The 144,179-nt window shown below is 44.4% G+C and overlaps 2 pseudogenes; both read right to left on the bottom strand.

Annotated features, from left to right (window-relative positions):
- Positions 1 to 30,072: 30,072 nt before the first annotated feature.
- On the bottom strand, positions 30,073 to 83,285 carry LOC123632039 (annotated as a pseudogene).
- Positions 83,286 to 118,857: 35,572 nt separating this feature from the next.
- On the bottom strand, positions 118,858 to 143,598 carry LOC123632795 (annotated as a pseudogene).
- Positions 143,599 to 144,179: the final 581 nt, after the last annotated feature.

Below are 144,179 nucleotides of genomic sequence, written 5' to 3'. Positions count from 1 at the left end.
CGCAGGGGAGGGGCTGTGGGGAGGGGTGCAGGGCGGGGTGCAGGGCAGACTCTCACCCGGGCTGTTCCTTGTCTTCCCCATGGGACAGGGCACCGGGTACGCAGTCCCCTGTGGACAGTAGTGGCCTCGGGGGCAGGGTCCGTTGAGGGGGAAGGCGAAGTTTCTCCGGGGTGTGGGGCTGGCAGCACCCCCCTCGCAGTAGTAACCAGCCGAGCAGGGGCCTTGGGTGCGGAGGGAAGCGGAATGTTGGGGCAGCAACAAAAGCCCCGCCAGCTTGCGTCTGAACCTGCCTGACCATGGGAGGCCCACATCTTGCCCCCGCCCCGGTCCCTGCCACCTGCTGCTGCTGCCCCTCACTGTGGAGAATCGTGGGAACTAAAGCAGGAAGCAGGAAAAAGTCAGGGAAACAGGAATTACTGAGCAGCTGTGGTGTCTGTGGCCCAGGGCTGGCGGCCTCCGCACTGCTCTAGCATCCGGTGTTGGGAGGGACCCAGCGGAGTGAGGAGTGACAACAGGCACCTACTCTACTAGGATGAGTGCCTGGCGGCAACGACCTCACTCTGCACCGCAAATGTGAGGGTGGGCGCCGTGATCAGCCCATTTCACAGGGAGGAGACTGAGGCCCAAGAGGTCAAGAGACTAGTCCGGCCTCGCACGAAGCACAAAGGGGGGGCAGGAGGCCGGAGCTGGCTCAGAAGCCCTGCTCTCGGCCAGGACTGAGGCCTCTTGGGGAGGGAGGGACGCAGGGGCAGGAAGTGGCAGGACGGGGTGGTGGCGCCAGACCCAGGCCTGTGGCAGCGCCGTGGGGCAGCTGGACGTTGTGGACACCCCAGGGGGCCTGAGGGCTGCAGGACGCCCTAGAGCCGGGAGCAGGGAGTGACGTGGTTTTGTGTTCTGTGTGACTCCGAGAGCCTGCCCTGAGCCCGGTGGCATCTCTCACTGCGGCTGTCCTGGCAGGACCAGGCTCCCCCCCGTAGGAGCCCTGGTGGCCTCCTTGTTCTCTGCACAGTGAGGAGGCCGTGCAGGGGGCCGGGGCGTCGGTCCCTACCCTCAGGCTGGCCGCTGCCCTCCCCAGGGCGGCACCTCCCCGCGGGGCAGGGCCGGCGGGCCCTGGGGGAGACGGCGCCTTCCCGCTGGCTCGGGGTTCCCTCCGGGCAGGGGCGAGCAGAGGACGTCCCTGCTGGGCAACAGTGACCTGCCGGCGAGACCAGGGGCAGCGCGGAGTGTCCCGGCCCCACGGCCGGCCCCGCACTCCGCAGCCTCCCGTCCTCTCTGGCTGAGAAGTCAGGGCTGCCAGAGGGTGCGGAGGTCACCGGCAGAGGGCGGGAAGGGGTCGCCGGCCCGGAATCCAGGCCAGGGCTGGGGGGCCCAGGGGGGGGGTCCGTGTGTCAGGGCCGCGGGGCCGTGGGCGTGAGTGTGAGCAAACACGGGTGCGAGAGTGTGCGTGAAAGTGCGTGCGTGCGTGAGACTGAGTGTGAGCGAGCGTGAACGTGGGGGAGCGCACGTCTGCGTGTCCCTGTGCGTGTGACGTGCAGACCCCGGGGGGCTCAGGCTGCTCCTCAGGCAGAGGCCGCCCAGCAGCAGGGGTGCTCTGGCCCTGCAGGGCTGAGAGGGAAAGAGCTTGTCTTGGGGAAATGGGGCCATGTGTCCCCAACCCCACAGCATTCCCCTGGCAGTCTGGCCACCAGGTGCCCAAGAGTTGACCCGGAGTCTCCAACCAGCCCTGCTGGAGTGCGGGCCCCAGTCACAGCAGAGGGTGCCTTGGAATGTGCATATTCTGGGCCTGACCAGTGCTTTGTCACCGAGACCAGATGTGGACTTGAGTTGGGTCAGAAGTTTCGGGGTTTTTAGAGAGAAATGATGTCTCTAACTAACATTTCGGTGGCACTTTACAGATCAAAAAGCACGTGTTTTACACACATATTGTATTATTTGAGCCTCTGAAAATCCTCTTTGGCAGGCGCGCCAGGGTGACCGTGGGTTTTACTGAGGCTGAAATCCTGACACGTTACTGGACATGCCAGAGTCACCTCACGCTCTGCCCCAGCTCGGAGCTGGCTTCTCTGATGTCTCTCCTGGTGCACTTTCTAGAACATGCCCTGTGATTGTGCCTCTTCGGTGAGACAGAGCAGGAGTTGCCTTCACATTGAGTCGTACTACGCTGGGACTGAGGCTCTGTCTTGGGCCCACTGTCTCGGCTCAGAAGCCGGAGCTGGGGACGCGGCCCTGGCTGTCTGGCTTCTAGCCAGGAGTGGGACTTTCCCCCGGATGTTTTCCGAGCGATGGAAGCGTCCTTAGAGAGGAAGGACCCCATAGCCCTGGCCCAGGTGGCTGCCCTGCCTGCCCTGTCATGTGTTCCTGAGGAAGCTGCCCTGGACATGGCCACGCAAGGAGCGTCCTCGAGGAGATGGTCAGCGGCCACTAGGGCGGGACAGACATCCTGGACGCCCTCCGCCACACCTGTGCCTCACCTGGCATTTGGAGGGTCTGGCCTGGGAGCCTCAGCCTCGGACCCCACCTCCCCGCAAGGTGCTGTCTCTACCCCCATGGCTCTGGAGTCCATGCTCAGCTCGTCCTGTGGGTGGCCCACAGGGCATCACTTTGGCACCCCCTGATTGGAAGCCTCCCCCCACCACCGTGCCCACATCCCGGCAAATCTGCAGCCGATTCAGTCGCTCTGGGTGGGCCTGAGGGGAGTTTGGAGACTGCAGGGGTGTCCTCGGGCAAGAGGCCTTGATCCGGCGGTCCAAGCATGGCAGCCAGGCCCCCACACACCCTGACCGGATGTCATTCCCAGCCCTGTGACACACGTCTCCTCTGTCCTCAAACCACCCAGCACCCAGTCACTGCCCAGACATCAGTGCCCCCTGCCCCAGGGCATTGGCCAGTGGGAGACCCACTCCCCTTCCGAGGGGCTCTCTATCTGTCAGGGTAGGGGAGGAGACGCCCCCCAGACAGAAGTAGCCGGGGGAGCAGGGGCCGGAGGGGGCAGCCAGGCCAGAGACCCCGCAGAAGTGGCCGGGGGGGGGCAGGACAGGCACTCAGAGGCCACGGAGAGAAACATCCTGTGGAGACACAAAGAACCTGGGAGACACGCCAGGGAGCAGTGTGGGCAGGGGAAGGTGGGGGTCTGGGGACAGGAGTAAGGGGGTGCAGCCTTGTCCTGGCAGGGACAGACTGGGGGCTTGCCTTTTCATCTCTCCTGTCCCCTTCTCCCTCTCTCCATCTCTGTTTCTCCCCCCTCCCTCTCCCTCTCCCCTCTGACACAGCCCCTGGTTACAGTTGCTCTTTTCCATGTTAATCCCCAGTTCAAGCTCAGACTGTCCAGGACAGCAGCCCTCTGGCATCTGACCGCGACAATCACAACATCCTACAGCCCTTCAGCCATCAGCTCCACAGCTGACCTGGCACTCTGGGGTGGCCTCTCTTGGGGGCTGGGAGGGTTCTAAAGACAGGCAGATGTGTCTGGTCTCAAATGACACACAGACAGATGCACAGATTCTTCATGCCTTTGCTTCCTCGGGCATGACGTGCTCTCCAGCCCCCAGGGCCCACGTGGCCACCCCCTCAGCCCCCTCCCAGGCCGGGTGGACGCCCTGCTCTCTGAGCCCCTGCTGCCCAGGGCTAGGGGAGGATGCTGGTCAGGCGGTCGGTGGGGAGGAGGACCAGGGGAAGCCAGCTCTGGGCTTAGCCCTGACCCGGCAGCAGCACTCACCCATCTGAGAAGGTGCCCACAGGGCAGGGGAGGGGCACTCCTGTGCCCACTGGAAAGAAGTGACCTGGAGGGCAGGGCCCCCTGCGGTCACATGGATGTCTCCGTCCAGGTGCGTGACCTTGGCTCCTGCCCAAGGTCAGAAGCAGGTGAGACCACAGGGCAGCCCTTCTCTGGTCCCCAGTGGGGGATTGGCCACCCCGTCTCACACACCTCTGCAGCCCCACATTCCCCAGAATAAGGGGGCAGCGCTTGCAGGCTGGAGTCACAGCACCTGCCACTGCCAAGGCAGCTCTCAAGCCCAGGGTCCCAGCCCAGCCCTCACCTCAACAGGCCAGCGGTGGGTCCTGAGATGTGACCCCTGAGATTTGTCCCCTTCTTAATTATCTATCTGGGCTGGGCCCTGCTTAGGAGCCCAAAGATGAGGAGAAAGTAGGGGGGTGCCAGGACTTGCCTATCCCGGGGAAAGGTGGCCCGGTGCCTTCAGCCCCACCCTGGTGCCAAAGAGCAGAGCTGGGGGCTCCAGATCTCACTTGGGGAGGGAGCAGTGTGGAGTGGCCACGTGCTAGGCCTGTGGACATTTGTTCTAGAAACCTGCTCTTATCTTGGCTAAGCTTGCTGTTTTCATTGGCACGTTCGTTATGGCATGCCTTATGGGAATGAGATGGGGCTAATCATAATGAACTCTAAGGAGAAGGGCCCCTTGAATTTCTATGGGAAGAATAAAGAAAGAGTAATGTGTGGTCTTGTTTCTGAGACTGTCCCCAAAGCCAGGACGTGTCTGAAGTATGTGGGAGTGTAGAGAACATGTGGCAGCCCACACATCACACGCCCACACGAGCAGCCGAGGGTGCAGAAAGAAGAGGAAGGCACGTTCAAGTATTGGTGGCCTTACGACATGCAGGAACATCATCTCCACAACTCTGCTGACACTGAGGTGGCATAGGAGTGGCCTCACATCATGAGCTGCCTGGGGTTAGAGAGTGTGGGGCTGGGGCCAGGGCTGGGGGTGGTGGTGTCAGCCTGCCCACTCTGAGGGTCCCCAGACCCTATCCTGGAGCTCCTGCCTGTGAAGTCAGAGTGCCACCTGGCAGGAACCACCCAGTGGGCATTAGTCACACAACACAGTCCTCAGAGCCCTACGTGTGGGCTCTGTGCCAGCCCCAGACACAGAGGCCAGCACCAGGTGGCACCTAGGTCACATGGGGACCAGGCCGGGGCTGAAGGCCAGGTTTGCAACTAACAGGCCTCGGGGACACAGGCCCGGGCCGAGTCTCATGGCTGGAGGAAGGGCATGTGGGAAATCCTGCGCCCTCAGGCTCCTCCAGCCCAGCATCCCGGGACCATGACCCCGTCCTGCTCCTCCTTGCTTAGCTCAGCACTTAGCCTCCCCGCGCAGAAAGTTCTGGTGCTGCCCTCATCTTCTGGGCAGTGTGGAAGCCCTGGCCAGGTGGCACAGGCAGCATTTCCCGTGTTTCAGAGACCCCGCAGAGGTGCCTCCTACATCTCCCTGTGATGCCCTCGACCCCTGCTCACCTGCCCCGCAGGAGGGGCCACCGCCCGATCCACGCCCAGCCCCGTCCCCTGAGCGGCTTCCTCTCCTTGTCGGCCTCTGTCGGGGCAAGTGTTTCTTTCCTGCCCTTCCCGAGCTCGGCCTCGTTTAATTTCTCTCTCAGTTCTGCGGGGGAAACTCCCAGTGCTCCCGACGTAAGTGGTTTCCCACAGTTAGGAAGGGGGTTCTTGCCCATCCAAAGGCCTTGTCCTCAGCTGTAGCTCACAGGCCCCCAGGCCTTGGGCGAGCAGAAGACGTTTCCAGGGAGCACCTGTTCCTCAGGCCCCAGGACACAGCCGTGGCCTTTCTCCCCAGAAGGGACCACACTGGCCTCTTCCCCTCACCTGCAGGACATGGCACGCAGCCGCAGGCCTGGCTCTGGCCCTGCCAGGGACTGGACGTGCCCGGAGGGCAGGCCATGGGGAGGTGGTCAGTGCCCAGAGGGCAGTAAAGACCTGGGGGCCAGGTCCTCCCCTGGGGGGTCTCTTGGCCTGGAAAAAGCGGCTCCCATCATCCGAAGCCGCCCCCGTCTACACTCGTGGGTTTCCATAGCAACTCTGCTCTGCTTTCTGAGCTGGCCAAGTACCTGTGCCAGTGCTGTGCTCCCCGTCCAGCTGGGGCGTGGCCACCAGGGAACCCCCCAAGTCTCCCCAGAGCCTGCGGAGGGGTCTCGGGGCCCGCGCCCCTCCCGGGCAGTGAAATCCTGGAAGCAGAGGAAGCACAAGCCTGCCTCCTGCCTTCCCATGGCTGTGATGGGATCAGGCTCTCGGGTGTCCCGGATGAGCTCATAACTTAGTGTCCTTTAAATCCACATCTTTCAATCCATGTCCCTCGTGTGGTCACAGGGAGGTAGAGGACAGTGCCCACTTCTGGTCTATCCGGCCCCCACTGAGCCCATGGAGGGCATGCTGTGCGTGGAGCCCAGAGGCTCTTGGGGGACCCCCAGCCCCTTCCTCAGAGGCTGGTCCCAGTCTCATCCCAGTCACAGACAGGCAGCGCTCTCCGGAGAGGGGGCAGGCCTTCCTGGGCTGAGCAGGCAGTGCCTTCATCCTCATCCTCCAGGACACTCCAGCCCCCCACCTCCCTTTTCCTCCCCCACCACCCAGGCCTCAGGGGCTTGGAGGATGCCAGTGGCTTGTGATAGGGGCCGCTGAGACCCTGTCCCCACCACATTTAGGAGCCCCACTCCGGTCATCCTCCAGCCCACCTCCCTCCTCATTCACCCAAGCCTGGCCATGCTGACCAGGCATACAGCCCTGGGCTCCCTCCAGTGTGCCTCTCCCAGGCCCAGTGCCCAGGTGGCAGGCCCCGGCCACACTGCTTGGTGCTCAGGGGTATGTAGGTGACCTTACCTGGTGCACACAGGCCACTGGGGGCAGCCTGGCCTAAGATGGCACAGAAAAACCCAGGTGGGTGGGTCAGGCACCAGCTCACGTCCCGTGCCCCTCTCTCTGCATTCCAGGTGCCAGCCGGGCAGGGCCACTGCCTGGGGTCCTTGGTGCCAGCAGGGCAGAAATGGCCCGGGGGGCAGAGGTCACCAAAGGGGAGTCCCTCGTGGAGGAAGAGGGGCCTGTCCAGGCTACGAGCTGAGAGCAAGGGGTTCCTCTCCACCGGCTTCCCTCCTCTTCTTGTTTTGTTGTTGTTTTTGATATTAAAATATGTGCTGGTTTGAACGTTGTTTCATAAGTGACCTTTTTCCCCTTTCAGGTTCTTTCCCACACGGGAATTACTCCATCAAAGGGTCTGAGGCTCCTGCTGCGTCTCAAGAAACCCCCCCCCCAGCACCTGGGCCCAGGCTGCAGCGGAGGCAGGGAGGCTCCCACATCCTCGCCGCCCCGGGCTCCAGCACCCGCATTTGCTTCTGATGGGCGGTGCATGCATCTGGCAGCCAAGCGGCATTGCTTTGCGTGCTCTTAATGGCATCTCACTGTGCCTTTTCCTAGCTAATGACATATTTGTATTCGGTCCCTTTTCCAGTGGATCCTGGACCCTGGACACTGGGTCCTTCCTTTCCTCGTTACAGCAGGTTTTCACTGGCTGTGTTCAGTGACAACAGCTCTACCCACTCTGTCTCTGCACTGGTTTCATCCCATCTTCCCCGGGCTACTCTGTCCCTCCCCAGGCAGCAGGCATCTGAGGGCAGGTGCCACCACCCTCAGGGAGGGCTGGGGGGGACTGCACTCACCGGGGACCAGGTGTTGGAGCCAGGCCCACAGTGATGCCCAGGGAGGCACAGCCCCTGGGGCTTGGCCAGGCCAGCTTTGTCACAGTAGGCCCCAGGGTGGCACAGCTGGCAGTCCTCCACACAGGCAGGCCCCGGGGCCTTCCGGAAAGTGCCCTGAGCAGAGAGAGGGAAGGGATGTCACCAAGGGCAAGGTCCTGGGGGCTAGAATGGAGGCTGCTCTGCCAGGGAGGGAGCAGGGCAGGGCCCTCCAGCCTCCCCGTGGACAAACAGGGAGGGGGAGAAGGAGATGGATCAGTCCTCTCCAAGGACACATTCCCCAGGACACACACACTAGGGGGTGGCATTGACTTTTCAATAGACCAAAAAGCATTTGACTGCAAAATGCCCGCCCATAAGGAATGTTGTATCCGTGACTCCTTCACAGCAGATTTCAACTGCAGGAGGGAAGAGGGAACAAAGGAGCCCGGGCCACCTCAGGAGGTATGTGTGCCTTGGGGCGGGGCACTGTGTCTGGTGGGTATTTGGGGGAAGTTGTCCTGCTGAGAGCTACCTCTGTACCTCCCCCTCCAGCTCCCTGACCCTCCCTCCTCCCACAGGCCTGGTGATCTGTCCCTGGGACCTTCAGGTCTAGCACCCTAGCAGGAACCAGCCGCAGGAGCAGGAATGTGACCAGTCCAGCCCTTACCTGAGTTGGGAGCAGAGGCAGGGGCTGGGGTGTGGCCCTGTCATGGTGAAAGAAGTTGTCCTTCCTGACCACCAATATGGGCTGATGGCTCCTGGGCCTTCCCATGCAGAAGCCGAGAGACACCAGCTGGAGGGTCCCTGGGGAGGGCCTCACCGCAGGGCAGGGGATGGACAGCAGGGCCCGGGCTGGGCAGTGGTGCCCGGGTGGACATGTCGTGGGGCCAGCCAGCTTTGTCTGGTTGCAGAGTTTTCCTCCTGGGCATTCCTGGCACCACAGATGACCTGGACCCTGCAAAGGGGTTGGGCAGTAAGGTCCAGGTTTTTTCACACCTCTAACGTGGGCCTGGTACACGGCAGGGACTCTGGAAATGCGTGGAGTTGAGGGGGCTGCTGCTGGCCAGGCCAGGCTCCGTGTGCGCCTCCTTCATGAGGAGGGCAGATGCTGGCAGGCGCGGGCTGCTCTCTGAGCACCCGGCCTGGCCACAGGACTGTGGCAACTGGAGGAAGGGGGCCCAGGCTGGAGGGTGCTCTGGTCCCCGGGGAGGCCTCCCTGGGGGCCAGGAGAGGCTGGGGCCCAGGGGTGGCCCTGGGCTGGGTGGTCATGGTGGCTGCACAGTGGGCTGCTCTGTGGGCTCCGTGCCGCTGACCCTGCTCCCCTCCTGCCCACCAGGCCTCGTGCGGTGTCTACGTCAAGTCCCAGGCTCTCAGGGAGGACGTGGGGCACAGGGGCAGAGTGTGCAGCTGGAGCTCTGCTGCCTTTGTGTCCCAACGTTGCCATCTGCAGACCCCTCCTCACTCTGGAGGGGACAGCTATGCTTGGTGGCGGGGGGAGTCCCTGAGCTGACCCGGGGGAGGGCGCTGTGGGTGGCAGATCCAGACAATTGTAAGGGGCAACGATGGTTCCTCACGAGAAGGAAGGAAAGGTCGCGGCTAAACACCCCATTTGGGCTCTTTGGGCAGCAGCGATTCCCCCAGCCTGCCTGTGTGGAAACCTGGGTGATACTGAATGAACCGCACATACTGTGACTTGTTCTGCACAACTCCCCAGGGCCACTCATCACGTCCATGAGCTTCATGTCACCTCCTTGAACAGTCACCAAGCCCCCTCCATGGACAGGGCCTTGCGGAGATGACAATGACAGAGCAAGGAGGCCTTTGTGCGACGCCGCTTCTCCCCCAAGTGGAAAGGCAGTGTTGTCCTTAGAATTAGGCCTGACACCTGAGTGCGGGTGGGGACAGTGGGGTACAGGGCCCATTGCTCCTCTGGGTCTGGAAGGAGAACAATGTCCTGCACATGCCCCCGGGCCCCGCTCTTTGCTTTCCTGCAGGGTGAAGGGAAGGTTTGATGCCTTCAAGTCCTGCAGTCCCTGCAGAGGCGACTGATTGTGGCGGTGACAGTTGGTGTAGAAACTGCACACAAGCCCCTGAGGGGGCCTCCTGACCCTCCCACGGCCCCTCCTGGCTGTTCCTGGCTGCTCCTTGGCAAGGGAGGTGAGGGCCCAAGCCAGGCTGACAGTGATGGCATCTCTGCCCCAGAATCCCGTCTAGGGGTGGGGTGGGTGTGAGCAAGTGTCCCCTCAGGACCCCTGTCGCACTGACGCTCTCCCTCCCTTCCCTTGAAGAGGAGTGTGTGGCTCGGTCGCAGCCCGTGCACGGGCTCCAGGCAGCCCCGAGGCAAGACCCCAGGCCTGTCCCACTGCCCTGGTGCCCTGCCAGGCAGGAAGCGGCTGGGGGCCTGCCCGGCCACTCGGCACCCCCTGGAGCAGAGGATTCTCCCCCAATCTCCTGCTCCCTCCCTGCCTGAGCTGAGCTCTGGGGAGTCACCCCAGGTGGGGTGGTGTCTCCCCTGGGGCAGGCTCCCCAGCGGCTGGTCCTAGGATCCCTCCCACCTCTGAGCCCTCTGAAGATAGTCTGTCCCGGGAGCACTCACGGAGAAGCTGCCAGCACGGCATGGCTGCGGTGTCGTGGTGCCCCTCTCAGGACAGTGGTGACTGGGGGGGGGGGAGGGCAAGGCACACAGGCCACAGCCAGCCTCCCACCTGGACCTCGGCAGTAGGTTCCCCTAGAGGAGGAGGAGAGAACTGAGGGTGGGCATGCACAGCCTCCCAAGGTAGGAGCCCTGACGCACAGGGTCACCATCCCTCCAAGGCTGGAGCCCTCCACTGTCCCCAGCCTCCTCAGGGTGTGAGGGCAGAGTCCCAGCGTGGTGGGCTGGCGACAGTCCCTGGGGCAGGCGGAGGGGGTGGCCGAAGCTGGGAGTGCAGGGAGAGGCTCAAGCATCAGGCTAACTGCGCTGCTTTGTAAAGTCGTCTGTTCCTCTGCTTTGCTTCTGTTTTTCTACTGGTGGGATCTCTCTCTCTCTCTCACCCTCTCTCTTTCATTCCAGCTGATTTGTAAGGGCTTTTCATATAATATGTTACTTGTCCTTTAATGTTGTTCATGAACTTTGTTCATGCCCTGTCTAAAAGAAAATAAAAATCTCAGGAACCCCCAAACTCGTTACGCAAAAGGAAGGTCAAGCCGGGGGGCTGAGCTCTGCAAGGCCTGCTTCCTACTGAACAGCTCTGACTTCATGCATCAGCCGACCCCCGGGGACAGGGAAAAGCCCGCAGGCATCTGCAAGGACGGCCCCCACAGGTCATTAGTAAGGAAATTCTTTGTTGGCCGCCCATAAACAAGGACATGCCAGTTGTCACTTCGGGTCAGCTGGCTAAGCCTACCTCCTAAAACTACAGTCTGATTCCACACCAGTAACGTCGGTTACAGGTTTAGCTTCCCAGGTCCCGAAGAGGACAGGGTGAGACCAATTATTCCTCCACCCACTCTGAGATGTCTGCATAATCCCTTCTTCCTTTCCTCTCTTCTCTGCCAACGGTCTCTTCTTCTTAGGTGAAAGGTAGACTTACTGGGCACTAATGGAAGTCTCAGAGAGGTGCAAGCATTTGCCTCGCTGCCTACCCCCTTCTCCCTACACGCCTTCTCCCCTTTAAAGCAATGTCTGAATCCTGAGCCTCCTGCAACCTCTTCAGAGAGCACAGAGAGGCCTGCATGGACATTTCTGGGACTGGGGTTTTTCTTGGGAGCGCCCTCAAGCGACTGATCGAGACTCTCGCCTCAGTCTCAGTTTGGGTTATGGGACACCTTCCCCACCGCCTCCAGCCCACAGTGCGTCCCCCTCACCCAACAGCCTGGCTGTGCACCTGGAGCCCTGGCCCAGCTCCTCCTGCTGCGCCGCGTGTGTGCTGTCTCAGCAAGGCTCAGGTCCTGAGGCCAGGCTGGGTGCTCCCCCCCTATAGACCCCTCGGTGCCCAGTGCGGGGCTCCAGCAGGTGCACAGTGAACACACGGTGACTTGGCTTCTGCAGCAGCCGCACGCTCGGCCTCCTCACCGTGGTCAGAGCTCAGGCTCGGGGGCCCCTCTGGGGCAGAAGGCCCCTGGCGGGCAGGGCGAACGGTCCTCCAGCCGGCTGTTTCCTGCCCGGGAGCTGTAGGTGCCTGGGGAGCAGTGGAAGTGGATCCCCCACTTCGTCCCTGTTTCAGAGAGGAAAGGGGATCTGAGGAAGGAAGGGAGTGTCAGACCCGTGTCATTCGGCACATCAGCTCCTCACCCGCTCCCTGGAGACAGTTCCCTAGTAGAGGCCACTGGGGACGGGGCAGGTGGCAGGACCCAGCCTGTAGGAGGCTGCACTTTGTCTGGGCTGAGACTCCGAGGAACCCCCAGTCAGGATGCCAGGGGCTGACCCATCCCCTCAGGGCTCTCCCTCCTGGCACTCGCCTGCGACCTCGCCCAGCCAGAGCCTGGCCCCACTTACCTTGTGGGCGGTAATGCCCAGCCCTGCACGTCCCTGAGGGCTCCCGGGCTCCACCAACACAGAACCAGCCCCTGGGGCAGGGCGCACACTCCTTGCTCGAGGTCAATCCCGTCTGGTTACTCCAGGTGCCTGGGGGACACTGGAACTGGGTGGGCTCCTTGGTGCCCCGGGTGCAATAATGGCAGGCTGAGAAGGGGGTGGGGGGCCTATCTGGGCCCCCAGTTCCTGCAAACACAGCCCTAAACTAGGCCCAGAGGCTGCTGCCCTCTCCAGCCACAGCCCTGGCAGGTGGTGGGGATGTGGCTGTGGCCCAGCTCTGGGGTGGGGGCACCTGGGTTAGCAGCCCCCAAGGCCATCCCCCCGAGCAGCAGGGTGGGGACTCACAGTGGTCTTTATGGTCCCATCTCTTGGGCTCCCATGGGAGGGGCGTGGTGTCCTTTGTGGAGAACAAAGGGGCTGTGAGCCAGGGTCTGTTTTCCTGCCTCCCTGCCCTGGGATGGAGCTGGCTTTTCTGCAGGCAGAGAGGCCACCAGTCCCCTCATCACTCACCCCCAAGACAGGACAGGCCCTTGGGGCAGGTCTCACACTGCGACAGGTCTGAGAGGTCACTGCGGGTGTTGAAGGTCCCGGGAGGGCAGGTGTGGAAGGCGTCCTGGGGACTGAAGGAGCCTGCAGGGCACACATACCTACGACAGCCAGGGAGTCGCTGCCTGGTGCCCACCAGGAGAGCCCAGCATCCTGGAGAGTCCTGGCGCCATCCCACCGGGCCCACGGCCTGCTGTGTGGCTCTGCATGGTAACCCGGCCTCTCTGAGCTCACTTCCCCATGGACAAAGCCAGGATGACAGCTCCCCAAATGCCTCCTGGGCATGGGGACCTGACACAGTGCTGGGCCTCAGTGCCCCAGGGGCAAGTCCTGCAGCCCCAGGCTGGCTGAGACCAAGCCCTCCCCAAATCCCAAGGTGGTTAGAGGCTTGGAGAAGGCTCACCTTCACCAGGGTCTGACCCCCTGAGGGAGGTTGTTGGGGGACTCTGGAGGAATGGCAGGCACTCACCCTGGTGCACAGGCTGCGTGTGGCTGCGTCAGCCCCGCCTGGGTGCACGCTGTGCCTGCTGGGCACAGACGGGGTGCAGGCTGTGGCTTGGGCCTGGCCTGGGTGGGATTCGAATGTGTCCGGCTGGCATGGGATTGGGCGGGTAGCTCGGCTGGGGCAGAAGTGTCCCGCAGGGCACCGCAGACACAGTCCAAGAACTGGGGAGAGAGTAGTCCTCGCTCTGAAGGGAAGCAGCCAGAAGAGAAGCGGCAAACACTCCCCAGGCCCCCAGGCCCTGGGCACGCCTGACCCTCTAGAGCAGCCAGGCCCTGCCCCCGCTCAGGGACTGGTGGTCACACTGCTGGCCCCGTGCCTCTGTGCTTCCTGCTGCCACCTGTGGGGCTTTCCCACGGCCCCACCCAGCAGCACAGCGCAGGGCAGCTGTGATGGGGAGACCCCAACTACACAAGCCCCCATCTTCCACTCCATAAAACGGGGATCACAGCAGTGCCACCCCCAGGCTCGCAGTCAGGAGGGAACACTTCACTGCCCAGCGTGCCAGGCCTCTGCACAGCGCTGAGCACACGGCAAGCACCAAGAAGTGCCAGTCTTATGCCACCGCACCCTGGGAGAAGACAACTTCATGTCCTGCCTCACCCCAGGCCTGCATCCACTCGCCCCCGCAGGCCTGCTCCTGTCCCGGGCCCCTGCTGTGTCCAGGAAAACTGCTGCTGTGGCTTCGCTCTCCAGCAGGGAGCCCTGGGCTCCTGGTAGGGCAGCTGGTGTCTGACAGCAGGGGTGCGACAGCCTGGCCCCTCACTCTCCCACTCCCGGGACCTGCAGAGGACACGGACCCTCCCTACCCAGGACTGTCTCCCCTGAGCCTTGGTCCCGGCCTCCAGAACTAGCCGTGGGGTGGGGGCTGGCCCTGGCCCTGGCCTTGGCCTTGGTGTGCCTAGGAGGCATCAGTGTTGGGTGGGGAGCAGGCTCTGCACAGCTCTGAGGAAGGACCCAAGGGGCTGGTGGCCCCAGAACTTCAGGGAAAAGTGGCTGAAAGAGCCCATCACAGAAACCTGTTTCCTGGGACCATTTACCCAGGACTAGCCCTGTCCCTGGGTCCTAGAACTGGGTGAAGTGGAAGCTCTGAGGCGTTGTCCCTGGTGCCTCTTTCTCCTTCCCAGGCCTCTCTGCAGCAGTGACAGGCACTCCGTCTTACAGCCGACTAATCACTCTGTCTTTCGCAGGCCTAACTGCGTGCTCGCTTAAGAATCACAGGAACTGGCCTTGAGCAGTTAACTATAGAACTGAGACGTGGGACCCCCCCTGCAGGCAAATGCTGAGCAGTAACCAGCAATTCCGCTGCGACCGCAGGTGCCAGGGAGACGGCAGACGGCCCGGACTCAAGGGCACCGTGTCAGACCAGAGCCGCAGAGCTGCACGCGGCCAGCCCCTTCCAAGCCTCCTTTCCCTTCAAAGCCCTTCCTCGGGCGGGGCTCACAGCAGCGAGCACCCTTGGCCTGGAGGCCGGCACCCAGTGGGAGCACAGACCGGCCTCCCCTGCCCTCCCTGCCGGGGCGCCTGCACTGGGCCACATGAGGCCACAGACCCAGCGTGTCAGAGCCGGGTGGGGCCTCGAAAGCCACCTCACCACGGCGAGTAAATGGGGCCCAGAGCTGTCGCGGGCTGTGGCCAGTGGAAGGAGGAGACGCTGGTGGCTGCACTGCTTCCCTGGAGGACGAGCTCTTCACCTACCAGTGGCCTTCAGAGCCGTCACTGACAGTGAGCAGTGTGGGGATCACGGACAGCAGGGGACCTTTCTGGGCAGGGAGACGGGCGTGGGGGCGGTGAGTCCTAACGTGGGCAGGGAGCAGAGGCCTGGTGCCCACCCTCTGGTGGGACATTGGGGCACACACAGCTCCCCACGCACACCACTGTCCCCGAGGGCTGTGGCCTGCCTGGAGCCCAACAGCTGGCTGAGGGCAGAGGGTCCCTGCCGGCCCCTCACAGCCCCACGCCAGGGCACAGGGCGAGGAGGGACGAGTCCTGCCCTGGCTCAGAGGATGGCAAAGCCCTGCAGTGCCTTGACACCTGGGCTCTAGTCCTGGCTTTGCTGCCAACCAGGTGTGTGGTCTCAGGTGAGCAGTGGGCTTCCTGAGCCTCCGTCTCTATGTCCACCTCACGAGGACAAGCTCTCCGTGGCTGCTGGGCTGCGGTTGGTATGACACTCAGGTGGCAGTGCTTTGCCGTCTGCTGTAGTGCATGTGTTAGTGTTGGGGCAGATTCGAGGGAATAGTCTGGAAACTGGATGCTCAGACTGGACTAACACACCTTCTTGGGTAACAAAGACAGGTCCCTCTAAGGTGGAGAAGTTGAAGACAACTTGTTACTGAACACTCAGTACGTGCTGGGCTCCGTGCAAGGCCCGTTTCACAGACCGCCCCGTCTGATCCCCACAGCACCCTGAGCCGGCGAGTATTACTACCCTTGTTGTAAAGATGAGGCTCAGAGAGGTTAAGGAGACTGCTGACACCACGCAGCCTGTAAACGGCAGACTGGGACCTCCTGACCTGGCGTTCTCTAAGCCCAGGCTCCTGCCCACTCCCAGGAAAGGCTCCGTGTACCTACCAACCCTCCCGTTCTTCACTTTAAAATTGCTCATTTCTTTGTCCCCAGGGCCTCGGCACTCGGGATTCCCGGCTGCTGCCTCCCTCTGTCTCTACTGAAGGTCTGTGTTGAAGCATCCCGGCTGCCTTTGAACCTCCTGTGGCTGCCATTGAACCTCCTGTGCAGGTCCTGGTGTTCCCAGCTGAGACCAGAGAATGTGGAGGTCCCAGGGCTGGGGCCTGAGGGGCCTGGATGCACCCCTGGGTGTGGCTGTCCTGGGGTTCACCCCCTTCCTGGTGCCCAAGTGTATCCATTTCTTTCTATTTGGTAAAAAGAATTCCTGGGATTTTATATAATTGTCTTTAATTCTAGACAAGAATTGGCAATTAGAACTCAGTCAGCAGAGGGGCAAGTGAGGCCGGGAGCCCAGTCAGCCTGGCCAGTGTGAGCACCTGGGGGCAGATCTGGGGGGCCACCCGAGGAGCGAGGCCTCCAGAGAACACAAAGACCCAGCCGTCTGCCTGTCAGAACTCCAAAGCCAGGGACGTCTTCAGACTCGTTTCTGGAACTCAGACCTGGCCTGGTGCTCAGAGCTCTCCGCCGTCCCCACGGAGGGCAGCGGGGGCTGTGGGCACCTGGCTGACTGTGTCTTCAACTTTCCTCTGGATCTCTCCTGCATGCTGGCTTTCATGGTGGCAGTAATGCGATCTGGCTCCCACGCCACACAGAGAGAGAACACTGGTGAGCTATGGCAGATGTCCTGGGGCCAATGGCTTTTTGTTAGGGTAACTCTCCTATAAGTCAAGAATCTCCGAACCCTGTCCACTTGGGAAGCAGTAGCTCAGTTCCCTTCTGAGCCCTTGATGAGTGGGCTGTGATTTCAGAGGTGGACAGTGAGGATCAGAGAAGGACCTCGCCTGCTTCAAGTCAAAAGGCCACGGTGGTGGTGGCGGTGATGATGCTGGCAGGTTACCGGTGGTGGTGACATGGTGGTTAGCATGGAGGGCTGAAGCGCACGGGAGCAGAGGGTAAGATGCCTGGGCAGGTGCCAGTCAAGAGGTTTCTCTGTCTACAGATTCATCGTATCAGGACTCGGGCGAGTCTTTTCCTCAGTCACTTCACCTTAAATGGGAAGCTGACCATCACAAATGAATCACGTGTTCATGTCCACCACTGGAACAAAAGCAGGCATTCCCTGACATTCGTGCCTCTGACCCCCAGAGATGACCATGAACAAGGAGAGAGGTAGCGTGAGAAAGGGGAGAGTGGAGCAAGAGAGAGAACGGAGAGGAATGGGTTAGAGGGGGAAGAGAGGGGAGAGGACAGAAATCTGACTTGTCCACAGGGGTTTCCACACATTCACTGTCACTTGCCTTGGAAGGTCTTTGTCATCCCAGATGGTCAGTTCTAGGTGCCCCTCCTTCCTGGGGAGGGCCAGTTTCATCCATTTCTGCTAAAGGGTTGGGGAGGTGGCGGGGAAGCTGCAATAATGGAGGCTGCTGCCCTCTCCTGGTGTCTGCTCTGAGCAGTGAAGCCCTGCATGCCCAGGCGGCCCAGAGCAGCGAGGAGAGAGCCAGGGAGGGGGGCTCTGCAGAAGCCAGTACTGCAGGAGTGTGTAGTTGCAAAGCTCCTTCCTTCAAGGCAGACCCTGTGCCAACCCCAGGGGCCACCTTCAGAACCTGCTGCCCACACAGCGAGGCAGGAACAGAAGGTGCCTGGGGAGGGCTGGTCATCTGTGGGTGACGGCTGCCCTCTGCTGGTCACCGTGGTCAAGCGGCGGACCCAGGTGGAACCTGACAGAGGCTGCAACCATGAGCAGGATTTACAGGGCAGGTGGCTGGGGGCCCAGGGACTGCCCTTTAGCTTGTGGTCCGTCTGACACCTTCGAGGATTCTTTCAGTAGCGCTTTCATCCTCACATGTGATATTTCAGCACATCGTCCTCCCCGTTATTGTGGGACGGGGGCTGCTTCTTCCCTCCTGACTTCCCCTCAGCCTCCCTCTCTCAGGGCCCAGGGGCTCACCTTCCCCACAACTCTGACAGAGCCCTGTCGTCCCCTCCCCCCACATGCATCCTCCACGGCACTGGCTGCAGATGGTGGCTTCCTGTAACCAGTGCTCTTCTAGATTAAGAATTGCTGGGTTATTTTTTCTGCATGAATGTTTCATAACAGAAAGCCCAAAGTGAAGGGTGCCCCACCCTTCCCTCTAACAGGCCAGACGCAGGGGCTCAGGCCTACAATCCCAGCACTTCCAGAGCCTGAGGCAGGAGGATCACTAGAACACAGGAGTTCCAGGCTGCAGTGAACTACGATCGCACCGCTGTACTCCAGCCTGGGCCACCGAGGGAGACCCTGTCTCTAAAAACAAACAAACACCGTTATTTCTTATAGCTGAGTAATACTCCATGGTATACATATACCACGTTTTACTAATTCACTCATGAATTGATGGACATTTGGGTTGTTTCCACATCTTTGCAATTGTGAATTGTGCTGCTATAAACATTCGGGTACAGGTGTCTTTGTTGTAGAATGACTTTTGTTCTTCTGGGTAGATGCCCAATAATGGGATTGCTGGATCGAATGGTAGGTCTGCTTGAATCTGTTTAAGGTATCTCCATAATGCTTTCCACAGGGGTTACACTAGTTTGCAGTCCCACCAGCAGTGTATGAGTGTTCCTGCCTCTCCACATCCACGCCAACATGTGTTGTTTTGGGACTTTTTGATAAAGGGCATTCTCACTGGAGTTAAGTGATATCTCACTGTGGTTTTGATTTGCATTTCCCTGATGATTAGAGATGTTGAGCATTTTTTCATGTATTTGTTAGCCATTTTTATATCTTCTTTTGAAAATAGAATCACTTTTGTTCTCCTGGAGAGAGTTGGAACTCATTCTATTAAGTGAAGTATCTCAAGAATGGAAAAATAAGCGCCACATGTACTCACCAGCAAATTGGTTTCCCTGATCATCCCTTAAGTGCACATGTCAGAATAACAACAATTGGGTTTCGGACTGAGGAGGGGGGTGGGGGGAGGGCATGGGAGTATACCTACATGATGAGTGCGATGTGCACTGTCTGGGGAATGGACACGCTTGAAGCTCTGACTCGGGGGGATGGGCAAGACATGGGCAATATATATAACCTGAACTTTTGTACCCCCATGATAAGCTGAAATAAAAAAAAATAAAAAATAAAAACAAACAAACAAACAAACAATCTGACCCCTCTAGGTTGGATCCCTGGATTGGCATATGAGATCCTGCTCCTATACCCCTGACTTCCCAGGACTCCCTGAGAACAGCACTCGGTACCTCCCCAAGGCTGAGTCCTGACAATCTGCTCATCCTCACATCTCCAGGTCAGTAGTTGTCCTGCCACTTGCTCAGGCCTAGCCTGAAATTTTGAAGTTTTGCTCTTTCTTCCCTCTGGGCCTCACCCCAGCCCTCAGTGGGCCCTGCCCCACCACCACTCCCACCGTCCTGAGCCCACCTTCGTGCCCCACTGCCCCCCCCAGCACAGTGGCCCAGACCCCGTCCTCTGTTTCCTGACCGCCCCCAGTACCCTCTTGACTGTTCTGCACCTGCCCATTCTCGCTGACTTAAAACCTGTTTCCTCACTGTGGCCATGCCAGTCTTTTAATAATATAGAGGGTGTCATGTCCCATCCCTCTCAAACCTTTCAAAGGCTTCTGATTGCACCTGGGATCAATACAAACGCCCTGTGAGGGTGCGTAAGGTCCGGCGTGGACTGATGTCTGCTCCCCCAGCAGGCCCAGCCTCCTTCCTCTCTGGCCCGCTGCTCCCTGACACTCCAGCACCTTCCATGGCTTAAGATCCTCTCCACTGTTCTTTGCCAAAAACAACACCCTCCTCGGGTTTCTGCAGCTGGGTCCTTCTCTTCCTTCTGACTTTAGCTCAGATGTCACCTTCTCAAAGTGATCTTTCCTGATCACTCTTTCTAGGTAGGATATGCTTTGGCTATAAACCCCTGGAAGGCAATACCATATTCGTCTCATCCTGCACAATGTGTCTGTGCCTCGCCAATCCCTGGAATGTGGAGGACACTCACACACATAGGGGATGAACGTGCCCTTGTGGGTGTGTCAGAGACCTTCCCAGTGTGGGTGGCACATTTCCATGTGGACATCTTGCTGCCAGCACCCGTGAGGTTATGATGACTGTAAGACAGTTTGTCAGAACTGCCATTGCCAGTGGTTGGAGTCGAGATCACCTTTGGATCTTTTGAAAAATAACAAAGCCTTGGAAAGAAACATCACCATGCAACTGGGGAGAGATTAAAAGTGGCCCTGGGGAAAGTGGCCTGAAGCTCAGGATGTCCCAGAGGCAGAGCCCTGGGACCCAGCCAGCAGAACCTTCTCCACCATCACTGTTACCCTTTCTTGGGTGCTTCTCTGTGCCAAGCAGTTTGCCAAGGACTCTTACACATCAGCATTTTTTCCTTCGTGTATCCCCGAATAGGGAGCTATACTTTTGCTGAGAAAATAATTCCTGCCATAATAGGCACAGTGATCTCCACCCTTAAGGAAGGGACATTGCTTAATAAGCTCACAGTTCAGGGGGCCTAAAGGGCCTGCATTGAAATTCCACCCTGACACTTTTGTTGCAGGTTCCTCACCTGCAAAATGTGGAGAGTACATTTCTCTGGAATTGTTGGAGGATTCGTTCATTCAGTCAGTCAACCATTTCTTCAGTGAGCTCTGTGCTAGGGGCTGGGACCACAGCAGGGAGGAAGCAGACAGTGCGCCCTTGTAAGGAACAAAGGAAGCACACACACGGGCACAGAGCATGGCTGGTAAACACCCCCTTCTGTCCTCCTGGGAGTCTCATAAAAAGAGGGTGCCATGGAGTGGGTTTCAACCACTAAAATGTAAGTAACGCTAATGTGATGCCACCCCAGGAAAAAGCTGACGTGCTCTGAGCTCCTGGCATCCTCAGAAGAATTGCGGTGCTAACACAGAGACCCTGGAGAAAGACAATGAGATGCTCCGCGGAGACCAGGAGCTGCTGATTTACATTTACAATGTAAATGCTACGTGTATCGTTGTTATACTTCATTGTTTAGGACATAATGACAAGAAAAATGTCTGTCCATGTTTAGTACAGAAAAAGAAAAAACGTGTTTTTATGAGAAGTCTCTTAAGTGGAACAGAAAATTTTTTCTTCGGTACTTCTGATTTGAAGTTGGTTGAACCTACAGAGGAGGAGCCCAGGGATACAGAGGGCTGACTGTGAGGATAATGGGATGCAGGTTGTAACTGTCAAAGAATGGAGTCTCAGCTGTATGAAGGGAATGAATTGAATGAATCTCATTGTGTTGGGATTGGTGTCAACATTAACTCATGGTTTTTAAAGTACAGATGGATAATATAAAAATAGCACAATGTCAGTGTGTATTCATGTGTGTATTTGTGGCTCTGTCCAACTGAGAAGCCCAGAACAAGGTTCCTCGTACTCTGCACTGTTGACATTGGGGCCTGATAACTCCCTGTTGGGAGTTGTCCTGAGCACTGCGGGATGGCTGTCAGCATCCCTGACCTCTACCGTGAAATGCCAGTAGCACCTGCCTCCCAAGTTGTGACAACCAAGGATGTCCCCAGATATTACCAAAAGTCCCCTGGGAGGCAAAGTTGCCCAGGCGAGCACCAGTGTCCTAGGTGCAGTGGCAGCCCAGCAGCACCGAGACACACAGCACTCAGGTGTTGCTCTCGAAACTCACGGGTTCCAGCCACTGGCTCCAGGGTTGGATGCAGGGAAGTGAAACATAAATCTGGAGTTTGTGACATCAGAAAGTAAAGATAGGCTCAAATAACCATGGAAACATGTAAATAGCACACAGGAAGCTGGTTTAAGGAGCTCCCACTGGTCAACCCTGAGACAATTTAAACACTGGAATAAATAATGGTAACAGATTATAACTCCTTGAATAAAATAATAAACCATGAGTCAGAAATATATACAGAGAGAGATGATAGATAGATAGACAGATAGAGATAGATGATAGAAGATAGAGGAGAAGAGAGAGGGTTTCTTTACAGAAGAATGAGTGCCATTAATGAATATGGAAGAAAGGCTGAAGTTAGAAACAACTTAACAGTCATAATAACAATTGATTCAGGTGAGAATTATCATTGTATGTTAAAGCTAGAAAGTGAAAGTTTGATAAGAAGTAGGATACATACATGTTTTCAAAGCATTGCTGCATGAAACACCAACGATAAGGAAAAGGAGGAACTCTGCAGTGGAGCACGCTGGCAGGCACCATCTGATCCCGACATCACAGCGTCTATCAGCAAGAGGACAGAGGGACGTTGCGGCCTCCTGGTGTGACACGCTGATGGACACAACATCACTCTGTAATGTTCCTGCCAAAAATACACAGCCCGAACCCAATCCACTGACCCACCCCAACTGAGCACCTTCTAGGAAACGAGTGCCCTCATTTAAAAGAACTTTCAAATTTAAAAATGATATTCATAAGCTTCTCAGTTGCCTAACATTTTATAAATTCTGAAGGAGAAAAAGAGGCGATTTAAAAAGTCACAGAATTAAAGCTACTACCAAATGTTAAAAGTCTCACTGTTCAGAAAGACCCAAAACAATTCCATGGCCACATCAGTCTGTGGGTACAGATAGCTACTTAAAATCACCCTCAAAGTATTTTGCTTGCAAAAGTTCTGAAATTTAATATATGACCAGGCAGAGTGAATAGAGACACAATGGAATATTCTTGATCACAGGTGAAGCTTTTCATGTGAAAGCCTGAACGATTTGCTTTAGAATATAGGATATTACTGTTTCTTCTTATTCATAGTTGTAATTACATTTTTTCTTATTTGTCATATCAAATCTTAATATAACTCTTTCTCTCATCTCTGCCACTTCACCTCAATGAATCTTCTTGACTGTGTCTTTCAGTTTCTTAATGAATGACCTGTTATATTCATTATCGTGACAATAACAATAACCATTATTAACTATTCACTCACACGACATTAGATATTTTGGGAAAGTGCTATTTTCACATGAGTTATTTTTGTGATCTTTATAGCAGCATAAATGTCACAATGGTTCTCTTTGACATTGAAAATCTCATGATCTCATGCAGAATTCTTTCCGTTTGTCTACAGCTAATCAACAATGTTATTTGCATTCTCTTAAAGCAATAGCATTAAAAATACCCATTCTACATCTACGTCCCAGACCAGTTGAATCAAATCTACAGAATTCAAATCTATTTTATGAAAAGTTCCCCACATTTGCTGTGATTTTTTTTTTTCAATACATGGATTCAGTCTAGGTCAGCTGCTCCCCCTGGAAGAGTCAATTTTATCTAGCCCAGCATTGAACATTTTCCTTAAAGAAGTGTTTTATACTGGGAGTAATGGACCAAAGAATATAAAAAAGGGTTTGAGAGTGTTATTGATGGAAAATAGTTAATAGTTATTTTAGTAAAACGCAGGCATCAGCCTTTTGTCATTATAGCCTCTAAGAAATGCAAATTAGAGGACATTCAGTTGATGCTAATAACAATTCATTGATTTCTTATACCCCTTAATTTGAAGTTCTACAGTCTAAACCGAATTAAGTAGACTGAAATTACAAAATCTCAACCTCCTGGAATCCTGCTTCAAATGATCAATAGTCCACACATCATGAGGCCATTAGAGGTTGACATCTAGGATATGTCATTCAAGTACCAGCACGGATATATGGCAGCTGTTAGATGTTGAACTCATTTTTTTGTTATGAAATATGTTCAGTTTAAGAAAAAATGCTCAAGTCTTGCTGACAAAAAAATCACTATGCATCAATATAATGAGAGTCTTGGAGACATCCAAAATCCAAAAACATGCCACGAATTGAAACCCTGTGCAAAGACTAAAGGAAAAAAACTAGCGTTGCTGTGGTTACACTGCCCTCTAGTGTTAAGGTGACTGGTGTTTACACCGAACTTCGTTTGCCTTTTTCAGATCAGCATTTTCATGACCCACTTGTCCAACTACGGGAATGACCGGCTGGGCTTATACACGTTTGTGAATCTGGCCAACTTCGTGCAGAGCTGGACCAACCTGTGACTGCAGACTCTGCCCCCGATGCAGCTGGCCCACAAGTACTTTGAGCTGTTTCCTGATCAGAAAGACCCTCTCTGGCAGGTAAGGTGGGTCCAGTGACTGGTGTAAATAATCAAATACAGAAACCTCTTTGATAGTTCTGTGACATAATCCAGATGTGAAAAGGAAAGGCATCTGAGAAACAGCTGTACATTTTTGAAACGTTAGTGCATTTGAGGCAGTGCTGCTTCCTGGATTGTAGTCTCGCATTATCGCTACATGGTGAGCCAGATTCTCTGTTCTCGCCCATCAGAAGTGTTTGCGTTTTGAAAGCTCAGTGAGGGATGCAGTGAATGTAACTCTCAATCGGGAGTGAGAGATCGATTTCAGGTGGCAACAGCTCAAGAGTAGAAGGTGGCGAGGGGGCAGGTGGCCGGCTGGGTGGCCTGGAGCACATCCCCATGTCCCTAGATGGCTCTGAGAAGGGTTCAGAAGTGACTTCTGCCTTCTGAAACATGGGGTACACCAGCAGCCGCAGGACATGGGCAGCTTTCAAAAGTATTAATGGGGACTATTTGGACATGGGGGTGAGTGTTTCATAGGAAAATCCCTGAGCTTCCTAAGAGAGAACGAATGCCGCACTAATAGGACACGCTCAAACTGTTCTAGGAGTAACTCACATTTCAAAGCATAGACTCGTGGCATAGAATTGCAGGAAACTACTTTGAATTTCAGCTGTCAGCTCCCTGATCTGTGGAAACTAGTAATTTTAGCAAACGGTTACATGGTGCTGACTATGTGTCAAGACTGAGCACTTGACATGTGTTATCTGATTTACTCCTCACAACTTCCCTGTGTGGTAGGTACAGTTATTATTTGCATTTTAGAGATGAGGAAACTGAGGCACAGAAAGGCTGAGTCAGTTATGCAAGGTCACACGGCTAGTGTGTCACAAGGTAGACTCGGTTCTAGGCCCCTCCGGCTCCAGAGGCTGCGCTCCTAATCCCTGTGCCAAATGGTGCCAGAGTTCCAGCCCCCGCTGCTGCTGAAACAGTCACAGTCTTGAGCAGCAGAGCCCAGTAAATCTCACAGACCGAGGCTGTGGTCAGCTCTGAACTCGACAGTCAGCTCGCCCAGGCTTTGAACTGTGTGCTCGTTACCTCCTGAGCTCGGATCAGTGGCTCCGAGAAGAAAGTAGCTGCATGTCTAGCAGGTTAAGGCCGGTGGTTGGTGACCTATGACTGCATCACTTTTCGGTTGTCATAATAAACCTCTTTTCATCTCCACCACTGCAAAACATCACCATGTTAGCCCCTGAAAAGATATGGAACTTTCCTGCTAATTGAACACCTTATTTTTAAGCTGAAATCATTATTATTTCAGGTGACAAGTCTGTAATGATTTTTTTCCAGAACAGCAGCCAAAAAGAATATCCTCACTTTCATCGCAACATCTGCTGCTTATTAAAATAAGCAGGGTTATTTAACTTCACGTTTCCACAGCAGTAATTGAATAGAAATAGAAAATGTTCCTGTCTGCCTGCCCATTCCTGAAATCATATTAAAGAATACTTTAATCCTTCCCCCTTTTCCGTGTAATACTTTGCAGTTAAAACAACGGGTGTTCTCGGTACGTCTTGCACGGTGGGTGTTGGTGTGAAGTGTTATAGACCAAAAGCAGAATCCTTAAAGTAGTAATTCACCTTTATTGTTACCCTTTTGCTAAAATTTAGCACTTTTTAGCATCATGCTCTTGTAAAGTTCCATTTTTAGATACACATTTAGGGACCTCTGAAGGCAGCTGAAAGGAACATGCTGTCTCTTTGGTTTTATTATGGCCAGATGTCTTTCCCTTTGGAGCACAGCAGGAAAGCTCAAAGTTACTTAGAATAAAAATATGACACCTTATATTTCAGTTATTTATTGAATACTGGGGATGTATCTTCTTTTAGGTTAGCAGGAAGCAGAGTCTCTGCCCCACAAGCTCAATATTAAAGAAAAAGAAAAGGAAAAAATTAAGACATAGAAACTGCCAGTAGCAAAAATATATGTGTAAAACAGCAAAATCTATGTATGAAACTCTCAGCGCTATGAGGCTGTTTACCCAGAGTGGAAATATCTCCCCTCCTCCACCTGCTCAGCAGACTCAACTTCTACATGGAGAGGAGTTATTCACAGCTTTGTGATGCCACTTTCGGGCTTTCATTCTTAAAAATATCAGCGTCATTTTTCCCCCCGTTGTGTCCTAGGATGTCAGTTAAGGGCAGAAGTTGGAAAAGCTGGCACACGGTGGACACACACACACGCAACTCTATCTCTGTATTCTTCTCCCGCTTAGAATCCTTGTGATGACAAACGCCACAGAGACATTTGGTCTAAAGAAAAACCTGTGATCACTTACCAAAATTCCTGGTAATAGGACCTCAGAAAACTGGTGAGAACTTTTTGTGTTATGATTAACCAAACAGTGTAAAAATCTTGACAAACAGATGAGTTCTTGTCACAATGAGTTCATAAACTTCCTATAAACGCTGATGAATGAATAACATGCTTTTCTCGGACATAATCTTTAGTTAGCTCAATAATGTACTTAAATGTTTGTCAAACTGTTTTTTAAAGTGAAAAGAATTAAATAGATGTCACACAGTTTGACTATCCAGCAGCCAGTTCGGTAGCGTGTTATTTTGTTTCCAAAGGTCTTTTTTGCCCTACATGAATTTCATCTGTGTATTTTTTAATTGAATTTTTAAAATTTTATTTTTTTAATTGACACATAATTGAACATATTTATGGGTTTCATAGTGATGTTTCAATACATATAATGTATAGCAGTCAGATCACAGTAATTAGCACATTCATCATCTAAACATTTATCAGTTCTTTGTGTTGGGAAGATTCAACATCCTCTAGTGATTTCCAGCTGTATATCATGGTTGACTGTAGTCGTCCTACAGCGGTCTAGAGCGCTAGAACGTGTTCCTCCCAGCTAGCTGTAATCTTGTATCCTTTAACAAATCCCTCCCTATCCCGTTTTCCCCCCTTGCCCTTCTCAGCCTCTAGTATCTTCTGTTCTACTTTTTACTTCTGTGAGATCAACTTATTTTTTTACCTTCCACATAGGAATGAGAACATGTGGTCCTTAGCTTTCTGTGCCCAGCATCTTTCACTTATTATAATGAGCTCTGGTTCCATCCATGCTGCCATGAATGACAGGATTTCATTCTTTTTTCTGGCTGAATAGTATTGCACTGTGTATATGTACCACAGTTTCTTTACCCATTCATCTGTTGTTAGACACCCAGTGGATTCCACATCTTGACTATCGTAAATAGTGCTACAGTAAACATGGCAGTGCAGATGTCTCTTTGATATACTACTGATTTCCTTTCTTTTGGATAAATGCCTGGTAGTGGGATTTCTGGATCATATGGTAGTTCTATTCGTAATTTTCTGGGGAACCTCCATACTGTTCTCCCCAGTGGCTGTACTAGTTTACATTCCCACCCATGTAAACATGTTCCCATTTCTCCATATCCTCACCAGAATTTGTTATTTTTTGTCTTCTTGTTGATAGCCATCCCAACTGGGATGAGATGATACCTCATTGTGGTTTTGATTTGCATTTCCCTGATGATTAGTGATGATGAGCATTTTTTTCATATATTTGTTGGCCATTTGTGTGTCTTTTTTTGAGAAATATCTGTTCAGATCACTGGCCCATTTTGCAATTGGATTGTCTGTTTAGTCTGTTGTTTAAGTTCTCAGTTGTATTTTTTATTTCATTCATTGAATTCTTTGGGTCTAGGATTTCCTTTTGGTTTTTATTTTTTTAAATATATCTATCTCTGTTGAATTTCTCATTTATATGATGAATTGTTACCCTGATTTTATTGAGTTGTTTATCTGTATTCTTTTGCATCTCACTGAGTTTCCTTAAAAATATTACTTGGAATACTTTTTCTGCCATTTCATGTATTTCCTTTTGATTAGGATCTGTTATTGGGGAATTATTGTTTTCCTTGGTGGTGTAATATTTCCTTGCTTTTTCACATTTTACGTGTTCCTATGTTGATCTCTGTGCACCTGCTGGAGAAGTCGCCTCTTCCAATTTTATGGAGTAGGTTTCATAGGGAAGGACTTTTTCTTATGAATGGGTTTTTAGGTTTTGGTTTGGTGGGGTGCATTGACTTTGGTTCTAAGTGGGTGCAGTAGTTTCTGTGTAGTTTCTTCAGCTGTAATCCACATCAGTGATGTTTGCAAGTGTCTCAGTGGCCTCGGCTAAGAAAGTTTATGGTGGTAGTGGTGTGACTTTGCCAGGGGTGGGCGTGGTGGCCTGTTTCTCAGGTTAGGGGTGCATGTGTGCACATGATGGGTCCACCGTCATGGGGCTGGCTTGCTAGGCTTTGGGCCACAGGGCTTTACTCTACCCAGGGGCGTGAACACACAGTTGCTCAGCCCACCTGGGGGCATGCCTGCCAGGAGCAGCCTGCAGGGCTGTTTCTCAGACCCAGGATGTGGGCACAGCTGCCCGGCTGGCCTGGGGGTGTGTCTACCAGGGGTTGCCACGAGGCTGCTTCTGAGGCCTGGGATGTGGGCACACAGCTGCTTGCTTGGCCTGGGGCAGCCCAGGGGGCTGTTTCTTAGGTTTGGAACACATTTTCCATAAAAGTAGTTCTCTTAGGTCGCCATGTTCCTGATAGAGTGTATCTGTAAACTGTTTCTTACAGAGATGACTATTTTTTTTAAAGTCTAAAAGATGTTTGACAAGCAGAATTCCTAGACATAAACAAAACTTTGTGCCAAGGAAGGTATTTATTCATACCCAGGAGGAATCTTTTTCACTTTTTTTAAATTGGTGTGCAATTTTTCTCTCAAAAACTTCTGTTTCTGTAAGAATTGGTATTAAAATGAAGCCCAGTGGAAGCTTTAAAATGCCAGACATTCATGCTGTTACCTGCATGATAAATTATTAGCAGCTCTTGGATTCTGGCTTCACAGAGAACAGCCGTTTCAATCATATTATTTGCTATGGGGAATAAATACATTCCGTTTCTTCATCTCTCTAGAAATAACTGAGTAGAATTCTATACAATGTACATAGGGAGTTTAGTCTATTCATTTTTTCCTGAGTCCCATCTGCAGATATCAATCTGAAAACAATAATAAATATGACAAATACTTTTCTTGCCCTTATTTATTTCACTCGTCCTCATCTGCCTCAGGTCAAAAGGCAACTAGGAAAACCTTTAAACCGAAGTGTCCTCAGTGAACTCTCACCGTCATCACAGAACCGTGTCCTTCTGGGTCACAGGTGACAGCTTGGCATGTCAGTTTGCTTCAGAAAGCCCTGAAGGATAGACTTCCTCTCGTGTTGGACTGGATAAACAGGCATTTTAATATGATGACTAGGTGGCATAATTAGTACTTGTCATCTTAAACTCAACTGGGTTTCTGAATATTGGTTACAATTTGGATATGACGTTTACCTTTGGAAGAGAATTTTTATAGAAATTGATTTTTTCCTAGCTTTATTGAGGTACATTGACATACAATAGAATTCACCCATTTTAAATGTACAATTTAATGAATTTTGGATATTATACATAGTTGTATAACCACGACTATTGATACATTCAAGACACAGAACAGCTGTTACCCTAAAAACGTTTCTCCACAGCCCTTCGCAGTCGTCCCCCACCCCATCCCAGGCCTGGCCATAGCCCACCACTTTCTGCCACTGTGATTCCGCCTTTTCTGGAATTTCATGTAAATGGAAGGACATAGTATGTAATCTTTTGTGTTTGACTTCTTTCACTTAGCGCATAATACTTTTGAGATTCATCCACGCTGTCGTGTATATCAATATAGTGTGAAATTGATTTTTTTAATTAGACAAAAGTATCTTCTCATATCAGTTATATGAGAATTAAATAGCTTCATTTTAACTACGGTTTTGTCCAAAGTATTTTTCTGGATAGTTTTGCAGAGACTTCTAGTTGTCTGGATATTCAAATATTTCTGCATGTTGAGACTAACAAAAATATAAAAACTGAAGCTTTATTGGATGGTTACTTAAATGTGTGTCTATGATTATGTAGTTGAATTACCACTGAAAAAAATATACATACAGGATGGTTTAGACAGAATTCAGAGACCACAACTTAACAATTTTTTGACCACTGGTAACTTACATTATGTCTTTTACTGACTATGCAATTATATTACATCCATATTTTATTTTTGTCTGATTAATTCTGGTCATGGAAGCCTATTAACCAGCCTGAGCAACAGAGCAAGACCCCACCTCTACAAAAAAAATAGAAAAATTAGCCGGGCATGGTGGAGCATTCATGTGGTCCCAGCTACTTGGGAGGCTGAGGCAGGAGGATCACTTGAGCCCAGGAGTTGGAGGTTGCTGTGAGCGAGGCTGACGCCACGGCACTCTAGCCCGGGTGACAGAGTGAGACTTGTCTCAAAAAAAAAAAAGCCTTACTGCCCAGAGCACGCCCACTTATGCAGGTGACACCAGACACGGGAGAGGCCCGGCCTCCCTCACTCGTTCCTCTGTGTCATTAGCATTACCTGTGTCTCCCCATCCTGTTACGTAACAGTTGGAGGCCATCTTCTGTGGCCTCTCTCTCCGGAGCGGTAGACAGGCTGGCAGGACGTGGCTGCTGAGTCGGGCGCAGTGGCCTTCTGGTCCCTGTAACCTCACCAGGGCAATGTCATAGTCGCTGCTGTTCGGCCGATACTCCCGGTGGATCACGATCTGCTCGATTCCAATTTCCTCTTCAAACTCCTCCGACACCAGAGTGTGATAATCCCCAATGCAAACAGCGTAGTTCTTAGTGCCGTTCCTGTACCTAAGAGGCGGGGACAGCTGATGAGACACTTGTGTCACGTACCGCAAAGTGGCGATTTTCAGCAAGAAGGTTAGTGGACGTGTTGTGAGCCTGTCCTTGAAATCATCAGCCCCTCCTGTAAACGTGACCTTCTTGCCATTTCTCTGACCCGCAGTATCAGTCCCCTACTGAAATTCACCGTCATCACCTGTTGTCTTCATCCATGTCCCTGCGTAACCTAGGTTACCGTGTCACTCTCTTTTCCGAGAAGGCGCACACATGTTAGATAAGTGGAAAATAAAGGCTAATCATTAATCTGTCATTTCCCCCTCAAATGAAAAAGACTCAAGACAGGAACGACAGTCTGGGCAAAATCACTGTCCTGTGTTTGCTATCTTCGTTTTCCTGTCATTTCTGAGAGTGTGAGGTCATCACCAAGCTCCGGGAGGGGAGGAACCAGGTCTGACCCTTGTACCCCTCTAAGCGCTCAGTGCCAGCTACTTTCTTCCCAACAGACAGACTCAACACTCCCCCTCTGTGAACCGAACGCAAACCCAAACTATGTTCTCACGTTAACGCTTATTCATTGGATTCTTTCGCCTCTTTTAAACCTTAGCTCAGATGTCGCCATGGTGAAATCTACTTTGACACCTTGTATGTAAAACCCCAACCCACCTCAAGCCCATTCCCAGACCCCTGATTAGTAACTTGGCCTTACGCCCTCAGATCTATCCACACATCTCTGAATGACTCCTCTCCTGAAACTCCTCCTTGATCATATTTCAACACTCAAAAACCATCGTTAGTTTCCGGCTGCTGAGTGCATGAAAGGGAAACTCACAGCCCCAGGCCCTCCTGACTTCTGTCCTCTAAGTCCAGCTCCAGTGTCCCCAGTGATCGCTGCCATCTCTCAAATGTGGCTTTTGGTCTCGCAGCTCCATACGCTAAACACCAGATCCTACCCCCCTGCCCCCCACCAGCCTCCACCCATGCCCGGACCCACCTCCCTCTGCTTGAACAGATGCCAGAACACAACCCACTTTCCTCCCCCATACGGTCCATCCCTCCTTTGAACTGTCCTGGTGCTAAAGAAATAAACAAACATAAACTCTTTCTCATGGGAAAACAAAAATGATCTTATCTCCCTTTAACATCTGTGGTCTTGGAAGCAACAGGCAACAAATCTAACCGGATTCCATACAACCTCTCCTTTCGGTTGGCCCTTCCTGGGGCACTGTGCCATTTCTCATGGCGTGGCACCCAGAACTGAGCACAAGTCTCCGTGTGGTAGAGACAGTGCTTTTGTCCCTGACAACAGTGTGAGAGAGAAGAGCAATGCTCTTCGCTGCTCTATCTGGACGCTGTTCCATCAACTGATGCCACCTAAGACTGAGTTCACTTTGTGGACAATCACATTACACTGCTGACTTGTATTAAGCTTGCAGGACACCAAAACTCGAGAGTCTTTTGCACGTGGGCTGTATTTCAACCAAGTTTCTTGGAACTAAAGGCAGCATTTTGCTTCACCCTTATTCCATATTGCTTACCAGAATCAGCCTATCAAGGTCTTTTGCTATCCTGATCCTGTCTTTCAACATGTCACTTGTCTCTCCCAGTCTTCTGGCATCCAAAATGTAATTAACTTACCATTGGTGTCCTTTTTCAGTTTAGCAATTAATATGCTGAGCAGGACAAGGATAAGTGTCTGCCAACTCTATTCTTCCCCATCAACATTCTTCCAATGTCCAGACTATTCTATCCGCCAAGCACGTGGGTCTTAACCTTTATTGTACATAAGAATGACCTGAGATGATTGAGGAAAATGCAACTCCTGGGTCTCAGCTCCAGAGATTCAGTAGATGTGTAGGAGGGCCCAGGAACCTGGGTTATTAATGAGCTAAGTCAATCTAACATTGTGGTGAGAAGATCACACTTTAAAAATAGTACGCTAAACATTTTTGATCATATTAGCAATATCAACGGGAAAACAATCTATAAAAAAAGGTATAAAATTAGGTCCCTTCCTCACACCATATACCATACACAACGTCTCCCTCCTCTGGGCTCCTGTAGCAACACCGTAAACTCTACGACAGCAAGAATCCTATCTGCCTTGTTCTAGTGCATAGCACATTCCTGGGAATACCGGGGGTTCAATAATTATTTTTTAAGTTAATGAACAAATGTAACCTTTATTGTCAATGCCATTCATATAACACAGGAATACATTAAACCCATTGGCATATAGGTGACTTCTTAAACTCAATTATTAATAGATCCCAGAAATGGCAAACATTATGTAAAATATTGATTTGTATCTTGGGCAGCACTTTAAACAGGGAGGATTACTGCACAAGTATTTATTGAAATAGGTAAGTGAAGAAAATAGAGATCCTAGAAACAAGGATATATGAGAATTTGGCATATACAAAGTTAACATAAATCAGTGGTTAAAGAATGGAATATACAATAAAAAGTACTGGGAAAACCACCTATAAGAAAGGGTATAAAATTAGGTCCCTTCCTCACACCATATGCCATACACAAAAATAAACTGTAAACAGATTAAAAATCTAAATATGAAAAGCAAAACTGTAAAATATTCTAGGAAGAAAAGTAAGAAACTATCTTCATTACATGGGGCCAGAGAAAGATTTTTAAAATAGGAAATATAAAGCTTTTATAAAACTTTCAAGAAAAGATGATACAATTAAATATTTTTAAACATTTTTGTAAGAAAAAGATCATCAACAAGAAAAAGGACATGGTCCAGAATGGGAAAAGGTATTTGTAACACATAACAACAAAGATAGGAAAACAAATAAACTGTGGTTGAGTCTTACAACAGGAGTGAGAATTTGTACGGCAGTTCAAGTGAATGAACAAAATCTACATGGATGGTTTGCAAATAGAAAATGAGGCAAAGGTATGTACTATATGAGATCATGTAAAAAAAAAACATGAAATGAATTTTTGCTTGGAAACATTTTTTCAACAATATGGGACATGTTTTTCAAAACTTTCATATTGTGACAATTTTCAAGCACAAAATTAAAGGATAATCGTGTCATGAGACTCCTTGCACTCATCCCTTCGCTTCGGTAGTTAGAAATATTTTGCCAGACTGGCATGCTAGTTTTCTCTGTGTGGCCTTCCCTCTGAGCTGGGAAGACTTCAGAAGGGACTGATAAAAAGTTTGGGATGAAAAAATAATCAGGAGTATAAACGCAAGAAATGACGTAGATGCCACCTGATTTTCTAGAAGGTACAATTCGAGCAATCTAAAAGACACAAAATATCAGGATTCCAAGGATCAAAAACACTCAAACTGCACTCGCTAATTCCTTAGCATTCTTATGAAAAATAACTAAATAAACCGAGGTGTCTTCCACCTCTGTGGGGACATGATTTCACCCCCAGACGTGTTCCTTGGGGAAGCGCTAACATAGCCCCTCTTCTCTTCTCCCTAAATCCAGAGTTTGTTTTGACACAGGGTAGCAAGTGGCTTCCTGAGGGCTCTCTTTGTCCCCTTGTGTCACCTCACTCACTCCCACAGTGCTGTCAGCACAGACAGGGACGCCGACGGCCGGCTCTGACACCCCGAGCACTGGAGAGCCGGAAGGTGCTGGAAGAACTGGGGGAAAGAGCCAAACTGAGTAACTCGGGGAGGGGACACCCACCACTTGAAACAGCATGTGGCTGTGAGGACCCAGCCGCTGCTCAGCAGGGTGGCCCCGCAGAGGAGCCGGCCACCTCCGTGCGGTGACTTTAGCCGCAGGGAAACCTGCCAAGGCCAACCGCCCCTAGGAAGAAAATGAGCCACACAGCAACGTCAGGAAAAAGAAAAAAAAAATAGAGAAAGAGAGAGAGAGAGAGAAGAGCACCAGTTAAAGCAATGACTTGAAAAAGGAATAAACACAAAAGGGACTTGAGCATGTAAGATCCCTTCCCGCTTTGAGACTGGCCGGGTACCAGCAGCCGGGAAGACTGGATGACAAGTGGAGTCTTTGTCACACTTCCTGACTCGAAGTGTCATTGCTCTCCCCGCTCACCCTCCCTCCAGCCGTCTGAAGGAGCATCTAATAAACAAAGTGCTGGTTTTCCACGGAAAACTCAACAAATGATTGATATTAACATGAATCAAGTCTGACACAAATATATTCTAAATTACATGAGTCTCTGTCATTGGACATTTTTTTTCGGGTCTCTGGTTAAATGATTTTGTTTCTGCCGCATAACTTTTCAGCAACACATCTAATCTTGTAAATCAGAGGACAGGGATATAAGAACAGGGTCGGGCTGGCGCGGTGGCTCACACCTGTCATCCCAGCACTCTGGGAGGCCGAGGCAGGAGGATCGTTTGAGCTCAGGAGTTCGAGACCAGCCTGAGCAAGAGCAAGACCCCGTCTCTACTAAAAATAGAAATAAATTATATGGACAACTAAAAATATATATAGAAAAAGTTAGCCGGGCATGGTGGCACATGCCTGTAGTCCCAGCTATCTGGGAGGCTGAGGCAGGAGGATCGCTTGAGCCCAGGAGTTTGAGGTTGCTGTGAGTGAGGCTGACGCCACGGCACTCTAGCCCGGCTGACAGAGCGAGACTCTGTCTCAAAAAAAAAAAAAAAAGAAAAAAAAAAGAAGAACAGGGTCTATGTAAATTAAACACAGGTCAAAAGACAGTGTGATTATCAGCGCAGTCTGTATTTAGTTTAGAAAATAAAATGAATGAAACAAATCCCTTCTATAATAATAGAACATGCCTAGTTTGTAATGCTGTATGTATATAAATAATTCTTTAATATGGAAAATCTGCTTCAAAGAACCTTTTACCTTAAGGAATTTTTCCCACCAATGATCCGCTTCTGCCGACGGTGCAGTAACCTCAGCCCACAGACAGATGCCAGGGGCCCTGAAGGAGGAAGGTCAGGAGTTAGACCCTCGCTGCTGACGGAGGGGTAAAGGCACAATAAGTGTTGTACTCCCCTGATGCTTCCTCCTCTATGTCAAAATCCCTTTCTCTGCAAATTGTAGGATAACTTTTCCTATAATGAAGATAAAAAGTGTCCTCATTCGACCAAATGGTAGCAAGTTGCAAACACATGGGAAATTTTATGAGGTTTCAGCTCCAAGGGGTTTTAGGGCTTCTGAGTCGTGTGACCCCGTCTAGTGCCTTGTCCTGGTCGTGTCCTGCTGCCAACTATAGAAGCTGTCCCGGAGTTCAGGAATGTCAAACAAAATAAGAGAATGGCAAAGGCAGTAAGGGTCTAAATGACTCACTTTCCAAATACACCACTGTTCCAAGCCACAGATGAAAATGTAACTCAAAGGAGCAAACATTCCCAGGCTAGAATTCGGATCTGAATTTACGTTTACTCGGGGTATTAACGTATGAAAAGGGTTTGCTAAGCCAATTTAAGTGGTCAACTGTATTGATGGGTAATACAGTCAAACTTCCCCAGGTAACAGACTTCTGTCAGGAACATACAAAAAAGAGTTCAATGAAAATGACATGCAAGGTGGTGTACAAAAGAAGGGCAAATCTAACAGATATGACCAATTTTTAAAATAATTTTAGAAAGCAAGAGAATGTATATAGAGGTACTTTGCTTCTTCGGTTAAGTACGTGTGGATCAGGCACAGATACGCACTGTCTTTCCATTTGCGTAAGGACAGAAGGGTGGGCATCTTGCCAAGAACACGAGACCTCATGGGGACTAATGGTCCCCCATGATACTCAGGTAGAGGAGAGCCCAGTGGGGAATTAGCAGTAGTTATTTCTTGATGGAGAAAGAGGTCCGACAATGTGTGCCAAGATGACTAATTTGCCAAATGATCTCAGAGGCATGCTGTCAAATTGTAACTTCAGCTCTTAGAATATGAGTCCTCTAGATGACACTGCATATTATAGGATATTAGAAAAAAAACATAAGTTTCCAATAGTGCTCCAAGTTGGCTAAATGTATATGATGCCAAGAAAAGGAATGATGTAACAGTGAGCAAGCAAAACCTGAAGTTGACATCACTCTGAGACAAAGCACCAGATTGCAAGAGAATAAAATGTATTTAAACCCACAAACTGTTATAAAAAATAAATAAAAAGCAAAATGAAGTTCATTTATAAAAGGACCCCATCAGATGACCAATGACCAATGACTTGAGTTTGAATCACCTTATAGAAGTCACCAGTCAAGAGTGTGAATATCAAATCAATCGGTTCCTGAGCCAGTTTCTGTAATCTAGCTAGTGTAGCAGGAAATCTTTTTACTTGAGGTCTGGCAACATTGTTATAACCATGGAAAGGAGTCAAAATAAGTATTGCCACAACTCCAGAAAGGCATAAAAACAAACACATAAACAATGAAGAAACAAACCTACGGTAGCTCATCTTTTAGAATAGGTTTACATAGAAGTGTAGTAAAATATTTCACAGTTATTGAATTTTTATATTTTATAACTACTTCAGGGATTTGACATAATCCAAAGAATCAGTTATATTCAATTTGTAAGTGTAGTTTAAATTATTGAAGGGAACTTAATAATCAGAATGTAGAGAAAACTGTCTTACCAATTCCTATGTGTATGTATATGTATATGTAAAAAAATAAAGCACAAGGAGTTGTCAATGTTCTGTCTACACTCAAAAACTCCTCAGATAGTGAAGAATCATATTAACAACATCCAGAATGCTCGAAAATGCTTAAAAGAAAAAAATGTTTTTAAACGTAAAAAAAAAACCAACATCCAATTCATTTATTGCATTCATTTATTGCACTGTCTTTGGCAGTTATTAAAAGGTTTTAGAAAAGAATAATACTCAAATACTTAGATGTACCTGATCTTAACAAAAGCCAATGGCACAAAAATATGAACTTTCAATGCAGACAAAGAGATGACTGTTCTTTTCAGCAAATGTAGCAAGACCTTATCCTTACAAAAAATTATTTTAAAAAAATTATTAGGGCGTGGTGGTGCACACCTGTAGTCCCAGTGACTTTGAGAGATTCACGTGGAAGGATCGTGTAAGCCCAGAACTTGGAGGTTGCAGTGAGCTGTGATCACAGCACTGCACTCCGGCTTGGGTGACAGAGAGAGAGACCCTGTCTCAAAAAATAAAATAAAAAAAAAATATAACAGAATAAAATAAGAGTGAAGAAGTGCCTTTGTTGGATTCATCTCTCTATTTCCATTGCTTTCCTTTTTAAGACGGAAATATCAATTCTGGATCTTCAAGGACAGCTTTATTTCATCCAAAAAAGGGAATATAGGAACCGCTAAGAATGTACAAAGGGGGTGATCCCAGGGATCACAGTTTCTGGAAATCCGCTCCTAGCCCTGAGCATGCTCTCTCTGCAAGCCCCACCTGGGCAAGTTTGCCAAGAACCACTGCTCTAAATACTACCACCAGGAGCAGGCACTGACCGCATACGTTCTTGCTGCACGGGACTTACGTCACCAAAGCCCTCCTTGGAGTAACGAGGTGGGGGTCAGCATCCCGTGGCTTGCTTAGGGCCCCAGAAGGCGGCTCACCTTTCTTACTGTTACCTGATGCTTTCTTGCCAGAATAATCGCAAATAACGCCCGCATCCTCGCCGTGGCGGCAGTTGTGTCTTCTGATGTCCTGCTTGATGCAGTCAGCCAAGGACCTCTCATGTCCTGTGCACTTCACGTTGTCCACGTGGATGGGTCCTGCTCCTTCCCCAAAGTAAGCCACGCCTCGTGCTCTGGCGGGGCCCCTGCAAACAGAGCCTTCTTAGGCACACGGAGAGTCAGTCCATCACGCGTCTGAGCAAATCACAGCCTGTGCCCCCGTTCCACGTTCTTCTCTAATTTTTGCATATTAAAATTAGCCTCTGCATGTGCTAAAAACCATTTATTTCATGACTGTCAAAAAAAAAAAAACCTAGCCTGTAATCCTAGCACTCTGGGAGGCCGAGGCAGGAGGATTGCTCAAGGTCAGGAGTTCAAGACCAGCCTGAGCAAGAGTGAGACCAAGACCCCGTCTCTACTAAAAAAATAGAAAGAAATGATCTGGACAGCTAAAAATATGCAGAAAAAATTAGCCGGGCGTGGTGGCGTATGCCTGTCGTCCCAGCTACTCGGGAGGCGGAGGCAGGAGGATCGCTTGAGCCCAGGAATCTGAGGTTGCTGTGAGCTAGGCTGATGCCACGGCACTGTACCCAGGGCGAGAAAGTGAGACTGTCTGAAAAAAAAAATTTTTAACTAAAAATAAGTAAATAATTTAACTTTAAAAAAAGAAAAAAATAGAAATGCTTAGTGATGGAAGATTCCTGTGCCCAAAAAGATGCTTCTAAAGTTTCTCTTAGAATTAAATCTTTTTTATGTAAAACTCATTTAATGATATTAAATAATAATAAATGGTCATTGGATCAAATTTGCATTTGCATTGTATCAAATATTGTATCTTACGTGACATAAGGTTTCTCATGATAGAAAAATTTGCATAGACTCTACCTGTTACTTTGTTATAATTCTGAATCAAGTCAACATGCTGCCAGTATTTTCAGCTGAATAATATAAACGAATTTTAGATAAGAAGTAACTCATTAGAACAAGCACAAAAAAGTCAGAAATGGGCACCAGTAACCACCACAAACAACGAAGCTTTCCTTACTTAAAGCCAAGCTGCCGACAGACCACAGCTGCATCCTTGTCACTCCATCCATCGTCGCAGATGGTTCCCCACTGGCCATGGATAAAAACCTCCATGCATCCCTCCTTCTTGTTTTCTCCATACACCAGTCAGAGAGGAAAACCTAGGCCGCCATTCGAGAGCATTAGAACAGCCGAAACAAGCATGAAGCATGAGAGACTCAAACTCCTGGGCTCAAGCGATCCTCCTGCCTCAGCCTCCTGAGTAGCTGGGACTACCGGCATGCGCCACCATGCCCGGCTAATTTTTTTCCATATATATTTTTAGCTGTCCAGATCATTTCTTTCTATTTTTAGTAGAGATGGGGTCTCGCTCTTGCTCAGGCTGGTCTCGAACTCCTGAGCTCCAGCGATCCTCCCACCTCGGCCTCCCAGAGTGCTAGGATTACAGGTGTGAGCCACTGCGCCTGGCCTTTACAAAATCTTAATATAAAATATTTGGGAAAGCTAACAATCTCTGGGTATACAGTATCTTTAATTATATATCTCAAATTGATTTCTAGCAGTTTTCTTTAATTTTTCCTGTAACATTGATATAATACACTATTTTTGGAAAATAATACTATCTCTTAGAAAAAAGACAAAATATAGCATAACTACAAATTAAAAGTCTAATTTTATACTGTAAAACTGAGTAAGAGGCAACCTCACTGGGAAAGAAATCTTTGCTAGGGCTTAACACTCTGAAGTTTAGAATCTGTGTCACGTTAAAGTGAGAAGTCCGGCCGGGCGCAGTGGCTCACACCTGTAATCCTAGCACTCTGGGAGGCCGAGGCGGGTGGATCGCTCAAGGTCAGGAGTTCAAGACCAGCCTGAGCAAGAGCGAGACCCCGTCTCTACTAAAACAATAGAAATAAATTATCTGGACAACTAAAAATATATATAGAAAAAATTAGCCGGGCATGGTGGCACATGCCTGTAGTCCCAGCTACTCAGGAGGCTGAGGCAGGAGGATCGCTTGAGCCCAGGAGTTTGAGGTTGCTGTAAGCTAGGCTGACGCCACAGCACTCACTCTAGCCCAGGCAACAGAGTGAGACTCTGTCTTAAAAATAAATAAATAAATAAAAATAAAAAATAAATAAAGTGAGAAGTCCACGTATTTACCCCCCAGAAATTGCCTCTCACTCACACAGGCGCTAACTGTATTCTTACCAGAACTACTTTTACTGGCTTAGAATTTTACTTTTGAGTATTCCACCTACTGCAGACGGAAAAGAGTGTGCTAAATGGGCTAAAACTAATTTTGAGAAGAGTTTCATTCACATTTAAAGTTCAAGTGCAGAAGTAAAAGTAAGTAGTAAAAACCTCTACTGTTTCTTTTTTCTTTTTTCTTTTTTTTTTTTTGAGACAGAGTCTCACCCTGTTGCCCGGGCTAGAGTGAGTGCCGTGGTGTCAGCCTCACTCACAGCAACCTCAGACTCCTGGGCTCCAGCGATTCTCCTGCCTCAGCCTCCCGAGTAGCTGGGACTACAGGCATGCGCCACCATGCCCGGATAATTTTTCTATATATAGTTTTGACTGTCTGTATAATTTCTTTCTATGTTTTAGTAGAGACGGAGTCTCGCTCTTGCTCAGGCTGGTCTCGAACTCCTGAGCTCAAACGATCCGCCCGCCTCCGCCTCCCAGAGTGCTAGGATTACAGGCGTGAGCCACCGCGCCCAGCCTCTACTGTTTCTTAAATGCTGTTATTTGTATCAGTAAACCACGATCTCCTTCTCTAGGCTTATCTTTTCAATATAAAGTATTTTTTAGTAAGTGGGAAAGTAACGATCTATTTGACTGAATAAATGGTCATATGATCATTTCCTCAAAGGATATGTCCAAAGACATAATGTTCTTTGGACAAATGACTTGAGTTAATAGACACATTACTGAGATTAGAATAGAACCAAAGAGATTCATAATAGTGATCACATATTTTATTAATCATTATCACCTTCTGCTTTTTAAATTTTTAAAAAATACTTTTAGAGTCCTAGAATTAAAAAGAGTTTCAGGTGAACTGGAAAGGTCAGTTGTCCTAACCCTCCGATGTAGTTAACAACACAGGCCTGCAGAGAACTCAGATTACACGGTATTCTGTCACCAGATGTGGTGACAGAGCACATCTGAGCTGTCACCCCAAGACCCTAATACTTGCTCTCTGGGGTCGAGAGGGTCCATTTCTAGCAAACAGCTTCCTTCTCCCCAGCCACACGCAATAATTTATCACATAATCCTGGGGGGATCAAAAGAAGAATAGGGCAAGGGACAAGGAGAACAAATACAAAGAAAGAACACTGGAACTCTAACCCACAAGGGATAGAATAAAAACGTGTATTTCTACTTGATATAATGCTAGATTAGTGCAGTGAGTCACCACAATCTCACCGTTCAGAGTACAACGAGGAATAACCATCCACTTTGACGAACTTAAAGTATGCAATATGCTTAATGCTGTGGGAATCAACAAGTTTTGTTACTTTATAATGTGAAGATTTCAGCTTCACGGTCCCAAAACAAATGGATACAAGAAGGGGCTGGTTCAATTCTGAGGCTAAAAGGCTACCTATGACATTTTAACATCCACTCACACACACTCACACTCACACACACACACACACACACACACATGGATGCATGTGTAGGTACATAACAGAGGTACAAGAGCATTTCTGGAAAGTCTTCCAAATGCCTCCTTCTGTATTTTTCAGGGGTATTTATTCTCCCCTACTTGTCAGACATTGAGAATCTGTCAAGAATGTTTAACTGTTCTTTGCCCATAAAAGGTTCTGTATCCAGAATTATTGCAAGACTGTTAGAGGAGTTAGTGGCCTTTGATCCAACTACAAAGCTAAAAAAAAATTATAATTTGGGAGTAGCAAAGGTCCCTGATGGGTTTCTGGAATACAAGAGCATCTTAGAAAGATGGGTGGGCTATTAACTGCAAGGAATCCACTTAGAAGCCCCCTGACAATCTCGAGAGAGCAATGGCTGGCCAGGGACAACAACTGAATCCTTAGATGCAGGGCAGAGCTGGGGTGGCGGTGAGGAGATGGAATTTCTTTTTTTTTAATCCTGTCTCACATAGTTCATTAGAATTCAAAGTAAATAAAAACCAGAGCAGGGGACCAAGGAGTAGGGGGATGGATATTGCAGCTTCTTTAGTCCATACCTCGGATACATGTGATCCTAAACATTTTAGAAACTTCAGCTTCTAAGTAAAGAAACCCAATTTAGGGGTAGACATTTCATAGTTGGTGGAGAGACTCAAAAGATTGCTTTTTCTCTGCATAAAATTGACTGACAATTAGACAGTTGTGGGAAATAGACCCCCCCAAAAGCGCCATTGCACATTCTGGAGCAGCAGGTGGAGGTGCAGCAGCCACTGAATTAGGGATACCGAGAGCCAGGCCAGTCCTCACCAAGAGAAAGTCTGTGTCCCTCGCTGCCAGGGTAGCAGGCGACTCCAACGTCCTTGCGATGGCCACAGTCATGCCGCCCCCAGGGCTTCCTGGAACAGTCGAGGAAACTGGTTTCCTTTCCGGAGCAGGTGACATCGTCCAGCCATATGGGACCCATGCTTTCTGGGAAGTGGTTTGCGAAGGTTTGTTTGCCGTATCTGCGACAATAAAACAAACATGGCTGGTAGACTGCTGGCTTCAAGGAACCACCACACATAAAACAACCTCATGAAGTGTCATGACTTCAGAGGGTAAGTATTTGTTCCTTTCCTACCTTGAGGACTAAGTTCTAAGAGCTATGTTTGCTCCATCACACATGTTGGTCATCTTAAAAATTTTCTATTATTTCACTGGGTAACTAATGAATAACTAAACCTCTTTCCCCATTCATTCTTGTGTTTTGTCTACAATGTAACCCGCCCATCAAAGAGAATGCAGACAAAGAGGAAAACCCTCAAATTCCTGACCATAGAAGTCACAGTGTGGACCAGACGGTGAGAACACGGAGCTCGTGTTGGCCACCTGAGCTCACTGATTCCATCCGCTTCTCCAGGCTTCTCTGCTAACTGACCTCTTCTCCGCTAGGAAAAGTGCGGATTAGTTCAGGGATGACTCAGGCACTGTTCCTAATCCGTGATGAAATTTGGATTTCGGCCCATTAATATCAGAATGACAATGTTCTTGGCTTTTCATAAAATTATATAAACCCAACTTTTTATAAATTATATTTGCATTCCAGCTGACTTTATTTGTAACATTGCACTACCAAAAAACTAAATATGTTATAACAAATATATACGTTGCAGAATAGGAAAGATCTACAAAATAAAAATGGTAATTTAGTCTACAATCCTTTCATTCTCCCTCAATTTTGTTTTCTTTTGTCCCATAAAATCCAAACCTCCAGAAATCACTGAGTTTAAGGATATTTTAGGTATCTTTCAGTTTGAACAGTCTATGAAATCCAACTCTTACTCATAAGTTTTATGTCCATCATCTCCCTCAATTCATGTTCTTATTATTTCTGTGCTAAGAATACAAAGAGATCTTTCTCCCTGGAATGAGTTTTCTTAATTTCTTTCTATACAAGCATTTATTAAAGAACATTTTACTAAATTAAAACAATGAAACATTTAATAGACCGTTCTAAGGCTTTTTTTCCTATTTGCTAATTAGGCCTTAACTAGAAAAGTAATTCACCTAAATGTCCCATTGCTATCATTTTTCACCATTCTTACATGAAATGCCCCAATCTGATTATCATCTGTCCTTATCAACCATATAACATACAACAGGAAGTCATTTTACTTTGGGATTGCATTTGTACAAAGAAACCTAAAAAGTTTATCCTTTTCTCATGCCCCCAAAAATTATTTTTCAAAAATTCCTCCCTAAACTACAAGTAAATGTAGCACATGCTTTTACTACCATCCAAAACAATCACTTAAAACTTCTAACACACATTATTGAGAACATTTTTAGAATCAGTAAGTTTGTATACTATTGTGTATGCAAGAAAAACCGAATGGACTTATGAAACTAAATAAAATATGGAGAAAAAAAATCAATGTCATTCGTTTTCATTAATAAGGAAAAAATGTGGATATAAATAGTAAACAATAGGATTTATGACTCTCTAAATCTATGAAATTGGAGTATAGTTAACAGTCTAATAGAGATTTACTTAAAATGACACGTATTAAGTAATTCTCATTAATTAAATGTCAATACACTGTATTTATTTGGCTGTTACGTCATAGCCCTTTACCCAATAAGCGCTCTGCCCAAGAATATTCAAGACATGGCACAATTACATGCATTTATATCTTCCTGATAGCATTATTGTAACAGGCAAAATTAAACTAAACTAAATATTCAATAAGTTATGGTATGAACCTTCTATGGATATTGTTATTAAAAATTATGACTACATAGCAATATAATGGTAAAAAATATGGATATAAAAATTACACGTCCACTACTAGCACTGATATAAAGTCATACACACAAATTATAATAATGATGGTGTAAGAATAAAACATTATGGATTTTTTTTAATTTTCTTTCTTTTCCAAACTTTCTCTGTTTTATGTTACTTTTATAAATTTTAAAATATACATTTAAACACAGCTTTACCTAGCTTGAATGAAGGCATATTTTTAAGATGGAATGAATATTTGCAAATAGCTCTATCTGAAGCTGCAATGAAACAATGTTGCCAATTTTCTTCAAGCTTCAAACAATTCCTTCAAGCATGACACAGAGACACGAAAAACAAGAAAGAATGGGCGTTCATTCAATATTTAACGGAAAGGCATCGTTTGCGGTTATGGGGACATACTTGGGTCTGCTCTGGAATGCACTGTGTGTGGCAGGGGACGAACGTCCCCAGGGTGACACTTGGCTTTTACGTGAGTGAGGGCAAAGGCGAGTTCTAGAGGGCGTCTCATAACAAGAGGGCTGTTTTTCTCAAATAAAAGTGAGAATCACCATCACATTCTGAGAAAGGGAATAATGAAACACGAAAGCATTTGACACCGGACGTCTCTGCAACGTTAGACACGACGATGTCGAAACTAATGACATGCAACAGTATTGGAGCGTGAGAATAAAATCGAGCAAAGTCTTGCTGGAAGAGACACAGAGAGACCTAGAAGTCACCCTGGCTTCAACCAATTGTTCAAGACGAGGGGTGGTGGCGGGAAAGGTGAATGAGACAAACAGCAAGACATGATCACCCATCACCTTACAAACTGTCATGGCTTTTATTGTTGTGCTTCCCTAGATAGGCAGAGAGATGATAGCGAATATGCATTTGTAGTATTATAGAAATTCCAGGCTGGGCGCGGTTGCTCACGCCTGCAATCCTAGCACTCTGGGAGGCCCAGGCGGGAGGATCGCTCGAGGTCAGGAGTTTGATACCAGCCTGAGCAAGAGTGAGACCCTGTCTCTACTAAAAATAGAAAGAAATTATCTGGACAGCTAAAAATATATATAGAAAAAATTAGCCGGGCATGGTGGCGCATGCCTGTAGTCCCAGCTACTCTGGAGGCTGAGGCAGGAGGATCGACTGAGCCCAGGAGTTTGAGGTTGCTGTGAGCGAGTCTGACGCCATGGCACTCACTCTAGCCAGGGTGACAGAGTGAGACTCTGTCTCAAAAAAATATAAATAAATAAATAAATAAAATAAAATAAAGAAAGAAATTCCAATAGAGATTACACAATAATATTTTTAAAGACAGAATCTGGCATTCAGCTGCCTCATCCCAGTGAGCCTTACTTAAATCCCAGCTGCCGACAAACCACATATGTGTTCAGCACCGTCCAGCCATCGTCACAGATAGAGCCCCACTGTCCCTGGTGATACACCTCCAAGCGGCCCTCGTGGCTGCCTTTGCCCCCTGCGAGTCTGATGGCCCCATCTGTGATGAGAAGGAGACACAGAGACTAAGCAAATCAACGCTCAAAAACAGGCAAAACAATGCTGTCATTTCATGAGAACTATCAGCAGCTCCAGGCCTCTTGTTAAACTTGTATCACATCTGTGCTCGGTGACCTGGGGTTACTGTATCGATGCTGAAGTGTGACAGTGTCCCTTTCTATGTGTCCTCCTGTCCTCTGAGTAGAAAAATATATCCTGATATAATTCCGAAGTATCTATTTAAATTTTTCTGGACTAAGTAATATTTGTGACATTTCCTATAACATTAGTCTTTGAAATCTAAGCAGCATGGGCCATTTAAATGTAAAAAGTAAGAACACATATTAACTTGGAGATGGTTCAAAATTTCAACTGCAAATAAAAAATATTAAAATAAGACGACAGAAGAAACTATTCTGGATAAAGGACAGTCTGTCGGGTCAATGCATTTATTATTCCTTAGGCGTCCATGAGTCATAAACACTGGAACGCACATCTTGCCTTTGTTCTTTTATTGATGACACAGATCTGAATTGGAATCTTATTAACTGAATAATTAAAAGAGCTTCGAAGCAGATACACAGGACAATAAATTTAAATTCTAAAAATGTAGATTTAAAAGCCATTTTCCATCCCAAATAATCCAAATAGTCCTCCTATCAAACATATATATAATCTTGGGTAAAAGTCAGACTTCTCATGAATCTCTGGGATCATTTAAAGCAAATAAAGGTCTCTTAGCAACAGAACCATTTACGAACATAACACTGGACTGTCTGCAAGGCACGCGACGAGTATTACCTCATCGGACCATCACAGCAACGCTACAAGGCTATCTTCATTTGAAAGAGGGGGAAATTGTGACTCAAGAAGATCATGTGCTCTGGTTTAAAATCTGGCATAAATTATCTATTTTTATTGACTACCAATGTGTTAATCTGCTAATAAAAACAAAGGCATGTAGAGAATTGTCAATAAAAATATAAATTTAGTATTTTGTAGGCTCCAAGAAGTTATTTTTTTAATTTTTATTAAAGAAAGATTTAAACAAAAAAATTTTATTCAAGTTCTTTTTGCCATAAAAACAATGGATTTGTGATAACTCAACTTCTCTCGACTGTTCATTTCCTTCTTCTCACCCCCAACATGTAATCACACACACACACACACACACACACACACACACACACCAGGCTGCACTCAGACACGCCCTTCTCCTACCCCCTGACATGTTTCCACAGTTGTGCTACAATCTGGAATAGTCTAAAAACTGAGCAAAGCTAATTGGTTTCTTTAATAGTGTGCTTTCGTCAGCAATCGCATCACTACGGTTTTACCAGCTTTAAACACCTTCTGAGAGTCAAGCCAAGGTAACAGCCGAATGGACTAAAGACGTAATCTTTACATCTACTGCCTGAAATTTATCACTGCACACTGATTTCATTACTGAACCCTACATTGCAACAAAGTCTCATGTCCTGATCAAGTTTTACAGGACTGTAGAGCCTTAAATTGCACAATTCAGAAATATCTGTGAATAAGGAGATAGTATTTTGATATACGATTTGTGTTCATTTTTTTTTTTTTTAAGTTTGATTTGGGGGATTGATGTGTGTGCCCACGTGGTGATACCATCTAAACTGAGGGTGAGGGGCGCCGGGGCAAGCCCCAGCGGTGCCGGGGCAGGGGTCCGCGCACGAATGGGGCCAAGTCCTTGCCTGTGACGGGGGTGCAGGATACTCCCGCGTCCTCTCCGTGGGCACAGTCGTGCTGTCCCCAGGAGCTCCTCGCACACTGCTCGACGGAGAGCTCGTTCCCCGTGCAGCGCACTTCGTCCACCACCACGGGGCCGGAACCTTCGCCAAAATACACCCCACTCCACGCTTTGGCAATGCCACTGTGGGAACACAGGATTCCGGATTAGACATCGGAAGTTGGTCTGGCGCATTTCTGTGGCCCCTGGTAAAAGCACAGTTATTAATCCTACTTGCCAACTCACTTCAAAGCTCATGCACGACTTTCTGTGTCTCTTTTTTGTTTGTTTGGTGTTCTTCTTCTCATTTTCAGCCCTTACACACGTTTCAGAGATCATTAGGGATGCCCCAATGTGTACCCTCCTTTTCTCCATTAATAATGGAACCTTGGCCGGGCACGGTGGCTCATGCCTGTCATCCTAGCACTCTGGGAGGCCGAGGCGGGAGGATCGCTCGAGGTCGGGAGTTTGAGATCAGCCTGAGCAAGAGCGAGACCCCGTCTCTACTAAAAATAGAAAGAAATTATATGGACAGCTAAAAATATATATAGAAAAAATTAGCTGGGCATGGTGGCACATGCCTGTAGTCCCAGCTACTCAGGAGGCTGAGGCAGGAGGATTGCTTGAGCCCAGGAGTTTGAGGTTGCTGTGAGCTAGGCTGATGCCACGGCACTCACTCTAGCCTGGGCAACAAAGCGAGACTCTGTCTCAAAAAAAAAAAAAAAGGAACCTCAGATTTTCAGGAGGACAATGGCTATCTGGAATAAAGACCATTTCTCCCAGCCTCCCTCCCCTCCTTCTTTTTTTTCTTCAATGTATTTTTTGTTGTAAATTGTCAAGATAGTTGTAATGTTATGGGAAAAGGGCAACTAAAATAAGGGGAAGAGATATAGGATCAGTGAAAAAACAAGCTAAAAATATAGATGCTGTAGTCTAAAAATGACAAGGCTGACAAGGGCTGAAAATGCAATTTCTGCAGTCATTCATCATTTTGACAGGTGGTTACCATCACTGGAATCTGAGGTTCTAGTGGTGTCACTTCCAACTGTGGAAGAAGTAAATTTACTACGGATAAACTTGAGTGAAGAGACGTTTTTGTTAGAAATAGAGGTGGCTGCAACAGAACTGAAAATCACAGCGACTTAAACAAGTTTAGACCAGAGGTAGCTGCCGGCTCGAGGGCAGTAATTAGGGCCCCAAGCTCGTTCTCGCTTGCTCTACTGTCATCCTTAGGGTGGCACCTTCTGGCCCAATGTAGCTCCTCAAGCTCCAGCCACCCCCTCTGCCCCGCAGTCAGCGAGGAGGCGGCAGTGGGACAAGGACAGGACACTTCCTACAGTGATACGTGACACTCCTACCTAAACATCACTGGCCCAAACTCAGTCATCTAACATGGGTGCAAAGTTTGATTTGGGGATGATGAAAAATTCTGGAGAGGGACAGTGGTAATAGTTGTACAGCAATGTGAATATACCTAATGTACTATAAACTTAAAAATTGTCACAACGGTAAATTTTGTGTTACATATATTTTACCTCAAACTCCTGGGCTCAAGCGATCCTCCTGCCTCAGCACCACCCCAGTAGCTGGGACTACAGGCCAGCACCACCACACCCAGCTAATTATTTTCTATTTTTAGCAGAGATAGTGTCTGTTGCTCAGGCTGGTCTCAAACTCCAGACCTCAAGCGATCCTCCTGCCTCAGCCTCCCGAGTAGCTGGGACTACAGGCATGTGACACCATGCCCGGCTGATTTTTTTCTATATATTTTTAGTTGTCCAGACCATTTCTTTCTATTTTTGGTAGAGACGGGGTCTTGCTCTTGCTCAGGCTGGTCTTGAACTCCTGACCTCAAGTGATCCTCCTGCCTCGGCCTCCCAGAGTGCTGGGATTACAGCGTGAGCCACGGCGCCCGGCCAGACTCTGAGGTTTAAATCTGGGCTACTCTGGGGAACTGACTGAAACCTCCCAGGCGTGGACGCCACAGCTGGACACAGGGATGATCAGGGCTGACCCGCAGGGCGGTAGGAACTAAGCTGACATGATGCACTAGCTCAGTGAACACCGGTTCCTGTTCCTCTCCCGGCACCGCCAAGCAGCTCCCCCTCTGCCCTGGCCCCCAACAGCTGATGAACAACACATCCTTCATGGGATGCAATTTACCTAAATACTGCCTGGTATTTAGTTTAAACAGACACCAGAGTTTTTACCTTCCCTGCTCCCCAGAAGGCAGAGCTGGGGAGTGGGGAGGGAGGAAGAATCAGTCAGCATCTTAACCTTTTCTGGTTTTAGTGCTGTAAATCTGTTTTATTTATTTATTCATTTTAACGTAATTTTAGGAAGAATATTTATGGAGGTAATTTGTAGCCTATAAAACACTGGACGAACATACACGTTATTTTTATTACAGACTATAAGGTGATGGCCCAAAAGTTAAGCTGAGACTTGCATTACTCAACTTCAGATTCTCAGTGAACACATACATAATCACAGGCAAACCTTTGCAAGTATTTTAATGCCTGCAAAGTATTTTACCAAAAAAAAAAAAAAAAAACCACAAGGTTGTAGTGGCCAAAACAAAACTTTTTGTGCAAAGAAATTATTCATTTTCCTATTAACAGTGTCACTCTGCCTCCCACTAACTGTGACTTCGGGGCCACTGGGTGACCTCAGGGGGCCGAACTTCCTTACCTATCAAACAAGGTCTCTTTCCTGCTCAAGAATTCCATATACCAGGCTATCTTTATTGTAAAGTTTATAAAATACTTTTTTAATTTTCATGAACAGTAAAATACATGAGCAAAAAAAATTTTTTTAAAGAGCAATTTATACCAGAAAAAAATTTATTCTAACTACTCAATAATATGGTTGTACATGATCATTTTATGGCCAAAAAAAAAAAAAAAAACCTCAGGGGAAAGAAATGTCCAAAATTTTAAAATTCCTGTGTAAATTATGGCACGTCCACACAATAAAATATGATGTCACAGGACTCAGCCATGCTTTTAAGTGTTTTGAAAGACACGGGGAAATGCTTTTAATGTTAAGCAAACAGAAAGGAATTCTAATTAAAATGTGTGCACCTGAAACTTCACTGGGTATATATGTAGTCTCAAGTTATCTAATTTTCTAACATCTGGCTGCCTCCTTTCCTGCACCTTACCTTTCTCCAAGTTCTGAGTTAATCCAATTTAAGTATCTTAAGTATAATAATTCGTTTTGTATCTAGGAAGCTTGCCAGCTAGCAAAATACACAGACAACATTAAAAGATGAGGGTCAACACAGACAGCATCGCACAGGGAAATTGCAAGCACTATTCCAGGGAGGCATGACGTAGCTGCCCCCTGGGAATTCAACAGAGCAAATAAGACAGAGATGAAATTTGCTTAAGAACAAAGCATACATTGAGACAAGCCACAATTACACTCTGATGTCAACCATGTGTCATTAAAAAACTATCTTATCTGAAAGTACTTAGCCTTTAAATCAATGAGCAAGACAGATTAGAGAGGAGGAAGAGTTGCAGATTACTCTTTAATGCAAACTTACGAGAGAGCTATAAAATCCAGTGCAAGAAAGGCAAACCAACAGTGTCAGCTCAGGGCATCAGAGAACTTGTGCTAAAAACAAATCTCTACAAAGCTGGGTTGCTAGTTGTTATGAGGGCTTTGTGGAGGATCTTTGCTGCCTTGTATATGCAGAGATATTTTTCCTTTTAGCTACTTTTCCAAACATGAATCCCCTCATACAAAAAGAGCAGTGAGCTAGTGCTTGAAAAACATGTTAGCACTTTGCTTAACTCATGTGTGTGCTCAACACGAACATATGGCCTCCTTGTGACTCCATCTCTATGTTCTGTGTAACTGACTGTTGTTGTCAACATGGCTTTGGTTCGAGAACTACTTAGATAAGTGAAAAAAAGTCTCTGTCACTAAAGAAAGAACTCTGCATTACAACATGCATTTTTAGGATGACTTCAATAACTATAAATGCAACTAATATTCAGTGTCATTTAAAGTTTCTATGCATCTTTCTAAGCAACAAAAGCTTGGCTTTTCTTTTTTTTTTTTAGACAGAGTCTCACTCTGTTGCCCAGGCTAGAGTGAGTGCCGTGGCGTCAGCCTAGCTCACAGCAACCTCAGACTCCTGGGCTCAAGCGATCCTCCTGCCTCAGCCTCCCGAATAGCTGGGACTACAGGCATGCGCCACCATGCCCGGCTAATGTTTTCCATATATTTTAAGTTGTCCAGGTAATGTCTTTCTATTTTTAGTAGAGACAGAGTCTCGCTCTTGCTCAGGCTGGTCTCGAACTCCTGAGCTCAAACAATCCACCCACCTGGGCTGCCCAGAGTGCTAGGATTACAGGCATGAGCCACCGTGCCTGGCCAAAAGTTTGGCTTTTCACCACAGAAACATATTAATAATAAAAATGCCTTACAGCTTAAACTTAGAATAATCCGTATTGCCACTGGTAATATTAAATGTTATTACTATACTCTTAAAGGTCTTAATACTTTTAGCAAAGACATAGGTTTCCTAGTAACTCATATGAAAATCAATTAGCACACTCCACGCATAATTAATAACTCAGTAACTACACATATATACACTTGGAGTGTTTTTTAGAAGATAAAATTCATAGATACAGCTAACTAAGTAAAAGTTCTAGATACATAGTGTTTGATGATCTCACCATCAAATGCTCAGTTTACTTTGAACATATAATAACATTTGTAAATATAACAGTACCTAATTGGACTGCCCTTGATAACCAATGTATATGGTAGACTGACTATGTGAGCTAACTGCCCTGTAGACACAAAACTCCATAAATTAGGAAGTATGTTATAGATGAGAAAACTGGGACTAAGAGGTTCTGTTGCTTAACTCCAAAAGTAGGACGCAATCTCAGGCTGTTCTCACAATCTTATGCTATGCTAACTCCAACACCAACACATGGGAAGTTTAAGAAAATTGGTCTTGAAATTGATACCCAGTCAGAACACTTAAAAAAAATCTAGTCTCGGGAATTTAATGATTAATTAGTTTCCTGAAAAGGAACCGAGTGGCCCTACTCCCGACTAGTCCAAAGAAAATGATCACACCAGTAAACAATGCCAGTAATTATGGTCACACCTGTTGGCAGAGGATTTATCATGCTTCTTCCTGCCCCATGTATGAACTACAAATTAGTAGTTAGACCCTAGACTCAGTTACAGAGGGAAAAATGTAACTTTACAGTGAAGAATCAGAACCTGGTGCTCAATATTGGCCTCAGGTGTAGGGAAAACCAGCTATTCCATGACCACTGAGGAGATGCAAGATGAGAACATGTCACCTGTGATGATTTCTAGCCAAGTGTTTGCTTTGATCTTCAAGCCTTTGGACCTAAACTCTATTTCAAGAATTGCAAGAACCAGAGGAATAAACTGAATGCACTAGGAAGAAGAAATGATGAGAATTCCAAAGAGAGAACATTCTCTGAACAACCGGCCTGGTCTCTCCAACAAGTCAGGGCCATGGAGAAAAGAGAAAGAGGGCGCTCTGGAGCCAAAGAGACTCAGGACACAGCACCCAGACACACTGCATGTCCTGGACCAAACTCTGCTTCAGACAAACCATCTTCCAAGGACATTGCGGGGGCAGCTGTTAAAATTTGAATATGACAGAATATCAGACAATGTTAAGAATGATTACCAGTCATATTAATTATGATAATGATTTGGTTATGTAGGGCGGTGTTCTTATTTTTAAGAGATGCATACTGAAGTACTCAGAGATAAAATGTTAAAATGTCTATATTTTAAAGTATAAAGTTCAATATAAACAGAGTTTTGAAAAACAGGAGAGCCAATTATAAAAACAACTGGAAAAAATTTGAGTATCAATGGTTCAAGGTTAAAAAATCATGGCCCAGTGTCAAGGGTGATGGCTAACCGGACAAAATGATACACAAACAAGATTTAATCCCAGGCCGGGCGTGGTGGCTCACGCCTGTAATCCTAGCACTCTGGGAGGCCGAAGCAGGAGGATCGCTTGAGGTCAGGAGTTTGAGACCAGCAAGAGTGAGACCCCATCTCTACTAAAAATAGAAAGAAATTATCTGGCCAACTAAAATATATATAGAAAAAAAATTATCCGGGCATGGTGGCACATGCCTGTAGTCCCAGCTACTCGGGAGGCTGAGGCAGGAGGATCGCTTGAGCCCAGGAGTCTGAGGTTGCTGTGAGCGAGGCTGACGCCACGGCACTCACTCTAGCCCAGGCAACAAAGTGAGACTCTGTCTCAAAAAAAAAAAAAAAAAATCTCCGGCTTCACCTGGGCACCTGCGCTGGTTTTTCTTATTACCAGAAGGTGTATGTTTCACAAGCCTTTTAACCATCCCTTCAGGGTCTGGGCCGATCTGCGCTGCCGTGTACCTGAGCCCTCTCTGCTCGTCTCCTCGGGCAGCGCCTGCAGGCTCAGCTTCCACTCCAAGGGCACGTCGCAGGGTGTCACCGTGACCGACAGCAGGGTGTTGTCTTCTTCAACCACAAAGAAATACCTGTGGGAAAGCGAACTCCATTCAGACCACGGTAATTCTTTCTAACATTTACAATCCAGACTTAGTGGAAAAATCATTTGGTTTTCATTTTCATAAAATTTCATTTTATTTCCATTTCATAGACACTGAAACTTCCTGCTTGGCACAAAACGTGATACGTACCGCACTAACTGTGCAAGTCTGGCAGCTCAGGGCTCCGCAGCCAGACTTCTCACCAGCAAACACAGCGTGAAATAAGCAAAAAACACTGAACCAAAAGCATTTTGACTTAAAAATCAACCCTCACCAGTGTCTGGCTGTTACTTAACATAGGCCCTGCCGTTGCAAAGTAAGCCACTATCAAGGAAATTTCCAGGTTTATTGCTGTGTTTTCCATAATTTTGGTGATAAATTTGCACGTTACACTGAGGCTGCTCTGACATAGTCCCAACTATTTCGAAACACCATCTTCACAGCAACCTAGTTCTGAAATGTACGTTGATCTCTGGCAAAACAACATTGTATTCACATTTTTACATTAGTGACTTTTATTCACAGCTTTGCTATTCCGTATCTTTTTCAATAGCAATATCTAATCACCATCTGAGAAATATTTTTAAAAAGTAAAGACCACTGTGTCAGTCAGTGGAAAGATACATTTGTCTGTCACTTCTCTATCACCAGGATTTTCTGTTGAATTAATAAGTTGATGATTTTTTAAAATTTAAAAAATTCAAAATATTCTGCTCTATGCTTTCTCCTCGGACTTTGTGATCTCTCAAAAGACTTTTTAAAATGCATGAAATATTGCTTATCTATAAAAATATTAAGACTGTATATTCTTACTCCAAGTGACTTAGATAATTTCACTTAATTGTATTTCAAAGCCTATAATCTTGCAAATGAGGAAACGGTGATTTTAGTTCTAGCAAGCCCGGAGTTGCTCGCTGATTCCATGGTAAAGAAAAGGAGGTTTTGCCTCCTATAGATTGAACCTCCTGGGCACCTCTTCTCTCTCTGCTCTCTCCGTATCTGAGACCACCACGCTCTCCAAACTGACCACCACAGCCATCCACGCCTGCAGTCTCCCCTGCTGGCAGCCTCTCGCCTTCCCAAACTCCAACTCCTGGCGTGCACCATGGGCCTGTGCTCGGAGCATCCCTCATTCACCTGTGCTCTCTTCCTGGGTGAACTCACCAGGCTCATGGCTTTAACCTCTGGTACGTTAATCACCCCCAAATTTAAAACCTCAGCCTGAACTCTTGCCTAAAAATTCCAGTTACAACTATCTTCTTGCCATCTTCACTTAGATGTTAAGGCAATTTCACACTGAAGATATCTAACCCAAATTTCAGATTATTTCCCCCAAATCGGCTTCTCTTGCAGTCTGTCCCTTCTCAGCAAATGACCATGCCACCCTTGCAGTCATGTAGGACAAACAGGGTCACTGTCAACTTTCTCTTCTGCTAACACACTATGAACGAGCAGACACCTTTGGCTGCACTTTGAAAATATACCCAGAATCTGGCTCTTTGTCCTGCTCCACCTGGTACCACCTGATACGAGCCACCACCTCTTGCCTGGGCACTGCAGCAGCCTCCTGACTGAGCTTCCTGCTTCCACCTGGACCCCTCAGTTTATTCCCCCCTCCAGGCAGGCGGAGGGGTCCCAGTGAACCTAAGGCAAACACACCACACCCCCTTGCTCAAAACCCTCCAAGAGCTTCCTGTTTCCTGCGGGATAAGAACTTGCAATGTCTTACAAGCAAATATCTAAACCCTTCTCCTCCCCCCTCCACTCAGCGCCTTGCTCGCTTTGGAACACGCAGACTCCTGCCCCCGCCTCTCACCTGAGATCCTCCTCCTCCAGGTAGGGACCCTGCCCGCTCATCCCCTCCCCAGCTCTCTCCTCCAGCTCCACCCTGTACAGAACCACCCTGACCCCTGGTGTAAAGTATGGTACACTTCCAGCCCACAAAGCTCCCTTTCACTCCATTTTTCGTCAAACCACTTACCACTACCTGACATGCTATATATTTCTTTTTTTTTTTTCCATCTTCCCCAACTAGAATGACAGCTATAAGAGAGCAGGGCAATCCCAATACACATCTGTTGAATGAATTAATGAACAGCTGTTTCCTACACATCTACTTTCACTATCTCTAAATGATTCTTCACACTGCAGCTAGAGTAATCTCCTAAAAAAAAAAAGTGTAATTTTTAAGACAACTTTTAGAACCGAAACTTACTTAACTTTTCAGGGAGTGGAAAACTAAAGGAGATAAACGATTTGATTGAGTGATATGATTATATAATATGGAATGCTGTGTTTAAAGAACACTGCAAAACAAGCAGTACACATGTACATTTGGGAAATGAAAGTAACTTCCAAAGAAAAATTTTGATTTGATCTGACATACTCAAAAATTTCAAGGGACAAAATAATATGAAAAGCAAAATGTACTCAGTGAGAACTCAGTTAACAGTAAAGGTTAACTTGAAGTGCTAGGACTGCTTTGTGTTCCCTTTCCTGTTTGCGCAGACTTGAGTCTTAGCAAGGACTAGGACAGCAAGTTCCTTCTACGTGATCATCCTTTCATTTTGTGCCTCCCTCTCATGAATATCCTTTAAAGACTCATGACAAGTCAGCTCCTGGTCCATTGCATTCATTCACATAAATGATTTCACCCGGGCAGTGCTGAAGTGATACCTAAACAGTAGTTCACTTCAGTCAAAATAGGAAAACTCACCTCCGAGCATCGTCTAGACTGACCAGATGGTGATATCCTTGGGCCAGAAGTGGAAGGGATTCCAAGCGTCACCTTCCCTTACTCTTGATCAAAATAGAAAGATGACCCGATGGTGGGGGATACCTCAATCTTTGGAGAATGGCTTATTGACTGTGTGAGACAGTTTAGTCCTTTGGAATGCCAATGTGCCCCAGGTTAAAAGGAGAAATTGGGTTTGAAATATAATTATCCAAAGAGCAACCATGTGTTCTGCAAGTGTAGAGAGGGGTTTGAGCACTGCAAAATAAGTAACTTTATTTAATTAGTTTGTAAGACATATTTTATTTATATGAGGTAAATAATTTATATGAGGTATATAATTTTTAGAGTTCAAAATATTCAGAAACATATGCGAGCCCAATTTGTTGATGTTGGCATAAAGGTAAATGAACAATGCCAGCTTTTTATCACTGGTTTGATTCCCTTGGGATCTGATCAGATTTGTCAAAGAAATATCATCCATATAAAACTTAATGCAAAACTTTGAAGAATCATCTATTCAATTAATTTCATCTTAGTCCTACAGGGGCCTTCTTAGAAATTTCCTACTATCCTGAAAATAAGAAAATAATCATTCTAAAATGCAAGAAATGCAAGGATTGCCCCCTCTTCCCAAAAGGAGATCACAATCAGCAAGAACCAAACAGCTCCATTTAATGATTAGAAGTTGCATTGCCATTTTTTTTTCTTACTTACAGAAAATAAGTAATGCCATTCATAGGTTGATTTTCAAATTCCCTAAACTAAGTCTAAAAGGTTACTTTCTTTTTTGGAGGCATCCTTTATGAGATTTTTGATAAAGAAAGCACTGCAGGGAGAATACCTTTTAAGCATATCTCTAAAGAGATAACTGCTGATTTCAGCCCTGTCTGGAATGACTGACGAATCATGGAAAAACGCCTTGTCCCGGATCTGCATCTGGAACAGCTCCTCGTCTCGCGTGGGGAACTTCTGGGTCCCGCAGCCGACGGGCAGGAGGAGCCACAGCAGACAGCAGCGGAGCAGCACCATCCTGGGCAGCAGAAGCGATCACTTGGGTTAGTTCTGCAAGCAAAACTCACTAAAGCGTTCACATTATGTGAGCTTTGATGGAAACTTAGGGACGTATCACATATTTTGAATACATGCACATGATCTTGAAGGCAACTCTCCTATTCTTTTTCTTCAAACTGTTTTACGAAGTTGAGAATGAATTCGCCAGAATTTCAGACATTACAGAGATGCTGAAATGAAAGGATTCTTGGTGCCTTAACTTCCCTGGGTATTCAGAGAAAACCCTCACTTCACTGAGGCGGAAGCCTATACGGACAGTAATGGATAATGTTACATCGATGTGTCAAAGCTTACGCTGAAATGGTCACTTAGGGCGAGTTCTCTCGGCTGTTATAAAAGCCCTGGCGGTGGCTGGCCGGCACCACTGCTCAGCAGTCACCTGACACCTGAGCCACTGCCTTCAGCGTGAGTCACAGAGACCCCCTGAGAGCCACAAAATTATCCCTGTACAGTCATTTTTATTCTCCCTTAAAACTGGACTAAGGATTATACATGTATAGATTATGCTTATTCCAAGATCAAATTTCATGTATCAGAGATTTTTAGAGATTATAAAGTTCAGCTCCCTCACAGGTTAAGCAATTCATCCAAAATCACAAGGTGAGTTGCTTGCTGATGTCCAGATGTCACAGAGTCCCAGACTCTTCAACACAACACTGACATACACACACCTACAACACGAGAACGCGAGCTTGGCTCCCACTTGCAGATCAAGTCAGATCTTTGGAAAGTCATATATTTAGACCCTTTGTCTTAACCTCTAGCGGAGCATTTTCACTGAGCTGCATTTTGGCATTTGCCACTGACTTTCATCACAACCCTGTAAGTGATTACGGATGACCCTACTGCACATGGCCAAAGGGACGTCGTCAGAAGCTGGCTTCCACGTGTCTCAGTGCTAACAACACTGAGGTGCACAGGCGCTTGGCACGGCAGGTGCCAGGGAAAGGCTGTGCCTTCCGGATCATTCGGTACAAGTTCTCCTCACAGGAAGAGCCATGTAAGGAATTGTGTTCCCTTACCTTTTTCACTCTACCTACATCAGGGATTTCAAGCATTACAGAAATATAGTGTTTTCACATTTAAGTACCTTAAATAGTGGGAAAGCCAAATGCAAACATCTGTGATTATTCAAGATGAGGTGAATGCTTGTTTTATTTTTAAACAGACAGCATTACAGATACGAATAATTAAAAATCTCTACTTAAAACATCATTGGACTTTAATTTCATCTTTCTTTGAGTGTTATCAAAAATAGATCGGGACAACTAAAAATATGTTTGAAAGAAAAAAACTGTTTCTTTTTTATAATGAGGATGTGAGAAGTAGTTCTTGCACCATGAGCTTGCTCAGAAAGTACTTAACTTCTTTTTTCCGAGTGTTTTGTCTGCCCCGTGTCCTGCAGCTTTCTACACAAAATACCTGCAGTGATTTAGCTGCCGGGCGCGAAGCACAACGCTCCTCTCCCTGCCTTCCTCCCGTTAGTCCTCACAGCGACCCTGTGAAGTGGGCACCGCCACTGTGTAAGAACAAACCTTCGCCATGCAGGCAGAGAGAGGACACAAATCCAGGTGGATCTGACCGAAGAGCCAAAACGTGCCTCCTTTTTAACATCTCTCAAGACAGCCCAACGATTTTTTACAGAGGTTTTTATTTGCCACTGTTATTTCTTAATTGTATTACAACGGAAAGAAAATTCAACTGAGAGCTAAGAAACTTGACGCGTAGTTTCAGCTCCTCACTAGATGTAGGATCTATTCACTTACCCACCCCAGGTCTCAGGTCTGTACGGGTGTGGATAGGTGATCTCTAACGAGAAACGATTCTGTGACTGAGTATCAGACTCCTCTTCCCAACCAGCCGCAGTTTAGGAACCAGACCAGGCTGCTGAGGTTTCCTGAGATAATCTGTCCCTCAAACCCCAGATGACTGTCAAGGAGAAACCCACGGGGCGCTGGGGCTGTGAGTGGGAGCTCAGGCGAGTCACTAAGAGACAAAGGTCATGTCTACGAAAGACGACTGGAGGGACCAAAATCAAGGCCAAACAGGGACATGGTCTGCTGAACCCACAGGACCTCCAATCACTACCCCCAGCCCCGACTCCTGCTCCCCCTTTGCCTGGAGCTAAGAGAAATGGAAAATCTGAGTAGCATTCGATAGGCTGCCTGTGTTCAGAAATACTTACGATTCTAGCAAAATAAAACACATTCAGGTCACTTCTCTTTGTAGTACCATTCCTGATACTGGCCTCCTGAGAGCAGAAGAGGCCAGACAATGAAAAAAAGTCTCTTTAGACACAGGTAGGATGTGGCTTTGCATCCTTGTTGGGAACGCAGAGCAAACGTGCTGGGGGAGTATGCGAGTGTGTGGTGCCAGGCACCTCCGCCCGGAGCCACCACTCGAGGGCAGGTCACCTCCCCAGGCCCGTGCTTGCCCACAGAGCTGCCAGCTGTGCCTGTGCCTGCGCCACTCAGCAGGACGGGCGGCCAGTGTCTCGGGCTGCCTGGGACACGCAGGCCAGCCCAGAGTCAGAGACATCGCTAGGCACGGTCCATCGGAATTTTTCCAGCATTCTCAGCTAATTATAAAAGATGAATTTTGATATAACAACAGTATTAATAAAACTTTGCTGTGTACATGCTGCAAGCCAAGCACTCTTCTAAGTGTGTTACATATAGGTATGTATAATCTGACCTAACGCTGGCAACAACCCTGTGATGTGGGGGCTACATTTTTCTCATATTAAATATAATCAAACCAAGGCTTAAATACCGTATGAAGTAAAAAATATAAACTATGTACTATGGGTGACTTAAAATATGGTAAATCTGATTATTCTATATTTCTCTACATCAGCTACTTAGCAATTTAATATTAGTAAACATCTCAAATTATAGGACTCTGCAGAGTAAGTGTTAGGAGATAATTCTCCAGGGGTCTCTGTGTTTGATTTTGCCTGTCTTGGGAGCAGAAGTGCTGGCTGCCTCTGTTCCACGTTATCTTTCCCAGGATGTTTGTAGAGTGAACAGCCTCGGAAGGCAGAGCCTCCAGGGCAGAGGGCAGGCCTGACTGCTACCCATGAAAACCAGATCTGGGTTCCCTGAATTCAGAACTTCTCTCCTGCAGCAAACCCCCCTGCGTGGGCTGATGCCCTCTGGCCTCTCTGCATCATCCTACGGGCGCTGGGCAGGGGTTGGGGGCTCAGGGAGCCAGTGCAGCGAATGATGGCACTGCGCCCACCGCTACAGCTCCCAGTAGTAAGGCTCGGAGTCGCGTTCGTTCTTCCAGCATCCATGAAACTATGGCAGGCATTTACTAGCTTGCAAGTGGAATAAAATCTCAAACTCTTCACAGTTCTTGACACTAAGCTTTTCCTTACATATTTTACTGGTTGGCCTACTTTATTGGCTCAGGTAGACATTTTCATTTAAACTACCACCAATAGAGAACAGACTCAATTTGATTTTTTGTTTCATCAAAAGATCGTATTTCCCCAACTAAAATTCTGTCAGGTCCCACTTTTTGTTTCTGAAACAGTTTTAACCATCTTAATTGCCACACCAATTATGGACAAAACAGGTATTTTTCAGAAAAGTGTTTAAAATTAGCATGGCCCCCAAATGCAAGAATTTATATTGTCACTTTATGGTTTTCAAGATGTTCTCTATTAATAATAACATTCAACTACTATTGGGGAAAAACTTGGATATTAGGAAGCATTAATCATCTGTTCAATTTGATGAGGTTACAGGCAGAATTTTTTTAACACGATGTATTTAAAATACGCAATGAATATAGTTGATCAAAAAACTACTGTGCAGATACATTGTGCATATTTTTACAACTTATATTCACTGATCAAAAATTGAACCTTTACATAAACATTGTTTATACCGTAGTTTTAAGATTTTATAGATTTTTTTCCCTTACCATGAAATATTCTCTCTCAGACATTTAGTTTAAGAATTACTCACTTTAAATAAACATCTGAAAATTCATTGTTAAACATAAGTCTTAGTTAAGTCAGTTTATAAGAACAGACTTCTCTCTAAGATTACAAAAGTGCCCTCTAATGGCATAACTTTTCCTCTCATTTCTTTTTGCTATTTCCAGGTATCCAGAGCATATTTAGATTTAATGTTCAGATTAAATAACACTAATCCAAATTTCACGTTCAGCACTACTTCTTTTTTCATGGCCATCTGGTGGGTAGTGCAGGAAATGTGTCTGTACAGCAAGAAATCTTACATCTTTGCAGTATTGAGGCTCTAGTTCAAACACTAGTAGCAAGTTGCTAGGGTAATTCCAAATATATTTACTATGCAGATCAATCAATTTGGTTGCACAATTATTCACAACCCAGAAAAACTAGGTGGTGTTATCCTATTACTGAGGAGATTAACTTTGTTTCGATTGAAATGTTCTGATGAATCAAGCACATGGACACTAAACTGAAACTCGGACATTGTTCATGTTGCCAAAAGCCTTCTTCATATTTATGCCCTCAGATCCTGCCAAAACTGAAATGAGAAAAGAAAAATGACCTAATGATTTGATACACCTCAATCTTTGCAAAATAGATTATTGTGACATGAGATAGTTTTATTCTTTGGAATGTCCATGTGTCCTAGATTAAATGGAAAAATTATTTCTGAAATATAATTAGAGATTATTAGTGTGTTCTCTACTTACAAAGGTAGAGATGGGTTTGGGTACTGCAAAGTAAATAAATATAATTAGTTTAGACAGTATATGTATATAGACATACATATTTTTTCGGTCAAAATATTTAGAAACACTATGAATCCAATTAGTTAATGCTGGAGTAAAGGTAAATGAGTAGTAGTCCCCAAAGAAGAGTCATTTCAGTATAAAAACAGAATGTGTGCTGCCCCTTCTCTGGTAAGCAGATAAACACTACAGCTTAAGACACATATGTGGAGAACGGTTTTCTTTTCAATATTTGAGGACTTTGATGATGGGAGCTGCTTCTCCCCCTCAAATCCTTCGGTTTTAAAAGAAACGCCAGTGAATAGATATAAAGCATCTGCGTTGTTCTGCAAGGAGTAGGGAGTCGAGCAAATGATGGATAACTAAAAATGTACAAATAATTCCAAGACATAATGTTCAGCATCAGTTTCAACTTCTTATTCTATGGAGAAGCCTTTAGTGTAGCTAAATGGTCAAACTGACCTGGTGTAGCCTTTTCCCACAAACCTGTGGGAATGCTTGTGAATCGTAAAATCGCCAATGGTAAGCAAAACAAAAAATTAAAAGGAGCTTGAATAATTTGCCATTGTATCAATTAAATACCCAGGATGGCCACAAGAAGCACAGTGTATGTAAAAGACAATTAAACTTGCCCCAGGATACCTGCAGTGGTTTCCCCACTGTCATTTTGCAAAATTTATCTGCAATTACATACGATCAACTAGTCAATTTACCAATCTTGGTTAAACCACAGGTTCACTTAGAGAACATAAACATTTATTATTTGAAATCGTATAAATAATGATAATAAGTAAATAAGCCTGGTTAATTTTTTACTACTTAAAAATATATTAAATGGATTTAACCATGAATAACAACTGTCTTAAGAGTAAGGAAACATTTCAAACCACTAGAAAGCTTGTCTTTAATATTTATAGACTGCTGTTTAGTTATGCTAGCTCACCAGCGCAAGGGATTTGCAAATCTAGTAAATAAAAGGTTCCTTTGGGTTTTCATATAGCTGTGCAAGGCTCTCTGAATAGAAGGTATGACATACATGAAGCCATTATGATCCTTTCTTGGCACTGGAGGCTCCTCAGGACAGCAGCCAACAGTCCTGCCTACCTGTGACAACACGTCAAAGCACATTCCCTCATCCCTCCACCACCAGCCACCAAGGTCCCGTAAGTCACTTGCAGAAACATGAGCATATTTGTCAAAGCTCTTACAGACAGTACATATTACAAAACTTAAAATCAGATTCATCTGTATAAATACAACACAAAGTATACAATTTAAAAAAAGAACCCATAGTATCATTCAGATTCACTTAAAAACTATCCAATGTGCCTGATCATGTGTAGGCCACAAAACTGAAATAAATTCACGATGACCAAAAAGAAGGATGGGAATTCTGATTTACTTGAAGCAAATGCATCTGGAATAAATGAAATCCACTGTTTTATTACAGAGAGTGGAAAGTGCATGAGTATAATTTAGTGAGAATAATTTCAAGGAATGGTCTGCCACAGAGATTTCTGTTACTTTCTTTTCCTTTTTAAGTGCAAATATTTAGTCTTTAGAACTTCTATTTTAAACTCGAGGGCGTTTTGTTTTTGTTTGGATCTTCCATGCCACATCTGATAATAACTCTGAAGCATTTGATCTAACTGCAAAGAAAAAGAATGTAGTTTTGGTAGCAGGCGGGGTCCCCGTGTTTGCCGAAATCGAGAGTCCCTGAGCAGTGAGCAAGCAAGGGCTCTGTGCACTTTCACCTTGGAATGCCCACCATTTGCCAGCTTGGACAAACAGAATCCCTCTAGGCAAAAATGCAGCAATAAAAAAAGCTGGATTCCCAAAAGTGGTTTTATTCTGTCGTCTTTTGCAAACAATGAAAATGTTGACTGAAGTTAGTTGGATGTTTTTAAAAATCCAAAAATTCTCTAATACAGTTAAAAAATTTGAGAGAAATATAGCATATCTGTAGTCTGATCTTTCCATATTTGAAAAGGGAGAAATAAAGTAGGGAGAAGTAAAGGCTCCTGGTCTGCCCTAAGGAGCGGTTTCTGGCTCGCGCTAGGTGAGCCCTCATTCTGCAGGTAACTGTGGAGAGCAGTGGAAAGATACCGACTTCCGCCCGGCCCAGCGAAGGAGAGCTCACTTGACGCACAGAACCCATGTGCTAACGCTCCCTAAACGCAGGCTGTCGGCACGTGATGGCATGACTGGGAAGGGTTTTCGAGTTCATTATGTCAATAACCTGCGGATTGGGGATTTCCACATGCATTTCAACTGCAATGACTCCAGCCTTCTCCAGCACTTACCTAAATGGCTGCCAACTTTCATTCTGGAAGGAAATTAAATTAATATAAAAAATGTGAAATTAAAACATGCCAAGGAGTTAAACTTTCCATTCTGTCATCCACTCCCCCTGACCCTCCCGGTGCATAGTTCACGACAGGGCTGAGGTCAGGGGTCATCCTGTTTCAAAGGCTGGCCAAGCCTACAGAAGGAGATGGCTTGAAAGAGGATCAGACTTTCAAGTAAGTACCTTGGACTCCCACCACCACTCCTGCCAAAAGAACGATGAATAATAGCAATGGCCAAACAAATGCACCACAGATAGGAACAGTCTTTAATCCAGAAAGCTAGACCCACTATATTAAAGCAAGGAGTACATCTCCCAAAATGGACCTGATAGGTGATTAGAAGATATCAAAAACAATGTAGAAAATAATGCAAAGAAAAATGGGCACAAAATACTGCATACCTTCTTCCTACCAAAATGTCATGTGACAAGTGATGTAGCTGGGATAACTTCCACTGTCTTGGGAGAAACTGATGACTGCTGGAATAATGAAAGCTCCTCAGGGAACAGTAATATGCCTGGTTGCTTTCTTAGTTTGGCAACTAAGCCTTATTTCCTGTTGACCTGCCACAAAATGAAAATGACTTCCTGTGTAATGTTCCCCAAAGCGGTTTACAAACTGCACACCTCATTCTCTACCAAAATCTAGCTAAGATGGAGCATAGCAGATGCCACAGCATTTAGCAACAGCACACGCCACCCAGGAAAGCGAGACATGAATTGCCATGGCCAACAAACAAATACTGAGTCCTCGCTGTATGTAACACCTATAAATTAGATTTTTATAGTCATGGTAGCCAAGAATTGAACGACTTCACAGATTCCTTAGGATACCAAGAGCTAAATATGGCCCAAAGAGCTAAAATCAAGAGAATAACAGTTTGCCAAGAAATGACTCCATACTTTAAACTGAAGTGGGTGATATGAGGGCTCAGAATAAATATCTTAGCAATTTGTAATCTGCTTACAAAGACAAAACATATATCCAGGTAGCAGAATCCAATAATGTCAGTATATTCACTCATTCATTATTTTTTCCTTCAACGTCTGTGTAATGAGTCCCTGCTACACGCCAGGCACTCTTCTGGGGAGAGCGATGACCTCATGAGGGGGACATTCTAGTGGGAGTGAGAGACAACACATAAACAGATACGCAAATACGAAAACACTGGTAGACTGGTAGCTATGCAAAAATTAAAATAGGCTTGTGTGAAAGACCGTGTGTGATTTCTTGGAGGAAATGACATTTATGCTGAGATCTGAGTGACAACAGGAAGCCAGTGAAGCAAACGTACGGCAAAGAGCATTCTGGGGAGAGAAATGGCGGGTGCAAAGGCCCTGGGGTGGCACTAAGCTTGGGGTATTAACAAAAGGAAAGGGCATCAGAGAACAGAGTGGGAGAGAGGGAAAGGTAAAGTGCAGACCACACAGAACCTTGCAACCATATTAAGGCGGCTGGATTATATTCTGAGTGTGATGGAAAGCCCTCGAATCCCAGCAGGGCCACGATACGATCCATGTTGTCCATGGTGTAGAAAATGGATTTCAGGGAAACTGCAGAAATAAAAAACAACCTCATCTCTGTAAAAGCAAAAAGATCAGATGATGGCTACTGCAGTTGTGCAAGGTAGAGATGGTGGTGGCTTGGAGTTTGCAGAGAAGATGGAAGACAACGGAGAGCCCTGGGATGTGTTTTACAGATGGCGGCCCAGAGTATGCAGGTGAGCTGTTGGCAGAAAGCGAGGAAAAGAGAGGAATCAAAAATAACACACTGACTACAGGAACACACATACAATAAAGTGATAAAACATAATGGAAGAAATCAGAGAGAAATAAAATTTGTCAAGCAGAATTTCCAGGTGGCATCAAATAAATTACGAATAGTGGGACATTTTAGATGCCTTTTTAAAAACTAGTTATTATACTTAACAAGGTGTTGGAGCAGAGGAGCAAAGAGGAAGGTGATCTCTCCATGTGATGAGAAACACAGAGGAGGAAGGCCAAGGTGGAAAGTAGTAAGATGTGTCGGTTAGAAAAATAAAAGTACTGATTCCCATTGTCACGGTGGGACATGGGGTTTGCCAGACGCAGGGAGGGCTGGTGGGACACACTGGAAAAAGGCAGTAAGTGCATCCCTGCCCCCCAAACCTGCTTCCTCGAACTTACATTTCAAATGCAAGAATGCACAGTATTAGAGGCCAACTAATTTGTCAAGAGTACCTGGAGGAGGAATAAGTTCAAAGCCCTATTTTAGTTCTGGAAAGTGGTAGTTTATAGCAAGTAAGAAGGAAACAGCATAAGAGAGACATACAGAAGTTATGAAGAAAATTTGACAAGAAAGTATTACTATTTGGCATACGTGACTGGACATATTCATAAGCTGTGTCCAAATAAGATGATTAAAACCCATGAGCCTTCCGACAAACACACACCTGCCAAAGTCATATAACTTAGGCTTCCAGGCACGTTTTTGGGAAGCAACAGCATCAGCGGAGCAATCCTAAAGTCAAAGGAATAATCGGGACTGCAGGGGGCTGCCCAGGCCTGGGCCACGAAGATGCAGACGGTGAGTTCACAGAGTGGACCAGACCGGCGAGAAACGCGGGCTGGAGGAGAAAAGAAGTGACGGGCAGCATCCTTAGGATGGAAGCCACGCTGGGAAGTATCACACCCTAGAGGAGAAAAATCAACAATCTCTTCATACATTTTATAGTACACACGTTAAGCGCTCGTTAAATACGGATGAACTAATGGACCAAACTGAATAATCACTCTATCTTCTGACCTGAGATCATTACTAATTTTGTGTGTTAGTGACAGCAAGGATGAAACTGAAAACCAAAAACAGAATACTATAGCAGGAAAAAAATTTTCTAAAACACTACCCAACTTTTCACTCGTCCATCAGCAACAACCTTGAATTTTTACACACTTTCCATCTATCTATCTATCTCGAATCATACGTACTGCCTTCTCAAAGGATCTTAAAAATTCAAAAGGTCTTTCTAGGTCTAGTTACCACATTAACAAAACAAGGTACTTAAATGATTCAAGCTCAAAGATATTCCTGTTCTCAAGACAAATCTGGTTTTAAAAACGGCTTTGGTGGTTCTGCCAGCTCTGTCTGCTAAACATCTGGGCTGCACCCTCCCTAAAGTCTGGATCAAAGAAATGTTTTATAACCTAGTTTCTAGTGACGTAATAAGCAGCGATACCACCAAGTGAAGAGCAGAAATAATTTGCAGCCCCTACAAGTGTGTTGTGCTATTTCAAGTGTGTTATGCTATTTCATTGAACTAAGTGTGTTGAAAAGTAAAATAATTTGCTTATAGCTAACGGCCAAATTCCGCTTCTGTGAACGGTGCTTGCTTACTCAAATGCTTGGTAAACAAGGCCCAGGCCCTGGGGGGGTGACTAGAAGCGGTGCTTGCTTACTCAAATGCTTGGTAAACAAGGCCCAGGCCCTGGGGGGGGTGACTACAAACAACTTACTGATAAAGGGGCCGAGGCATGATCAGCACGTAAACAGCCTAACAGCCAGGACAACGTTCCTAATCGCAGGTAGACGGCTTGTGCAGGGTGTGTGTGTGTGGGTTTGGGCAATCAATATTGGACAATCTTTTGTAACAAGCTATAGCAAAAGTATAAAAGGGCATATGTCCCATTGAGCGGGGTCCTAGTTCGTAAAGAGACCACTGCGTTGGTGCTCTGGGACTTGGACCCTGGCTCGAGCCAGCCAATAAACTCCTTTGCCTTTTGCAGCCTTGGACTCTGCCATTCTGTTCCTGGGGCGGAACGGGGAACCGGTTCTAACACAAGGAGGCAGTGACAACAGAAACTTTTCAAAGAGTCAGCATGGTGGGATGGGAGAGCTCCCAGCTGACGCGGCAACTGCTGCCAGCACTGCCCGAGCTGCTGCGGACAGGCCAGCAAACAACACGTGTGTCGATCGTGAGCTTGCAGAGCCTGTGCTCGTGGGTTAGAGACATGATGCACAAGCAAACAAGGAAATGCAGTTAATATGCTGATTCCAGAGAGCAGTGAGCACTGTAAGGAAAACAACACTGGCTGAGAGGCCGGAAGGGAATTATGGAGACAGGGTGGGTGGGGGGAGAAGGAGCCCTTCTGGGCTGAGTGGTCAAAGATGGCCTCTCTGAGGAAGCAACATTTCAGCAGAGACTCAGATGAAAAGTGAGCCACCCAGAGCCAGTGGGGATGTTTCACAGTTGAGGACACTGAGGAAAGAGAGAGGGGAAGGGCAAGGTCCTCCCAGGCTTCACACCCGGGAAGCTGCCTCACCTGTGGGTTAACTGCCACCATCAGCCGTCAAGAGGGACACACTGCCAAGCCGCAGGGATGAGGACACAGGCACTGGCTCACTGTGGCCTGCCAGTGGCATTCCGTGAGGGACAACTGGCCAGTGCTAAGCTCAGGGAGGATGGCAGAGGCTTGGAGGCCCATTGTCAGATGAGAGACGTATCAGAGATCTGGCCCAGCATGGCTTTCGAGGGAAGGAGACTGAGCTCAGCAAGGCACAGACCCCGAAGGAAGGAGTTTGAAAAGCAGGAGGTGTCCCGGCAGAGGAAGGATGCTTCCTGACTGTCCAGAGTGACAAACAAAAAAAAAGAGTGCTATAAAATCTCCGGGGAGAGTCTTAACAGGATTGTGGCAGGGGGGTGTTTACTTAAACGATATGTTATCTGAGCTCTCCCTGTACACTGTCAGGAAGTCAACTGGTGTTTATCAAGTGCCTATTGCCAGTCCCCTGGAAGCCCCGGAGGCCGATAACGTGGAATCAGAGTCCTCTGGTGAAACTTGAGACTTTGTTTCTTATGGTACTTTATCTTATTTGAATTATATTTTTTTTAAATATATTTTTTCTCGTCCCTACAGAAAAGATCTCCATGAGGCTTACATGACATAAGTTTAGGAGCAGAAATTACCCTTCACCTATCTTTAGATCACCTGCGCAGCTGTTTTTAGTCTCCTAGCATAAAGTAGGCGCCAGATAAATAGTTGCTGAATTATACTGCTTTCAAGAAGCTACTAGCAGAGAGCAAAGCAGTCTCTACATACGGTATAAGGAAGCCTCTTTTCCGTCCTTAAGAATACAAAAATGTCCTGGTAAGGATAAATACAGTGCATTACTCAGGAGGGCCTCTTTCCTCTGAAAACATGTAAATTTTGACCTGGCTGGGATACATTCTGATCTGAGAGCAGGCATGGTATAGAATAGTGCTTCTCAACCCTTAATGTGCACACGAATTACCCAGTTTTCCCATCAAAATGCAGGTTCTTGTTCAATGGGTCTGGGGGGCGGGGTCTTGAAAATGGTCCCTTTCTGACAAGCGCCTGGGAGATGTGGACCCGACAGTTCATGGACTGCACTTTGAGTAGCCGGGTTATATGGCTTTGTCACTTCCAACCCTAGTATTCTCATGTATTTTTATTTTCAAACTCCCCAAATACTAAGACCTATCACCTGATAGTAGCAGCACTATGATATTCACCTCCAGCACTTTGGTTGTTCAAACATTCTGATCTCTAATTTTCATTCATTACCAAGGTTTAATATTTAATATTTTAGACATCTATTTAGGGAGAGGAGTGGATGAAATAGAGACTGTCCATATCCTTTCTTCCTTTTTTTAAGAGAACTATTATTATGGCCAAGTTATTTCACAGTGATCTCTTTTCTCTACCTTATTTACATAAAAGAGAAGTCCATTCTCTCTGAGTAGTTCGTGTTTCTCTTAAAGCCCAGTAACGGACCAGTGGACCACTCGTGTACTTAACGGAGTTTGGGAAAACACTAATAAATAAAATGTTATCAAGAAGAAACCATTCATTACTACCATAGAATAACAAATACCACAGATTAAAAAAGTGATGCTTCATTCCATGGGCCTAATCCCATATTTTCCCAAATAGCTGATGGTTCTCAAGCTTCACCTTCTCCAAGCAGTTTTTTTGATGTGTCAGCACTAAAGCCTGTCTATCACCACAGAGAATTTGTGGTGGCCTCCAGTGCCAAAGCACATGACGTAACCAAATTAGTAATTTAAAAATAACTATAATGAAGGTAATATGATCCACAGATAGATGAGTGAGTAGATATACCAGGGATCTTAATTAGTTAAAATAGTTAAACCCTTTCCATGCCCTAGAAATATTCTTATTTCTAGGAAAAAAAAGAAGAAAAAAGAAGGTACACAAGTATGTAGTTGTTATGCTTTAGCAAAAAGAAATAATTTAAAATTCAAATATGTATTTATTCTACCAGCTCTCTTATCTAAGCACCACCACCCCCCCAAAGAAAAAACAAACCAAGACACATCTTTGGAAAGATTAGATAATATTCTCCAAGGACACTGGTTCCTAACAATCTAGTAATTTGGAGAACCCAGCAGAAAGCATAGTTAACACATCACTTCCCTTTTTATTCCCTCTCATTCTCTCCTAGCTCATGTGTCTCAGGGTCTCAGGTGAGCTCTTCCCACATCTTAGTTTCCTGTCAATTCATGATCGAACGTTCTTGCCAACACCTGAATTTAATTTTTGGTCTGCTCTTCACTCTTCCATCCTCCACTATCATGCAATTTTTATTTTTTCATTCATTCATTCATTCAATCATTCATTCAAATTTTGGTACAGTTAAAAGGCTGCCAAAGCAAAACAAAAAAAGATCACTTAGAGTAAAAAGATCTGAGTTGAAGAAGTCCTAACCAAACCATTATCACATTATCTGCTTTTGTACTTTGAGTGAGTCTTTTAATCTCTTTCAATCTCAATTACCTCATCTACAAAATGGAGACAATTATTCCCAGGATTGTTATAAGATTAAATGAAATAATGATGTGAGTACTCTTTTAAAACTAAAAAGGTTCTATTTATTTTTAAATGGTGTAGGTCAGTTTCTCAAACTGGTTGCAAAATTTTATTCAACAGCAAAAGATATGTTTCGACTTGCTCTTCAAATGGAGATAGAAGGAGTTCCAGCATCAGATTATTCTATCTTTATTCACCTAACCTCTAAGGTAAGAGGTTAGGACCCTATTCAAGTAGAGACTGACTAGAAAGAAGAACAAAGGAAAGGCCACAATGTTGGATTTTTAAAAACAATCACATCAACAACAGTAAACTCTTAATATTTTTTAGCTTTGCTACACTGTATCTGAGGACATCAATGTTGTTTAATAAACAAAACTAGATTAGAACTGGTTCAAAGGTGAGCCTGCTCAGGCTCCTCAGGCGCTAGATCTAGCCAAGGATTTCAGAGGCACGTGTTGAGATTAACGCACGGAGGATCAACATCAGTTCCTGGGTTGTTCTGCATTATTATCTCTGGATTAAGAGATGATTAAAGAAAAGGACACTTTCAAAAGGCAGACGCTGAAGACAGACCCCACAGTCATTTCTAATAATGCGTTTATAGCAAATTATGATGAAATGATACAAGCATATAAACCTACAGCAATTACAGAGATGACAAACCACAAATACTGACCTGGTGTGGGAATTCAGACCCACAATTATGTCATCCTTCTCCCTGCAAGGAAGTAAGATATACAGTTAGGTGTGGTTTGTTTTGTTTTTTTTTTTAAAGGAAGCGCTAAGGAAAAAGCTGCAGCTTCGGGTCCACAATGTTCCGTGGTCATTACACAAAATAGAGGCTGCTGCCAAGAGAAAAAGAGGTTTCAAAACTGCCTGGTTGTTGTCACTGCTTTGTAAATGTGTGAATGAACTTTAAATGTACAGATTTTCTTTTTAAATTACAGATTGAATTTGGTGGCTGGAGTATTAATATGGGTGTATAAATACTTTTACGGTCTGAACTTATTTTTTCTTATATTTCAAAGGGCTTTAAGCTTTTAGAATAGAATATATCCTCATATATATGTCTATGATAGTTCTCATTATTTCACTGAAACATACAGTTTCATTCAATATTTTGAAATAATCCATTTTAAAAATCTTAGGCTGATCTAATTTCACCTCTTACCTCTCAAGAATGCCACATAATTAATGGAATAATGTAATAACTGTATAGGTGAATTACCACTAATTATTACTAATTTTCAAAAGGGATTCTGTAACTTATTGATTTTTCAGTGATACAGCTGCCATACGTAATTGGAGTATGTTTAAATATCATGGGTTATGGGTCTCTAATAAACTTATAACTTACTTTTTTAATCACCAATTTTCTTATTAGGCTCTACTTACTGAAGAAAATGTTTTTATTTTTTCTTTTATCAGATAACTTGTCTCCAAGGTATGGCAAAGGCTCTATTACATGTGTATGCAGAAAGAGAGAGAGCTCAAACTCAATACATAGCATATCCTAGAACATTTTAACACCCAGATTTGAATGGCTGGTCAGTCGGACTAATCAAGAAGGCTAAAGAAAGGAAAAGGGATTTGATTTCAAGAGATAGTCTCACAGCTATAAGTAGGCTTAAGAAAGCAAACTGATAATCGAGCTTGCCTTTTACGATTGGAGCAGAATTTGTGCGAATGGTGGCTGGAGGTGTGGGAAGGCCAGGGGAGGTTTACGTCAGAACCTACACACATTCTGAGATGGAAACTCTATTATACTTTCCATGATTTCCCTATTAAAAAAGACTAACCTTCTGGAAGGATAGATGTTAGGCGTTATTTATCTGTTTATCACTGGTAGCCCTTAGCGCCATTTAGAACTAGAGTGTTTTTACTCTCAAAGAGAAGTTGTTTCTGCTGCACCTTAAATAATGATTTGAAAGTGGAAAAGTTTAATGGTTTCCCCTAAAAAATTCTCTATTAGCTAACTATTACCAAAAACAAACAGTGCACAGGAAGCCTAGAATTATGGTCTCGTGGATGCAGGCTTAATAAATGATACTCCGAATCATTAAATTGCAAAAACATTCTAAGCAAATTGGGTCCATGCGAATGAATTTGGCAATTAATCTCAACTTAAAATTTTTAGAAATTTTCATCAGTTTTGCTTCTGAAACCAAAAACTTATGACTTTATTTAAAAAGTTTCTGCAAGTTTAGATAAGTCTCTTCACTAAAATGGAGTGTCAGGTTTCTCAGGCGTAAGAGGATACAGTATCTTCCTCACTGGGTTGCTCTGAGGATTAAGGAAAATGATGGATGTGGAAGGCCTATAACAACCAAGGGTTATATAAAGTTATACTATTATTAATAAATAGTCATTTCCATTTCTGTTGTAAAATTCAAAGCACAGAAACAACTGTAACATCGGTTAATAACTAACTTAACTGAAAAGCAATAAAATTTTAAAGAAAAACTTTAAAATGTAACACAACTGATATGGTTTGGATGTTTGGCTCCTCCAAATCTCACGATGAAATGTCATCCCTGCGTTGGATGTGGGGCCCGACGGGGGGTGCCTGGGTCCTGTGCCGATCCCCTCAGGAGTGGCCGGTGCCCTCCTGGCAATAATGAGTAAGGTCTCCCTTTATTAATTCCCGAGAGAGCAGGTTGTGTGGAGCCTGGCACCTCCTCCTCCCTCTCTTGTTCGTCTCTTGCCATGTGACACACCTGCTCCCCCTCACCTTCCACCTTGACGGGAAGCTCCCTGAAGCCCCCACCAGAAGCAGCTGCTGATGCAATGCTTCTTGTACAGCCCACAGAAGCATGAGCCCAATAAATCTCTTCTCTTTATAAATTACCCAGCCTCAGGTATTCCTTTATGTCAACGCAAAATGGACTAATACGATGATATTCATGAAAAGTGTTGGGAAGTATTTTTTAAACTATCAGAATACTGAAATTTTCAGAACATAACGGCATATAATATCTATTGATAACAGAGGAATTATGAAATGCTTATACAAATAACTAAGAATACTCCCGACAACAGTGACTAGTTTATGTGGGAAATTTTTCAGCTTCCTGCTCAACTCCTTTCAAGACCTCTCATTCTATAATGTATTGTCTACACCGTGGTCTTCAAACCTCTTAGAACTGTGATTTAAAAATATATATATATTAATGTGTAATGTATAAAATACTTAAAGGCAATCTATACTGGGATGAGTATCATAACTATAGTGGATGACATTGTACATTTCAAATTTTTTTCAAGTTAATATCAGTGGTGTTTTGTGAACAGGGCTAATAAGAATGTCACTATTATTATTATTATTACTACTTTATTTTTTCGAGATGGGACCTTGCCATGTTCCCCAGGCTGCAGTACAGTGGCTATTCACAGTTGCGATCATAAAGCAACACAGCCTCGAACTGCTGGGCTCAAGCAATTCTCCTGCTCCAGCCTCCCAAGTGATGGGGTCTATAGGCACGTGCCATCACGCCCAGCAGAATGTCATTATTTTTACTTCAGAGAAGCTGTCACCATTTCCATTTTTTGTTGTTCCACGACCATCTGATATGCTGAGTAAGACTGTGCCTTTGTTAATTTGTTTATTATTAATAGTCATAAAACTTAATTTCATTATTTATACATAAAAGTGAATATAAATATTAATAGATCTGCTATTTCCTTCTTACACTATAATGGGGCATCTTGTCCACCGCAATGAAACAAAGAGAACACTCCCTTTCAGAGGCCTTTGCTTTACAAGGCCGGTGCTCTCAGAAGCTGGATACCTACTCCGTGTGACTTCAGAGGCAACGGGAAACTTCCACCACAAAATTAAAAGAGTATCTCGTATCTTTCATTGTATCGTCCTTAAAAGACAAGTTTTTAAATGCAAATATTCACTGGGCCTAACCTTGCAAAGTTAATCTCAAATGCACTTTCTATTTCCCGGACATCAGAATTTTAAATCTTTGATTCACACCACGGCATAATGAGCATGGGTTACATAATTTGTGGGGCCCAGGGCAAGACCTCTTGTTCAAAAATTAGGAATTTCAAGATGGTGACACTGGAGCATTCAGCCAAGCCCCAGGTCCCTCTAAGAGTGGCCCATGAAGCTGACCCAGGATGTAACTTAATACTTTTATAACAAACTGAGAATTATCAGGGGAAGAGAATAAAGAGCAGGTATATACTAAAGGTAGACTGTCCAAAACAGTAGAGCCTAGAGGATATAAATATATGTATACACAGACATACATACACACATATATAGATATATCACCCCTCTCTAAAATTTTGTCTAAGCTGGCCTCATTCCTATCTGGCTTTATCTAGCTATTAACATATCTTGGTAATACGTTAGCTGATATCAGTTTATCCATTTCCCATGGCAGGGCTATTTTCATATTTATAGGGAACAATAAAAAAATTACTTTAAAAGTAAAGGAAAAATTATTTTTCAGGTAGTCTTTTAGTACCCTGAGAGGCCCAGGTAACATCTGGGGGCAGGGTGGCTTCCCTGGTATCTCCCAGGCCATCTCTCCTGTGACCCACCTGTTACTTCATCTGCTAGTATGGTGAATCTTGCTACTGCGATCATTAATTAGAGGGGCACAGTTTTGTCTCCATTTGGAGGTAGTTTTATTTTTCCATAAAAAAGTAATGTATTTTCATAGCACATTTTCACAAACTTCGACAGATCACCCATAGAACTAACAATATCAGAGACTCAGGGAAGCAAAGAGATAAACAATTGCTGTCCTTTTCCAGTTTGCCAGGTGTTCTAGCTAGCAAACTCTGTTACCCTGTTGGCAACAAATGCCTCTTCAATTACAGGATCCAATTACTTGTGAATCAGTCCAAATTTGAAGCTTTTGACCATATCAATGAATTTTAGTGAATGCTGTAATTTAATATGAAATTATAACCTTGAGGACTATCAACATACACATGATATTTAGATCTACATCATGATATATATATGCTAGTGTTATGCATAAAAAGGTACTTATATGTTTTCTAATGTATTTTTAACAAAATTACTCAAATGGATCAAGTATGTTTATGTTTGTGTGGGTTTTTTTTATATGACAGATAATTTAACAAGAAATATATTTCATCACTGGATAAAATGCATAATGTTCCACTTGGCAATGCCTACAAGCTTAGCGTATATATGAATTAAACTCAGTCATCAAAGCCATCTCCAAGTTGTATATGGATTACTATGGTTTACTTTTCACTACAATGTGCTGTAAATTGTAACCATCTACATTCCAGTAGGCACCTAACACCATAGCATCTAAATTGAAGAAAGCAATCCAAAACAACTCAGGCCCTTTTACACTAGCTTTTCTCTCTTAAACACAATATCAATATTTTCAAGAAAGTACCACAATGCCACCCCCTCATTTTGTTTACCAACTGTCTGGATACAGTATTGTCTGTGTTGCATATACTAACTTGTTCATAGTTCCTATATTATAATTTGTAAAAATAGTCATGGTGATTTCAAAAACAAGATATCACACCTTACAGGTATTTCTAATTATGAGTTCAGATTTTACTGCTTATTTTCAAAAACATTAAATTTCAATCTCATATTTTATGTACATCTGTATATATAAGGACATTGCTTCAGAAAAGAAGATATAGTTATGGTGATTTTAGTTGTTGATAAAACACACATTTGAGTATAGTCCAATTTGGAATATATGTTCTCTGAGCACACAGCTGGAAGAAGAGGGTGTTTACCTTGATATTCTCTTAGAGGGAAGAAACATCGACAGAAACTTGTACAGTCTCCATTTATTTCAGCTGGTCACCACTATTTGTGGTATCGGCTGAAATCATTCCCATTAGAAATGCATGGATGTTGTTAACTACATTTTTGTAATTTGGTTGTTACATTTAAACGTCTCCATCCTGCCAAGAGAGTGTCTAAGAGTTCTGCTCAAATGAGCTGACTTCTAATCATCCATAATCATGTTTTTATCAAGTTCCTTCCAAACTTTATATAACCCCATTATTTCTAAAAATGTTTTTATTTTCTCACAACTATAAAAAGGGAACAAGTTATTTCAAAAGAAGAATTAAAAGAGACACTTGGTAAATTAACTATATATTTATACTACTACCTCCATCCATATTTTTTTAGATTCATTTCAGTTTTCATAAGTGAAACTAAAAATACTTCAGAGAACTATAGGAAACATTAAGTATGTGTCATGTTCAAATTTGCTACAGGAAAAAATTAACAAATGAAAACCAAGACTCATTCACTAATTTACTAAAATAAATCAGCTTCCAAAGCATCCAGAAATTATTGAAGGAATAATGACATGTAATCTTGGAAGTTTCTATACTTTTCTTATAAACATGAGGTCTCTGGACTTCAAAGTGAAATTTAAATCAAATTTAACTCAATAAGTTCCTTGAAAAAAATTGACATTGTAATAGGACCCAATACCCAGCTGTTCTGTGGTCAAATCTGTCTCTTCATTCCAAGAGGAAAAATCTACAGAAACATATTGCTAGCTGGCTTTTTACTCCACATTGATCAAATTCTCTATCCTTAATTTTTAAAATGTAAAACAAGCAACTCATTTTTTATTTGGGAGGGGATTAATAAGATATACTTCATGTTTTCCAAATATTTTAAAGGACTAAAATTCATGTATTTGTTGGTGTGCAGTTTTTAGTAAAATACCAAAAGGAAAAAAAGGTGTGGATATTAAATCTTTGGGTTATGTGTTTAGGAAGTAGGCAGCCAAGAATCCTGCTTTTAGCACTGGCTGGGGCACTCATAGGCTATGGAACAGCAAATGCCGGGTGTCATCTCAGAAGTTTCAAGAAATACAGGAAATACATGCATCCAAGCAAACGCAGACTCAAACTGAAATGCTGTGGTTTTTCCCAAATATATAACTGAATTTATAGTCAACATACCACTATATGATACAATAAAATATTAGCATTTTTATTTTTCCATGTCATACTCTGTTATTGTTTTTAATGACAATGAAGTATGTACTGTTCTTCCTAGGTGGAAATAAACATGGAAGCGTGACGGCATGCATCCTAGATGTCATTTAATTTTGCTCTTGTAATATAACAGAAAAATAAAGCAGAATTTATCCTAACTTCAAGGCATGAAATGCAAAGTATTTTTAAAAGGAGTATTTAGTAGATACTGAAGGACTTTGATTTTAAAACCAGTTTTCAAGGCAAAACTATTAGAAAGGAACATAGATCAGTAGTTACCAGGAATTAGGTTAAGGGAAGAGGATGACATCAAAGAGGCATAGTGTGAGAGAATTTTTGGAGTGACAGAATTATTCCATAGCATAACTATGATGGTGGACACGTCATTCTTCCCATTTGTCAAAATTCACAGAACCTACACCATGAAGAATGAATTTTACTGTACATACATTAAAAATAAAATACAAACTAATTTTAAAAAAATAAAAATTTAAAATAAAATCAGCTTTCAAAGCAAACATTTGGTGTGGTTTACTATTTATTATTCAGTTATGCTGTGGCTTCTACTAAATGGCTGTGAACCAACAGGGGAAGAATAAATTACGTTCTTCAGAATAATCCTTCCAAATAAACATTTATAAGGTCTAGCTATTATTTCAAGGTCAAATGAATTAGCTGGATTATTTTTGTTGGTTATGCTTGCCTTTGACCCACAGATGACTACGGGATATACTTTCTTCCTAATCAGTAGCTCGTGGCGACTGACTCTGGCAGGGTTCAATCTGTGAGCTGCTGCTGTGGGCCCCTGGCTCCCCCAGGCTAAGGCTGACAAGAAGACCGAGCAGAAAAAGTGGGAGCGAGCACTGGTTGGTCACAGGTATCAACCTCCTCATCACAAAGAAACTCAGGAAGGGAGATTAAAATCGTTTTAATCAGCACGTATTATGTGCAATTCACACACTGCTCCCAGGCTTTCTGATAATTCAGGTGCAATCATTCCATTTCCAGTATCTGCTCATCCATCATATCAAAGTAATATGTTCTAACAACAACAGCAAGAAAAACACTCAGTTTTAAAATAAAAATTCTGACCTCTGGACAGTCTGAATAGAACTGCTATAGAAATAAATACACGAAGATAACAACAGATACACTTTATTTCTACACCCCCGTTCATTTCAAATAGTTTGTTAGAGTTTTAGAACATATTTTTCCCCCTACCAGAGAGTCTCTTTGGTGAGTCCAAGTGAGAAAACTGAAATCTGAATCGCCAAGGTTCATAAAGCCAATTGAAAAAGCCTCTTGCCGGGATCGTATAGTGGTTAGCACTCTGAGCTGTTAAAAAGTCTTTGCATTAAGTTATCTGAGGACCGACCCACTGTGGCTGCTTCCAATGCACCATAGCCTCTGCACGACAGTGCAAAGGCTGTGACATCAGTTTTGAGTCTTTAACATTCATACTTTATCACATGAACGTCAAACAGACCCAGGACAAATAAACTGAGGGTAGGGGCTTCCCTTACTCTTAGAAGAGTACTTTCCAATTATATATTTTGTTAACATCTTAAGAGATAAAAGCTGTATCTGCAAGTGATTAAAAGATGTTTTATATTCGTGGCTTGATTTCTGCTAAAATAAATGCGTAATTTAAACCACACATAATTCATAGCAATTTAGTCCTATTACAGAGTTCTAGCTTCTTTTTTATGATACTTACTAATTAAAACAGAGTGTTACTGCCATGCTGAGCCTGAGTCTTTGACATACAGGTTTAATGAATAAAATGTCCTGACACACAAATGAAAACAATGATGCAGGCAAGGCTGCAAGCTGTTATGTTTCAAGCGTGTGGTAAAGATTAAGGACATTCACCGAAGTTAAGAACTGTGCAGAGAAGGGACTCGAAATTTCTTTCCTTAAAGGAAGAAGTAAAGGATTTTTGAGAGAAATCTGAAATAGTCCTAATTTCTCTAACTTCTTGGCCCCTTGTTCCCAGTTGTCCCCTTACCCCCTCCAGGAATTTAAACTCATAAGAGTCACTTTTGAAGAATAAGGGGTATTTTAATATAATCCTGAATACAGGTTTAGATTGAAAATGGGAATCGGGACCATAATTAATTATGTTGCCAAGATTTTTAAACTTTAAGCAGACAGACTGAGGCAAATGACATTTCATAAAGAGTACAACCTTCTAAAAGTTCACGGATTAAAAGTCTGGTAAAATGACAGTATCTTTCTGACATTTGATTAATCCCATATGCAGAAGGACTGTGAGGAATTAATGCCGTTTTGGCGTTTTCACTTTCTGAAACCACTGTAATAAGAGACTGACATGCAATCAAGTATAAACACGAGTCCTCAGCGAGGGTTAGGGCCTTATTATCACTCTCAATAAACAGTAATGAATGATAATAAATGCCGATCGCCCTCGCTACCCTCTGCTCCATACACATAGCGTCCATCCATCTCTTCTTCAGGGATAACAGAGCAGTTGGATCCCACCAAACCCTCAGCAACCGCCCCCTTGGGAAGGAGGTTTTCTCTCCCCTTCTGGGACCCCAGGGAGGGCTCTGCTTGTCTGCAGGGGTGGAGAGCGGAGCAGGCCCCATTTATTTGCACTGACGACTCCCCCGTCCCGGGCGCTCAGGGGACGGGACGGGGCGGAGGGGGGGGGAGGGAAAGGGGGAGGAGGGGGGAGAGGGAGGAGGGGAGGGGAGGGGAGAGGGAGGAGGGGGAGGGGAGGAGGAGGAGGGGGAGGAGGAGGGGGAGGAGGAGGAGGAGGAGGAGGGTGCGGGGGGAGGAGAGAGCCGCGTGTCCGCCGAGATCAACTAAATGCAAAGGCAGATTGTCCCTGCCATCCAGCGGGACCGTCAGACAAGCAGCGAACAAATCCATCAACCCCATGAAGTTGCTAAAAACTCTGCAAAAGACACACACAGACAGACGTTTGCTCGGGTTCATTTCCCGCTCCAGGTCTCGGCTTCCGGGAGCCACTCGTGCCCGCAGCCAGGGTGGGCAGCGCCCCGCAGGGGCAGCTCGGCGCCAGCGGGCGGGGCCGGTGCGGGGCGGTGCGGGACGCTCGCCCCTGCCGGGGCCGGGTGCGGGCAGGAAGGGCGCACGAGCAGACGACATCGCCCCCCACCTCGGGCAGCTCGCGAGGCGCCCCAAGGAAACAGCTGGGACCCGGAGTCGCGGGCGCGGCCCCGCGTGTCGCAGCCGGGAGGGAAGGTGGCGCAGCCGGCGCGCCCCGACCCGCGCACGGACGGCCGAGGCCGCGACGCCGAGGCGCCCGGCTGCGGCGGGAGGGTCCCACCGGGGGCGGCTTTGCCCTCGGAGCGAAGTACGAGCCGGCCCCAGGCCCCCCGCTCCGCCCGGGGAAGTTTCTCTAACGACGCCGCCCCGACCTCGCGCCCTTCGCCCCCCGCAGCCGCCCCGCACACCCCGGCCCCGCAGACCTTCCCGCGGGCCGGAGGGCGCGGGCCTGGAGAGGGGGCACGGCGCTCCCGGCGGGCGGGCCTGCGCGGGGTGAAGGCTCCGAGGCTTCCCGGACCCCGCCGCACCCCGGGTCCCGGTCCCCGCGCCTTCCCCGCCAGCGCGACGTCCGTCCGCTGCCTAGCGTTTCTCGGGGCCGCCCCGCCACGGGGGCAGCCTGGAACCCGAGGGAAACCCGCCCCGCACCCCGCTGCCCGCAGCTCCCGGGAGCCGGCGCCCTTGGGAGCCCCGCCGGCCCTTCCGAATCAGGCCCGCAGGAGCCCGCGAGCGAGCGCCCCTGCGCCGGCGCTGCCGCTCGGGCGTCGGGCTCTGCCTGCTCTCGCCGCTCACCTCAGAGATCCGTCCGGCCTCCCGGGGGAGGCGGAGAGCGGCCGCCCCGAGGTGCGGCGCGAGCAGCCCGGCGCCGGCGTCCGGGAACTGGGTGACCAGAGGGAGGGGGCGGAGCGGGGAGAAGCGAAAAATTCCATCGGCGGAAGCGTCCCAACTTTGCCGCCGGCACAGCAAACTTCAAAGGCGGGCGAGGGCGCGCGGCGGGCGGCCACCGAAGTGGCCGCGAAGCTAAGCCGGGAGCCGCGCGGGCCGGGGAGTCCCGGGCGGAGCTGGGAGCGGCGGGAGGGCCTTTGAAAAGGCGGGGGGCGTGCAGGCGCCGGGCGGCGGGACGATGCCGGGCGCGCGGCTCGGTTCGCTCCGCTGTCTGGTGGCTCCGAGCGGGGAGTGTGTGTTCGCTCCGAGTGTCACCGCTGAGCCCGGAGCTGTCCCCTCCCAGCCCCGGCCGCTCCCGCCCCGCCCCCGCCGCCCGCCCCTCCCTCCGCTGCCCGCCGCCTCCCCCCATCCCTCCTTCCCTCTCCCGCTGCGCGCCAGCGCGCTCGCACACTCCTCTCTCACACACACGCGCTCGCACACTCCTCTCTCTCTCACTCCTCTCACACTCCTCTCTCTCTCACACACATATGCACACACTCCTCTCTCACACACACACGTGCGCACACTCCTCTCTCACACACACTCCTCACACACACTCCTCGGACACACACACACTCCTCTCACACACGCGTGCACACCTCTCACACTCCTCTCTCTCACACTCCTCTCTCACACACACACGCGCACATACTCCTCTCACACACTCCTCTGTCTCACACACACTCCTCTCACACACACACGCGCATACTCCTCTCACACACTCCTCTCTCACACACACACGCGCACATACTCCTCTCTCTCACACTCCTCTCTCTCACACACACTCCTCACACACACTCCTCAGACACACACACGCGCACATACTCCTCTCACACACTCCTCTCTCACACACACACGCGCACATACTCCTCTCACACACTCCTCTCTCACACACACACGCGCACATACTCCTCTCACACACTCCTCTCTCTCACACCCACTCCTCTCACACACACACGCGCACATACTCCTCTCACACACTCCTCTCTCACACACACACGCGCACATACTCCTCTCACACCTCTCTCACACACACTCCTCTCACACACACACGCGCACATACTCCTCTCACACACTCCTCTCTCACACACACGCGCGCACATACTCCTCTCACACACATATGCACACACTCCTCTCTCTCACACTCCTCTCTCTCACACACACTCCTCACACACACTCCTCTCACACACACACAGCGCACATACTCTTCTCACACACACACTCCTCTCACACACGCGTGCACACCTCTCACACTCCTCTCTCTCACACTCCTCTCTCACACACACGCGCACATACTCCTCTCACACACACACTCCTCTCACACATGCAACTTCTCTGTGACACACACCTCTCAGGCACACAACTCACACACACCTCACACACACCGCACACACACTTCTCACACACAACCTCTCTTACACATTCTCACACACACACACCTCTCACACATTTCTCTCACACATACCTCTGTCACATACACAGCTCTCACACATACACTTCTGTGACACACACCTCACACACACACCTCTCTCTCTCTCACACACAGTCGCACACCCCGCCCAGCGACCAGCGCTCCCCACACGCGACCCCCGCGGGCAGCTTGTCGGGGACACACGCCGTCCCTGCTCCCTGCCGCCATGCGGGGAGGATGAGGGAGGCGCCGCGGCAGCGAAGCTGCAAAGCCCGGGAGACAGCGCGCAGGGCCATGGCAGTGTCAGGGCGACCGGGGTGGTCTGGGGGCGGAGTGGCGAGCCGCGTCCCGTCCAGGCAGCCGGAGGTCGGGGTGGGAGCGCTTTCCGCGCCGCCTGCCGGCCCAGCCTCCCTGCCGCAAACTCGGCAGCCGTTTGAGCAATTGAGACCCAGCGGAGTGCGCGCGGCCATTGGGGCTGAGTAGGCAATTACGATAAGAAGATAAGAAGTTACCTGATTAGCAACCTGGCCTGGGCAGGAGGACGGGCGCGGGGTGCCCAGCGAGTCAGTGGTCTCATTCTCCAACCGCGAACCTAGTTTCCCGCAAACCTGGTTTCCAGACTCTAGTGTGTAGAGCTGGAAGTTCTAAGCATACATGACATTTGAAATACGGCGTCGGCATTGAAAGCGCTGGCCCCCTTCTCATCGCCACGGTGCAATGAGGACAAAGAAGATGAAAACCGGCCTTGCCGAGAGGACGCTAGGAACTACCCGGTAACGGGCCGCCCGGTGCGGCTCCCGGGTGAGAAGATTTATAAACCGCTTACATGGCAGGAAATCGTTTTGTGGACGCCACAGGATGCTTAACCTTTACAAGGAACATTCCAGGTCACTGGACAAGCTTGACTTCTGCAGACGAGACGATAGTGAGGTGGGAAAAGGGACCCCTGCATCTCAGCTCGGGAGACAAGTCTCCTCTCTGGAGAAGGCGCTGCTTGCCCTGGCGACGTACGCCCGGGGCTTCGGGCCTTCGGGAACACACACTAAGTTCCCAGTGGGCCGGGGGTGTCCGAGCTGTGGAGGTTTAGGGGTAAGACACGGTGCCACCTTTGAGGAACTCACAGCCTGGTGAGGGGACAGAGGCACAGATGAAAATGTGATCAGCACTATATAAATGTTCGTGCCTGGTCCTTCCCAGCTGTTCTCGGCAGGGATCCTCGGGCAGCTTCTGACGACGGGGCAGCAAACGGGGACGGCGGAGGGGACAGGCATTCCAGAACCAGAGAGAAGCAAGAGAAGGGATTAGGAAAGTGTCAGAGTGCTCAGTGTGTCCCAGGAAGGAAGAAGTCAGGTGTGGCTGGGTGGCGGGTGACGTGAGCAGGGCCAGGGTCCGCCGGGTTCTGCTGGCCTGAAGAGCCAGAACTTTCCTGAAGGTGGTGAGTGGCTGGACAACTACTGAAGGTCTTAAGCAAGGACAGATCTTAAGGTTCTTACGTGTCATCACATAATGTGTTTTAGAACGTTTCCTCCGGCATCATGGTGCCAGACGAACAGGAGAGAGAGCACAGGGAGAAGGTTATTTCCAGAGGAAAAAATTAGGTCTGAACCAGGACAGCAGAAACACCATGTGGGAGGTCGGGACGGCTCGAGACAGATCTAGCAAACAGAATAGACAGGCCTCAGTGATGGACTGGATAGAGAGGCTAATGGCGAGGCGGCGCAGTCGAGACTCACTCCCAGTGTTCTGGCTGGGGCGACAGGGCAGGTGGTGGTGCCCGTTAGCCAAGACAGACAGCACACGGAGGGAGCGGTTTCAGGAGGAACGAACGAGTTCTACTTCAGACTTGTGGAAGGGGTGCCTATGTGACATCGGAGTGCAGCTCCGTGTGGACAGCCAGAAGCGGAGTTCCCAGGAGAGAAGGTCCAAGCCGCAGGGATACACAGCAGTCATCAGCAGGCAGGGGTTTTGCAGAGCCAGGGAGAGGAGGAGGGCAGGCGGGAAGAGAAGACTTAGGATGGAATGTGGCAGAACACTGATGTTTTAGGCATGGGTAGAGGAAGAGGACCCTGCAAAAGAAAAAGGTGAAGACCACAGAGGAAGGAGCAGGGTTGATGGAGCCAAGGGAAGACAACACTGATGACTGGGGCAAACTGTGGAAGACACATGAAGACAACCAGACTGAAAAGTGATTGCGCCTCTTCACAAAACGTCTCTGTGATCTTGACCCAAGCAATTGTAGTCTATGTTGTAGGTGTAAAATTGCCATTAGGAAGAAACTGAGTCCTAATGACGTTAAAGTGACTTGTCATTAATACATCCAGCCAAATAATGACAGACATGAATCTGTCAAAAAGTTCTGCATACCCTGTGAAGGATATTCTTATGAAAGTTCCAGAAAATATCTGTGTTTTGAACATCACAATTTGCAAATATCAATATACCCTGTCTTCTCAAAAAAGATATGCCCATAGTAAAACCAATGGCATTGTGCATATTTATATTTTTAGTTATGTAAGTATTTTCAGTGAGTCCTGAGAGATTTGGGCAACATGCCATATTAGACAGAGCATGCATTATTTAGCCAGACAGACTTGTATTTAATTCTAGACTCTGACAATTATTTGCTGTGGGACAAAACCTCTCTGAACATCAGGGTTTTTTTTTTTCAAATATAAAAATGGAACAAATTATAGCTGACTTACAGATGTTTTGTGAGTATTGGGTAACATAACACATTAAAGTGTTTGGAAGATATTTATTTACTTATATCTGAATTTACTTTTAAATTATGAAATTCATAAATATTCAGTAAACTGGGAAAAAAAGTCCAAAACAATTATAAAATTGAGAGTATAATTTAAGTCTACTTAGGAGAACTCCTGATGCAAGCCTATGTCTTAAGGCAGTAGTCCTCTAAGTGGGATCTGTAGACCCCTAAAGGCTTCTGAGGTCCTTTCAAGGGAGATCTGCAAGGCCAAAGCCATTTTCATATTGATCTAAGACATTAATTTGCCTTCCTTTACTGTGTTGAATTTGCACTAATGATACAAAAGCAATGATAGGTGAAACTGCTAGCACCTTAGCATGATCAAGGCAGTGGCATCAAACAGTCCTAGAAATAACTGTATATTTTATTGTCACAAATGTCGGTTCCACTTAAGAATGTCTTTAATGAAGCAGTAAAAAATTATTCATTTTATGAAATTTCAACCCTTGACTATGTGTGGTGCTGGACATTGTGGCTTATAATCCCAGGATTTTGGGAGGAGGAGATGGGAGGATTATTGGAGGCCAGGAGTTCAAGAGCAACCTGGGCAACATAGCAAGACTCCATCTCTAAAAAAAATTAATTAGCCAGACATGGTGGCATGCACCTGTAGTCCTAGCCACTCCGGGAGGTTGAAACAGGAGGATCCCGTCAGTCCAGGAGCTCAAGGTTACAGTGAGTCATGATTGTCCCACTGCACTCCAGCCTGGGTGACAGAGCGAGACCCTGTCTCTAAAAAAATAAAAATAAAAATAATTTAAAAAGTCCCTGTGGCAAAATGGGAAGCACAAATGAAGCTTTTCTGCTACATACCAAAGTATAGTGTTTGTTCTGAACCAAAATACTTGTGTGTTTTATGAGCTATGAGCTAAACTAGTTTTTTTATGAAACATATTTTTACTTGCAAGAACAACTGACAGACAAACTATGGTTATTCAGACTTGGATATTTGGCAGACAGATTTTTACAAATGAATAAAATGAGCCTTTCACTTCAAGGTAAACAACCCACAATATTTATTTTCAATTAGAAGTTTGAGCTTTCAAGTAAAAAATTAGAATTTAGAAAACTTATGTCTGCCACCATGAGCTGGACAGTTTCCCTGATACTTAGTCTTTCTAATAAGACTATGATCATTTAAATTAATATGGTTTTAGATACTGTACAGCGAATTATATTATTTGGAAGATCTGCATAAATCAGTGAACCAGTATTTTCCAAATGACTAATAACACATGATATTATAAATTCATCCACAAGTTAAAGATCCATTTAAAGTGCAAAATAGACAAATGGATTTTGATATAACACAGTATGAAAAGGTAACTGACATGGTTTCATATTCCACATTGCAATTATAAGGTTTAAGAAACTACCACTTGTTGAGTTTTGGTGTAGCATTAAAGAAGAATGAATATCCAGAATTATTTGAAAAGATGATTAAAATGCTTCTTCATTTTTCAACTGTATATCTTAGTGAATCTGAATTTTCCTCATTTACTTCAAACAACAACAAAAAAACCCAAATTGAGACAGATTGAATACAGACATCATATTAGAATCCATCTGTCTTCTATTAAGCCAGACATTAAAGAGATTTACAAAACTGTAAAACAATACCACTTTTCTCACTAACCTATTTTGGAAAACATAGTTATTTTTCAGAAAATGATGTTATTTGTGTTAGCATGTAGTAGGTTTACTACAGTTATTTTTAAGTGAGTTAATAAATATTTTAAAGATTTCTGTTGTAATTCATAGTATGTTGAATACAAATAGAAATAACCCATAAAAACAAAAGCTCCTTGGAATCCTTAATAATTGCAGACTGCAAAGCTGTCCTGAGGACTACTATCATGAAAATAGGTTGACAGATCATCAAAAGCTTGTCACAATATTCTGCCTATAGCTTGGCTATCACCTCAATTGTATTTGTACAATTCTCATTTCACACAAATGTGAATAGGTCCTTCTATACATAAACTTAATTCTATAGAGTGTTATAATCGACACCTCTACTCCGGGGACTGGGACAAAAGAACTAATGGAAAGCATCCTCCAAATCCTGAAGCTTGTATGAAACAGTATCACGCCCCTGGCCGCACCAGCGCTGGTCATTCCTGTCTGTGGTTCGGGTTCAATCCCTCCCTGACTGCACTATCGCCATGGGTTGGGGGTGTTACACAGTTCAGGAACTGGTTCTCCAAAGCCCCTTAAAAATTAATGATTACCTCTAATGTGATGACTCTTACACACGTAATCAATGTGAAGTTGAAACATCAAGTCTTAGTCACCTATTATTCCTCCTGAGGGCATTTATTCACTTAATTAAACATTTGTTGAGCGCCTCTTATGTGCCAGGCACTATGCTAGCTGCTGGGAACAAAAGAATAAACAAGGCCCTAGCTCTGAGCACCATGCAGTTTAGTGAAGAATTAGGTAGTTACTGGGTGATATAACGAGGGCATAACACGGTACTATACCAGTCAGTCGGTAGGGTGAGAGTGGGGCATCAGGGAAGGATTCTTGGAGAAAGTGACATCTAAGTAGAGACCTGAAGGATGGGTCAGTCACCTTGGGTTAAAGGACGGGGGTGTGAAGGAAGAAGGACTAGCATGGACTATTCTGTAATAAGGAAATGTTACAGAATTGGCCATTACTATAAAAAAAAATCTTAATTTTAAAATACATAAGATCAACCTATTTTCCTTGAGTTTTAGTTTGTTTAATAAGTAGAACGGACCATTTTAAAATTATTATTATTATTATTTTTTGAGACAGAGTCTCACTCTGTTCTCCAGGCTAGAGTGCCGTGGCATCAGCCTAGCTCACAGCAACCTCAAACTCCTGGGCTCAGGTGATCCTTCTGCCTCAGTCTCCCAAGTAGCTGGGACTACAGGCATGCACCACCATGACCGGCTAATTTTTTTGTGTATATTTTAGTTGTTTGGCTAATTTCTTTCTATTTTTAGTAGAGATGGGGTCTCGCTCTTGCTCAGGCTGGGTGTTATAAAATTATTATAGTACATTTAAATACATGTAATTTAAATCAGAATTGCTACTATCTTACAAAAGAAATCATTAGATTAAAATAAAAGATTAAAAACTCCAAATGCAATTTGCACAGATTTCCAAAAATTAACTTAAAACATGGAAAAAAATTTAATTCTTAACTTTGTTCAAGGTCTTGAACTCAGTGCTGAGATACAAAGAACATAATATTTGCCCAGGAAAAGTCTGTAAGATGAGTTTAGACATATTTTCTTTCATTCCTTTAGACATTCAGTAAATATTTATTGAATGCCTATTTCCTTCCAGACCCTGAGCACTCATTATTACAAAGACAGATGTCACCCCTACCCTCAGAGAGCGCACAGAGGAAGTGACAAGTTAGTTGGCTTTCAGGTATCATACACAGCATCAGACACCAGAAGACAACTGCCAAGGGAGTGGTAAGATTACAGCGTATCACTTACTCACCACTGAGAAAGGTTTGAAACGACGGAGATGTAAGAGCATCAAAAACACAGAAGTGGCACCAGGAAAGGTTTGCAGGGAGGAAATACCAAGGAGCACTTAAAAGACAGTGAGTAGAATAATTTGGCTGGGGTGGATATTGCTAATGGAATTAATAGAACTAAAAATTGAATATGTAGGTTGGGCATATTGGAGAGAAGGTGTTAGAAGAGGAAGTCTGGGCTTTATCCTCTTGGCAATGGGTAACACCTAAATTCACAAAAGAACAAAGCAAACCCCCTTTGTCACATGTAAGAAGGACACTGGTAGTTTGTAAAAGAGGCATTCTTTTGATGGCAATTAATGGATTCCTCTGACATATAGAGATGTATTCTTAGATATAACAGGAGTCTAAGATTATGTGATTAATACGTTCCTATAATTTGGGTTCATTTAATAATTGCTTTATTTTCTCCATCCCATGGCTTGTTTAGGCACAGCTACAGAAGCAAACTCTTTCATGTGAGCAATTTGGCCCCAGTTCCTGACAGTTACGTGCCAGTGATATCATACTGCCCTAAGGCCACACAGACATGAAGCCTGGTTATTTTTCAAACGTTGTGAAGCTGAATGGCACCAGATGTAGTGGAAAGAACACAGGCTTCCCAGTCAGAGCTCTTGGGTACAGTTTCCTACACACTGACACTGGATGACTTTGTGACTATGTGAGCTTGGAAAGTTATTTAATCTTGACGCTCTGTTTTCTCATCTGTAAAATGGGGATAATAAAATTTCTCTGATAGGGTTATTGTCAGATTAAACTATTTTGCTTATGTAAAGTGCCTGATATGTAATAGGCACTAAATAATTGTCTGGATAATAGTGGCCAGTTCTTATTTCCTGGATTCAATTTCCCTTAAAATGCACAAGACATTTGTCTCTACCTAATCAGAGGACCATTTGTCAGTGAAAAAAAAAAAAGTTAATGGAATCATTCAGACCCTGCTCATAAGGATGAACAAACAAAATGATTAATTTCAGGTTTGACAAAATGTACCCAATCCAATACTCTTCCCTTTACAAATTTTATCTGATTTATTCCTAAAACATCTAGTGAAGAAGACGTAATTGTTTTCTTTTCACAGATAAGGAAACTGAGGTTTAGGGCCATCAGTGGCTGGCCAGGGTCTGAGCCTCCTGCTGTCAGACTCCAAGGCCTGTGCTCTTAACCACCGCAGGCCTTCCTGAGATGTTACCGGAAGCCTCTAAAATTTTTTTCTTTTCAGTGCTGTCATGTTAATGGGCATTTTTTTAAAAAGGGATTTCACCACATAATTTGATTTGTTGGTTCCCTGTAAGAGCGAATCTGACCACATGTACTGTTTTCACAAAAGTGTACCTATCCATCAATTCTAGCCACAAACCTCTCAGGTCAGAAGCCTTGAAGATTAAACCAGAGGGAGGTGGAATAGTCCAAAGTGATTTAACTGCTTGAATCTTCTTTTATTTGAAAACCTTTTAAACTCTGTCATTGACACAGTATGAGTCCTTTCCTAAAAACATTTAACAAACTAGCCAGTCTATGAAAAGCAGTGCGGATGGGAGGACTAAAACAATTTTTAAAAATCTCAGTGTGTGTATCTCATAAAAAGTAGCATGTGATTATATATACCTTTGGTTCAACCAGCTTCTGTTATAAGTAACTTGCTAACCCTAGAACTTAGTTACTTCAAAAAAGGGGGGAGCATCTCCATATTAACATCTTGGCTGTTTAATCACTGTTACTTATTGAGTGGCTTCTACAGGACTTCTACTGTCACTGCTTACTGGAACCACAAGAGCCACCTTCAGTAGGTGTTATCATGATTCCCACTGTGGAGATGAGGCTACCAAGGCCACCCAAACTTGTCATATTTCTTGACAAGAAGAAATATGAACCCAGGAAGTGCTTCTAGATATTACACTTACTCTTCCCCTTTTGGAATGGATTCAAGGTAGTCACAAATGTGGAGAATAAATCAAAGAAATTAATAATAAGCCAAGTCCAGTCCTCTCATCACCATGCATTTTAAACTATTTCCTAGTAGTTCGGCATATAAAAAAAATTCCCTTTGAGAAAATAAAACTTTAATAGGATAGCATTATTTTAGAATTATGTTAAGATTTTCAGTATGTGTTATCAGACTCAAATATATTAAATTCCTTATTGGATTAGACCAGTTAATGCTGGATTATGTCACATTTCTACTTTTAAACACCACATCTAGGAAAGAAATGTGTTAATATTTACTTCATTGTGCCAAAGCAGATTCTGTTATAAAACTAGATCAAATATAAGTCGCCATAACTCAAAATCTATATGTGGAACGTAATGAGAAACAGGGGCTGTTCTTATTTTCTGAGTTAACTACTCAACTCTCATTATGCTCTGTTGAAGAAAAAAATTGCATTATTTTGGGTCATTTAAAAGAAGTAGAGCCATTTTTTCTGGATAATAAATTATAATTGAACCACTGAAATTATTTTGGGTAAACAGTTTCCATACCAATAGAGTCTAATGTAACTTGGAAAACTCTCGGAGTTATAAAAGAAAAATTTGATTTTCCCTAATGTAAGCTTAGATTTATCCAGCCCAAATTTTCTTCATCCCTTCAATTTAATCCTTATGTGTCATTTTCTCTTCCAAAAAAATAGAACCGAATATAGAGCCTTGAATTTTTCTCTTTTGTCTTCCTCGCCTTTTATCAGTGGCTCTCTATGTTCCTGAAGTCAGAACTTTTTATTAATGTGGTAATCAGACAGTGTTCTATCATTTCTAATCCTCTAACCTAAACTATTCGGTGAAAAGCTGAGGGAATTCCTATTTTGAAGAAACTGTAAATATAGGGGTTGGACATTTTCCTGTAATTAGTAGAGACTAACATAATGAAAATTCAAATAAGTTTGAAACTCGGAGGTCACTTGAAACACAAAACTCAAAAGGGCTCATTTGTACATCTGTCAAAACATGGTAAAATCATTCTGATTTTGTAAGGACTTTTCAAAGACCTTATCTGTGTGGGAAATTGCAAGCTGACCCGTGAGCAATATGTAATTTGTATTAAACACAGAGTCTCATTCAAGGACTAAAGATAATCTTATATCCAATCAATTCCAGTCCAGAATTTTTGTAACTTATTTTGAGCAAGAATGTTCTTAAGGGAATAAGTCATACAAATCCAGCAGGGCCTCAATGCAGAAAGAACTTCAAAAGCTCCGGGAGGTCTGACTGTCTTCATCTTTCCATCAGTGAACACATTTACAAACCTCAGTGCAGCAGGGCACAAGGCAGGGGAAGACACACGCTAAAATGAAGAATAAAGGTAGAGAACGAGGAGAGAAATGGGTGAAGAGAAGAGGAGACAGTGGTTAAGAATTTAAACTAGTGATGAGAAAATAAAGACAGGTAAAATGGTTAGGGAAAGTGAGCAGAACACAGGGAGGCAGTGGATATAAGAAACGGGAGGACAATAATGAGGGGAAGTGCAAGTTCATTAGAAGAGTCCAGAAGTCCAAGAGAAAAGGGGCGATACATAACTCGGCACCAACACTGGAAGTGGTGCCAGAAAAGGGGCTATATAACGTAGGAAGCATGGAGAAAAATCTCGTTTTTTTCTCTTTTTCTCCAAGGCAGAAGTGACAGAGAAGAGCACAGAACAGTGCAATGAAAACGCTTCGCGATGTTCTACTAGAACACATATGGAACATCATAAAGCCAATGTTTACGTAATGAGAAAACAAAACGGAGTAGTGCAGTGACGCTGACTGCAGGGAACGTTGGCCTATTTCCAGAATTGCCATCTTGCCACCAGTTAGGAGTTAGGAAAACCAAGAGTTGCAGATTTTCAAAGGCAAGCTGTCTGAAAGGGAAGACAACAGAAAGCTGAAGCAGGGAGGATCTTGAAGTCAGAGGGATCCTTTTGGTAAAAGGAGAGAATGTAAATTGGATTTTGTATTTGCACCAAGTGGGATTTGAACGAATTTTCCTTAAAGCAGAGTTTCCCCAAAGTTTTCCATATTTAAATACCGCGTCTATTATTACTTACTTGATTGATTTGTTTAAGCTGCATAACAACTTTTTAGTAAACAGCTTATTTAAAAACGAAGTTAACAACCTAAACAGTAATGCCTGTTTTATGTGCTGGTTATTGTTTTTTCTTCTCATACACATTAAAATAAATGAAATATTTGCTATGGAACCACATAAAATAATATTGCATGCCATTGCTGCTTTGCGTGAGACAGTCTCAGGCCACGAGGAAGGCAGGAGGGACACTGTCTGATTTCCCACAGCGGCAGGAAGCCCCTGAAAGATGCTACTGAGACAAACTGCAGTAGAGCAATGGCAGCGAATCCCAAGGTCGGGAATGAGGCAGGGCTGCAGAAAGGGGGAGAGATGAGGAAATGTCACTGTCACTTCTGTCTTCTTTTGTTGGACAAAGCAACTCACAAAGCTGGTCCAGATTCAAGAGGTGAGGAATTGGTCTCTCCCTCTGATGCGAGGAACAGCAAAAAATTTGTGGTCATTTTTAACTCATCACGGCTCATATATAATCACAAAATAAAGTCCATAGATGACAAGCCCATAGCTAACTTTATACTCAGCGGTGACAAGCTGAAGATTTTCCTTTAAGATCAGAAACAAGACAAGGATGCCCACTCTTGCCACTTCTATCCAGAGCAATTAGGCAACAAAATAAATAAATGGCATCCAAATCAGAAAGGAAGAAGTTAAATTGTTTCTGTTTGCAGATGGCTTTATCTAATATATAGATAACCACAAAGACTTTAGCAAAAAAAAAAAAAAAATCCTAGAAGTAATAAATGAATTCAGTAAAGTTGCAAAATTTAAAATCAACTTACAAAAATCAGTAGCGTTTCTATACCTTGAGAGCAATCTTTCCAAAAAAGAAATCAAGAAAACAATGCCATTTACAATAGTGACAAAAACCAAATACTTAGGTATAAATTTAAGGAGGTAAAATATCTGTACACTGAATATTATATAAAAAACAGATTAAAAAATTGAAAAAGACACAAATAAATGGAAAAATATACCATGTTGATGGATTGGAAGAATTAATATTGTTTAAATATCTCCAGTACCCAAAATGATCTACAGATTCAATGCAATCTGTGTCAAAACTCCAATGACAGTTTTTACAAAAATTAACAAATCAATTCTAAAATTGATATAGAACCGCAAAAGATCCCAAATAGCCAAAGTAATCTTAGGCAAAAAGAAAAAATCTGGAGGCATCATACTACCTGATTCTAAAATATACTACAGAGCTATGTAATAAAAACAACATGGTATGACATGAAAACCTAAAGATAGACCACGGTAACAGAATAGAAAGCTCACAAATAAATCTATGCATTTATGGCCAGTTGATTTTCTACAAAGGTGCCAGGAACACACAATGGGGAAAGGACAGTTTCTTCAATAAATGGTGTTGGGAAAACTGGATATTCATATGCAGAAGAATGAAACTGGACCCTTATACGACATACAAAAATCAACTCAAAATGGATTAAAAACTTAAATGTATGACTTGAAACCACAAGATTACTAGAGGAAAACAGGGAAAAATCTTTTTGTCATCGGTCTGGGCAATGATTTTTTGGATATAAAGCACAGGCAACAAAAGTAAAAACAGGCAAATGGGATCACATCAAACTAACAGGCTTCTACACAGCAAGGCAAACAGCCAGAGTGAAGAGACAGACTATGGAATGGGGGAAAACATTTGCACACCATATATCTGATGGAGAGTTAAAATCCAAAATATATAAGGAATTTAAACAACTTGGTAGCAAGAAAACAAATAACCTGATTAAAAAAATGGGCAAAGGACTTGAAGACATTTAATATTAGAGAGTCTCAAAATAGATTTGAGACTCTCTAATATTAAAACCACAGACTTAACATAAATGTAGACTTTTCACCTAACAAATTTGGAAGAGCTTTGTAATATTAACACTTTTAGTTAATCTATTCAATATTCACATGAATATGACAGCATATAAATATCACACATATAAATCAGCCAAACATTAAGATTGTTTCAAATCTACTTGTTTCAAGCAAATACAGTGGAAAATTATTATATCTGCAACTAAGTTAACCAAGTTTGTGTAGAAGAAAAAAGTAAAGCAATTGGTTGTCAGTGGATTACAGCTTCAGCTGGAATGTGTGAGAATAGGGACCATTTAGCTGTTAGGACTGTGAGCTGAAGATGTAGCAACTTTATGTCTCATCAGGCCCTGTGCTCCCCGGGGGGATTGTGTGCCGAGAATGATGGCTTTTTCAGACTTACAACAGAATCCTTCTCAGTGACTGAGTGACTCTTAACAGTAAATACAGTTAGCAGTGCAAGTAGGCCAACTGGAGCTGTCAGCCCTAGGTGTCGCTGGCTTCAAAGGTGTTAAGTGGAAACTTGGGCTGGAGGAAAGTGGTGGTGGTGGGGGATTTGGAAAGTTTTACAAAAAGTTACATAATCACTTGCACATAAATAGAAGACCTCTGGAAGAATAAATAAGAAAATGATAACATCTGTGGTCCCTGGGGAGGATCTGAGTGGCTAGGGGACAGAAGGAGAGAAAGACTTGCTTTTCACCGTATGCCCATTTGCACTTCTTGAATTTTGTACAGTTTATACATTACCTACTCAAAATAACAATAAACTAACCAAATGTTTAATCCCTTTTTGTCTTGTCCTTTTCAGTTTCCAAATGGCTTTCACTTCTGTAATTGCCTCTGGTACTTGCCACAGCCTGTGAGGCAAATATGGCAAGTGCTTATTTTCCACATGAATTAATGAAGGACACAAGTCTCTGCCTTCCCTGGCATCACGCAATCAATTAAAGCTCAGGTTCAACACAGGTTTTCTGCCTTCCAATCCAGTGGTCTTCCCGTCATATCTTGCTTCCTTGGGTGAGCTGAGGGCCGCAAAACAGATTGGGTAGGAAGAGAAATCTGCCCCTACGAGGCAGGACTGACAGGCCAGGCTGTGGGCTCCGCAGCTCTCTAGGCCTGGTGGCAAGACTGCTACCACAGCCACAGCAGTCTGCAGACGAAAAGCAGACTCCAGCTCCATGCCATGTGAATTAAATAAATACGTACTAGATGATGATGATCCAGGCATTATTTGCAATCTTTGCCAAGGACTTCCTACTTCTTCAAGACAGTAATTATCCACATTTTGCAGATGAGGAAATTGAGGTGGAGAAAGATTACATAAGGAATATATTAAATGAAAAAATCCTAAAGCCAGAATATGTCTTCATTTCATCTTTCCCAAAACCCATTCTTTCTTCAAGACACTGGGCTGGCCGCTCTGGTGGATACACAGGTAAGTAAGAGAGCAGCTGTCTCAGAAACAGAGGTGTGCGTTGTGGCATCCGGAGAGAACGGTGGGGCAGAGAGAAGGTAGGCACTTAGGACGTCTGTATGGACCTAACTATTATAAAAGAAGTCTGAGCAAAATGCCGTAAGGACTTACAGGAGGAAGCAATCTCGCCTCACTCCGATGAGCTTTCCATGAAAGAGCTGGGATGAGAAACAGGCATTGGCAAACACCGGGAACTGGAGATATGAAGTGCATCTGTGGGAGCTTTTAGACAGCTAGCCAGTGTCTAAAGCATAATCTATATTAAAAAAAAAAAATTTGGCCGTTGGCTCCTCTGGGTCAGGTCTTTAGTTGCAGGAGCACATTGGGCACAGCTAAGATGCTGGTGACTAAAGCCCCTCAGGGAGACGGTGTGAAAAACAAAAAACAATTTGTTGAACGAATGCACATAACAGAAACATAGAAAGACCACTCTGACGCCCAATTTCCTATCGTTTTGTCTTGGCTGAGCTCTGAGTTACTATTGTCTTATTGAGGTGATTATTTCCTGCTTGACTGTGGTAAAAATCCCGACACTGTTAAGACACGTAAGAATGCCAGAGTAACTCTGCTGCATCAGCCTGCTCTCTCCACGTCCAAGGGTGGCACTGGGTTGGCTGAATGGCAGAATCCAGAATCCTGCCACCAAATCTCCCGTCCTTGGTCTAGAGTAGTTTTCAAACTCAGCTCCAGAGATTGTTTTGGACCTTTGAAAGCGTATCAGGAATTCTACAAACAATGAAGATTTTAATTGCCTGAAAAACCCATTTATTGATTTTATCTGTTCTGTGTATTTATTGTGGTGTCAGATAAGATTCCATTAATTTTTTTTAATCCCAGCTAGAAAACATACATTGTTGGAATACATTCTCAGCATTGCTCTAATTCGAAATTCTAAACGAAGGGAAGTGAGGTGGTCCACAACAACACCGTGCGATGGGAAGAACACCGGGTAGGATGGTGTGCAAGCGTGTCCTACTGTGATCCTGTTAACCTGAGGGGAGCTTTGCCACTGTGTTGGGGAAGGACCTTAAAACAATACTCTACCCCTCTAGACTCTGCTCTTCCCATCTATAAGATTTGAAAGTTGAGGCCAGGCGCGGTGGCTCACGCCTATAATCCTAGCACTCTGGGAGGCCGAGGCGGGAGGATCGTTTGAGCTCAGGAGTTTGAAACCAGCCTGTGCAAGAGCAAGACCCCGTCTCTACTAAAAATAGAAACAAATTATCTGGACAACTAACAATATATAGAAAAAATTAGCCGGGCATGGTGGCGCATGCCTGTAGTCCCAGCTACTTGGGAGGCTGAGGCAGGAGGATCGCTTGATCCCAGGAGTTTGAGGTTGCTGTGAGCGAGGCTGATGCCATGGCACTCTAGCCCAGGCAACAAAGTGAGACTCTGTCTCAAAAAAAAGAAAAAAAAAAGAAAAGAAAACAAAAGTAATACTGCAATGCTTTTTCATAAAATGCTTCTTAACATCACTTTCATGACTGAAGTGTTGGGGAATATTCTGGCATTCCATAGTCTATATTCACAGGAATGGGTGTATTTAGAATCTGCCAGTCTATCAGCTTTACTCTGGGAAGATAATAAAAATATTTAACTAGCAGTACATATATCAGTCACTTCTATGTGCCGGCACTGTCTTTGCCACTGTGGTTATGGTCGTGCACAACATAGACACACTCCCTGTTTACCAACTCATGAGCATACAAGTACCTAAACAGGCAAAACCAATTAGGTAGGATCTGAACAGTGTAGGATGCAATCAGAAGTACACAGGATGGATATCAGGCCCAGGTGCGGTAAGTTAGAGATTTTCTGGAGGAAGATGTGTAAGCTGAGAGGCTTGATGGATGGCAATGAGTCAGCCTTGCAAAGCAGTTGAGAGGTGGGAATAAGGGTGATCTAGACATAAAAAACAGCACCTGCAAAGGGTCAGAGGTGAGAGACACCGTGGCATGCTGAGGGAACTCGAAGAGGCCAGAGGAGCTGGAAGGTCAGGTCTGAAGGGGGTGCAGCCCCATGAGGCCAGAGGCAGAAGCAGTGGTCGGGTCCTGCACACCGTAGTCAACTGCCTTCAGGCAGCGGGACTTAGTCTTACAAGTCATTAGGTTGACTGACGTGTTCAATCAGGGGAATAATCAGATTTGCATTTGTCAAGTTTCCTTTACCTTCAGGGTAAATGGAGAAAGCAAGACTGGAGGCGGAGCCCCGAGTTGGAAAGCCACGGCAGAAATCCAGGTGAGAAAGATGATGGAATTGGCAGGGGTGGGTGTTTGACTAAAATACGCAGAACAAGGGAGAGGGAAAATCCAGGAAAGACACCCTGGCTTCTGGCTTGGGAAACCTGATGACTAATATTGCCTTTTAATGTGATGAGGAACAAAAAATAAGCCATGGATCGGTTGAAAGGAAGAAATGTGATGAACCTGGTTTGGTACCATTGTACTTGTGTGCATACGGACCACACAAAAAGACACGTGTAGCAGGCTGTATTTTGTAGGCACAAAGCTCAGAAGAGAAATTTGGGCTGGAACTAAAATGAGATACAAAAGTCCCTGGCCTTATGGCGTCTGGAGCTGTGGACTAGACGATCATTCCGGAAAAGCATATAGAGTCAGAACAGAATCCAAGGATGTAACACTGACCCAGTCCGTAATTTAAGAGACGGATTGGAACGTAAGAGAATACCCAGGAACACAAAGAGTCATGGAAGTGCAAGGGAAGAGGGTGATGTAAGAGAAAAGAATGATCAATAGCGTTAGATAATGTAGAAAGGCCAAATAAGGAAAGGTTTAAGAAGTGCCCGGTGGATTTAACGTGTGTCCCTCACGGGAACAGTTTTACTGGAGTGATGGCGACGGAAACCAGACTGCGTAGGGAAGAGAAGGAGTAGGAGCTGCGGCCGTGGTGGCAGCATGTGTGGGAAACCAACCCTCGACAGAGATTTGGCTGTTGAAGGAGAAGAGAGAGGACGCCAGCTGAAAGAGCGTGACAGGTTGACAAGGTCTCAGAAGAGACTTGAGCATGTTCCTATGCTAACGGGAAGAAGCTGGCAGAGAGGAGAATGGTCGCTGGGAGGAGACGCTAGGGCAGGGAATGAAGATGGAAGGTGCTGGTGGGACTCAGTCGCTGTCAGAAAAAAGCAACCCCTCCCGGTGACAGAAGAAAGGAGTGACGATGGTCCAGATGGTCACAGGCTGGTAACAGGAGCTCCTGTGATCAGGGATTTCAAGATGCAAAGATGAGTATGGCAGGACCCGGGTCCTCCTTCCATGTGGGAGAGAGAAAAACCGCACGCAAATGATTCTGTTCTGCAGTACAAAGTGATAAACGATAGGAGAGACACAAGTCAAGGGCAAGGAATGGTAGTTCAGAGACCGGAAAGGTGGTTTCTCATTGGTAGGGAGTACAATAACCTCAGGGAGGTGAAATCTAAGATGTGTCTTAAAGTATGTGAAGAATTTGGAGATGCAAGCGATTGCACAGCAAGAGAATTTTAGCAAAGGGAAAATACCAATAAGTGAAGGTGGTGTTTAGGGAATGATGAGTGGATAAAATTTGAATTAAATGTAAGACATGTGGAGGAATAGGCAATAAATCTCAAAATACAAGTTGGAGCTGTATTGAGGAAAGCCATGCATATCAGACCGAAGAGTTTGCACTTGTTCTCAGTAGGCAGAAAGAAGTTATGGAAGAATGTTTTATAATGCTTAAAAAGTAGAGCATTTGGGAATCAAATTAAGAAGGTACGACAGCATACAAAAATAAAGGCATGGAAAATGTTGAATGCTTCAAAAGGTCTGCTAGGCATTCAATAAATATTGATCAATAAATGAAAAAGTAGTTGGATGGGTGAACAGAGGAACACACAATCATTCTAACACTGGACTCGGGTTTACATAATCTTACACTGACTGCTTAAATAACACAAGCAGGCTGACTTCAGTTTCACCTCCACTGTTTATGCCAAACATCAACAGCGTGATCTCATTTATGTAACAAATTAGCCCACGCTCCTTTAGTAGACTAGTTTAGTTGTCTAGCTTTAGAACTGGAAAGTGAGCTTCTAGACTTTTCAAAGTACAAAAATTTTATAAGTAAAATTACAGAGTTTGAACTACTTTTGTATTTATACATACAATATTAAATCAAAACCTAGTGTTTAAAAAACTTCATTTTGACAAATGACTTAAAGGGAGAATACAAAGTTGCTATGTTAGTTTTTGAGAGCCTTAATGTATTTGCTAAATTTTACTAAGTAAATATGTAAGAAAGAACATTTACTCTGAAAACTTAAAAAAATATTTTTTAACAAAGTATTATAACTATTCCAATATAATTTTAAAATCTCTCCTCCACTTTTTTTAGAGAAAAAAGAACCACAGTATTTTCAATGACATCATGGTGACTCAGATGTGCTTTAAGAAATACATTTTCTATGATATTTCCGATTACTACCATGAAGACTTTTCTGAGGGGCTGACTGACTTCCTCTTATCAGTTGTTGAAAGTACACACTTGAGGGGCAACATATGGAGGAAGCTTGTCACTCAGTTGGAGGTTTGAAGCCTCCAACTAAAATGCTTTTGTACAGCGTTTAAGTTTGCTTCCTCAGGATTGTAGTTCCTAAAGATTATGTTAACCATTCATTCCAAAGTGATATTTAATTATAAAACATAATATGCTATAAGAGGTTGAGTGAATACTGTAAAAAATGTCACAAACATTATAGTAAGAGAACAAAAAATTGATCAAGCAGCAGCATTAAGTACATGAAAATAATGGAAGAAATCATAAATTTCAGTTAATAAAGAGATTTTTATACTTATGTCAGCAACTGCAAATAAGAAAGGAGTGCAATTTGCAACTTTACTATGCCATTTGCATTAGCAAATAGTAAAATACCACTTTAAATACAGTTGTGTATACTGGGTAAGAGTGTGTGAACACACAATGATATTGTTTCCTTGAGAACTGGACAGACATGCCTAATAGATACACTTAATCTCTGTGTGTGTTTTTCTCACTTGAGGGTTTTCTTATCTTTTTAAGCACTTTAGGTTTAGGGTTTTTATTTAAACCTCTATGAATTTTTAATTTCTGACTCATTGAGCAAGTTCCCAGAATCCTAAGGCATGTTTTTTTTTTTAACTAAGATATTTTCATTTGTTGTGATGAAACCTGTGAAGCATACAGAAAATGAATTTTTTAAAAAGAGAACTCAGCATTGAGATGTCTTAACTAAAGTCTTAACAGAGATGCAAAGATTTTCAGAATATAAACTGAAAATGGCATACGTTATAAATGCTAATGTCACTTATATAAAAAGCAAAAAACAGAGAAAAGGAAAAAAAAAAGGAATTCTCCATCAGTTTTTATGTTGTAACTTTCAGTGGGAAAGTTATAGAAATAAGTCCTTGTCAAGGCACCACCCTTATTCTTTTGAAACAATAGTTCCATCTAGTGGACAATTTACCTAAAAATAAATCTTTGATTCCAAATGTTAGAGACAAGTTTTTTTCTTGTGATAAAATCAGCATTAAAAGAAAATAAAAAGGACAACAACAGAGATAATTTGTTTACATATAAAATTCACAATGAATAAGATAGAAATCAAATGATTAAACTGGAAAACAAACAAAAGTTTCTGCCAGTAAACAAAAGACTTTCCTGTAAGAACACACTAAAAATTTGGTAAAAGTGTGGCTGATTTATGGATGTAAAAAGCCAAGCTAGGTAACATAAGCCCTGGAGTGACTGTGGCTAGAAACAAACTACAACTCGTTAAAAAAAAAAAGATCTGGTACAAAAGCTTTCAAAAATACAGAGTAACAGAGAACATTTATTCATTTTGGCACCAGTATCTAATGGGCTTGAGTTATATGTTGGTCACTTTCTAGCAGCCACAGACACTGGCAATTGCTTCATTCATATAGTTCAGGAGGCGCTGCCTATTAATGTAAATGATTGTCTAAAATGAACTATTGGAGAAATAAAATCTTCACCTCTAAGTTGCCACATGCTAGCTAAATCGCCAATCAATTCAGATGCTTCATTCAAATATCTGTATTTATTATCTGGATAATTTCAAAATGTTAGCATGGTTGGATTTTTAAAATTGATTTTGTGGAGTGTTAATTCCAGCTACACTATCTCTAAAAGCAGATTGAAGGCCTACAGTGTAAACTTCCGGACACTTTGAATAAAATATACCTGAAGTCACAGTTCTTGTCACTATTGCCCTGCTTTTCATGAACTTAAAACTTGAACCTTCTATAAATGGCTGTGAACTATATCTAGAATTGATTTTTTACCAAAAGACCAAAATGGTTGATTGCATCATGATTTATTTTGTTCAGAATTAAAATGGTTGAGCTCTGAGTGGGTCTTTTAAGACGTGCAGATCTGGTTTCCAGGCGTGAGGGTGTCTGGACTGAGCCAGGACATCTCTGGGTCTCTTTTACCCATCACATTGCTGGACAGTGACTGCACCAACACCAAGCAGACAGACCGACCACCAGGGCAGGCTAAGACTGAACAGAATCTTCCTCTTTTGCACACATCGAAGCCAATTCTAGGGCTTTCCAAAGTTTTTCCTGGATTGAGGCATATGAAATAGCGCCCCATCAGAGATTTCCACATATCTTTGGGGTGACAAAATGCCACTTTGAAATTATAAAACATCCCAGTGAAAGAATATCTTCTATCTAGCCTTCAAAAGTTAATCATCGTTGTTCTTTCCCTGGCATGAGCAGTCTTAGCAAATGTCTTTGTCACCATTTAAGTACTTCTTCATAGACACAAAATAATTCAGACATGAATGATCCTGAACCTCTTCTCTAATGATTTTTCTCCATAGTAGAAGTTATAACATAGATCTAAAGGTAAATCTGGCAGAACAGACCTTTTGAGAATGAAATGTGAAATGGGTTGACAAACCTTGAACGGTGGTGTGATCTATGTAAGTGATTGAAACAGAACTTCACAGCTATTAGAGGAAAGAGTAGGAGCCAAGTGTCGACGTGTGATGATGGGATGAAGAAAGCAGCTTGATTAAAACGCAGTGTCTTTAAAAGCCTGGTGGCTGCCACACGCGGCTATCTGGAAACAGCGCTGACGGCCGGCGTCTGCTGCGCTCCCGCTGGGTGTCGGACGCCACGCACACTCTAGGTGCTTTACTGTCTCTCATTCATTCCCACGACATGCGCTGCAGAAATCGCCAGATCCACGTCAGAGAGGAAGAGGCTGAAGGCAGAGGAGTTACATCGCTTGCCCCAAATTCACACAGCAAACAGAAGGCAGAAAAGGCATTTGCCATCTGACTTCAAACTCCGGACTTGTTCTATTTCACCAGCAAAACTAATTTTTAAGCCTTAAATGAAATGCTGATACCTAAATCAGGCGAAAAAATGCTTCATGGAAAGCAGTTTGAAAGCACTGAATTACTCCATGCAGAAAAGGCTGTACTGGTCATCATCATTATTATTATTATTACTGACAAAAGCCAAAAGGTGGAAACGACCCAAGGTTCCATCAATGGACAAAGTGTATAAATATAATCATATAATGAGATATTATTATTCAACCTTAGAAACGAGCGAGGTTCTTTTTTTTTCTGCTTTATTTCTGAAATCATTTCTTATCTGCTTACATACCAGACTGAGGTCAGTAAAGGCTCACTCACCAGTGTACACAGGAACGGTACGTAGGGCTGGAACCAGGACACGGAGCTGCTGCAGGGTCCGTGGTCAGGGACCCAAGGCTGGTGGGCCTGTTACAAGGGACGTGGGCAGACGGGGCTCCTCCCGGTCCCTTGCCAGTGGGGGTTGGGTGCAGGACCACGGCCAGAGGAGAAGGAGCCAAGTTCACTGGGATGAAGCCACTTTCTGTCCTTGGCCAGGACCGTGTCTGGAATGCCTGTCACTGTGGTGTGGGACGACCTCCTCAAAATGGCGCTCCTTGGTCTTGGGCTTCATGGAAGTTCCACGGCCTCCCTCCTGGATCCCAAAGCTCCCACAAAAGCACTTGTGTCTGTGTACGGCTGCCGGATCATTGTTTGTGTCGGGGACACAAAACAGAAACCTCCTGTTCCCCCATCTTGCTGACCAAGAGTGAAGTTCTGACATGTGCTACAACAAGGGTGAACATTAACAACATTACGTTAAGTGAAATAAGCCAGACACACAAGGATATTGGGCAAATGCGTAGATACTGAAACTAGAAGGCTAGAAGTTGTGGGGGTAAGGGTGGGGGGCGGAAATTGGGGAGTTATTGTTTAGTGAGTACAATGTTTCTGTTTTGGATAATGAAAAATTCTGGGAATAATGATGACGGTTACACACCATTGTGGATGTAATTAATGACACTGAATTGTACACCTAAAATGGTTAAAATCATAAATTTTATGTTATGTATATTTTACTACAACAATAATAAAAAAAAATGCTTTACTGAAGATGAGAGAGATTGAAGGAACAATTCAAAGATTTTTGGATAAAATCAGGAACAGTGAAGTGAAGCGAACTGTGGGCTTGCATGTCCAGAAAAGTAAGAGGACAGATGCTGGACAGCTCTGTCATGGGGCTGGGATCCAGTGATTCAGACAAGTCTGGGTGCAGATAACCAAGGTAGAAGGGGGCGGCAAACAGTGCATCTGCCTACCTGGGAAAGAACGTCTGCAAGTTAATCCTGATTAGTGGCTGAACCTGTTCCCAACTCTACTCAAGAACAGGAGACCCGTTACTTTGCTTCCCCGTATGTAAGGGTTGAACTGAGTTTCCAGTACCTCCAAGTCAGATGTGGAGGCCCTAACCCCCAGCACCTCAGAATGTGACTGCATTTGGTGAGAAGGCCTTTCAGGAGGTGACTAAATGAGACTGTCAGGGTGGCCTCGTCCAGCTGACTGGTGAGAGGAGGAAATTCGGACAGATACCAGGGATGAGCACAGAGGAGAGACCAGGTGGAGACACAGTGAGAATGCAGCCACCAGCAAGTCCAGGAGAAAGTTGCTAGAAGAAACCAAATCTGCTGATACCTTAATACCAGACTTGTGGTGCCCAGAACTGTGAGAAAACTGATTTCTGTTCTCTAAGCCACTCAGTCTCAGGTTATTCTGTTATGGCCATCTTAGAACACTGAAACGCCACGTGAAACTAGTTTCTTCAGATACTCCTGTTCTACGGTAAAGCAGTTTTATAGATTTAACATCTAACCCTTCATATGCTGTGCTGAAGGAGGACACCAGTGGGGAAGTGGAAGGGGAAAACCCTGATAAAAATGTCCTTTGAGGTAACGTGAGCAGCAGGTGCCTAGAAAGGAAGACGTGGACCAACATTTCCCATCACGATAAATTCCCTTTCCAGGAGCGTCACCCACAGAAGTCACCTTCTCAGCCTCCTGTCCTCCTGCCGGTGACTGGATCAGCATCTCGAGGGTCCGGTTAGGTCCAGCCCCTGACCTCATTTACACGTAGGCCTAGAAACGGACACAAACACTGCCCTGGACAAATCACAAGTGGCTTAAATATTTTAATAAACAAATTTTATTACTAAACTGTGAGTATGCACAACAACTAAACAAGAGGAAATGGCACATTTGAGGCATAATGACAAAATAGTTTTTTCTTAGCATGGGTTCTTGAATTGATTGGAATCCCATGGTCTTTGGGCAGGTACAGACGCCAGGCCCAGTGATGACTTTATCGTTTGCTGTTTGCTGTGTCTTCTGACCACGTGAACTGGGTCTCCAGCGTGGCCCAAGCATTGTGCTGGGGACGACAGGGGTGCAGCTTGGGCACCACCATCTCTGTGCTCGTGGAGAGCCAGGGCAGGGCACGGAGAGAGCTTCTCGCAGAGCACCGCAGCCCAGCGCACGGCGGCAGGGAGCACCGTGCAAGCACGGAGAGTACAGAGCCGAGCAAGCGGGAGGCTGGGGAAGGGGCTGTCTCAAGGAGAGGGTGCTTGAGCTTCATTGTGAAGGAGAAATTCATTTATTCATTCAACAAACAAGCATTTACTGCAGACCTACTGTGTGCCAGGTGCTTTTCTGGTGTACATCAGAATCATCTGGAGGGTTTGATTAAACACAGATTGCTGCTTGCTGAGCCAGGAACTCTGCAGTGGGGACTGAGAGCTTGTGTTTCCAGCATGTCTCTAGGTGACGGTGCCACCAGTCCAAGAATTGTGCTTGGAGAACAGCTGCTCTAGACACAGAAGTGGGAAAGGGGGCAGAGACAGCAGCGCCGCAGATCAGACTGTGCAGTTCCGCACAAAGCAAAGGCACCGGGACAGGCAGTGGGGTGGGAATGGAATCCAGCCCAGGCTGGACCTGCCAAGCCCTGAGGGCAACACCCACCTAACGGAAGGGCCACCTGTCTGTGTTTTGTCCAACCAAGGGGTCCTGTAAAATTGTTTGCCTCTGGGTGTGTCTTTTTATCATTGATGTGCCTAGAGAGACCACTGTTTTGTAATCTGCACAAAGGCATGGGGTATGCTGGAGGCTGCAAGAGACATGGAAACAGGGTTGCCATGGAATCGGAGATGGCGCAAGATGTCCAGAATGAGCAGGTGATGGTAAAGACACGAGGACTCCGCGTGGCCAACCGGGATGACTGTCTGTCATCTCTTGCGCTCAGGAACCTTCATTCTTCTCTGCAGAGAGATTGTGTGTTAAGCTATTTCACTCACAAGGGAGGGGACTGTCCTTAGCTCACCCTGCCACCATGGCCAGCTCCTCAGCTCACCTGTTCATAAGCCAGGGGATGCTGTCCCATACTAAGTAGACAGTGGAAAAAGGCAAAGATAAAAGACTCAAAGTCCAGGTTAAAGGAAATAACGGTATGGGTAGAAGTTCATGAGTAAATACACAGAGAAGACCACACAGGGACAAGAAGCCTGGTGAAGATGACAAAAGCCATGCGTGCTCGAGATGCGCGCTGGGAGAGTCATGGAAAAAGACTAAAGGAAATTACCAGTGTGCCAAGTCAATACGCAGCAACAGAAAACAGTATTTGCGTGGCTGTATTTAGAGCTGATCTGAGAAGACAAAAAAGAAATTTGCTCAAGAAGAAAGCTGATTAGGAGAAGGTCACGGAGTTTTCAGGCAAGATGACAACGTTCTGAACCCGAGATTTAGCTTCACTAATGAAGAAAGGGAAGATCCTACAGATGAAGAGACTTATTTTGAAAATTTTTAGAACAGGCATAGCCTGAGGGTTATTTCCTGGGCACGATACTTTCTGCACACATCTGCGGTGTTTCTGCTGCCGTCCTGCCCTGTGACTGCTCCCCCACCCCTTTCCAACTGGCTTCCTGTTTAAAAGACTATGATTAATGTGTTAAAATGGATTTGGGTGAGAACAAGAAAATATTGAAATTTCAGCATGTCTGTCGTAAAGGCCAGGGGCTTAAAAGGTTATTTAAGGTCTTCTGTATCTTATTGATCAGATTTTTAAGTTGTGATTACAACATCGCACAGCAAGGGGGAGATGGTTCAGTGAGTGCTACCTGCTCTGTCAGACTTTCAGCAGCACAAGAGAACTGCCACTCTGTGTCACCCAATTCACAGCAGGTAAAGTCTGCTCTTCTGCTAAGTGACTCTCGGGGCGCAATAAAGCCCCAGGAGGGATTGTTAAACCGGGCTGGTGGCCCCCACTCCTCCAGTTTCTGGTTCAAATCTCGTAGTGTGGCCTGAGAGTGTGCATTTCTAGCAAGTTCCTGGCTGATGTTGATGTTCCTGGCCTGGGTACTGCAATTTGAGAACCACTGTTTCTAAAGATGAATAATGTCCTTTCTTAGAATGAGGAAATCAGTGTCTAAATGGAAAAAGTCACAGATTTTGGACAGTTCACCGAACGCTGTGCCAAGGCTGCCGAGGTACGAGCAACACTTGAGCGGCTGTGTGCACGTCTCACTCTGCTCTGAGAGATGTCACCAGCTCTGCCCAGACCACTTGCCAAAGATTCCACACACAAATGACAGGTGAAATACAGCAGCGTTTCAGAAATTCTACCTCTGTGGAGAGAGTTGATCACAATGTGAGGCAAGGCTGTTTGGGTCATGCCAAATAAATGAAGGATGTGGAAAAAAAAATAGAATGTTTGTTTTAAATTTTCTATTAAATGATTTAAAAAATTCTCTAAAGGTAAATTTCAGGGCAGATATTTGCTCCAATCATGAATCAGAATGAAATTTGTGCTGCAAATATTTTTTACCATGCCGCTCTGTATTTGAAGAATGCCACCAGTTGGAAACAAGGACAAAGAGAATAGTAGAACGGATGTCCTGGTGATGTCCACAAGCAGGTCTGGGAACCTGTAACGAATCTTTCTCAAATCAAAGGCACCACTGGGATTCAGAAAGCCTCCCCTCACCCATGCATTATTTAAGCAATTGTTTAAGCACTTCTAGATAAAGTGGCTTATTTAGCCCCTGAAAAATCACTCAAGTAACTGGAAACAGAAGCAGCTCTTGTACTCTGCCCTTTCTTCTCTGAGCACTGAACACCTCTCTTCCGTGAATAGTCTTCACCCAACGACATGATCGTCGAGGCAGAGCTCCAGTGGAATAAGCTCAAACTGGTGAAGTTTTCGATATTCATCCGTGAGCGACCAGGCCTGTCATTAGTCTGGATTATCCGTATGGGCCGGTATGTGAACACGTAACCCTCAGTCTGCAAACTGACTCGGGAGAGCAGGGGGTGATGGGGTCGGATTTCCAATGGGGTGAGTTTAACACAACGCTGTTGTTCTGAAAAACAGCACTGTTGGTTCTGAAGACGAGAAGTGCAGGCGCTGAATAGGCGTCGCAGGAAGGCGTCAGGCTCCTATTAGGGATGCTGTCGGAAGTGGCTGCTGGGGGGGTGGAGCTCAGTTCCTTTACGAGGAAGGTGGGGATCATTGAGTGAGCGCTGAGCTCCTCTCATTAAAAAGGACTTAAGTGGAGACTCCTGGCTGCGAAGGGGAAGCCAGCCGGGGTGAAGGAAGAGGCTTCTGCTAACAAGCCTGGCATGGGGCTTACGCAGAACACCAGCACCACCCACCTCCTTTGTGTTTCCGCACGGACTGCCGTGTGGGAGAGGAGGCCCCGGCGCAGGGTAGCAGGGACATCCCTTTTGAGGGAGCCCTAGACAAGGAGCCAGATGGTAAAATAAAGACGAGCTGACATCAGCATCATGTAGCCTCGCCCTTCAGTTATGGCTCTGTCATGCCAGGGAAAGCCATCTGTCCCCTTCTAGTCATACGCTGTGCTTTTGTGGCATGGTTATTATCTTGACTGTGCCCATGTAAGTGCGAAAGGCTGAGACTAACGCAGAGCATTAGCCGTGTACACAGAGGAACCGCCGTGAGCCCTCTCCCCAGGCTGCCAGCTGCCAGTGGTGCCATTCTGCACCCTGCCCATGGGTGGAACCAGGTAAGCACAGACCCCAGACGGACCCATCAGGAGAGACTCGCTCTTGTCCACTTTGGTCACGTCGCGTCAGCACCCACTTTGAGCTCAGCACCTTTTTGTCCTTGCTGCTTGTACGTGGGGCTTTCCAAACATGGAGGGTCACCTGCTCCCTGTATTTGTCCCCTACTGGTTGGCCTTGGGGAAGTGTGCTCATCGCACACGAGCCCAAGGCAAACAGCATGTTCAGAACATACAGTCATTATTGCAGGGCTGTTCTCATGAGGAAAGCTTAAGAAAATCACACATAGATGTGACTCTCCCTTCTAGAACCAATGACATCTTGAAAGTGCTGTGGAACCAATGGGACAGGACCTGGAGAGGAAGCTGCAGGACAAGGGTCCTGGGGGCAGAAGGGACACAAGCGGTGGTAGGATTTGCAAAGCCGACCGTTGTCACGTCATGATGTTGTTGCTCTGAAGAGGTTTCCAAACAGACTTATTCACTGCATCAAAGCAAGACAGCTGACTTTTAAAAATCTCTATCATCAACACTAACACTGGCTTTCTGACTCTCCAAACAAGAATTCTTGCCATGTGTTTGTCGTTTGTAAAGTAGTTTTTCTTCTTACCCTCCATTGGTGCCAGCACGTCAGTGATCTGAAGCCAGGTCATTTACGAGGCCCTAGTGGTTTGGTCTTGGTCTTGCTGGATTGTGTCCAACCACCCAAAGGGTTTCCCCTCTGCTTTCATTTGAACTGTATTTCAACAAAAAACTTATTGTCAAGATTACTTATGTAAATTGTTAAACAGCCTTCAACCTTTTCTTCGTCAATCTTAGGAATTTTATGCATGATTCTGTTTTGTGAAAGAAATAAACGGAGTTGTAGCCGTCATGACGTCATTCACTGCCCGGGTGGACGGCTTCTAAGGACTCAGCTGTCATTGCTCATAACGCTCTAGACAGGCCCAAGCACCTGGAAAGGGAAGACCACCGCCGTCACTGCCAGGACCACCAGAACACTGCTGGGGAATGGAGAGGTTTCCGGGTACCAAACTAAAAATAAACAAGGTCTTCCAATGAGAAGATTCGGAAAGAATGAAAACAAATAATTAAAAAACAAAAACCCCAAAAACCAAGTCTTTACAAAACCTATTGCAAGCGAAATTCCTGTAGTGGGACGTATATGGCTTCTGTTTTCATACTTCAAAATCTCACTTAAAGCATGGAGATCTTAACTATTCATTTTTTTTTTTATTTGAGACAGAGTCTCACTCTGTCACCCGGGCTAGAGTGCCATGGCATGAGCCTCGCTCACAGCAACCTCAAACTCCTGGGCTCAAGCGATCCTCCTGCCTCAGCCTCCCGAGTAGCTGGGACTACAGGCATGTGCCACCATGCCCGGCTAATTTTTTCTATATATATTTTAGTTGGCCAGATGATTTCTTTCTATTTTTAGTAGAGACGGGGTCTCGCTCTTGCTCAGGCCGGTCTCGAACTCCTGACCTCGAGCGATCCTCCTGCCTCGGCCTCCCAGAGTGCCAGGATTACAGGCGTGAGCCACCGCACTAGGCCTTAACTATTCATTTTTAAAGCATTTCTGAAGACACCCTTAAAGAGTTCTGGAAGGAGCGTTACAGCCACCCTGGGAAACCAGTGCAGCCACTGATGCCTGGCCCTGCATCACCCGGGCCGATGCCACACTGTGCCGAAACACGGCTATTACCTGCAGCTGCTGTTTTTTGCATGCCTTTACTATGTGCCCGATGATTTACATACATTATTAATCTTACGAAAACTCTGTGAAAAAAAGGAAAGAAAAGGTGAAGTAAAATTGCTTAAGATTGTCCGAATATTAAGAGGAAGAAGTGAAATCAAACTGGAGTCTGTTCAATTCCAATTCCCACGTGTTTTCTACAACTCTTCACAGTATTTCTTTTTCTTTAAGAAGAGAGAATTGTTTTAACATAGAATATAGTTGTGAATAAGCTTTTTATTTTAAAGGGTCAAATAGGTGCATGATCTATCATAATAGCAAGTTTGGTTTTCCAAACTCCAATAAAATAACGATGCCTGTCCATGAGATGCGTCCATTCCCCACTGATTTCACTACATCTCACATAGCCTCTCTTCACAGCATTCAGCCACAGAACTTAACTTTTTCTAGATTCCTCGTGGAAGTATTCCTATTTTAAATAAAATCACTTTATGCACTGTCTACATTTATGAAGCTAGTTTTATACTAAAACACACTAATTAGTTTATGAATGTTGGACTAAGGAATTTTCACATCCTGGCAAAGGATTTTAAGTGGTGGCACCTATTGCAATGTATGATATTGTGGTCTAACATCATTAGAAACACATTCCTGACATTTAGAAAAGGAAGAGAGTGTTCTGTCAAGTTTTAAAACTACTGAATGTGTATTACTGAAGGAATACAGTGTGTTTGGAGTTTGCATGGCACATTTTTTGCCGTCTCAATTTATTCAATATTCAGATACGAATACAAATATAGGTCATGACTTAGACTGCAAAATTGGCCTCAGTTTTTCATCTCTGATGGAGACCTTCCAAGAGAGTCTACGTTCCAAGCACATTTACTATTGTCTTGCCATTTAGGGTTCCCAGTGTGCAACTTTTAGAAATGCTGGGTCCAGCTCACCACCTTGTGTGAGACGAGGAAATGATGTTTGAGCTGTGGGTCTGGGCACAGAGACAGGTGTGGGGAAGCTAGAATTTCAAACTTTTGGATTGTCATTTGTATAGTATATTTCAAAATAGCTAGAAGGGGAGAATTTTAGGTTTCCCAGCACAGAGAGAAAGACAAGTGTTGGAGGTGATGGATATTCCCATCACCGTGATTTGATAATTACACATTGTATACAGGCATCATAATACCACATGGACCCCCAAAATGTGTACAGCTATCATGTACCAGTAAAAAAAAAAGAAGAAAATGTTAAATTTAGGGAACCACAAACATGTGATCAAAAGAATTTTGGGAATGTGAGAAGTTCCATGACCCTGAAAATTGACGGCAATGCTTAGAATAAAAATCTCCCATCTGAGAAATCTTTGCAAATTCTCAAACAACTGTGAATGACATCAAGTAGTACAACGGCAAGCAACTTGCAAACCTGATCATGTCTTTTGCTGGAAGTTTTAAAATTCAATTCTACTTGGCGGTGTTTTTGATGGGGAATATGCCTTTAATTTCATTATGTATTACAACAGGTAAATGTACGATGTTAGCTTTGTAACACAGCCAACACTCTGAAATACATCCATTCCGTATAAAGGACACTAAAATTTAGGCCAAAGTTTCAAGTTTGAAATAAGACCTTACACGAGGCTATTTATTATTTGAGCTGTAGATCTCATGACTTTTTTCTCATACATGCCTCTTGTGTTCCACTTTGTCTTTTCAGAAAGCACAGGGACTAAGATGCAGCCTAGCAATAGGCAAACCATTTCAAAAATGCCAAATGATTGCTCAAAATGAAATCACAGACTGAGGCTGACAAGAATAAGCATGGAATACATGTGTATTACTATGGTGAACAACCCAAGCTGACTGAAAATGGGCGGATTAGCTGCTCCCAGACTGCTGTAGAGACAGGCTTCTGACTTTTCCTCTCAGCAGCTGGGTCAACATGGAAACTTCACTACCACACAGATGTAGGGAGGCTGCAGGGTTCGTCAATTGAGCACATCAAGGACGCTATTAAGTATCCGGCGTCATCCTTGTGTCCTGCCTGCCTTGCCTTGGTGAGGCCCTGTCATGTTTGCAAAATGACTCTATCTCCAGACCTTACACAGCCTCACACACGGATGTCCAGAGACAAAATAAATAAGCAAAAGGGCTTTCTCTCTCATGCCTCTTTTTAAGAGCTTAGAATCTTTCCCTCAAGGACACCTCATCCGCATTGATGTCCACGCACGTCTTGTAACTTAGAATCAATCGGGTCAGGTGCTTCTTCCCAGCCCAATCCCACACTGGGAAGGAACAGCTGCGCTGTCTTGCGATCGGCTGGGGGTAGCCACTGGGACAAGACTCATCTTCCCTGAGACCTACACCAAATACGGGTTCTAGAGTGAGGAAAGGGGCTCTCAGGAAGAAAACCAAGTGTCTGCTACACAGTGCCGCACCAAACAACAGAAATTAATATCCCCAAAGACCAATGAAGGAAATTTCAGCATGGAAGCTACCTGCTAAAATAGAATGGATGAAAGAGGGACACCTGGCAGGGGATGAAGGAAGGAAGAGCATAGGGAGGGAGGATGCTTCTGTCTCTCCCTTCTGGATCTGGAAGTTTCCTTTCTGACTCCAGATCACCCACAGCAAAGGCGGCTTAGCATATAGTTAGTGTCATGACTTGAATTCTGTCTCCTCAGAAGACATATTTATGGGCTGGGTGAGGTAGCTCACACCTGTAATCCTAGCACTCTGGGAGGCTGAGGTGGGTGGATCGTTTGAGCTCAGGAGTTCGAGACCAGCCTGAGCAAGAGCGAGACCCTGTCTCTACTAAAAATAGAAACAAATTATCTGGCCAACTAAAAATATATATAGAAAAAATTAGCCGGGCATGGTGGCGCATGCCTGTAGTCCCAGCTATTCGGGAGGCTGAGGCAGGAGGATTGCTTGAGCCCAGGAGTTTGAGGTTGCTGTGAGCTAGGCTGATGCCACGGCACTCACTCTAGCCTGGGCAACAGAGTGAGACTCTGTCTCTAAAAAAAAAAAAAAAAAAAAAAAGATATATTTATGTCCTCAACCCTGGAACTTGTGAATATGACCTTTCTTTGAAATATGACTGCAACGTAATCCTGTAATTGGGTTAAAAAGTGGTCACGTTGGATTAGGGTGGACTGTTGTACGACACTAACTGGAAGAGGAAATGGGGACGCAGACACAGAGGGAAGCTGGCCTGGGAGGAAGGAGGCGCAGCTCGGAGGGGCTGCCTGAAGCTGTGAGAGGCCAGGAAAGACCCTCCCTTGGGGGTCCAGAGGGAGGCCGACCCAGCCCACGCCTTGACTTGGGACTTCTGGCCTCCAAAGCTGTGAAGAAAAGGTTTCTGCTGTTTTAAGCCACCCGGTTTGTGGTACTTTGCTACGGCAGTCCTAGGAAATGAATTCAGTCAGGATTCAGTTAATTAGTGATTATTAGACATTAGTATAGGCCAGCTATAATATTTAGGCTTTGATCTTCTATATTGTAAAGAAAGAACTATGTTTGCTCACAGCACAATCTCACAAGCCTACATTTCATGCCTTTCCAACCATGCAAGAATCGAGCTCGAGCTCATTAGACCAAGTTCAACTCTGGACCACATGAAAAATTTGGAATGGACAGAAGTGGCTGGCATGCAATGCAGTCAGAAAACTTAGCCTGCGGACATTTCAGAAAGGAGGAAACAAACAACATGTTTTCAAGGTTATACTAACTCTACTATGCCATCATTGTTCTGGAGGCATAGAAATCATTTTGCATCTTATTCTGATAACAGATGAGACAAGATCAAAATGTTCTTTTGTAAATGCTTCTAAACAGAAACTGTAACTCATTAACATCTGTGGACTTCCATGTATGAAAAACATCATTATTTAATGCCATGAAGATAGAAAGCCAAGTCTCAAATGACTTGAAAACCTTCACTTAAAATCTTCAGTTTTTGAAAGAAAAGTTGATTTTCAATGTGTCTCCAGAGCATTGTACAATAGCCTCTGACAGTAATGGAGCAAGGTGAAAATCCGCTGACGGGAAGACTGGGGTGGCACTCAGCACCTACAGCCCCTGGCCGGGGGGACTTCACTGGTCCCCATGCTTTAGGGGATCCACTCTGGCCCCCCCAGCCACATCCCCCCTCACAGCGAGACTATCCGTCCCTCCAGAACAAGCTCCTGGCACCCAAACGCAGACCCCCAAAGTCACTGCCCAAGTGACCTTGGGCCCACTCCCAGGATGCAGGCTGTCCTCTTCGCAGGCCTGAAGGCTGACTAAGGGGTGCTATGTGTAGGGTAGTGGGGGGCAAGTGGACAGAGTTGGGATGTGCCAGCTGGGCTGTCCCCATGTCCACGCTCAAGGGTCCTCACAGTCGGAAAGTGGTGGGTCCCAGGTGGCCAACACTCAGGGCTCCCTGTGCCTCCATGTGCTGGCCCTGGGTGGTTTTGAATCTGAGCTTTCTAAGTTGTACTCGGGTAGGAGGAAGATAGACTATGCGAGTTTCTGAGATTGATTCATTAATTTGCGTAACTCCATATATATAAAAATACTACATAACACACAGCTCCCCATTTATTCTTGTGCGAGGCCTCAGAAATGTCAGAGGAGAATCCAGTGGTATTATTGAAATGTAATCACCTGCCATGCCTTTTATTAATCAAATGCATGAAGCTACTTCTCTGTAAACATTTAATAGAGCTACTACTTCAGGTTGAGCTGTCGTAAGACGAAGATACTAGGATCAAAATATAATGTGATACATTTATTGTGGGTCAGAAAAGTAATTTTTCAGGAGTTGCAGGAAATTAGTCAAAACAGAACTGGATGATCTATAACGCACAATATACTGGTCAATATTAAATATCCTCATTTCTAAAAGGTTCATTTCTTATAAATATGAGTAAAATATAAGCATTTACTAAAGGAATAAAATAGGAATTTTAAGAAATAATTTTTGCTTATAGATTATCAGAGATATAGTTTTATTTTTCTACTCATTTTTCTTTCCATCGCTTGAACTTTCATATTTTCAGCCCAAAATATGGCATATTGACTAGTATATTCTTGAATATATCAGTCATATAGTAAAACAATGTCTTCCATCATAACAAAAATGTCTGTACAATCAAAAGATTTTTAAACCTATAATTCCCTAATGATCAAGACCACAAAATTATTGTATAATTCTGAGCAATTTAGTTAAACCTACAGACCTGTGAACTAAAATAAAATCTTAAGGCTCACCCCCCATGGGCTGACTGAATGGACCCCCTCTTGGCCAAGGGAATATCCTAAAACTAAACTGTCTGCCAGGAGGAGGGGGGTCAGACAGGCCTTATCACGCCCCCTCCCTTCTTGGGGACATCTTTGTAACCCACTAACAGGCCTAAGGGGATGCAAGACAGACCTGCAGGTCCTCAGTTTACACAACAAATGTAAGTCCTGTGGCTTCTCTCTGATTAACACCTCCTTATCTTAAAACACTCCAAGCCTTTAGACAAAGCTTCATGTCTTTAGCCAATTACAAGTCAAAGAATTTTTAAACCCACCTGTAAGCCCCACCCCTTCCAATGTAGCCTCCCACGTATTGATTTATAACTTTACCTGTAACCCCTGTCTCCCTGAAATGTGTAAAACCAAACTGTAACCCAGCCACAGCGAGTCCACTTGCTCAAGGCTTCTTGGCTTTGAGCCTCAAATTTGGCTCAGAATAAATCTCTTTAAAATTATTTTACAGAGTTTGGCTTTTTTTCTACTGACAACCAAAAAGAGCTTTCCAATTAAATGAACCAAAAAACAAGAATCACTACTGACATTATATGCTGGCACGTGAATCATTTGTGACAAGGGTGATTTCAGAGCTCTTGCCGAGTCAGGTGACCTGGCTTCAGCTGTGACATACACCACTGGCTGTGGAGCCAGAAGGAGCCATGGCAAACCCACACAGGCAGATTTCCGAGCCAAGAATTCCTTTCGTGGCCCCCCAGCCATGGTCAGCCCTCTCCCTGGTGCAGACAAGCCTCTGCGAGCTGCCGAGCTGTGCTGGCGTGGAGAAGGACAGGTTTCCAACGGCAACACGCCCCTGTCAGGTCCCACCAGGCCTGCCCATGCACACATTAGTTCACAACATACTAACTGCACTCTTACTCTCACACAGGACTGCGTCCTTTACCTGTGAGATTCTACGTGTCAGATGAGCAGCACAGGTAATATATGCTGTGGTTCACAGCAAGGTGAAATTATTGAGGGTTAAACACTAGTCATATTATTATCCAAATTGGAGCCCCATTCTCATCTTTGTAATGTTAGAAAATTTCAACATAGTGGAGGGGCAGCTTTTCAAAGGCACTACAGGGTTTGCTTCAAAGCTTAGGTCTTAGAATCCTGCATATCAGAGATTCTAATCCCAGTGCTACCATTTACCGTGGGATTTAGATATATTACTTAAACTCTCCAAGCCTCAGTTTCCTCATGTGTAAAACAGTTTAAAATAAAACCTATTTTATAGCATCCTTGTGAAGATTAAAATAGTAATATTTTTAAAAATACTTAGGTGGGTACGCACCGAGGTTTATTCTTTACTGTAGTTTTACATCTGTAGACACACTGTATATGTATACGTCACAAAACGAATTATATTTTTCCTAAGTAGACAAAATCAGCAGGTCTCATACACTGACTACAAAATTTCATTTTTGCATGTTCTATTTAGTTTCTGAATGTCACCACAATTCATCTCTATTTTACATAATTATTAGCATAGTGATATATAAATGGACTTATGATATTACTGAATTCTCTACTGAGTAATTTCTGAGTAATTCTCTATTGAGTATTTTCTAGTGATTAAACTCCAACTCAAGGAGAAAATATCTTTAATATTCATTCCAGACCAATATAAAATGAAAATTATAATTGGGTAGCAACTCAGCTATTACACAGCAATGGATTTCAAAAGCACAGATGTTATGCAACAACCATTCTGGAAAATACGCCTTTCTAACGAAAGCTCTCCATTACAGCTGGAGCCCAAGAACTTCATTAAAACCACTAGTTATATCTGTAGTAGAAAGCAAAGAAAAACAGCAAGTCCTATAGTTTTCTGATAAATACCTACCTGGACATTTTATTATAGAGTTCTCACATTTTATATTTCTTCTCTGTGATGTTACCATAAGCTATGGCCTTTAACACTCCCAGTGCTGTGTACAGCTGTCCAGGTTGTATACTGCACAACTCTGAGAGCGTCCATTCACATAGACTACCATGACAAACCCAGCAGCTCTCTGAAGTTCACAACTCGAACTGTGGTATCCCTGGTTCCCTACTTTCACTCCACAATGGACTCCCTGTATTAAAAACTAGAATTCTATGATCTCAGCTCTGAACTAAATGGCCTGAAATTAGAATAGATCTTCAGCTTCTTTAGATAGATTGAAATTTTTGGAAATTAACAAGTCAGAGTCACAGTTGTGTGTCATGAGACTTCAAACATGTGGCAGACATTAAGGACTTTGGATTATATGCGATGAGAATAAAAGTGGGATTATGATTATATCTCAGTTTATACAGCTTCCTTCTAGGGGGCCATGTGAGACCATAGAAAGTATAGTGGTAGAAAGTATAGCAGATTCTATAAAAAAGAAGGAGAATGGTAAACTAAAGAAAAGTAAGATTACAAAGTACTCTTAGATATGAGTACTTGACAGGCGACTTGTGGTTTTTCCCAGCACACTACGAGGTGGCTGTTGTGGGCAACCCCGGCCTACACGAGCAGCTCTGCCATGGAGTCTGACATTTAGCCAGAAGGGAACACAGTTCTGAGCCTTCGGCTGCCTCTGTCTGTCTGCCAGTGACATTTAAACCTGGAATAGATGAGCACTTGTCCTTTGTAGTACAATCGCAGAGCTTTGCTGCTGTTACATACAGATATGCGGAAAGTTTTCATTTCTAGCCCCAGATGGAATTCTGGCTCTGAGACTGGAACAGGACCAGAAGCCAGAATGGAGATTCATGCATTTCTGCAGCTGCACATTTTCTTTGTTTTTAGGAGTTTAATTTAACCCCAGGTACATCAAATTAAAGTTGTGTGGGCAACACGACTTTATAGTAAGTCTTGCCCGAGCACAAATGAATACATGTTGAGTCAACATCCCATCAGAAAGTCAACATGAAAGACTGAGCAGTGCAGCTGTGCTCTCACCGTTGGCCTTGTGCTGTGCGTCTGGCGGAAGCTGGTCCGGAGCGTACCACGGGCAGTCTGGCTGCGTGGAACAATAAAACATTATTATAGCAATATGGACTTCAAACAAAGCGCAGCGGCAAGTCACAAAGCGTCATTATGTTATGTGGCTTTTATTAAGCAGACAACACAGAAGTAATTTCTTCCCAAATCTGTCGCCAAGCTCCTTCATCCTGCTCACCTCCCTCATCACTGCCACCATCTCTCCCCACCCCTCTGAAATCCATTCTGGCCAGAATTTCTCCTACTCTGCGGCTGTGATACGTTTTCTTTCTTTCTTTCTTTTTTTGAAACAGATGTGTTTTGGATATCTCCAGAAGTATAAACACTTGTGTAAAACTGACCATAGCCCATACATAAAACAAAGCAACTTACCATCGACACATACTTTTTTAAAAACCCTCACACTGGAGGCAATGAGGAGGCCAGGAAAAAAAATGCAAGTTTAATATATGTTTTCTATTTTCTTCAAGGAAGAAACCTAAGCTGTTAGACGGGGACGGGGCACGCAGAGGTTCAGGATGGCGACGCAGGGCTCACCCTTCCCTCTGCACGGTTCTCCAGCAGAACCTACTCTCCAAATTGCTGCACCAGGCTAGTCTAGAAAGACCAGATTTTTCTCGTGGGATTTTCTCTTAGGTTTATACTAGTTAAGAACAGCTAGATATTGAATGTCAGGGAGCATGTCAAACAAATTGCATTGAATAAACAATAAGCTACAGACCTGAACTATTAAGATAGCTCCAAGGCCAGCATCTTTGTATTTAACTCCTTGGAACGGAGCAAGCTCAGCTTTACCTGGCCACAAAGTAGGCCTGCCTTCCGCTCCGAATGCCCACCCCAGCCTCCTACTTCCGCACAAGACACAGACAATATACATCTTTTGTGCCATTATTCAATTATCTCCTAAAAATAACTTGAGGAAAATTTCTCTAACGTGAGCCACTAGAGAGCACTGATAGGGCTGCCCGGCCACTAACAGTAGCCTACAAAGTTCGATGACCTGACACAACACTGGGAACGCCGCCTGTCTCAGAGCCGGGACAGTGTGACCTCACCCTGCCCCACTCAGGCACCTGGGCTCCTGGCTCCTTTGGCTCATGAAAAAGCTAAAAGGGGAAATGAGATCACCTCTGGTTTTTATCTTCTCATCTATTTTTAGACGTCTCCAGTAACACACAGGTAAGTGATGTGAGCCTCAGTTTTATAGCTCAGAAGAGTCAAAAAAAGGTGAATATGCCATCATGTCACCAGCATCGTTGCCTGTGACTGAATTCAGGCTTAGCTATTAGCAAGAAACATGGAATATTCTTTTGAAATTAACTCTGAGGATTTTGCTGTAAATTCTGCCATTATGTAAGATTTTTTAAAAAACTGAATACAGCTTGAAACTGTAGGCCATTACGCATGGCCTGGAGTCCTGTTTTCAAACGTGGATCTGTGTTGGTGCTAAGTTTGTGTGGTCTTGATGGCCTCGCCCCTTCCAGGTGACAGGAAAGTCTAATGAGAAGGTGAAGTCCTTTCTTCCTTCTGTAAATGAAGATTTGACAAAAATGCCATTTCTACTCCTAAACTTGAATGACTTACTGGTTTTATTGTTAATCTTTTATAAAAATCTCTCTCCAATTCCCCAACCTGTAGAAGCTAACTCCTAAATAGATTTCTCTTTATGTTTCCCACAATCTTAGTCTACTCCTACATTCTTGGAAAAAAAAAATTTTAAGGAATAATAGCTGTGTTTGAAGATTCCCAGAAATGTTTCTAGTAAAGACTGAAAAGAGGAAATGAGAAAGGAAGAGGTAAAGAAACAGGTAAAGAAAAGAGGAAATGAGAAAGGAAGAGGGAACAGCACTAGCAACAGGTAACATGAAAACCCAGTTCTTGGCAGTGTGCTGTGTCACACCAGGGCCAAATCAGAGATGCTCATTAAATCCTGACATGCTCATGCCACCCAGAGAGTCGTCATATCCTCCCTTGAGACACGGGCTTTGAGTCACACTCAAGTACCAAAGTATGAGAGGTTTCAGGCAACCAAGAGAATCAGGCGGTCTGTATGTGCCTTGCCAGGAAAATCCCAGTTAAAATCTCAAATTTTTTGCATCATTGGAAACACCATTAATAAAAACTAAGGAATGTGGGGTGAACTGTCTGAGCAAATCCAAAATCTAGAAAAATGCGTAACTCTTTTCCTGAATAAAGTTTCTGTCTACGTAGGCAAAATGGAGAGCAGACGCAGAATTCAGACTGTGGGGAGAGGAGGGGGCGGATACTGCCACTGAGAAGGAAAGGAAGGGCACTTCAGGTTTGACTTATTCAGGTTGACTGTCCAAATCAATTCCACTCACAAATAATTGCTCAGCTGTTCGCTTCATTCTGCCTGGGCAGACACAGCCGTGGAGAACAGTTTAAGTGGGTCACTTTTTTTTGGATCCTTTAAGAAAATCCTTTCAATTGAAAAATGTCAAAAGCTATTTTGCACACAGGCAGCCATATCCATAGTTGTTCAATTTACGTTTATAACTAAAAGAAGCATCTCATTTTTTGTTTGCCCATATTTACTTTGCTTTTCTTTACACATAAAAACATCCTTTGAGTAGAGTCGGGCATGCCAATTGAAAATGACCCATATGAAATGTTACATGTTTGTTCAAGAAATCATACCTCAGTTTGAGACCTTTCAGTTAATTTATTCATATCTATGTGTCCTGTGGATTCAGTGTCTCAAAGATAATTATATTGTACACCGACCACCGGAACAGTACAAATTAGGGGATGAGAGAATATAGAAGCTCTTTCTACAGATAGTAGTATTACATGCCAAAACTCCAGGGATGCACATAATTTTTACCTAAAGAGAACACTAAGCATTTATTTGCCACAATGAAAGCTCTTACTTACTGGGTGCTCCTGTGGATTCTGCACAGCCGCAGGGCCTGCTGGTCCCCAGGGATCCCGCAGGTGGAAAACCAAGCTGCAGTGACAGGTTGGCAAACACATCTGGGGAGAACAAGGCTGTCGGTTCATGGGCAGTGGGTGAAACTGGGGAGTTACACTGACACGTGCTCTACACAACAAGCTTAGGTTTCAATCTTGAGGTGCCCAATCTGGAAAAATTCTAACTCAAAATAGTAAATATGTCAGTATAGATTCAGGACCAATACAGACGAGACTCCAAGGCCAAATTTTATCTAAGGTGAAACTATAATCACTTCTTCATTTTGAAGAAATTAGAAACACTTGAAAAGTATACAGAGTTAACTTTTTTGTTTCTGAGTTATCGTCATAGAGGGTCCTCACTGAAGAAAAACCATCCACTGAGGCATAAAGTAAGTTTTCTTAGATTGCAGTCAGAGACAACTCAAGTCCAGAAAGGAAATTAGGAATTAAGAGAAACAATATTCATTCTTTAAGGCCACTAGAGAACCCACAGGATAGAATGCTTCAGTGATCAAGACATTTTCTTGAAAGAGGCAAAATCTTTGCTATGGTTTTCCACTGTAAATTGTGTGAGCAACTGCAAGAAATACCAAGGAAATATATTTCCCAGATGTTTGTGGGTGTACAAAGAATCTCCATCTGAGTGAACACACACTAAGGCTTGTGCCACTGGAAACATGCTCCAGAAAGTGCGTGTTCTGCCCGAGTGTGACGGCTGAAAGTCTTTGGTAGTTCCCAAGCGTGGTCCACCCACTGACGGATCAGTCGGTAATGAAAGGCACAGGCTGCTCTGGGCCACCTGCAGCAGCGCACGCCTTTAACCGGGACCACGAGAAACGCTGTACATGGGAATAAACGTGTGAGTGACTTGCAGTTGCCACCTCAACCGTGACAAGAGGGCTTAGGTAAGGACCAGCATACCTGTTTTAATTGCTTTTCCAGTTTTTCTTTCTCCATCTGACAAGCTTTTGTCTATGGACAAAACAAAGGCATTTGCTTATCAAGAAGAGTTCAAGTCATTGGTTCCAAACGCACTCCTGACCCAGCTGTCAGCGACAGACTCAGAGACCTGAGCGCTGAGGCGCTGGCAGCAGGAACGCCAACAAAAACAGTCACATTCTGGTTTTTCCAATCACACACTGATCCTATCTTGAAATTCCCAAATGAAGTGTGGAAAGCTGGATAGCTTTAAATCCTATTCCAACTTTTTGAGGCTATTGTAATTCTGAGTTTTAAGCTGATCTATTTAGATATAGATACAGAAACGGCTTCCACTGCTGACTGAATGAAGCTGGAATTGGTCATTCTGACATTCAAAAGCCCCCACAATAAATGTTAGACGCTGTACATGCACTTAACACAGGCCAGACACTGATCTAAATCCTTCACGTACAATAACTTATTGAATCCTCTTAATGCCCCCAGGTGATACTTAATATTATTATCTCCATTTTGGAGATGAGGACATCCACACATGAGATGTTGAGTAACTTATTCAAAGTCACACCGACTTCTCCCAGCCACATCTAGCACAGTCACCTGCCCTGGGGTCCCTCCACATCTGACACACCTAGAGGAAGCCCCTTTTTCTCTGAGTGTTTATTAATGCCACCCTTATCCCTATACCCCATTTTCCGCATCCCTAAAAGGCATGGCCAAATGTCTCCTCCTGGGCGATATCTTTCCAAGTTGCACTCTTCAGAATTATTCCCTCCTCCCTTGGTCTTCCCACGTGGAGTCGTGTGTTTACTATGAGGCTTTGTCCAATATGTGCTATGTATAGTCAATTCTTGCTCCTGGCAGTAGTTATGTTCCATAAAGTCATAACAAATACCGGGTTAGTGAATTCTGAACCATTGTTCCTAGAAGAAATGCAGGCTTCAGTTCCTGCAGGCCTCTGGTCACAGTATTTTTGTCAACTAATTGATACATAACTTTGTTTTATGTGTTGCTGTTTTATGTGTTTATGTTTTATATATTGCTGATTCATTAACACAGAACTCATGGTCAATTGCACTACAACTTACGCCTGCATGAAGTTTACCTAACACACGTGTTCTCGGTAAAGGCATGTCACAGCCTTCATGCGCTTAGGAACACTGACAGTACTTCGGCACTACGCTTCGTGGCCATTGTAAACAATGAAATTACCAACAAAAAGCACAAAGCTGTGAAACACATGGCACTAAATGGATCACAAGAAAGAAACTTTCTACAGTGTGAGAACTGAAACAGGAAGGCAGCAGCGCCGTGTTCAACCTCAGCCAGGAATGTGCACGTCAGGTGACTCTGCCACTGCCTACTCAGGTGTGCGAAGGCACCAGGAGAGCACTGCAGGGGCCGATCTGGGGCAACACACACACGTCAGTGCACAGGCAAATTCACATATACGGAATCTGCCTCCTCAGGCATGCGAATGCGCCAGGAGAGCACTGCAGGGGCTGATCTGGGGAACACACACACGTCAGTGCACAGGCAAATTCACATATACGGAATCTGGTTGCTCAGGTGTGCGAATGTGCCAGGAGAGCACTGCAGGGGCCGATCTGGGGGAACACACGTCAGAGCGCAGGCAAATTCACATATACGGAATCTGCGATGCTCAGAACAGACTGTGTATGTCTCTCTAATTATATCGTGAGTTCTTTAATAACAAGAACTGGTATTTTATTCCTTTACAGTACAAAGCAGAATGCCTTGCAGAAAAAAAGCACAGGAATTAGAATACAAGGAACTGAAAGTAGCATGTTCATATAACTAAATGAAACTATTAAACATGCACCCTTCTAACAGACTAAAATAATTTATGAAATACCTTTGAGTCATGACTTCAGCTCGGTGTTTTTATAAAGGCTTTTTTCCCCTACTTAACCCTGAGAACAACTCTGTGAGGTCATGAAGCAGGCATTTATCCCTATTTTACAGGTGAGGATACTCAGAGAGGTTAGGTAACTTATTTTTTAAAGAGAGAGGTTTTAGAGTTATAAGAAACATTTTAGAGCTCATCTAGTCCAACTCTGTCATCCGACAGATGAAGAAAGGGAGTCACTGCAGGTTGAATAACCTGCTCAAGGTCACACCAACTGAGCACTAGAGTGGCAGGACCACCAGGTCTTTCCCCCCAAATTTCTCCGACTCCTGAGTACTTAAGCAGGTCTCACTTCACCACGTTGCTATCTTACCATTGTTGCTGCCTTAAAAACATCCCCGGTGACAGAATGAATCTGTTCTGGTGTGTCAGCAACTAGTTCCAGAATGATTTGACCTAAACATTCCTTTAAAAGTCCACTCGGACAATAAATAATATGTTATTCAACTAAGGTAACCCCAGTCCTTTTTATTATATCATAGCATTTAACCTGCTGTAAATACACTTAACAAAGATCATCAAACTATCTACTATATTTCTTTGTGAGTTCTAACATCCTTTTTCCAAAGTGAAGGACACTTTTGAAAAATAAATGATTGGGCTATCATTATTTTAAAGGAAAATTTTAATAGTTTTAAGATATCATTTACATATCATTAAGATTGTCCCTTAGTTTATAAGCACAATTATACCATACTGTGTTTAGACAATACATTTATTTTGTTGATAACTATCAAAAATTACAGATGGCACAGGAAATGACTTGTGGATTATAGCATATAACATGGCATGGATGAACAGATGTTCCTGGGCTGGATAAAAGTTCTGTAATGGCAAGGACATTGCCAGTCTTAGACATCAATTCATCACCAATCTGAACTTATTATAGAAGAATGGATAAAACTCAAATATAGTAGGAAGTGAAACTATTTATACAGTGACAAAAGAAATTAAGGAAGCTCTGCATGTAAGAAATAAAGCTAAAAGAGAGATTTCTTAACCTAGAGTAACCAGAATATTTTCTTACCCACTGTTTATAAATTATGTATTAGGTTGCATAAATTATTTTCAGAAAATTATTTTATTATATTTTACTATTTTATTCCTCTAATTTCTTAGAGAGAAAATTGTTCTCTTGAAAATTTTTTCCATGTAGAATTAGAAATTTCAAATTAATCCTTCAATAAAAATCAGAAAAGAAATTAAGTTTGATTCACAATCTACTTTGTATTTGGAGGAGGAAAGGGATGACTAAGAGTTTAAAATGTCTTGTAAGACTAAGAATCTTAAAGCTAAGAGCTGCCACAGAAGGTACCACAACGATCTCTTATTTATTCAAAAGCATTGCAAGATTTTGCAAATCAAAAATGTTGCGTTTCGGCCGGGCACGGTGGCTCACGCCTGTAATCCTAGCACTCTGGGAGGCCGAGGCGGGTGGATCACTCGAAGTCAGGAGTTTGAGACCAGCCTGAGCGAGACCCTGTCTCTACTAAAAATAGAAATAAATTATCTGGACAACTAAAAATCTATATAGAAAAAATTATCCAGGCATGGTGGTGCATGCCTGTAGTCCCAGCTACTCGGGAGGCTGAGGCAGAAGGATGCTTAAGCCCAGGAGTTTGAGGTTGCTGTGAGCGAGGCTGACGCCACGGCACTCACTCTAGCCCAGGCAACAAAGTGAGACTCAGTCTCAAAAAAAAAAAAAAAAAAAATGTTGCGTTTCATTTTATTTTTTTAAGCCAAATTGTGTTAGCTACATTTTTCTTCATTAACATCAGTATTTACCCATCATGGCAACTTCCTGAGTCTACTTTAATATATCCTATTACACTTAATTTTAGCGTGCTTACATTTAATATATTCTATTTTAATAAACTGGTAACCATTATCTGGCTTCCTTGAAAGTGCTCCAGTTACATTAAATCTGGAAACCCACGGAACAAAATCCTCAGTTTCACATGTAAATGGCCTTTAGAAATATGTATGTTTTTGGCAGACAGGAGCACTCTCACATAGCTCTTCAAAGAAAATGACAAGAATTTAGAAACCACTTCACTCTATTTGAGTACTAGGTCGTTCAACTCCCATTCCACCAAGATAAATATTATGAGAAAAAGATCAAAAGAACTGTATTTTATAAAAGACTTTGGAATCCAATTTCTTGGGTAATACTTTACTATACTTTAGTTAAAAAAAATTTCCAGTCATTTTCATCTCCTCACAAGATTGTTTAAGAATGATTTCATTGCAGGTGCTAATCTCTCCAGAAAATCCAGTGTCAACTAACAGAAGTCAAAAAGTCTTCTTTTTTTTTTTTTAAAGAAAAAAAATAAAATAAAATACACATATTCTGGCAAAGAGTATTTTGTTTTGATTTGTACCTGAGAATTGAGCCTGTTCAGCTGGGACTGGGAAGTCTGATTAATCTGCTGTAGCTCCTCTTTCTCTTGATTAAGTCTTTCTCGATCCGATCATTCTTTTTTGAAGTCTTCTTCATATATTTGCACCTAAGAAATATTAACTTGCGGTTATAAAAGCTTCCTTTACTCTTAAGCCATTTAAAAGATTTCAGAAAAGGTGTTTTCTGGGCCTTTGCAATCTGAGATGTTCCTATGCTCTCTTCATGAATATTTCTTCATGGTATGATGGAGAAATACACAGGACTATTTAATTTTATCTTTCGCTTTGTTTACAGTGGCAACTCTCAACAATTCCTGCATCAGGAATTCAGAAGGAAAGTAACAATATGTATGTTTTGAAACAATTCCTCTCTGCTGCACACTCTCCACCGTGGTGATGAACCCTCTGGACCAGTCATCTGGCACCAACACAAGGGCTCCGATGCATGACACTGCTTGAAGTTCTAAACGACAGTTTACTGACAAGAGCTGTGAAGGGAAGCCACAGAATACTGACATGCTAAAGCGCCCAAGTATAAAGTATAGTTTGAGTGCAAAATAGAAATGAAAGCCTGATGTGTGTGGAAAAGTAAGGCGTTCACAAATTTTGCCCTTTATAAGTAATATTTTAGTGGAACACCTCTTGAGAGGTACTTCAAATATTCCAGAAGGTGATCAATCTAAAAAGAAAAATAGATTTAATTATTTTTGTTGCTTTTAATGGGCATAGTGTTGACTGGTGGCTTGTAGACTAGCATGTGAAGTTATGAAAACAAAGGAAACTCAGCTAATGAGGCAAAAAAATTCCTCTTAGACCATGACTTAAATTACTTACATTGGAACACAGTAGCTAGATTTTTGTCTATAAACACTAATGCACGTTGTACCTTCATCACCAACAGTGCAATAAATTTTAACTAAGGGTTTTTCAATTTTAAGTCAACAATAATAGAACAAAATAGGCAAGACAAAAAATTAAACACTTTCGATAGCTCTAGATGCAGATGTACATATTCCATTTTTAAGGCTTTATTTACCAGAAGCATTGCAAAGAAGCTATATACAGCCAAGCTGGCATTTTTATTTTTATTTTCTTGGTTGAGAACTGAGGTGCAATTCCAGAGACAGTTTAACGCTCTGTAAACAATTACCAGAAGCCTTTTACATGGGACCAGGCCATCTGATTAGAGTGGAACACCCTGGCAATGTCATCAGTTCAGCCAGGTAGAGGCAAAGACTCTAATTCAATTTCTTTGTGTATTTAAGCCCTTTAGTGTTTCACGTGGCACTTGGTGATGTGGTGATTGTGGGTGCCCAGTTAGAAATGTGCAGTTAAAATGCTTATGAAGAAAGTTACCAACAGAGCCACCCCAAAACTAAGAAGATGGATCTCCCACTGGGGATTATGAAAAAAATCATACCTGTCACTGTCTTTGTCAAATATGAGCTAATCCATTACTGTAAACTCCATGTGTAAGAGTGACACATTATGTACATTATACATCAGCACCAAAGAGGATTCAAGTCTTTGAACATAAGCAATGCGTTCTTTTTATTTTTCAAAGGAATCCTAGCTAGCACCAACAGTGTTTTAGGGATTGAGAATTTGACAGAGCTTTGACACTCTGCATATTACCCTATTCTCTTCATGGGTTTACTTTTAAGCCATGCATATGACCACGATTATTCAAATGAACTTGGTAGAAGAGAAAACCCAACTTCACCATCAAGTGTTATGACATTTTTAGATCTACTTACAGATAGGCTACTTCCTATGAAATAATAACAATAAATAACAACAATAACACAAGTGCTCAATCTTTTCATGTACTGCATCAAAAATCGTTGTCATTGGCACTTGCTCAGAGCAAAACAGTCAACAAATCAAACCCAGGGACATCAGAAAAAGACACTTTCCATCCCTTTGTTCTATGACGCCCTCTTCCCCACTGCTAATACATTACCGGCAACATGTGCTTCAGGTATTGGGATTCCTGTATGTGTCCTGTATTTATCGACACTGCCATGAACTGTTCCAGCCTTTTACCTACATTAGTTTATTTAACCTTTCACAGGAAAAGAGATGTGCTATGCATGGTTGGGCCCTCAGCCAAGCGCACACCAGCTGAATGAACTACAGTTAGACACAAACAGTGTAGGCAGCTACATCCCTACAGCCCTAAGCTGCCGGCAGATACGTGCATGAACTGTTGTAGCAAGCGCATCCTTACTCTTGCTGCCCACCTGGCAACAGTGAGGGAAGCTGGGTGAGTGGGGAGGAGGGAGCTGATGGGCATCAGTAAGTTGCCAGGTGGTGCTACCCACACGTGGGAACAGCTGAGCAGACCTGGCTCTTCAGTGATTATGCCCAGTGCAAAGGATGCCCTTTAAAATTGCCCTTCCTGTTCAAAAGTCTGGAGGCCAGCAGCTACGAAATCACAATCTGGCTGCCACCATTTTCTGAAAAGGCCCAGAATTTGGATTAATAGCATTTTTAGGCCGGGCGTGGTGGCTCACACCTGTAATCCTAACACTCTGTCTAGGCTGAGGCAGGTGGATCGCTCAAGGTCAGGAGTTCAAGACCGGCCTGAGCAAGAGCAAGACCCCATCTCTACTAAAAATAGAAAGAAAATTATCTAGCCAACTAAAAAATATATATAGATAAAATTAGCCGGGCATGGTGGCACAGGCCTGCAGTCTCAGCTACTTGGGAGGCTGAGGCAGGAGGATCGCTTGAGCCTAGGAATTTGAGGTTGCTGTGAGCTAGGCTGACGCCACAGCACTCACTCTAGCTCGGGCAACAGAGCGAGACTCTGTTTCAAAAAAAAAAAACAGAAAACAGCATTTTAAAAATAATCTCTACATGAAACTCTCTAGACCCAGTGCTAACAGAATCTCACCCAAGGGTTAATTAGCATACCCCTCTTTTGACTGTGTGAGCTTGGCCGTGCCATTTAATCCAGCAGACACTCAATTCCCTCTTTTATACAGTGTGGGAACGAACTAACTGATCTATAGTCTTCCTATCAAGCTGTAAAATTAGATAATTCTAATTAAAATAAATGCAAAAAACTTTTGACATATTCTGAGCAGCAAAACAAGTGTCCAAAGGAGTGTGACAAACCCCTGTCTTCTTGTGTTCATGCCACTTCCAGCTTCTCACCTGCTGCTTGAGAACTTCCATTTCTGTCCTCAGCTCTTGAAGGCGGCGCTCTCCAGACTTCCACAAACAATCCCCAGAAGATGAAGAACACTCGATGCTCAGGGCATCCTGAAGAGCCTGTGGTAGCAGATAAGCACACGGGTGATCTAAGATTTACCACATCACATGAATCCATTTATAACAGTTACAATCATTTCAAATGCACCCACAAGGTAGAATTTCATCTTTAATGTTGCTTACAGGACTGAATAACTTTCTTCTTTTTGATTTTTTGCATTATGTATTTTTTTCCCCAGAATCTCTGTCTTTTCTCCATGATAATGCTTATGCTATTCAATCCCCATTATTACCTAGGGGGGCTTTGATGTTGGACCCTCCTCTACCTAGCCAAATAGGAAAGGAAACCATATCTATCGCCTTTTTCTAGATTCTCTGGTTTAATTACATTTAACTCTGTAGATGATGCTCAGACCTCAGGGAGCATGAGAGGTAGCAAACATGCCCATCCCTGGGCACTGCCAGTCTGAGATTCTGCATCAGCAGATCTGGGGGTAGAGTCTGAGAATCTGAGTTTCTCAAAAGCTGAGAAATGTCCCAAATGATGTTTTGAGTAATATTCTGCTATACAACCATGCCATACCCCCAACAGGAGAGAGGGATGAAAATAAAACCCTTGGGTATTTTCTTCAAAGCAAATAAACTGGATTGAGTACACAGTTGTGTGAACTTCTGACAATCACAAGTTCATTACTAGGCTGACGTATTACAGATTTCTGCTGAGTGAATGGGTCAGCAGGCAGTCAGCTTGTACAAGGAGGGCAGGCCCCAATTCCGTGCTGTGGTGCACGGTGTGCACAGTCCGCTGCTGAAATCAACATTTTGAGTAACTTCCATCACAGTGGTAAAAAAGAAAAGAAAAATATTCATTGTAACATAGAAGAACAATAACATCTTACACGTCATGATCTTCTAACACATGTGCTAAATGAGAAAAAAAATCTCTTTTCGTAACTATCACTTAATATGTATGTTTTCAAGTGACAGTTCAAGGTGTAAACAGACATGTGGGACAAAATCTCTTCTGGCTTTAAGTGTCCTTTTATTTTTCTCACTGCCTATAAGTAATGTATTATGCTCATTAAAGCATAAATCTTGGGTCTAGAATTGGCTATTGAACATATTACATACTAGCTAATTAAATTTGTTTATTCATCTATTCATTCATCTACCCATTCAACAAATATTTAAGAACTTATTGTAAGCAAGGCCCTGTTTAGGCACTCAAGATATGGCAGTACACAAAACAGAAAAAAAGTCAGGACCACATTGTGCTGTTGCCTTTGTGAGTCCCTTTCTCCATAAAAATACGTATTAAAATTATATTTTACAACTGCCTTGCTATAAAGGCAAATATATATGAAAACATATATTCAACAAAAGTTTATTTTTTCTTTTGATTTTAAATGACAGTAAACATTTATGGGCCCCTAAACGTATTGTGGTCCCTAGACACTGTGTCTACAGTGCTTAATGAAGACAGCTGTACAAAAATCCTAGCCTTATGTAGCTTGTAATCAAGATTGAGAGACAGAAAACAAATAAGATAATAAATATAAGACATTAAACATATATTAGGTAGTAACAAATTCCAAGGAAAAATTAAAGCAGGAAGTATGAGGAGTATGTAATTTTAATTAGGATAGCCAGAAAAGTTATCTTTGGGAGGTGACATTTGTATAAATATCTGCATTTACATAAATCAATTTTTCTCATTGATATTTTATGATTATAATCACCAGAATTATAAAATTATTATTTTTCTAACTTCAAAAAATTATGAACTATAAATACAGATAAATAAAGATGAAGTGTGCACATGGACATAAGCAAAAAAACAGCATTCTTGGCTGTTCTGATATCTACGAGATTTATATCTTTGTGCCCACATTTAGGGACATGAACTACAGAATATAAGAAAACTTGTAATACGGTGTCAAAAATGCGAGGGATTTTTAATATAATCTTAATTAGTTCCTCTAATTCATTTGCAGAAGATTTTCCAGCAGAGAATAGGAGGAAAAAGATACATATTTGCCCTAAATTTGTCTGTCTAAACATTGTTTTTCTTTTTTAGAGGATAAAGTACATTGCCTGTGAAGTCAATCTCCACCTTGCCATTTTCTCCTGATGAATAACTTGTTCCACAAACAGATCTAATACAGCGTCACATCTGCAAAGCACCCTATCAACTATGCAAGCACATGCTTAGCATTGAGGATCTTTAAATGACACCTGGGAACTCTGGTTAACTACAGCCATGGGCATTCAGTCCAAAACACAGGGTCTGAGCACATTTTCAAGGCCAAACACCTACTCTCCTTTCAGAAGAAAGACAATTTCTATGGCTTTGGTCATGAGATAGCTAGTTGAGAGATGCGTATCTCAACTCAACCACGTGCTACAGCATTCCCATGTTCCACACATGGCTTGGCGCTTGGAAGTCAAGAGCAAACGAATTTTTATTTTTCCCCTGAACTAGTCATCGACCCCTTCCCCCTGATAAGTAATTAGTCCATAAAACCACACACACACACACACACACACACACGCATTATCCTTTTGCAGCAATTCACAGGCTGCCCCTCTGAAGAATTACGTTGGAGTTAAGGTATTATAACACTTGCATTTTCCTAAAAGCCTTGACTATTCCTGACCCCCCCTACATCCTGCCCCCAATAAAAGTGGGTTTTAGGCTTGCACTTGGGAGGGCCACCATCTCAGCCTTGGGTCTGGCATTTAGCATGCTTCCATATAGTGTGCATCACACCCAGCTCTAGTGATCATTTTAAAGAGCAGCTTGTTTCCTCAGGAAGCTTTTGTGGTTGACCAAGAGATACGTTACTGTTCGCAAACACCCACTTGCTTTGTGTGCTTCTTCAAACTAAAAAAAAACAGTTCTTATAGTCTATAATTTCTCTTCACTTCTCTTTTTCATGATGATTCTTTGCAGGGACATAAATTCCCTAAAGCCTCCTTATCCATGTATGGCTGAAAGCTGTAGACATGAGTTATTTCTAAAATTACAGATAATGTCTTGTGCAAGCCCCCAAGGCTGGGACCCATGTTGCAGGCTAGATTTTGTTGTGACTCTCAGTAGGAAAGTGTCCTTACACAGGGACCTCTCATTCTGATCTCCCATGCTTGGGCTGGCCTGATACCTTATTGAGGCATCTTATTTCACATTCTAAATGTTCCTTCTTCTTGTTTGCAAGAGCATTTTTTTCCTTCAAAAGCTTATTTTCTTTCTTCAATTCATGCAATTCTTCATTTAGGCTTTCCTTTTCCTTCTGAGGTAAAGAACAAGAAAATAAAATCAAACTCAGTAAATGTCAAATGCGATATTGTAGAAAAAGTGATATATCAGCTGCTATGGTAGATTGAGAGGGTCACCCTTCTGAGATATAATAATAACATAACCTGCAAGATTTTCACTGAACATTCCATTTGACCAATATCCTTTGGGTGAAAGACAAGGTTAGGATTGAAGAAATCTTTCTTTTATCAAGACTTAGTGGAGTAGCTTAGAAGTTTTGTGACCCTAGGAAAAAAATCAAGATCCCCAAGTCTTACTTTCAATAGTCAAATAAATGGGTCTGCAGAATAAACAAGTTCCCATATACTAAGTGATGGATAAGTGATTCAGAAAAGTAGCTGAAACTCCTAAAAAGAAAAAAACTGTCATTGCAACAAAATAATACTCTATCTGAAAGCTCAATCCTGCAACACTCTGTACTAGAGAGTGGGAGAAGACAATTTTTGGGCAAACAAGACCCTTCACTATAGGTAATTATTCAGAGCACTGCATTGTTGTGATTATTATTTTTAAAAGGTAGAAATCAACTAGTTCAATTGCCACCACTGTTCCATTTTTTAGATCTTTATCAAGAAGTCTAGTGTACTAAATGACTGAAGGTTAGCTGCTTAGACACTAACAGGCTCTGGATTCAGACAATGTCCCCTATCTCTTAATTTTAGATGCCAGATAGCAAATGTTTTGTCAAGCAAATTGGATTCTTAAGGAGATTGAGATTTTAACCAGGTAAAATAAATATTGCAGAATTTAGGCAACTCGAGATAAGAAAATAGCTAATACATGTGTTAAAGTACGTTATTTTAGTAATTGATCTTTCCCAACGCAACTATTAAATTTTAAAAATCCACTTTAGGTAATTCATTGTCATTAAAAGTGCAAACATTTTTTATTTGCTTTTAGTTAAACAGCATGGCCTCTAGACTTAGAAAATGAACCAATCATTTTCTAATTTAAGAGAAAATTATTCTAACTAGAAAACGGTCCCAACTGCACAGGGAAACAATTAATTACAAAGATTCCCGGTCAGGGTGTGATTGGAAAAGGAGATGCCGGCTACCCGGCTGAAAGGGAGTCGCCACAATCCGTTTTCCCTCCTCACTGCGGCAAACACGTCCCGCGAGCCAGAGCCCCCGGGCCAGCACGTGCCGCGCTGGTCTTAGGCCACCGCCACCGCCACCGCCTCGCAGCGTCAGGGGCCAGACGCCACCGCGGAACAGCCACCCTTGCGTTTTCTCTTACTTGGAGGCCGCTAGTATTTAAGGCTTTCTCCTCCCCAGTTTCTACGCTATTCAGGAAGTCCAGTAATTGAAAGTAAAACCGGGGGAGGGGGGGAGGGAAGGATCTATTTCAGGAGAAACTGCCGTCTCAATCATCTCTACCCAGGTTGCGGCAGGGACTGCCGGAGGCTCAGCTTCCGGGAACCGGGTTCGAGTCCCCCCTCCGCGCGGGTCACCCTCTGCAGCCTCGGCCTCCTCGTCGTTCCTGCAGCAAAAGTCACATTTCCCTCACAGGCGGGCTGAGAGCGCTAAAGGAGACGATGAGGCCGAAGTGCTTCGAAAAGTGTTGTTTTTTATGATTACAAACGCATTAGCTGTTTGTAAAGTCTCTGTAAGATGTCTTGTACAAATACGAGGCATTGCTATATTATTATTAATGCCAGTAATAAAAATAATAACTATGAATAAAAGGAAAAGTAACTCTCGCCGAGCCCGAAGCGTCCCGGGGGCCCGCGCCCTCCCGGCGGGCCCGCGGCCATCCGCGCCTGCGCACGACGAGGGCCGAGCCCGGCGCCTCCCCTCCCCCGCCCGCCCTCCGCCCCCACCCTCCCTCGGCCCCCCCCCCCCCCCCCCGCGCGCCAGCCGCCCTCGCCCTGACGGGGTTTCCACAGGAAGCCCCGCTCCGACCCTCCGGCGCCCGCCCACTTACTCGCGCGGCGGGTTCCGGGCGGGGCCGCGCGGCCCGTCGCCGTCTCTCGGGCGCTGCTGCCGTCGCTCCCCATCCAGCGCGCCCAGCCGTCCTTCCGCGGCATCCAGTTTCGTCCTCAGCTCCGCGACCTGGGGAGGCGTTCACAGACGGTCGCCGCCGAGCCCGCGCTCGTGGCGACGGACACGCCCCGCCCCCGCCGGGCGCGACTCGGCGACTGAGGGAGACGGTCCGCGGCGCACGCGCCTGTCCCCACACGGCCTCGCGCTTCCCGCCTCCCCGGCTCAGCCCGCGGGGTCGACCGCCGGGGCCGCGTCCCCAGGTTGGTCACGCTGCTCTCGGCTCTCCGGGTGGCCTGGCACGGTCTGGGAAAGCCAGCGGACGTCACGGCCGGCGGAACATGCCCGCACGGAGAGAGACGGGCGCGGCCTTTAATCCGACGCCCCGCGGGACGGACCGACGTCGGCCGCGGCCTCCCAGACGGCGCCGCCCCCGGGACAGGCGCGAACTCCTGCCCCGCCGACGCCGCACCTTTCAATTGAGCACTGGTGGGCATCGTGCTGGGAAATAAAGGGACGAATGCTGCTCTTCCTCACCTGTGGTCGAGTTTCCTTTATATAGGGAAACTCGCTTTCCCTTTTGGAGGACAGAATGATTGTAAGTTATTAATTGCCTTTGACCTATGAAAGGAGATTTTGTCCAAAAAGTTCCTTCCTCACCAGAGCAAAAGCTCCTTGAGGGCAAATGTGCTTTAGAGGGAAGGGGGGGGCCCCGTTTGTCCTCCCACTTTCACTGTCGCCACCGTTTGTTTCCATGGAGACCAGCTTTTGCTCTCTAATTGATTAATTAGAGCTAGACTTGCCTAGAACCATGTGAACTTTAAACATTTCTCGCTGCACCTGTAACTTGGGCGCTGATGGCTGCAGGTATCGACAGCACAGCTGAGGCCCGACTCTCGATGGACTGTGATAAATGGGCGATAAATGGGCGTAAAAATCCAGAGATGCTGCTGGGGGCTATTTTTAGCACATTTCTGTAGCCCCCTCAAGATAATTCGCTGACGCTGATGGTTAATCGTCAATACCGAGAGGCCAACAAGGTACTCAGCACCCCTCCCTCGCTTTTCAGCAGGCGGCTCCCGCCGGTGAGTCCTGATGCTCTTGGCTCCACCAGGGCGATTGGTTTCAAGAAAAGACCAAACAGAGGCGCTCACCTTTCTTTCATACAACTTTTTCATACTTCTAAATTGCTGATCCCATTGCTGGTTAACTTCCAGGAGCTGAAATGATTAAAATTGGATGAATCAAAAAAAGAATGCCCGCCCATCTGGAAATTTGGCTACAATGAAATCACTTTGTGACCTTACTGAGATTTTTTTGGAAACCATGAGTGAGGATGAGATTCCTTCCATCAAGTTCTGATTGGGCGAGGATAATTTAATTGGACACACTCTCACTCTCGTTAGAATCATCTTTTAGGAATTGATCCATGTATGAACAACTATTAAGTCTTAGATGTATCTTGACAAATCAGTTGAACAGTTTATCAGCAACTATTAACTTGTCTTAAGTATTTGAATTTTCATCTTCTTTGTTTAATCCAATCAGAATCTGCTAAAAGTCTATAAGAAATGATAGCTTTTGGTAAGATTTATTAATGTATGAAGGGTCTTCCTCCAAACCTTTCCATATCGGTCTATGTATTTACACTGATCATTATAATGAAATATTTTTTCCAGTTCTTTTAAAGCAAAATTTATATTAACAAATCCTAGACTCCATTAACTGATAATCATTGGCTTGGAATAATGTGCTTTAAAAGATTAACACATGATTTGTGATATATGCCCAAATGGATATCACCTTTTTGAAGGTATAGATTTCAAGGAATAACAGTTTCATCCTAAGAAAATATTTAGAAAAATGTGAGGCAGCAAACAATTTAAGGATCTTAAAACTATCTGCTAATTAGAAGGTAGAAAGAACACTATGATCTGTGTTTTAGTATTTTTGTAGGGGAAGCTCACAGCTTCCTACATTAAGAGAAATTCCAGCACTTATCAATATGGAACAGACACTGAGAAGATAAGTCGCGTGACTAAAAAATAGCAAGGCCTTCTCCTAATTAAAGGACAAAATACCTAATCCAGAGTGGCAGTTACTAGACACATCTTACACTGGAAATAGATATGGTTATTTAGCATAAGACTATATAATATTATTATATAAATATACCTGATCTGCTCGCATTTTAGGGATTCACATTTCTATGCTATAACAACATTACTCTGCCATAGCTCAGTAATTTTCCAGATGGGCACAATATTCAATGCAGTATCAAAGAAGAATAGAAGGCACTATAGAAGAAATGAAAGATGTATTAAATAATACATAGAATGGGTTAGAAAAGAAATTACAAAATTACAAGTCAACTGTACTTATGAAGCCTTTGACAGTTTGAGTTTCAAGGTGTGTCAAGCTGCAAGGCATAAAGGGTACAGGTGATAAGCTCACGTGGTCCATGTGAAAGAAAGATCTAAGTTTTCAGAAAATTAGTATTATAATTACCAGATTTATGTCTTTGTTATTTCTCATTCATCATTGCACAAACACTGAGAGACCAAGTACAAGATATGTGGGTGAATAAGAAAAAACCACTTGTTTTCAAAATGTGCAGACTAGTATCCTAGAGGTAAATACTGTGACCTGATAAAAATAAAAAGCACGAGGTGCTACACTATTTTATTCTGAGTGTTAATCTACTACACATGTGGTTTCAACTAATATTTCTAAATTACCTCTTTTCTCTGTTTTTCCAAGCACCTTATCTTTTGTTCAAGAGAATTTGTCAAGTTCGTTCTTCTTGATGATTGAGCACACTGAGGACAAAGAAAAAAGGAAGATTGAAACAAAAGTCTACAAAATAAGCAGGAGAAATACTGTCCTTCACAAACCTCATGCATTTGGCCAACTCTCATGTCATGATTTATAAAAATACCTGATTCTAGCAGTAAAAATCCTCACACTCTAAGTCCTTCATAGTAACTTGTTGATGAATCAGCTTCATATTATATTTTAAACTCCTTTATATGGATTAGTTACCCAAATAATTCTCTAATAAATTATAAGTGTATCTATATACTGCAATGGGCAAGCCAGAGATTAGAATTTAAAATTTCACGAATTTGGATTTCAATCTTTTCCAAAAAAAAAATGACAATTCAGAGTATGATGGCTTATAGAAATCACGTAAGTTTCATGGGTACATTTTAGGCATTTACATAGTATACATTTCTAAAAAGTCATTTTTATAGTTGTGCCCATGAACATGTATGTGAGTGAGATTCTGAAGAGTAGCCCTAGCAAAAGTCAGAGGAGTGATAGAACCATCAAGAATAAAGAACACATACAGCTAAAATGTGGCAAGTTGATTCCAGAACTAAATAAGTTAATTACTTTGATTGCAAATGTGGTGGTTCACACTTGTAATCCTAGCACTAGCCTGGGCAACATTGCGAGACCCTGTGTCAAAAAAAATAAAAAATAAAAACTATAGCAGTGCATAGTGGCACACGCCTGTAGTCCCAGCTATTCTGAAGGCTAAGGCAGGAGCATTGCTTGAGCGTGGGAGTCCGAGGTTACAGTGAACTATGATTAGGCCACTGCACTCTAGCCTGGGTGACAGAGGGAGACTCTGTCTCTAAAAAAACAAAAAACAAACAAAAGAAAAAAAACACCCAAAACCAAACCAAACCAAACCAAAAATACTTTAATGACCATGACACAAGTATGTTATAGAGGTGGGCATAGATTATCTGGTACCTTGTAACTTTAGTCAGCTCCTTGAATAAAGCCACTAGATTACAAATTTAGATTGATTATAAATTATTGGCATAATGAAAAATTTAACCACCTTTCTTTTTAGACATATTTTTTTCAGAAGGGGGAGTATTCATTTAAAGAAAGCTCAAAAGCTCCGGAAACCACCATCTGCCTAACTTGCCACCAGCAACCTCGCTCACAGCAACCTCAAACTCCTGGGCCCAAGCGATCCTCCTGCCTCAGCCTCCCGAGTAGCTGGGACTACAGGCATGCGCCACCATGCCCGGCTAATTTTTTCTACATATATTTTTAGTTGTCCAGCTAATTTCTTTCTATTTTTTTAGTAGAGACGGGGGTCTCACTCTTGCTCAGGCTGGTCTCGAACTCCTGAACCTGAGCCATCCTCCCTCCTCGGCCTCCCAGAGTGCTGGGATTACAGACATGAGCCACCGCACGCAGCCAGTGTTTTTTTTTTTTTTTTAACCTTCATAACTAATTTTCTCTGGAAGAAAAGTGTAAAATATTTGACCCTTGATTTTTATTTTATAAACAAGGATTACTGAAAAGCTAGTTACTAAATCTGCAAGAGAATCTATTTGTAACTGTAGGAGTACTAATTTCTGAAATTCAGAAGTATGCACAGGTATAAGCGGGAGAGGAAAGAGGGAGGGAAGGTAGATGGCACAGTGAATCGGAATGGCCCGTAAGCCGTGAATGTGTCACTAGGAGTTTCACTGGCGATTAAGCAACATTTTACTCTGGTTCATATGTCTCAGGTGTGTATTAAAATGAAGTGAAATAAATCAAGGTTTGTGGTCACTTTTCATTTGTATTTACTTTGCTTTCCAGTTGCTAGTGAAGGTATCTAATAAAGATTTTTAGTCACTGGTTCTAGTAAGCATCTGCTTACAGAGCAATTATTCCCTGTAAATAATTCCCTATGATTACTCCCTGTGAAGTATAATCTGTGTTCAAAGTAGCTGGGCATTCCTTTCTCTACCATAACAGCCGTACCAACTTCTAGTATATTTAAGGTCTGACGCTACTACATTAAATACCTAAATGAACAAAAGAGTTCCACCTGGTTTCCCATTATACCTTGATTATCTCAAAAAAAAAAAAAAAACTTTAAGAAAGCACTTTACTTCATTCATTATTAGCAAGTATCTATTGCAATAACTGAAGAAGAATACTGATATCAGTTGTAAATATGTAAAAATTTTACTATAGATACTCTATTGCTATAATATGTTCTATCTCTAACCAGACCAATATTCTTTTTACATTTTATATTGAACTAAATTCCTATAAATCAAGAGCAAAATATGGAACCCATGGAGTTGGGAGGCCAAAAGTAATTTTGACAGATTTAATCCTCTCATTTTGTAAAAGAAGAAATGTAGCCCAGAGAGGGTAAAAGCAATGCACCAGTTACCCAGATACTTTTTCTGTGTTAAATAACATTGATTAAAAATATAGAGGACATCTTAGCTAAAAAAAAAGCAAACTAGCTGTTTCTACTCCTATTAATCAATGCACAATTAACTGCTAGGAATGCTACCGATGCCAGGTGTGCTCAATTCATCCCCTAGAAATGTGTTCTTACCTCTGCATGCTCCATAGAACTTTCCGCAGCACTCATTCTAGAAGTTTCCTGTACAAGATGTGCCATGGAAGCCGTTTTTCCTGGAGTCTTGGAAAGCAGTGGGAAAAAAAGGGGAAAAAAAGTCTCTTATGGTATCTTTTAGGGTGAGAGCAAATATACAAAATTTAAAAAACATACTCCGCAGTTAACTCATGATAGAAGATAACAGCGATAGTTTTTCATTAAAAATAAACAGAAGTAACTCTGGATATGAGTTACACAAAATAAGATTATAAGCACAGTAGCTGTGATTTTAACTTTTCTTCTCTTCCAAATGGGGATTTCCCAGGATGTCTCAAATGGGCAGGCTCTGACTAAGACCTGTGGCAGATCAGCCTTGCTCTGGTATGTAAATCATCATTCTTCCTTTACTGGCAGTTTCTCCCACTGGAGGGAGGAAGTTCACCACTGCAGAAAGCCTGGGCAATCCAAGTCTTTCCTCAGTAGTCGAACTGCTATAAATTCATTGTGCTTCCCAGAGCAGTTAGGTAACTGTTGACTGTTTGACAGCTCGGTTACTTGTTTCCCTAATGGCAAAGTTTTCTGGCAATGCCTTCTAAATATGAGTTTAGATTTGTCGAACTTAATGAGTCATCCATAATTCTGTAAGTGCTACCAGTTCTTATGCA

This window comes from Lemur catta, chromosome 2, assembly GCF_020740605.2.
Source record: "Lemur catta isolate mLemCat1 chromosome 2, mLemCat1.pri, whole genome shotgun sequence".
Taxonomy (NCBI): domain Eukaryota; kingdom Metazoa; phylum Chordata; class Mammalia; order Primates; family Lemuridae; genus Lemur; species Lemur catta.
The sequence above is the reverse complement of the archived record's forward strand: the minus strand, read 5'-3'. Positions and strand labels throughout refer to the sequence as shown.